The sequence below is a fragment of the Pteronotus mesoamericanus genome, unplaced genomic scaffold (genome assembly GCF_021234165.1).
Source record: "Pteronotus mesoamericanus isolate MK-2021 breed Mesoamerican mustached bat unplaced genomic scaffold, CSHL_Meso_final contig_25, whole genome shotgun sequence".
In the NCBI taxonomy this organism is placed as follows: domain Eukaryota; kingdom Metazoa; phylum Chordata; class Mammalia; order Chiroptera; family Mormoopidae; genus Pteronotus; species Pteronotus mesoamericanus.
In genome coordinates, this window is record NW_026555105.1 from 7,906,047 (window position 1) to 8,011,685 (window position 105,639).

Sequence of the window (105,639 nt, forward strand, 5' to 3'; positions counted from 1 at the left end):
AAACCAATATCCATTTGCATCGTAACAACAAACACTTGAACAAGATGGTCATACTTGTATTTGTCAACAGGTTCCTTTAATAACTATTAAAGATTACCAAATATATAGCCATAATCACAAAAGAACAGAAAAAGCTCAGGGTTTTTTTTTTTTTTCTTTGCATTTTGTACAAAAGTCACCTGTTGGAGGGAAATGTTGTGTCTCCAGATATTATTGTACAATTTCCATAGTGTATGTTCTTTGGTTGTATGTGAGGAGTATCAGGGAAAAAGTGTGTTTGAGTCTAAAGATGCATATTTGAAATAACATTTCCCATCTGTTTGTTGTTAAGATACCAAAGCTGGTGATTTCCACAAAGGACAATGAAGAAAAACAAAATTGCTCAGAGCAGCAGTATTGTAACAAATAAAAACTCTCTAGAGACCCAGCACATAGACTCAACACTCAACACTTAAAGCATTCTGAGAAAGAAATAAGGCCTTGGAAATGCTTCCCTCTTCTCCCTTGACTTTGTTAATAATAAGCGGGGTCCTGGTGTGGAACTGCCAAGTCACACACACCTCTGTCACTAGTGTTTGAGGGGCACGAGCCACGTGTATCATGAGATATAACAGATTTACTCACAAAGTGGAATTCAGGCTGAATGGCTTATTACTGGAGGTAAGGGATTGCTTCTGTAGGTCACCGTCTGCCGACGAGAAAAATTACCCTAAGTGGTTTTACATCCAGTTTTCAAAAGTCCATGCTGGTACAATTCAAATGGCTCATTCAGAAAATTGAATCATTTAAAAGACAAAGTGAAAAAGAAATAAAAATCTGAATGTTTTACCATGTAACAAAATGCACTACACATTTCTTACTCTGCAAAAGGAGACAAAAATTAAAGAGAAGGCGGGAATATACTGGGAAAGTCTTGCAGTCACCTTTGATGAAGAAAATGTCACATGACAACCTCAGAAGGAAAGGAAAAATCTCAATCAGGGATGCAGCTGCACAGAAAATGTAACGAACATGCGTGTTTCCCATTTATACCTTTAGTACAAATGTTGATGGGGATGGCTGACCTGCTGAGGTGCGGACGAACCCCAGTACCAGGGAGTCAGTCTTAGGACGCAGCTTCCGTGATGCAGCGTCAAGATGTAGGGGATTCAAGACAAGTCAGTCAAATGTGCTAACATTTTCCATTCACAGTAAAATACTCTCCCGAGGTCCCTCCCTGCTTATATAGCTCCTTCTAAATGTATGTAAATAACATAAAAACATAAACTTGCTTTTTTTCTTTGGTAAAGAAATGAAAACACTTTTGGGGAAAGAAAAAAGTAGACAGCACACTGCTGGCCCAAACCAAACATTTCTCAAGGCCGTTAGAAACAAAAACATTTAAGAAATTGGTTTCTTAGTAAACAAAAGCACCAGAAATCCTTCTCTATAAAGAAAAAATATCTCATTTTATAGATCGGTTCCCAACTTACTAACTTCTAAGGCACCAGAGTTGACATCAATACAACCCAATTGACAGGACTAAAGGGCGTAGGTAGAAGTCCGAACGTTTTAACAACTCTGTGTAACACTTTTGCTAATGCTGACTGCTGCTCTAGGTGAGCAGAGGATGAGGGCAGAGTGAAGTGTGGGTTTCCTCCCGGACTCAGAATATGTTAAGCTTCCAAATATACTGCTCACAGGCTTCGGGCGATATTTGTGTACCGCCCACTTTGACATAAGGTGCATCACTATTCAGTTCTGCAGCTAAAAATATTGCACCATCATTAACACAAAAAGGGCCTCAGAATCTAACCTTCCAAAGAATTCAGCTCCTCAGCTCAAATTAACAGAAACACTGGGCACATGTCACCTCCTGCCAAGGTCACAGATGAGCTGTGCTGGCCTGACTCACCACGGTGCCTGAGGAGGCTCACAGAGAGACCCTTCCCCCACACAGCCACTGTCCCTCCCCCGAGGGCCCTTGGATGGGGGCTGTGCAGCGCAGGGACAGTAACAATGGGTGCACTCAATATTCTGAGGTAAAAATAAAAGGCTTACTCAAATATAAATTAACTCCATTAAATTACTACTTCCTTTTTGTTACTACGTCATATATTACGACTTCAGGGGGTGTGAGATGGACAATGTATTCTGGTAATTTTAATTTAATACCCATCTACCACAAATACTTTCTTCAAGGAAGGCTAATCATCTTCATTAAATTTTTTCCTTTTTCCTGTAGACTTTTTCTCCCCCAGGTCCTAAAATGGAGAGTCAGGAGGCACTACATTTTCTTTAACCTTGCAAGCTCGCTCTTCTAACTTACTTCCTAAACTCTGCCTTTAATCAAATCTTCAATAATATGTTTTTGTAAAATACTTTAAAAATCACTCAGACATAAACAAAACAGGGAAAAGAAAAACCCTTTTGTCCCCTACCTTACCCCAAACTACTCTAACTACCGCTGACTCACAACTGACAAAAACACTCAAACTTCTTTAACACACTCAAACAACAAAAACCCAGCATATTTTAGGTGGCACTTAGCCGTTACAAGAAATTTTATTAACAGACTCTTTAACAATCACGAACCTATACAGCCACGTCCAGTATTTTCAAGGAGAGCAGCCTCCTCTGACGAAACACTCACGGGCAGTTGTGGGACCTCCTAGAAGAGGACAGTGGCATGTGCAACGGCGGGCCTGACAGGCAGTTCAAGCAGTAAAATGGAATGACAGAGATGAAACAGACTCCCCGCCTACTGCATTTAGTGAAGGACCACACGCCCTCGTCAGGGACTCTGATGGGACCGACGCAGAGGCCATCTTTGTCCAGACCATTCAGAGCTCCAAGGCGCTGACTCGTTTCGATGACCTGCCCCTTCAGGAGACGTGCCAGGCAGAGGTGGCATGGTGGACGTTCTGCAGAGAAGCAGCAGGGGCCCGCAGGGGCCAGGGCTACCACATTGGTGACAGGGTCCCTGGTACCTGTGATGGCTCTTCTGGAATCCATATCTTAAACACAACACCTATCCGTAGGAAGAACTTCCGCAGAACTGCTCGAAGCTCAGGAATCAGGTCAAACTGCATAATTTCACACAAGTAGGGGTAGTACTTTGAAGCATGTGCTTTGAACTTGAGATGGGGGAGAAAGATAGAGAGAGATTTAGACATGGAGCTATTTTTTGGCAATAGTTTTTCAAAAGTATTCATCTCATCCTGGGACTTGTTGCAATATTGGCATTTTTTTCTTGCTATTTGGTATTAGAAAGTTGGTGCAAAAAATCTGCCAATTAAAACTTCCTTATATTTAACTCCAAACACAAATTATCGGGGGATAGCCTTGCTACCAAAGTCAACCTTAGTTTTAGTAAAGCAAGTTTCCAGGGCTAAGCCAGTGTTGGCCAATCCCAGCCCTCTTCCAACACAGCCATGCCGAACACCGAACACCGCCGTGGCTGTTCAACAGCAACAGGCCTGGTTTCCACGGCAGCCTTCCTCAGCCGCGGTTCTTTGAGAGAAAAAGCCCCAGCAACCCAAGACATCCGCTCTATAACGCACCAACTTCTCTCCAGTGCATCTGGAACGGTGCTGGTTATGTAGCCATCCTTGGAAGACTTAAGAAAATAGCTCCCTTGAACTCTGAGGAACAAGCCAACCGAAACCTATGTCCTAGTGGAGACAACAGAGTTAGTTTATACCTTTTCATCATTTATTTTGAGGGTTTTTGTTAGAAGTAACAGCAGGAGACTGGTCCAGGCCTCCCGGTGGCTTTCCGAGTTCACCGTGATGAAGTAGGCAAGAGCTTCACTGCACACGCTGGAAGAGTCAGAGAGGGGCACAGGGAGCAAAGGGTCAACACCCCGCATCCCCCTGGAGTGGAGAGCACTTGATTCTCACAATGCGCATTTACCGAGCACCTGCTCTGCCTGTACCATCTTGAGCAAATTGCTGAGCCTCAGTTTCCTCAGCTGTAAAATGGGGATAAATAATTGTACCAAACTCAAGGGGCTATTGTGAAGATTAAATGAACTAAGTATGTTAAATGTCAGCTGAGCTCTGACCTGCCACATAGCCATGCTCAATCAAAGTCTGAAAAGCACAGAGCTTATTATCCACAGTTAATTATATCCTATCTTTCTCTTCTCATATCATATACAACTGCTTACTATTTTATTATTTACTGGTTTTAAAAATATATTTATTTATTTATTTATTTATTTTTGGGGAGAGGGAAAGGGAGGGAGCAAGAGAAGGAGAGAAACATTGATGGGTTGCCTCCCGCAGGCCCCCACAGTGGACCTGGCCCCCAACCTGGGCTTGGCCAATGAGGAATAACTGCCGACCCTCCAGTTCCCTCCAGTTCGCAGGCCGGTGCTCAGTGCACTGAGCCACACCAGCCAGGGCCAACTGCTAACATTTTAAACATCTTATGCTACAAATTTCCCATTTATGTATCTCCTTTAGAGAAACTTACCACAACTATATAGGTAATTCTCTTTCAGGTTTCATTTACTGTGAAATGAGCTACTGGTGTCCCCTTTAATTCTTTTTTGTTTATGACTTGTTAGTCTTATATTCTCATTGTAAGACAGCTGAAAAGTGCATAAAAGTATAAAGGAGGAAAATACCCATAATTCCATTATCCTAAGGGACACACAACAATAGTTAGGCATATTTCCTTTCAGCTTTTTTGTCTATGATTAAAAAAAGAAAACACTGCCGAAAATCATACATATACATAGTTTTACAGGCTGTGTTTTTGTGGCAAAACTTACTGTTTTCCACATCAAGGAAAATTATTTTTTAAAACCCGAATTTTTTAAAATTATATTTTATTGATTATGCTATTACAGTTGTCCTGATTTGGCTCCCTTAGCCACACCCCACAATGTGAAAACCTTAATCTTTAATGGCTGCACAATAGTATTCTATCATAGGTTTTACTGTAAATTAATTTCAGTTAATCTGTTTTAAATTTTTTCTCTTTTTAAGAAAGTCAGCAATTAATATTATGTGTAGGAATCCTGGTTCCTATTTTTTAAGATAGTTCCTTAAATAAATTACGTAACAGTGGAATTACCGACTCAAAAGACACTGAACATTTCTAGGCTCCTGATACGTAGTGCCACCTGATTTCCGGAAAGACTCTGACAATACACTCCCCACCAGCAGTGCTGCAGAGTGAGTCTTATCACACAGGTGCACAGGAGCAGCAGTGAGTGTTACTGTTTCTAAATCTTAAAGGTGTAAATGGAGGCTCAGATGCAGCATCTTTCTCACAGCTGCCCAAGAAGCTGGGTGGCAAAAATCTACTTCTCTGTCTGGGGGTCTCTCAATGGCATCCCACTGTCTCCCCATAATCAAAGCAAATGCATCCTGGTATCCGTATGATCCTAATACGTTCCTCTTGGAAAGAAAAAAAAAGATGGGATGTTAGGACTGAGGGCTTGAAAGAGAACCTGGCAAGGCTTTCATTCCAGGCCTGTTGACTCTGAGTTCAGAGCACTTTTCACTGCTCATGTTTCTGTACCCTAAGAAATTTATAAATTAAAGAAACAAGGCCCTGCCAGCTTCAGGACATTAAGAAACATGAAATGGAGAAGTCACCAAAAAGGACCTGGCCAGGTAGCTCAGTTGGTTAGAGCATCATCATGATGCGCCAAGGTTGTAAGGGTTTGATCCCCAGTTGGGGCACATACAAGCAGCATCCAATGGGTGCATAAATAAAATAAGTGGAACAACAAATTTCTGTTTCTCTCTCTCTCTCCCCGCCAACCAAAAAAATAAAATTATGTCATATTTTAATGAATTAAGCATTGAGATGTATTTTATTAAATTTTGTAATTAAATCAGTAAAAAATTTTAAAAAATAGGAAAAAAGAAAAGTCACCGAAGAGAAGGAAAAAACACAAAGGAAAACAGTTTAAGAGGACATCAGAGTGTAGGTACTTCACTCCTACATTTTTCAATTCACAGTACTGTTGTGATGTATTACAGATAAGAAATTTAATTGGCAACCAATTTTCTTACTTTAAAAGTCGCTGCTGTATTTCTTCCCAGGAATCCCTGCGGTTCTCATCAACATACATTCGAAACAGGATCCTCAGACAACAGGCCAGGCTGCTGGTTTCTTGTTTTAGAAGATTGGGTTTAGACTTGCCCTTAAAACCTGGAGATTAGAGAGTCACTGAAATGATGTACATTTCTAGGTTAATGCTGAAAAATCATCTGGGAACCTAATCTAGTTACTTTAAAAAAAAATAAACAGCTCACATTCTTAATACAGCTCAACTGCGATACCAGGCAAAGGCAGCCAGACGGCTCACCCTCAGCGTAAGACGCACCCCATCCTCACTGCCCCAACTCTTCTCCCCGTACCCTCTGCTCAATGGCTGGTGAAGCCATTTGCTTCAGCTTGTCAAGTGTAATAGTTCTTAAGACTTCTAGCTTGTTGTGAGATTTTTTTTCCCCTCCACAAAGGACACAAAAGAACACACATTTTCTTAAACAAAGCAGTACCAAGCAAACACAGAGATGTGTAAACCAGTCATAGGCTGTCACAGGCAAGACCTTATTATAGCCCAAGGCATAAAATATCTACATATTTTAAAGTCACAGAGAAAAATGAGATTTAAAAACTGTAGGTTAAAATAGGCATTTGGGGATAAAATTAAAGTAATTGTAACAATACAGAAAATACATATCACTTTTGTGTAAAGCTCAAAAAACTAGCCTCCCTCCATCACCCTGGCCAGGATTTGTATATATATTTTTGGAGGTGGGGAAGAGAGAAAATGCCTAAAAGCTTCAGAAAAATGTATGGATGCTTTCTGTTTCTCCTAAACTACCACACTTATTGTATCATCACCTCTAACTACATAACTTGAATGTAAAATTTTTTGACTTCATATGTCAATTCATTTCTCTAACTTAAAATTTGTTTTTCCATCAAAAACTTACTGAGAATCGGGAGTGCCAGGCAATGTTCCTGGCAGTGGGATAAAAGCTACCTCGCATTTCCTTTCTTCTTCCCCCACGTGTGAAAACAGTGGGTAAGTTATTCCAGCTACACTTAAACAGTATCAGCACTCTCCCAAAGGCTTTCGGGCTTCAGGACGATGACCTCTGTGGCCCCGTCTGTTCTGCAGCGTTCTTACCTGCTCGCCACAGGACAGTCCGCTGCTCGTAGTTGGAATTGAAGGCTTTCGAGAATGAATGGGACTCCTGCAAGCAGTCCAACAGCTTGAAGAGGTGCTGGGAAGACATGCACTTATACATGCCCCGATCCTCCGTCTCTATGTGGATGTCTGCATCCAGCGTGTCTTGCTAGAGGGGGGAGGATAGAGAGCTAAGTAAAGAAGATGGATGGATTTTGGACATTGCAGTTACAACTCTCCAAAAAGTCACCCCATGTGTAAAATAGACCTCATTTCTCAGCACTCTGAATTATTTTCCATTTAGACTCTGCTCTTTGGCTGGTGAGAGAATACACTGAGCTCTTGCATGATGCTGGACTTTGCTGGACGAAGTTTCAGTTTTGTCAGTACTGCCTTCACGGGATGGAAAGAAGTGTGTATTTCTCCGATTATTTCACTACGAAACTGCATTGTCCTCTTTATTTTATAAAGAAATGGGAAAATGACAAAATCAAACAGTAATATTATGATAGAAGGTTTAGGTCTCGAAACACACTCACTGAAAGATAGAAATTATTAAGCAAACCCCAACTGGAATCTTGAGCTTCATCAGGTGGCCGATGAATTTAAGTTCAACAACAGTGTTTTCAAATGTGAAGGAAAAAAAACTCATAAGGACATGCATGAAATGCTGAAATTTTTTAATGGTACATGTTGCCTAAAATGCGAGACCTAAATCAGGGATTTTACACTTCTTGAGCCCTCTAGGAATGGGGCCCACCCTCCTCATGAGCCAGACTTACAAAAGGACAAAAAGAGCAGAGTTTGCAATACTCTCCAAATTGATCTATAGCGTCAACATAGTCCTTATCAAAATCCCAGCTGACTTCTTTGCAGAAATTGACAAGCTGATCTTAAAATTCGTATGTAAATTTAAGTGACAAAGAGAAGCCAAATATCTTGAGAAAAAAAAAAGGAGCACTTGAGATCTTGTTTCCTAGTAATATCATCAGTTTTGCTCAAATAAACTCTTATAAAAAATTTTTTTAAAAAGGTCCATGAGGCTGGAAGACTCGTATTTCCCAAATTCAAAAATTAATAAAAAGCTGCAGTAATCAGGACAAGTGTGATAAACTGGCATAAAGACAGACATACAGATCCATGAAACAGAACTGAGAGTACAGAAATAACATTGGTGCCAGAATAATTCATTGGGGAAAAACAGTATAACAAATGGTGCTGGGACAACTGGATATCCACGCCAAAAAAATAGAGGTAAACCCCTAACTCCCCTTATATAGGAAAATGAACTCAAAAATGGGTCAAAGACCTAAATATAAGGTCTAAAATGGTACATCTCTTAAGAGAAAACACAGACGTAAACCTTTGTGACCTTGAATTAGGCAATGTTTTATCAGCTCTAACACTAAACGTATAAGTGCCTAAAGAAAAATAGTGTTGAACTTTTAATTAACAAATTAAAAACTTTTGTGCTTCAAAGGACACCATCAAGAAACTGAAAAGACACTGCACAGAACGGGAGAAAACAGTTGCAAACATATGTCTGATAAGGGCCCAGTATCCAGAATATATAAGAACTCTTACAATTCAGCAATTCAGCAATAAAAAGATAAATAACCCAATTTAAAAGTGGGCGAAGATTTGAACGAACATTTCTCCAGAGGTATAGAAATGGCCAAGAAGCACAGAAGATGCTCAATATCATCAGGCATCAGGAAAACAAAAAATCAAGACCACAATGACACCACTTCACACACCCACTGGCATGACTATAATAATTTTTTAAAAAGACAGTAACCACCATTAGTGAGGATGTGAAGAAACTGAAACCTCCACACTCTACTGATGGGAATGTAAAATAGTGCAGCTGCTTTGGAAACAGTCCATCAATTAACTTCTCAAAAGGGTAAACAGAGTTACCATACGATCTAGGAGTTCCTCTCCTAGATATATACTCAGTAGAATTAAGAACATACATCTACATGAAAACCCACATACAAATGTTCATAGCAGAATTATTCATAATAGTCAGACAATGCAAACAGCCCAAATGTCCACAAAATGATGAATGGATAAACTTAAAATGTGGTATAGCCATGCAATGGAATATTATTTAGTCATATATAAAAATAATGAAGTACTGACACAGGTTACAATATAGATGAAACTGGAAAATATTATACTAAGTTAAAGAAGCCAGACATCAAAGCTCACTTATTATATGATTCCATTAACATGAAATATCCAGATTAGGCAAATACTGCACAGACAGGCAGAAAGTAGATTTGATTTGTTGTTGTCAAGGGCTGTAGCCAGGAGGGAATGGGAAGTGACTGTTAATGGTTAGGGTGTTCCCTTTTGAAGTGCAAAAAGTACTCTGTAATTAGAAAGCTGTGATGTTTGCATAACTTTCTGAAAATACTAAAACCACTGAATTATACACTTAAAAATAAAAAAAAATTTAAAAAGCCTTTGGACTGGATCTAGCCCCCAGATGTGTTTTGTTCATCAGTAATTACAGCGCTTAAAAGGGTGATTTCCTATATGAAAAAGTCTTGATTCTGGTTCCTCTTGAAAACTGAAAGACTGTTCCGAATTGACATCCTCCTTCCCCAAAGCTGGGGGTGGCTCCAGTTCCGACTGGTCTGGAGCTCTGTCACAGTCCCACCCAGCCTGCCTTGCGCTCCCACAGGAACTGCTAGCTCGAGGCACCTAAATTTGTACCCCACGGTGTAAGGTTATCATCCATATTTTGGACACTTACCCTTTATTTCCAAGAATACCATGTATATAGATTATATATACAAAACAAAAAGTGAACTCCCTCAAGGAAAAACTAGTATTGTTATCCACACATATTTCCCTCTCAGTTATTGATAGTTAAATTATACACCAATTATGAGGAACAGTCCCCATGACTGATGACATTCAAGGAAAGGGGATGGCATCTGAACAGTGGTATGCTGGTAAGCTGGCTCTCTGGGGAATTAAAAAAAAAAGCAGACCTGATTTTTAGTGTTTGCTGATTTCTAGGGTATAAATACTCCCATCACGGCCAATTTCAAGCTACCAGCATGATGGGCAACACAGGGCTGGGAAGAGACGAGCAGGACAGACCAGCCGGCCCCAGCCCACGGCACCCCCGCCGCCTCCCCGCCACTGGGGCACCCTTCTCCAGGCCTGCTCTTCTTACCTGGGCAGCGACCATGTGCTCCGCATCTTCCTTTTTGCTCGTTGCAGGGTAGAACACGATGTTGTCAATGGTCTGTATCAATTCCAGCTGGACCACACACTTGATGAGGAGGCTGGCAAACAGTTTCTGATCTATATTAGATGATAAAGATTAACCCTAATAATGATTCAGCCAGTTTTGGATAAATATTCCCTGGACTACTAGGTGCAGGCATGGTTCTTGATGCTGTGGCCGAACAATGAATAAGCTGGACAAAAATGAGTAAGCTCCCATGGCAGAGAAAGACAACACATACAATATTTAAGTGTAGGATAGAGTATTTGAATGATGCAGACATAAGGTAGGGGTGGGATAAGGCAGGGATAGTCTCAGGGTGGGGTTGCAAGTTTAAACAATATGATTAGGAAAGGTCTCTTGAAATATTGATATTTGAGCAGAGGTCTGAAGGAGAGGAGTCACCTATGGAAACCCAGCACCCTCCAGGCACCCGATGGGCCACTGCTACAGAGAAGCTCGGGACTGCGCCCCCCACAGGCCATAGGCTCCTGCAGTGGCCAGACTCTCCAGACAGGTCTGAGTCTCAGTCTTGATGGGCAGGGCTCATTCAGTCCTTAGTTCTGGATCACCTCCTGTCTGCCTTGGAGGCAGGACTGCTTTGGATGCAGCAGGAAAACTTACACATCCTCTTCTACTCCTACGGGCTGGCCATCTTTGACGGATTAACAATTTTTTATGTAGAATTTTCTTTGTTCAAATTATTGGTGTGATTTCTGCCAACTGACTAGACTGTAACTAGTTTTGCATCTATCCTTTCTTTTCAACCCCTGGACTAAGGGGCAGCCCATGGCAGACACTTCATAGGTGTTGGCTGATTGCGCTGTAGTGATAGTAGAGATTTCTCATTCAACTTATTGTTACAGAATCAGAATATGAAAAACATTAAGTGAAGTGTTTAGTGATGGCAAACAAGGAAGATGGGTCATCGTCAAGTTTTTGAAAGTTGCTATGAAATTATATAAGATCCCCAAGCAGAATTCCCTTTAATCAAAGAAGAATACAGTGGACTTGCAATGTTCTAACTTACACCAATTCAGTTATGCCCTCTTGGACCAAAAATAAAAACAAGGAGAGAAAAGAATACAAGCTGTGTAAGAGATTCCGCACGCTGCTCCACTCACTGGGTTGAAGCCCAGAGGGGAGGATGAGACAGGAAACCGGGAGAGACAGACGCTGGTCCCTGGCGGGAGGGCAGGGGTCTCCAGTCCCAGGCGTCCCTCAGAGGACAGACGTTCTGCTGCACTGAGAGTGGTTCTGCGCTTGCTCCCTACACACTGGCCAGCCCTCTAACTAGAGCTGGCGAGGCAACAGAGCTCATGCACTCACGGATGCTGGCGGGAAACTGGATCCGTGACGCAACTGCAGTTACAGGGCAGTGCCAGTCTCCCGCATTGTGCCTTTTTAATGGACTTCAAGGGGGATTAGTTTTTATGCCTTCAGAAGATAATGAACACACATGGCTTTGTCTAATGTGCTGCTTCTGAAGTTAATGGCAATGTTAACGCCTGCAGCCTGGCATGTTGAGAAGAGCGAGGTTCTGTTACTAAGAAAAACGGTGGGCCCACAACTTTAAAAAGAGCAGACTCAGAACAGTTCTAATCTCTCAATCAGCCAAACTGAGCCTGAGTCACACCTCTCCTACGTACCATAGGTCATGCCATCAGTTTAAGCCCTAGGCCACTCAAATGTAAAATCGTACCACCTCAGAGGGCAGCATAAGGATGACAAGAGGTGTCACACACAAGAAATGCATTGTACAGTGCTTGGTTCATAGCAACTGGCAAACTTTTTTTTTTTTTTTTTTAAATCTTCACCGAAGGAGATTTTTTTTTCCCATTGCTTTTCAACAGATAGGAAGGGAGAGAAGGAAACATTGATATGAGAGAGAAACACTGACTGACTGCCTCCCAGGACTGGGATCTACATGTCCAGACTGCATCTGAATCGGGAATCATACATCCCCAGACCAGAGATTGAACCCACAACCTAGGTATGTGCCCCATGCCCTGACTGGGAATCAATCCTGCAACCTTTCAGTTGCAGGATAATGTTCCAACCAACTGAGCCATACCAGCCAGGGCTGTTAACCTAGTGTTTTTTTTTTTTGACAGATAACAGAAATACCATAAGCAACATTAAGACACAAGCTGATAAAAGTAATTTGAAACTAGTATCCAGGACAGGGATCTCTAAGACACAAAGAGCTCCCCCAGACCAGTTGAAGTTGACAGCAATCAAACTGAGAGACAGCCGACATACTCAGAATATCCAAATTAAAAAAGGGTAACAATCAATACAAATGGAGCAAAGATTATGAACAGATAGTTCTTAGAAAAAAAAATAGAACTGGTTTTTAAATACATCAAAAATGGCTTAGTGTCTCTCATTATTAGACAACTGCACATTAAAATGACCCCAAATATACCAAATTATCACCTAGGCATTCCCAAAGATCATGTAAACGGGTTTAACCTTGATGAGCAGCAACCTGAAATTATCTGTCAAAATGGCAAATGTACTTTTCATCTGTTGACTCAGCAATCCTATTACTAGGAATTTATTGTACAGATAAATTTACAAATTACACGTGTTAGGTGATCAGTGAAATATTGATTGTAACAGAAAAAAAGGCAGAATAATATAAATGTCCATTACTATGGACCTAATTAAGCAAATAACAGCACACCTATAGCCTGGAATAATATACAATAGTATAGAAGGATGTGAAAGGTCTTTCTCTGGGTATGGATTTTGAATGAGCTCTAAGATATATTAAGTGAAAAAAATAATGCACAGTATTCTACAATTGCATAAAAAGGCGAAAATAATTCATATTTTATACACACACACACACATATATATATTTGTGGGTATACGAATATATACTTCTTGCATATAAACTAATGTCTCTGGAAAGGGACGTAAGAAACTAGTGACACTGGCGGCCAGACAGGGAGGGAACGGGCAGACTCGGGCACGGTGTAGAAGAAAGGCTCATCATGTTTCCTCTTCTGTGCCTTCTGAATATTTGAACCATGGGTATTGCCTCTCTGAAGTCAATAAGAACAATAAAAAAAGTGGCCTTACTTGCATATGGTCTACCCTTCCAGCTCTCGTCGGTGGGGTTGGAGAGCTGGCTCTGGCCTCTCTCAGAGGCGTTTTTATCCATGCTGCTTAGAGACTGGAGGTCCAGATCCACATCCTAAAAATAAACCAGAGAGAAATACAACTTCGCTCCTCTTCATCTACAATTCAATACCCGGGCAGAGCAGTGCCTGTTTTAACACTAGGGCCCCACTTGAATTTGTGTGTTTTGCTCAGCTTGAAGTACAATTGCACTGCATGCTTAATGTGGCACTTCTCAGGGGATGCACAGGAGAGATTACAAACTTCAATTATTTCTTCCCTCCATTAACACTTCACATTTTCTTATTCCAATTTAGAGGACATTTCTTGACATGTGATTTAACAATGAGCATGACCAATTTTTAATGAGATCAAGTTAAAAAATAAACTAGTATGACAACTAGCTTTTCTTCTAAGTTGGCAACAGAAAGAGTTCAATAGCTATGTATGATGTCAAGGGGGTACTAGACTTACGGGGGGAGTCACTTTGTAGGTTATATAAATGTGCAACCGCTATGCTGTATACCTGAAACTAATACAATACTGTCAACTATAATTGAAAAAATTAAAAAATAACATAATAAGGGGAAAAAACAAACAAAAAAAATCCCACCAGAAAATGTTTAAGTAATGGGCTTTATGGTTAAGTTGTTATATCCCAAATGCCTTTTGAAATCTAATGCCCTTTTTGTTATTTGGGAATAGAAGTTAATATTACAAACACCCATGTAAACCAAAGTATTTTGAAGTGAGTCTTGAATTAGAACTTTATGTGGCTTCACACAAAACACAACTACTATTTCACTGGTAGAGAGGGAAGCACTCTTTATTTAGAAGGATAAATAAAGATAATTACACCTGAAGTGTTATTCATAACAGTGAGGCACCAGAAAGGAACTGTTCAACAAGGGGGATTTCACTAAATAAATTATAATAATGTGCAGCTACTGAAAAGGCTGTTCTTAGAGAATATAACTAGAAATGCTTTGTGGTTTTTATTGAGGTGACTTATTTTCTTAATATCGGGTTGGTCAAAAAGTTTTCCCATTAGATGGCTCTAGAAGTGTTTGTCTTTAACTTAATTGGAAAAAATTTTGTTAGATTGTATTGTGACAGTTGTCATATCAGGCTGCATTTAAAAAAACTTACCAAATTGATGAATTTTTGTGCAGCAATTTTATATTGAAGATGAAAATAAAATACACAACGTTTTTGGCATATTATGCTTTATTATTTCAAGGAAGGTAAAAACACAACTAAACTGCAAAACAAGATGTGTGCAGTGCATGGAGACGGTGCTGTGACTGATCGGAAATGTCAAAAGTGGTTTGTAAATTTTTGTGCTGGAGATTTCTCACTGGACAAAGCTCCGTGGTCGGACAGACCAGGTGAGGTTGACAGCAATCAAACTGAGAGACAGCCGACATACTCAGAATATCCGAATGAATAAAGTTGTTGGTGGAAATGAAAAACGTGTCCTTTATTTTACAGAAAAAACCACACGGACTTTTTGGCCAACCCATACTTTCCTGTACTTTCTAAAAAAATGTGCCAATAAACATATATGGTTTTTAGATCTTACAACCTTTTTTACTTAGTTTCCATCAGGAAAGCATAAAGTCTGTGGGCTGCTTACTTTTTTTTAAATATAAAATGAGGCCAGAGAAAAGAGAACCAACAGAAAAATCTTACCAAGTGTTTTTCTGATGAATCCTCCTCCATTCCTGCAGGCCTCCATGTCAGCAGACTTGAGAAAATGCAAGAAAAGGAAAATGATCACAGTGAAAGGCAGCCCAGAGCTTCAAGATACTCACTGAACATAGGAACAAATAATAATAACACTTACACATGTGGGATAGTTGTTTTGAAAATATCCATCATACAATTGCATGTTCTATCCCAGACATCAGGGCTGAATTTTTCTCCATTGGATATTACTAAGTTTTCTAAGCAGTTTGTACCTGATCGCGCCAGCTGCTCATTATCTGCGAGATAAAACAATATCTATCATTAAATTTTAACTGCAGTTTTGATTCCCACCAGATCTCTGATGCTTCATACTGTGAGGTGGAGACTAGGCCACTGGTGGGTTTGTAGGCTAATTAATGAAGCACTGCTACAGATGGTATTAAAATTTTTATGGTTCAAGTAGGCTATAAAGAGGAGAAATTATTTATCATAGCTCTACTGCTAGAGACCAGAAGAAGGTCAACACTTTGCTACCTCATTAACTGGCTTCTTGTATGAGAAATGGTAAAGGAAGATGGAAGGTATCTGAACAGTGTTTCTAAAAATTTAGTCACTCAAACTCTACTTTCTCAATTTTTGCCATATCGGTATCAACTGTTTTATCATTCAGTATTTTAAAACTGAGTCATTTTTTTGAAAAACTTATCTAAATTAATCCTCATCCTGATAAGCCAAAGCTATCTATGGCATCCACGTTTACTGTGCTACATGGGTATGTTTCCTAACACACACTAAAATAAACACCTAAGTCCTCAAACAAAAAATGTCCATTGATGAAGCTAATTGATGTTGATTCCCACAGTACATTGTTTAAAAAAAAAATCTTCACCTAAGGGTATGTTTTATTGACTTTAGAGAGAGGAATAGGGAGAAAGAGAGAGGGAGTGGGGAAGAGAGGGAGGGACAGACAGACAGACAATGATGTGAGAAAGAAACATCAATGGATTGCCTCCCTTACATGCTCCAACCAGGGACTGAACCCGCAACCTAAGTATGTGCCCTGACTGTGTATCAAACTTGCAACTTTTTGGTGTACGAGGACAACACTCCAACCAACTGAGCCACCCAGCCAGGGCCCATAGTACATTTTAAAAACAATTTACTATAGAAAATTTCAAGCATACAAAAGTTTGAAAGAACAGTATAAACTACATCCCACCTTCGAGAAATATTTTATAAACTGACTTCGTTGGGAGATTGTTTTTATGTTCTAATTACATTGTAAAAATATAAATTTTCATCAATTATTTTTTTCCTTTTTACTGAATTTATCAGGTGACAGTGGTTAACAAAATTATACAAGTTTCGGGTGCACAATTCCACAACACATCATCTGTACACTGTATTTTGTGTTCACCAACCTAAGTAATTTTCACCAAGTAAATGATATATTGTACTCCTTGGCATTATATCCATGCTAAAGTATATGGAAAAAACTAATCTCTCATGAAGGACTATGTCAAGATAAATGATGCCTAGAGACACAGAGTACCTTGTTTTACACACCACTGCAACTGTGCAAATATATCAGAAAGAAGAACTTCATTCAAAGCTTCATAAAACTGGGTAAATACATCACAAATAGCATAAAGTGCGTGATTGCAAGTTGTTGTCATCCACTCAGATTTCTGGAAAAACAGTAAAAAGATAATGTTTAAAAGCCACTCTCTCCCATACACCATTGGCAAACTGTTCTGGAAAGCAATTTGGCAGTATGTATCAAAAGTCATAAACATTCACATCCACGGATGCAGGAACACTACTTCCAGGAATGAACCCTAAGAAAATAATCAAAGATTTGTGGATGAAGGTCATGTTTACCACACTGGTATTTATATACTGTAAACACAGGTACAAACTAATGCCTAGCAATGTGGTAATTAAATTGAGTATATCATATGACAGAATATTAAACAGTTATTCAAAATATTACTTATAAAATGTTTCAATGAATTGGAGAAAATGAATATGAGGTTATACTAAATACCCATACATCAAAAATTTAAATATTAAAAATGAATGAATAGGTATCATCCAAAGAGGATAGACAAATGGCCAACATTCAGTTGACAAGGTACTTAACATCACTAATCATGAAGGGAATGCAAATCAAAACAACAGTGCGGCATCTCCTCATAGCTGTTAGGATGGCATTCATTAAAAAGACAAGAGATAAATGCTGGCAAGGGCGTGGAGAAAAGGGAATGCTTGTGCACTCGTAGTGGGACTGTAAACTGGTACAGCCACTATAGAACGGTATGGAAGGTCCTCAAAAAATTAAAAATAGAACTACCATATGATCCAATAAACTCTACTTCTGGGTGCATGTCTGAAAAAAACAAAAACACTACGTTGAAGAACTATCTACACCCTCATGTTTGTAGCATTATTATCAACAAAAGCCAAGACACAGAAACAAGCTAAGTGTCCATCATCAGGTGAACGGTGGCATATATGCACAATGGGATACTATTCAGCCACAACAAAGAAATAAATCCTGCCATTTGTAACCACATGAATGGACCTTGAGGGCATTATCTTAAGAAATAAGCCAGACAAAGACAAATACTGTATAGTCTCACCATTACATGGAATCTTTGAAAAAAATCCAAACAACCAAACTCATACAAAAAGAGATCAGAGTTGTGGTTACCAGAGGTGATGGGTGGGAGTGGAGGAATCAATAAAGGGGGTCAAAAGGTACGAACTTCCAGCTGGGAGAAAATAAGCACTGGGGATATAACATACAACGTGAGCGCTGTACGTAACAATGCTGTGTGACATATTTGAAAGCTGCTGAGAGAATGGATCCTAAAACCCATTAACAAGAAATCTTTTTCTTTTTTTGTATCCATATGAGATGACGGATCTTAACTAAACTGATTTTGGTAATCATTTCAAAATATATGTTAAATCAAGTCACTGTACTATACACCTTAAACTTATACAGTGCTGTGTGTAAATTATATCTCAATGAAGCTAAAAGATAGAAAATGATACTATACAATTACCAAAAGAAATACATAGAGAGATTTATATAATCGTGAGAAAAGGAAGGACTGCTAAGCATGATTCCAAAATAGTGGAAACCAAGATGGGAAAAACTGACAGATTTGGTTACTTAAAAGCGAAAATTTTCCAAAAAGGAAATGAGAAAACAAACTGGGCAAAATCATCTGAAATTTATGTGAGGATATGCTATCTTATTTTTATAATAAAGAACTCATAAATCAATAGGAAAAAGCTGAATAACCCAATAGATGGGCTAAGGATATTGAAAGGCAATTTACAGAGCAACACATACGATCAAGGAAATGGAGGAAAACATGCAACCTTCCTAGCAACTTAATTTTTGTAATGTGCTATTTTGGCCTATCAAATTAATGATTAAATAAATTAAACCATGAAGAGCTGGAGGGCATATGGGGAACCGGAAACTCCATGCACTTCTGGCAGAAATGTGAACTGCTACAAGGGTATTTGGAGGTCAACTTAGAAATGTGTATCAAAAGCCTCAGTAATGTGCAAGCCCAAAACCTGACAGGCCACTTCTAAATAAAACAAGTAGTAAGTAAAAGTACAGCTGCACTTAAACATTAAAAAGAAAGTTTATTTCAGTGCTGTCTGAAGACAGAAAAATTGAAGCAATTTTCCATGGACTATGGAAGGTCCATAGATAGGAATGTTTTGCAGTCCTTAAAAATGCCGTAGAAGAAAAGATATGGTTGTAGAGAAACATTCATTTAAGTTAAAAAGTAGTTTACAGTATGTGTTATGGGATTCCATTTTTACTTTTAAAAAAACGGTGTTTGATACACACATGCACATACACACACAGCGTATCTGAAGGGGTTAAAAGTGGTTACCCATGGAAGTTTAGAACTGTGGGTGTTTAAATTTTTTCAGTTTTTCTCTTTTCCACCTTGTTTTATAATGAATAAAAATTTTAATTACTTTAAAACAAGTTTAAAAAACTGTCTCTATACTATGACCTCAACCCTCTTTAATCCATGTTAAAGAGGGAGAGACATTTACCAAAACATTAACTCTAATTTCTAAATGGTAAAATGAGGAATTTCTGTATATTCCTAATATTCCATATTAAGCATATGCTCCTTTTATACCAGGGGAGGGAAGGAATGCTGTTCCTAAAAGAAGGTAAAAAAAATTACTCTCCCATCTTCAAATCTTGAGCTAGAATGCCCTCTCCCCACCCTCTTCCCCTAGGGGAGAAATAACAACTGGAAGGAAGCATCAAACATCCTTTAAAAAAAAAAGGCCCAATATTTGCTGATATCATCTGACTGTAACTTCATTAAAAACCTTGTTAGTATGTTTTGAAGGGACCAGAGTCACTCCAAATCAGTTACTGACTGTTCCGAAGTTGATGCGAACCAGGAGGTAAGCGGGCCGGTCAGGTGCCCTGCTGACCGGGCAGGTATGACGCCTGAGGGCCGAGGGGGCACAGTCCAGTGATTAATGTCCTCTCACTCCTCCCCGGGCAGGGGGGCTTTCTTACACTATTGCTAATGCTGGAAGAGTGCCAGGGAGGGTGTTTCCATTTTAAAAACACACGTTAGGAGGCTCAGTATTTAAGACTCCTGTGCAGATGAGGACACCACCGCCAGAGGCAGACAAGGGCCCGAGAGGCTCGCCTCCCACCTCATCCAGGGCAGGGCCTTAGTCGTCACCTACCTCCGACTGTTGCTCTGGCAGCTTCATGTTGTCAAAAATTCTGAACACGATTCTGAACAGGTCCTGCCACCAGTGCTTTTCAAAGGTGTGGCCATAGCTCTTCATGATCTCGAACATGACTGTGAGGCCTCTGGAGAAAACAAAGCCAGACGCCGAAGAGGGCATGGGGGGCGGTGAAGAGAGCAGCGGAGAAGAGAGTGGGGGCACAGGGGGTCAGGAGAGCAGGAGACTGAGGTTCATTCAGCGGCCGGAGGGGCGCCGCCCTGGGGCACGCTTACCTTGTCCGCACATCTAGCTTGCACCTATTGATGATGCAGGAGAGCTCAAACAGGATGGGGAACCAGCCTCGGACCCAGACTCTGTCACCAGGAGCCACATTCATGTCGTCACTTGTGTATTCTTGTAGCACCTACAATGACAGTCACCTCAGATGCGGACTGTGTAAACAAAAGGAAGGAGCTGAAAGGGAACTACACAGACCGGAAGGCCTCACACGTCCTCTGCTAAAAACATCTGGTCAGCAAGAGATGATTCAATATCTTTGGTCTTTCTACAATGCTACTACAGTACTTAAAATGCTACTTAAAATGACAGCAGCAGCAGCAGCAGCAGCTACTATTACTGAGCACTTGCTATGGGTGAGGAACTGTGAAGGTGCTCTACATGGATTAACAATTCTCACAATGAGCCCTGGCTGGTGTGGTTCAGTGGATTGAGTACCAGCCTGAGAACCAGAGGGTCGCCGGTTTGATTCTCAGTCAGGACACATGCTTGGGTTCTGGGCCAGGTCTCCACTAGGGGGCGCTCGAAAGGCCACCACACACGAATGGTTCGCTCCCTCTTTCTCCCTTCCTTTCCCTCAAAAATAAATAAATAAAATCTTAAAAAAAAAAAAATTCTTACAATGATTCCAAGAGGCTGGAAGAAATAATGGTCCCGTTTTACAGATGAGTCAAGGGAAGCACTAAGAGGTTAGGGAAGCTGTCCGAGGCCATGCATCTAAGAGCTGGCAGTCTTTCCACAGTCTGGATGTAAAGCCCTATCTCCAGTATTTCGAGCCCTCTGCTCTGTAACCACTCTTAAAGTGGTACTGTCTGTTGTAATGGAATTTCTTTATCAACTCCGGTTATCTAACATTAGGCAACTTCTCTCGGTGCTTCAGTTAACTCCCCTGCACAAAGGGGACATAATTTAATTACTCATCTCACAGGTCTGCTGTGGGGATTACATAAATCAGCACACAGACAAGACCAAGAATGGTGCCCAATGTGCAGGAGGAGCTCAGCCACAGTGGCTCTCAACTCCAGCACATCTCAACGAGCTGTTGTGGGGACCAAACACGTTGTCGTGGGCATTGAGACTTCTGCAGAGAAAGCTTAGGAAGAGACCTGTGTAGGCCACTGTAGTTTGGTTGTGCTTGTGTCCACCCAAATTTACAGTCTTGAGGCTGTCATTTAAACTGAGCAGGCCTCTTTAGATAGGGCACACATAACAGAAAACCCCCAAACATTTCCAGGAGAAAGCAAAAGGTGCTTTTCCATTGAGGTTTCTCAGCCGTGTCACATGGCATAATGCCATTTCCTACAAGGGAGGTTTGTTTTCTTTCAAATAGAAAGGTCTAGTGTCTTTTGCTTTGCCAAAATTCAAAGCTAAAACGCTATTATCTTCTACAAAACAATTAGTAGGATACAGTATAAAAGTTCAGCTGACTGAAATAATGTCCTACGTACAAAGTACAGAAAAGGTGTAACACCCACTGCAGCAGCATTCCGAAATTAACACCCAGTTTAGGGCGAACACGCATTTCTAGGGGAGCAGTTGGAACGTGCTTCGTCAGCAGTCAGGGCTTTGGCCCCACGACTGCCTTCCCTCTCGTCCATGTGAGCGAGGAAAGGAGAGACGTACCCGAGGCCTCTCAGAGACGTATTTCGCGCAGAAGCGGATGAGCCGGATGGCTTCCATGCTGGTGTCCGGGAAAGCGGCGTTGCAGGCGAACTCCGACAAGCACTTCACAGCGTCCTGAAAGGAATCGATGGCTGCAGGGAAATGGTGCTGGAAAATAGTTGCTGGGGAGACAAAGGAACATATTTTAAAAAAAAGTAAGACCAGGATTCAGAAATGGGGATTAGACATGTACACACAACCCAGAGAGGATTTCTTTTGTGAAAATCTAAGCAAAGCAAATAAGTATTTCTGAAAGACAGTGCATCTTAGTAAATTATTCAGGAATAAGTGCATTGAGTACAGTTTGGGCTAAACTGGCCCCAGAGCTCAAGGAACAATATGAAGACCCAAATAGCCATCTATTCAACACTGAGTGCCAACTGTGTGGAAAGCATGGTTATGGGACCGGGGGACACGGGAGATGATGAATCAAACTTCCAGTCCTCACAATGCCCGTGCTCCGACGGGCCAAAGAGACAATCATCTCAGTTAATACACACATAATCTCAGGTGGGGTGAGTCCTGGCTAGGCAGCAGAAGGTGAGAGGGCCTGTTCAGGCTGGCGGTCAGGGAAGGCCTTTTCAGAGGTCCTGAGAAGTGTCCCTGAGGAAGTGAGAGAGGGCGGGCCACAAGAAAACTAAGTTGCACCCGGGTGCCCAGGCGTCCACTTAAGCCGCTTTAGCGTGGAGCTGGAGGAACTACATAGGACACAAACACTGGTCTGTGTGTGAAGCTGGCCCACAGGGTGTACCTGATGGACACTGAGCCCTGAGCAAGGCGCTGGCCCCGTTCTGTGATCCTGAGCACATCCCGTAGTTCTCTGGTTGTTTCCTTCCTAACACCACACCCCGTACTACCATGCTGGGAGGAATTTTGTGAAGACAGAGGAGGTCAATGAGCTAATGGTGAAAAGCAATTTAGAAAGCTAAGGTTTTCTAAACCCTACAAATACCACCTGAGAGAAATATATGAGTGGCAAGAAGTTTACGAAGTTCAGAGACCTCAAAAAAGATGAAAGCTGACCCAATGCCTTACAATTTCCACAAAGGCCAAGACCAGTAAACACTCTGTTACATGATCACAGGCAGGACCAGAAACTTCTGGTCAATCCAGAGCAGAGGGTCCCGGCACCAGCTCTGGGCTGGACTGCCTGGCCTGAGCCTGCTCCACCCCTTCCCAGCTGTGTGGCCTCAGGCATGGCGTTCTCCTTTATGTTTTGGTGCCTCAGGATCCTCTTCAGGAAAACAATGGTATAGTCACTTTTTGTTACTTGTGGCAGTTACTTTCTCTAAAGTAGCTGGGAACACTGAATTAGCAAATACTGAACAACTGCTCCTAGGGGAGATACAGGGTTAGGTTCCTGTGAGCCTCTGATCATAACATTTTCATCAACTGATCAATACATAACCTTGCTTTATGTCTGTTTCTGTTTAAGGACACCTTATTTAATATATATTATTGATTAATTAACAATGAACTTATAGCCAACAAAAGCACTACAACTCACGCCCCAATGAAGTTCATCTAAAACATCAATTTTCTCCACAAGGTACAATACAGCCTTCCTGTGCTTAGCGACACTGGACAGCACTTTGGCACTATGCTTCAGAGCCATTTATTTATTTTTTAAATTTTTATTTATTGAATTTTTCTTCTTTCTTTTTTTTTAAGAGAGAGAGAAACACTGACCTGCTGTTCCACTCACTTATGCATTCTTTGGCTGATTCTTTTATGTGCCCTGACTGGGGAACAAAACCGCCACCTTGGCATATTGGTACAATGCTCTCATCAACTGAGCTATGTGGCTAGGGCTTCAGGGTCATTTTAAATGGCAAAGTCACCAACAATAAGACAAAAATGTAAAAAACATGGCAGTAAATAACCACGAAAAGGACATTTGTTTATTTTCAGTAAAGGAGCTGAAACAAAAAGGCAGAGCACTGCCTTGTTCAACCAGCTGGGAACACGCACCTTGGGTGATTCAAGTATTTTGCTATTCTGTGCATGTCCACAAATGACCACAAGAGTGCCGGGAACATTGGTTTTGGGGTTACGTGTACATTTTACCAATAGGTGAATTCACAAAAACAGAATCCGCGAATAATGAGGGCTGACAGCGTTTCCTTCATAGGGTTGCTCTGCACTTGTCTAAGCACGCGTCTAGAACTCAGAACATCACGTGGCACATCATTATATCACAGTATAGCTAAACCAAGGAAGCCCTTTTCTGGGGAGTAAAATAGGCAGGAAATAAATGGTCACTATTCTAGACTTGCGGGTGGGATGTTAGGAGGGAACAGTCACTTACTGACGATGTGGCCTGTGGTCTGGAAGGCCAGCTCCACGATGTTCCCATCGTGGTCTGAGGCTGCCTGGTGGAACACGGCAAAGATGTTCTTCCAACCTGAGCGGATGTTGGCTGCCTGGGAGTTAACCATCTGGGCGATGCAGCGGATCACCATGTCCCGGATAGTTGGTGACCTGAGGAGGAATGGGCAGACATGTCATCTATACTTTGGACAGTGCGAAGACATATAAACACAGCTCATCATGTAGAAGCAGCACTTCAAAAAATTTCTCTGAAGAACACAATCTATATTCATTTGAAAAAAATTAGAGACATAATCTGACCAAAGCTTGGTCATGAATGTATCCTTTGGATTGATTTATGACCAAAAGGGGGAACGGTGGACAACAAAAAAACCTCATTGGAAAGTAACCTCACAGGGTGACTGACCATAAATTCCTAGCTGGGTAGGTCATGGTAAGTAGTCATGTCCCCGGCAAGACCTGTCTATTATTTCTGTGCATCTAGGTTAACACACCTTTGAAATAAAAGACCACATGATCTTGTTAACTATCCTGTAATCCAATCCCTGCCTTGCTTTTTTCCACTTCCATGTAATGTTCCTTATGCTTCTTTCTTAATTTCACATGCATACAAGAAGCTACAAAACTATTATTCTCCAGAGCATCTGAGACTTGCTCCCTGGCATATGTGGGCAGTTTGCCTCAAATAAACTTCTCATACAACCTTAAAAAACATGAAAGACAACAATAAAAAAATAAGATAATCCCTGTGGCAGGCAGGCAGCGGCCTATCCAGCAGCCACCCTCCCACCTCTCTGATAACAGGACTCTGCTTTCAGCCGGGCAGCAACAGGCCCACCGTCAGGGAATGGACCATTAATGGTCTAAGACAACATGGCGATCTTGCCACATGTGCCAGGTCTTTGATATCCTAGCCTCCTTACAGCTAGGGGACCTATGTGATGTGCTCTGACTAATTGGATGTCACAGGAAATCTGTAAGAAGTTTCTGGGAAGGTTTAACTTTTGTCTTAAAAGGAACAGACAGCCATGGGAGGCTCAGCCCCCTTTCCTCTTATTTTTGCTCTGAACATCACATGATGGCTGGAGCCAGTTTCAGTCCAACAATCACAAAACAACAGGCTCGAGGATGAGTAGCGACCCTGTGGATGGCCAAACATAGAAATGGAAAGAACCTAAGCCCTTGATGAGAATCTGGCCTATGAAACCAAAGATGGGACTGCCTGCCTCTGACTTATTAAATAAACAATACATGGCCTTATGGTTTAAGCCATTGTTGCTTGGCTCTTCTGGCTTAAAACACTTACACTAATACACTCTGCTATTATTACACTAATAATTCTGCTGCCCAGAGATAACCATTCCTAAATTCTTAGTGCATCTCCTCTTAGATTTTTGGGCAGGGATATATATGTATGGCAAAAACATATACATGGATGGAAGTACGCACACACACACATTTTGGCAGGGCGGGGGGGGGGCGGCGGTTGGCAAGCAAGGAAAGGTTTATTGATCTAGAAGGCCCAATTCCAGAAGATGAGAGAATTAACTCTCAAACCCATCTTCAGAGAGTCTGGAAATCAGGTGTTAGATACAGAATTTTAAATTTAATTATTAAAAAACAAAAATGGAGATAGAAAAAATGGCCCATTTTCTGAAGCAACTTCAAGATTCAACACGGTGTTGCCTAGATATTTGTAACAGACTACCATATATGTCTTGCAGCCTAGTGAGACATCTACAATTCTACGGTGCACTCTATCATCACAGAGAGCAAGAGGCAGGGCTACACAAACCTATGACTGTGAGAGTTATCCCTGTGGCTGCTGGACTGCAGACCTGACCTGGCTTGCACACTGCATCTGGCTTAGGACAACATTCATGTTTGCCTGCTGGACCCGTGCTAACGGGTAACAGGTCATTTCGAGAAGGTAAGGAGAAAGTCAAAACAGTTAAAAATTAGCTAAAAATCCACAAAGTAAATATGCCAGCTGCAGATAAAGGAGGACTGATACATACCCAGGTGGCTTTGATAATACAACTAAATTCATGGCTATTTCCCCATAGGGAAAAAGGCAGCTTACTGGCAAGAACTAAAAGTATTTATTAAAATGGTTTTTGTCCTATTGTTAACAGTAATATATGAGGATGTTAATAAACATTTTGGAAGATGTGAAAAAATATAATGAAAGAAAAAAATTCCTTAATATGATGGTACAGTATTTTACATGGAGAAATATATACCACTATCTTTACTATACTTTTTGTCCAAGTCTAGAATCTGCCCTTTTCACTAAACTATTAAGCATCTCCCATATTAAAAACTTCGTGAATATTTTTAACCGATGCATAATATTCCATGTTGTGGCTGTACCCATAGTGATTTTAACTTCTCTATGGGGGCTTCATTTTGGTTCTCTGAAAGTAAGTGAATAGGAGAGGAATAGAGACACCAAGAGAAAGAGAAGTATACCAAGGAGACTTGTGCATATTTAGGTGGTTTCTGGTTTTAAGTCCTCATCCAAGGACATTTTTTTCATTGCTTTTAGAGAGAGAGAAGGGGAGAGAGGAAGGGAGAAAGAGAAACACTGATGCAAGAGAAGCATCAATGGGCTGCCTCCCGTATGCACCCAGACCGGGGACCAAACCCGCAACCTAGGCGTATGCCCTGATTGGGAATTGAACCACAGAACTTTTGGATATGGGATGGCCCTCTAAACAAACTGAGCCACACTGGCCAGGGCTGGTTTCTGGGTTGTTGTTGTTTTTTTTAACTATTTTGTGAGGTTCACAACATTGTGTTGTATTTCAAATTAACTCCTTAGGAGATAGTTACAGAATTACTGAGTCAAGAGGCACAAAAATATTAAGATTCTTGACTTATGTATATTGTTGCCAAAATACTTTTGAAAATGTTACAGGGAGTTACAGTTCCACAAACAGGGTCTGAGAAGGGCTGGCAATGTGTGATTCTAAACTTATTCTGTCCCTTTTTTAAATGCTGGGTGGGCACCCGCAGGACAGGCAGGGAAGGCCTGGAGCCAGGAGATGAGAGGCTCTGGGGCTGCCGGAACCACCGGCCCAGCGCGCAGGCCGGAGCCACGTGCTCTGCCATGGAAGGCCTCAGGCTCCAAAGGCACCCGCGAAAGTGCACCTGGCGGCAGGAGGGAGTGTTTTTGCGCAAATGCGAAAATCAGGGGTGATGCCAGGCTCGAGAGGGCTTCATTTTGGTTCTCTTTAAAGTAAGCGAACAGGAGAGGAATAGAGACACCAAGAGAAAGAAGTATACCAAGTAGACTTTTTTGCCTTTTTTTTGCTACCTCAAATGGCTCTCATAGGATTAAAAACTTCAAACCCATGAGCTTTCATTTTCTTTCTAAAAACAATGATCCAAGCAGATTTGAAGTACACTTTTTAGGGGTGGGGCAGACATGAAGGGTTATGCCCAAAAACCACCCTTGAGATTTCTTCCTTTTATCCTCACCCCGCTCCCTCCCAAAACCCAGGTAATTCATTAACACATGCTTTACGTTTTCCTTTCACAATAAATGACCGAATCCAATCTCACAGCACCTGACCACCACCTCCTCCCTGGTCCAAACTTGGACCACAAAGGCCACCTAACTCGTCCCACTGCTTCTCATTTTCCTTGGACAAATGCAGGATTCTTTAAATTATGTCCGACCATTTTCTCAAAAGCCTCCAGTGGGTTCCATCTCTCACAGAGAGCAAGCCAAAGTGCTTACAAAGGCCAACCGTTGTCCTATGTGCCCTCCTACCACTGGGACTTCATCTTCTAGGATGTTCCCTTGTTCACACCGCCCCAGCTACACTGGCCCCCTTGCCATGCCAGGCACCTCCTGCCACAGGGCTTTCGCTCTGTTCCCTCTGCTCACAACACTCTTCCCAGGACCACAGAGAGCTACCCGTGGGTTTTCACTTTACTTACGGGTCACCTTACCCACTACATCTCAGCTGACTGCCTGTATAAAGGAGTGTTTCTACCTCCATCTCCTTAATGTTCTTTAGAGTGATTACCACCAGTGATTTACTGAACATTTGTTTATCCACCCCACGAGAATATAAACTGGATTTTTAAATTTTAGTATGAAAAACTTAAAAAAGAAATATATATATACACACGCACATATATATAAACGCTATAATATACAGAGGGTTAATATATATACTGTATACCTACCACCCAGCTGCAACGATGACTGAATCAGGGCCACATGAAAATAGGGCTTTTGACAGTTTTCTTTGCTGCTGTATGCTTGGCACTTAGACCAGTACCTAGCAGATGACAGGCCTCAATAAATACAGGCCGAGTGAATGAACGAACAGGGCGGCTGCTTCAGAGGACCAGCTGCCTGACCTCTTTATCACCTCCCTGGGGAACAAGTGCCAGGTCACATACCCCTTGACCTGGCCGGAGGCTGCTTCATCAGTGACTCTTTCTTGGCCCTCCCTCCGCATCAGTCTCAGTAAGGACGTGGGACATACTTCTACAATTCGCAGTGCTGTAACGTGTCCTCTGGGAAAGGTTACACACAGATCCTGGCATGACGTACTTGGAGACAACAGATGCGAATCAGAGCTGTTCATTCATTCACTTCCACCAACCAAGGAGGGAAAAACTGGGTGGCTGGTACTGCAGGGGGTCTTTTTAGGGGCCCAGTAGGACTCTTGACCAAAGGTCTTTCAGAGCGATGCACATACCTGTTTTTCTTCATGATATGCTCAAAGGGCCTCAGAAAATCCTTCTGGAAACGGAAGTTGGCTAATTCTCCCTTCTCAAGAAACTTCATGGAGAGTTGCCTTAATGAGTCAACGGCAAAGATAGCCACGTCTTCATTAGGGTTACAGCCAACCTGAGCAGGAACAGGAAGTGAGGTGAAATAGGATGTGGGGTCCTGTACCTCAAAAATGAACACCCTGCCTTTAAAACAAATGCTCTGGGAAAACACACCTAAGGAGTCAAAAAAAAAAAAAAAAAAAAGGTATTTCATGGCTATGACCTGTACATTTTTGTTTTAAGGTTAATAATGAAAGATCAGGATTGCACATTTAATTAGAAGTGCTTTCAAAATGTGCTATTTAACTTGTTAAAAACTGTGGCAAAATACACGTAACAAAATGTCCCACATTAACCATTTTTAAGTGCACAGCTCAGTAGTGTTGAAGACATTCACAATGCTGTGCAACCAACCTCCAGAACAATTTTCATCTTGGAAAACTGAAACTCCATACCCATCAAACAGTTCCCCATGTGCTATTTAATTTTATCCAAATGTACGTGGAAGGTCAAAAGACAAAGCCTTGGTAGAGCCCTTTACGCTGCCCACACCTGTCACCTGCAGCAACTGATTACCAAAGAATATCACTGTCCTTGAAAAGTTCAGCAGAAATACTGAGGCGTTTCAATTTCCTTATAATTGTACTTGTCTGTGGTTTACCTCCTTTTAGGGACTGTAGCTATGGGTGTATATTTGGTGGGTGTTTCTCAGACTTCTCCCTCAAGAAGTCCCCAGCGCAGAGCAAGGAAATGCCTGCCACCGGAACCCCTGACAAGAGACCGGGACCTCTGTGCGGGAGCCTGCTCCACAGGAGAAATTTCACTGATGCAGCTGGACTGGAACACGTTTGAGTTTCAACAAAAGTCGTGCTGCAGTATCATTTGTAATACAAAAAATGAAAACATCAATAGAAAAATGGCTACGTAATAGTATGTTCACACACATGGAGTAACATTTGGCAGTTAAAAAGAAAGAATAAATCCAGTCTTTGAAACAGGGAGGAAATTCTGTCACATGCTCCAACATGGATGAACCTTGAGGATATTATTCTGTGTGAAATAAGCCGGACAGAAAAGAGCAAACACTGCATGATTCCACCCACATGAGGTCCCTAGAGCCATCAAATCCATACGGAACGTCAAAGGGTGGTTTCCAGGGCCTGGGGAGAGGAAAGAATGGGGAGTCCTTGTTTACTGGGTGCAGAGTTTCAGTTCTGCAAGATGGAGAGAGCTCTGGAGACCTGCTGTATAACACGGAGAATGTGCGTAACACTGCTGACCTTTACATTTATAAATGATTAGAATGGAAAGTTTTGTTATCTATGTTTTACCACAATTAAAAAAAAATACATTCACATATGCTAGCATAGTTAAGTCTTTAAGAGTCCTTGCTAAGAAGCAAGTTACTAAATATGTGTACTATTATGTTTTTTAAAAAGGCAAAACAAACCAAGACAATATTATCTATATTTCCATGAGTACCTAAATATGCATGTGTATATAAAAATCCATGGAGAGATATATACTGAACTGGTAAGAACCATTAACTTCCAGAAGGGTCCTACTGAGGGTGGTGATGGTCAAAGATTTTTCAGCTGTGATTTCTTTTAAGGTGTTGCTGTGATGTTCATGTAGTTAGGAAGTAATAAAAAGAATATTTCCCCCCTAAAAATCCAGAAGAATTCAGGAATTCCTGTGACCGGATTACACCCCAGAACACACAAGTGCCCTAGTTTAGAAGAGAAGAAACACGTGACTGCTCAGCGACTCTGTGAGGGCCCCGAGAGCTACGCGACAGCTGTCCTTAGCCAGCATTCCTTCAAACCTACCAGGTTCTCACATGCTCCAGTTCCCAAAGGGAAGCCATCTTTCTGACGTGGTGCAAAGGGTAATGAGCCCAGTGAGCAAATGAATTTTCTGAACTTTGTTTAGAAAAACAGTGTTTAATGGCACTTATCAGGCGGAACAGACGTCTGTAATGAAGTTGACGACCATGAACTGACTAATTACTATCTGCCAGCCTATGTCCCAGGAGTGGCCAGAAGTGACCCGTAAGATAACTGAGCACTGACATGTGAAGAGTCTCGACAACAGAATTGCAGGTAGGAAAAGAAACTTGTACAAATTGATGTCCACCCCCACCAAAAAAAAAAAGAAGTCCCACTGGGCATGAAATCTAGACTTTGAAGGGTTGGGAAATGTTTACTGAAACACTTGGACAACCACGTCTGAAAGAAAAAAAGGATTCCAAGGCTGTTGCCAAAGGATCTGTGGAACGAATGAGCAACATCTGCGCCAGCTTAGGAGTCAGACTTGGACAAGAGAACAAGCACAAAGTACACTAATGGGTCACATTTTCTTTCTCAAGCAAGTTCACATCATCTTTGTCAACTAGTCCAGTAAGAATTTATTTACCTAGAACAGCGGGGAAGATGGTTGCTCAGTGAGTTGACTTGAGATGACAGTGTGACCATTCACGCAGCCAACAGTTGCTCAGGGTCACCTGCAGGCTCTTGTGGCTGTTGCCTCACTGAGGGTTCAGATGAAAGGTCACCTCCAGAGAGGCCTGACACACTTTATCACTTGACCCTTTAACATCAGTTATTTTTATCATAAAATGTGGGTGAGCTCCAAGGAGGCAGAGAGTTCACCTGTCCACTACCTGGTACAAGACACTCAGGTAGTTTGTTAAACAGGTGGTGCAAGGTATTAATACTTTACTTGGAGCTTTTAATAAGGACACAAAGCGAACAAAAACTCTGATTAGCTGCTATACCAAGTTAGAAGCGAGATGACATCGGACAATGCCTCATTCCCGTGGGGTCCTGGTGCAGGCTAGAGGCTGCCTGTGAGCACCAACAGTGCCCAACTCTGCCTTAATCTGCAAGCAGTGGGACCCCACTGCTGGCTGTACATCGGTGCTGGGGGCTGTTTACACCACAGAAACCAGCAGGTGCTACAAATCATCTACCAGCACTCTACTGCTTGTTCTGTATCCAAATGGCAGATGACTTCTTTTCATGATTTTCTGCTATTCAATGTATACAGGGTGATTCTCTCTTGGGTAAATTGTTTTTTACTAACACCATGTATAAGCATCTTCATTACCACTCTATCTCCAGGCCTCAGAAAATGTTTTTGAAATTATGACATGTGTTTGGTAGGGAACAGTGTTATTAAGCTGTTACTTTTCCCTTATGTAGCAAATGATGTCACCAATACACACATACACACATGTAATACATATATATTCTTCTGATTTTTATTTAGTCAATATATGTGTGCATGTGCCTACATCTTATAATGGAACCTATAGTAGAAAGAAAGTTCAGTCAGGTTTCCTGTCAGTAGTTGTCAGTTTCAGAACACCGAAGTCTCTTATTTCTGATTTAAAAACAAGTGTAGTTTCCTCTACAAAGGTTTCAGAGGAGTGGTGGCAATGCAAGTCAGAATATAAGAAATAATGACATTTAATAGTGAAATTGCATGGAACACAATCTTCTCAAAAAACACATTAGGATTTCACAATGCTTTCAAACACCAGTGTGCTTGTCGAATGACTGTAAGACCTTTGTGCTGTTAGCTTACGTGCTGGATATAGGTATTGAAGCTTTTGCAGCATCACTGCATTCTAATTTATTCTCCACGAGTTCTAGCAAAATGTAAGTATGCTACTACTCCTTCCAAGCTGTCCCTGACTCCACAGAAAAAATGAATGATAGGCACCTAAATTCTCGATCACTTTTTAAAAAATTTAATTGCCTGCCTGTTTATGGACATTGATGGAATGGTTCTGGAATTTGAAGAGTTACCTTATTGAAGTGATCTCCAATCACATGCCATATCCGGGACCACTGCAGTCGGATCCTATTCATGTTGTAGTAGGATATCTCCACAATCTTCTGCAAGCTGAACATGCGGGGATGGTGGGGGGAAGCCAGCTCATCCATGGACACGGCACACAGCCAGCGGACAAAGTCAACTACAGGCCAGACCCAACGACACATGCAAGGTCTTGTTAGTAATGGTCAGATAGAGGTAACATAAGGCTTCTGCAGTTGTCACAGGGGAGTCAAATACATACCTATTGCATTTCCATCCAGTCTAGTAGAGCCAGTAAAAATTCTAGGAAGATAAATTCCAGACATTGTAAAATAAAAATTAGATTTGGAGGCCTAAATTTCAATTTCAAACACTGAGAAAAGGGAGAAAGGAAACATTTCAGGTCTGGTATCTCCACTTTAAAATAAATGATGAGACATCAGAGGTATAGAACTGGTCAATAACCTGAGCTGAGAACAGAAATGCCTAAAATGATAGAGAAAGTGACATTCAAAAGGAGGGGGAAGAGTCAAAACATAATTTATATAATAGCACGTGATGTCATGACAGTGGGAATGGCATAGTGAGAACCTCCAAACAGCTGCTCTTCCATAAGAGCAATAAAAAAACGGGTGGAAAAAAATACCGAAGTCAACATTTTTAGAACTTACCTTTGGAATTACCAAAGGCTTGTAAAAATGTTTTATTCAAGAAAAATGGCTGAAACCCAGTGTGAATAGTGAACACTATGGTATTTTTAACTTGATATGATTTGGTCATAATATTAAAGTTGCAATTTTTAGGAAAAGGTCATGATGCGATGCAAAATCAAACTTCCAATGAATGTGAAAGTTATTAGTAGTTGTGGATCACGTGTGCTACTTTTACCCTTCTTAATTTGAGTGCTCTGGAACTGAGAACACTGAAAACCATCAAACATATTAGGACTCATTTACCTAGTAACTACACAAATAAAGCAGCGATTTTCAACTGGTGAGCCGCAAGAGTTTTTAAAACATGTACTACCTACCTATTCGGTCAGTGGCACTGACCTCTTTTACCTTCGATGGCCAAATTAAAAAATGACAACAGCCAACACAAAAAAGCTGTCTGGTGTGAATGAATCACACTCACAGCTATCTTTTTTGTCAGATCGGCAAAAAATTTATTTTTTGGTGTGCTACAGAATTTTAGTAATTAGTTTATGTGTGCCATGAGATGAAAAAGGTTGAAAACTGCTCTGACTGGTGTGGCTCAGTGGGCTGAGCGCTGTCCTGAAACCTCAAAGGTCACTGGTTTGATTCCCTGTCAGGGCACATGCCTGGGTTGGGGGCCAGGTCCCTGGCTGGGGGTGTGCGAGAGACAACTGATGAAAGTTTCTCTTGCACGCTGATTTTCTTTCTCTTTCCCTTCGCTTCTCTCTAAAAATAAATACAATCTTTAAAAAAAAGAAAGAAAGAAAACAAAGGTTGAAAATCACTGAGAGAGGATGCCAAGGCACTGTGCAGTCCAGCTTCACTGGAGAACAAAATCATTACCTGTCTACAGCCACGACCACACTCTGCGAGCTGGTCTCACCAACCGATTCCTGGAAACTGGCCATCTGTCTTTTGTCCACTCCACCACTCACCAAATTACCTGAAACACAATGCACAAAGCCAACAGTGCATATGCAGACAAGAGACAGACATGAGAGTGGTTTGTAGGTGAAAAATCCTTCTACTGAGGATGGAATGGAAGTGAACTTGGGTTTTGGCATCTGGCTTTTTAAAATGCACCCTTACTACAACTTTCCTTGCTTGTACCAACCATCTCCTTTCCGGGTAGTCTTTTACATTTTTATAGTATTAGATGCCTATATTAAAGAAAACAAATTTGAACGAGCGGACGCTGACCCAGAGCGCCTGGAACACGTACTGGCTTACACCTGCTCAACTCCAGCGCAGCGTGCCAGGACCTCACTCTGGTCGCCCTCCCGTGCGCCCTCCGGGGCAGGTGCTGGCACAACCCACCGTCTTCACAGAGCCCATGCTTCTAGCCGTTACCCCGTACTATTCCAACCACTGCACGCGGGACCCAGAGGCCCGCTCTCTGCAACCAGGTGGCCTGGGTTTGAAACCTTACCTCTGCCACTTGCTTGCAGTGTGACCTTGCTCTAGTCACTTCAGTCCCTGTACCTCACACCCCTCATTTACAAAATGGGGATAATAGTCTCAATCTCACTGAGTTGTTACAAGGAGTAAATGAGTTAAAAATGTATAAACTGAGAGCTTGGACTGTGGCTTGACACATCTGTTTGCCCTATTCACTATTATTGTTACAGCACTGACGAAAGTCTCTCTATCCAACATAGAGCCAGGAGTAATTCTACTTTCATATGAAAACTGTTTAAAAAGCCACCCAAACGAACACGGAACGGAGGGTGACACTGCCTTTTAAAGTCTGGAGATAAACAGGCCCATTCCTCTAACAGCAGGCCCTAAATGTAGCTTTTCTGAAGCAAGTGGCTTCCCCCAGTACAGTTTTATGTATAGAGAGAAGAGTAATGTACCCTGCTGATTTTGATAAAATCGGCAATTACTCGACAGTTTCACCCCGACTGAGACCGCTGAAGCAGCTCTCCCGTTAATAAGCGCGCTGCCAGCCGGCACAGACGGAAGCACGGCCTATGGGGCAGTCCCGGTGAGACAAGAAGCGCCCCGTCCCCGTTAACTCGAGGGCCCGTGGCCGCTGGCCGCGGGGCCTGGCGTCTTACCGAGGCCAAGGCCCATGAACTCTTCTCCCGCCAGCGTGTGGCCCTTCAGGCTCCCTTCTCGTTCACGCCCAGACCCAGACAGGTAGCGGGTCTTCACCCCGGTTCCTATGAGCTGAGCGAGCTCCAGCTGGCTGATGCATTTCAAGATCTAGTGAAAAGAAGGCATGAAGAAATGAGTTCCCATTTTATAGCCTGAATGGGGCACTGTGATCTTAAATTAGTCATTACAGAGTTGTTTGACATACACAGCCTCTCAGGTAAGAATAAAATCTGAGAGTCTTAGGATGGCTTCCCTGGTCCCAGAGAGTGGGTATGGATGATAGACTTCACTTATTTAAAAAAAAAAAAAACAACAAAAAAACAAAAACCTGTTAAGAAGGGAAAGAGGAAATAAGCCAAAGAAAACTGGTACAATGGAGTTTTAGGATATAAATGTTTAATTAGGCAAATTTGGTAAGTGCTCAAGACAGAAAGGAAAGGTGTTTGACCGGAGAAGGCAGCCCCCCTCCCCGTGCCACGCAGTGGGCGCACCATCTAACCTCACTTAGCCACCTCCACCTCCCGTCTCCTCCACACAACACACAAGCCTATCTGCTGCTCCTTTAACTTGATGTGTCAAGTCCTACCCCAGGGCTTTCGCACGTGCTGTTTCTTATGCTTAGAACACGTTCCTCATGCTCTTCCCTATGGCTCACTCCTTAGATTCCCAGCTCAGGCACGTGCCCCTCAGAGAGACCTGCTCTGATCACGCCAAGATCACACACCCTCCCCTGGTCATGCCTTTTTGGCATTATGCCATTTAATTATTAGTTTGTTCTCTGTCTTTAGTGCCCATTGGGCATTAATGCCGTCTTGTGTACTCCTGAACCCCCAGCACTTAAAGCAGGCAACCAGTAACTTGGTCAACTGCATGGAAGAGCACGTGCCCTCGAATGAGTGTGCAGTGGGAGGAGAGACTGTCTCACAGCCACGGGGGAGGCTCTGGTCCTGGACAACACACCCCGCACACGAGCCCTCTCTCACGGGAGGCTCACCTGAAGAAACAGAAATTGGTTTCAGCTTCTACTGGAGGAAGAACTAGATGCAGGAAACTCACTGAAGGGGGGCATGTAGATCACCAGGTAAAGCCTTCCTAAGGGATTTTCATGGGAACTTCTGACGGAAGCTGGGTTTTGCCCTTCATGCTGACCTTACAATCCAATCCCAGACTACAGGACTCTACTATACATTGAGCACTGCTGAGTATCTCACAAACTACCTTCCTCTTGAGTGAGAAAAATACTCAAGATTAAAAAAAAAAAAAAAAAAAAAAGCTAAAGCCATTCCCTGATTGGCCCACATAGCATGCTATTAAATTACTACTAGTAAACCATTAATGCCTTCCCTTTTCCAGAAGCTGGGGATACACCCACCTCAAGCAGGTCAGCAATACGAGGCCAAAAACTTACTGGCTCCAACCTGATTTCTCACGGTTTCTGACCATCAAATATGTGGTTAACTCATTTTTAGTATTTCCAGGCCCTGCTACAGCTTGGCAACCAGCAGGGATGCCACATGGGTCACCTGCCTCACGTTAAAAAAGTTCTAGGAGAGGGAGCAGCTATTCATTGAGTCACTAGGTATGATGACTCCTCAGAAGAGATTACGTCTTTAAAAAAGCACCCAACTCAATAAAAATAACAACAGCCCGCTTCCGCATTTTCTAATAAGGCACACTCTGGAGCTGTGACAGAGGAAGGAACGGCTGGGTGAGAAGGGCCAAAGGCCTGGGCCATGATGGCCATGCTGGTGACCAAGAACTGCTGAGGCCTCAGTATTTGCCAAATGCAGTTCTGAGCCCTTTCTGCACATGAACTCATTCTCACGACAACCCTGTGGACGTGGGAGAGAGAAAAGGGAGGCTCAAAGACTACGTAACCTGCTGGGCAGGAAGAGGTGCCCCCCGCCCCCGCCCCACGAGACCCCCGCAGTCGCAGCGGGGCCGCAGGCCTTGCCCCCCGCAGTCCCCCCGCCCCTGCAGGGGCGGAGGCCGGCAGCGGTTCGCCTCTTTGGCATCACAGTCCCCCCCACCCTCAACACTCTCACCTCTACTCTATAGTTTTCTCTCCAAAACAAAAAGTAATACACATACATGGGAGAGCCCTTACAAAATATAATTTAAGGGAAAAAAAAATCACCTCCATAGTGTTATCACTCAGGATGTTAACATTTTTGTTTATCCTTTTAAACCCCATTCTCTGTGCATGTTTGGCACAAGGGACGATGCCTCACAATGTTTTGACTTATTTAACATACTGTGACCGTATTTCCACAGTATTTTTTTTTAAAGATTTTATTTATTTTTAGACAGAGGGGAAGGGAGGGAGAAAGATAGGGAGAGAAACATCCACTTGTGGTTGCCTCTTATGCGCCCCCCTACCGGGGACCTGGCCCACAACCCAGGCATGTGCCCTGACTGGGAATTGAACCGGCGACCCTTTGGTTCACAGGCCAGTGCTCAACCCACTGGGCCACACCAGCCAGGGCGCACAGTATTAGTGTTTAGTAACATCTTTATCTTTTTTCTCTAAAGTTTCTTTTAATCCATAGGTCCTTCCCCTTCATCTACTATTTTTCTTGCAATGTACTCGCTGAAGAACCTGGTAGCTTGCTGAGGGTCTGTCATACCCTAACCCGCAGACTGCACTCTCATGGTCACCATTTACTGTGTTCCTCTGTCCCCTGTATTTCCTGAAAGCTGGGAGTAGAGGCTTGAATTGATTCAGGTTTGATTTCTGGGCAAACCGGACCAGGGAGCACAAGATGTCTGGTTCTCTCCTCTCAGCAACATCATTTTAAATGGCCACATACCATTCTAAGGAATGGTATACCACATGTTTTGTTTTTTTTAAAGAGCAATCTCTCATTGTTGAAACATCTAGGCTGTTTCTAATCCAATCTTTTCCCCAGAGCAACTAAAATTTTGATGACCTGTCAAATACATGTTTGCACACATAAGTATTTCCCCAGGTGAGAACGTTAGGATATTGTTAAAAAAACATGAACCCACTGGCAATTTCTCCAATGGCTCATTGTAAATGTTGATCATTTCTTTTTAGAGACAATTAGGAGAGAAATCAGGCTGCTAGCTTTGTCCTAAATCTACTCACTGACTGTAAGAGCTCCCAGGGGGTGCCTAGGGACTTGGGGAAAGTGGCGCTAATGTGGAAGGAAAGCTGTCACGACAGAAGTGTATTCCATGAGAACGGTGGCCACTGGTGAGGTGGCGCACGTGAATGCATCCCCCCGCCGACCCGCCAGCCCCTGGCTTTCAGATACATGAGGTATTTTGGGGTGAGAGAAAATCCACAGTTAAAGTTAGGCTTGACTTCCAGAAGAATCAAAGTGGCTAAAGAGAGACTGACACTGAATAAAAGGACCACGGGGTTACCCTAACTAAGACCAGGTAAGCGCCAGGCTCTCAGAGAGACATGTACCTCGTGCCAGGAATTCCCCAGGTAGTTGCCATCAGTGTGAGCCACAGTGATAAGCGTCTTTATGGTGTCGATGTTCTTCTGCTTCATTTCTGTGATGCTGGAGCTGGCCGTCAGCAGGGAGAAGCGAGCAAGAGCCTGAACATAGGCATCTCGCTCCAGCTGTAACAGAAGCCGAGGAGAGAACACTGAGACCCTACCCACAGCACGACCATCTTCACACCGATGGCTGGAGCCCTGGGCTTCTCTGATACCTCCTGTACACACACCGACAGGCTCCAAGCACAGTGACATGCCAGTTGCGGAGGCTGCTTCCCTCCTGCTATCAGAACATCCCGCCGAGGCTCCCCCACGCTGCAGGTCTGAGAACTAGCCCTCTCCCTTGCAAATGACCTCAACCTTATGTTCCTGTTCCATTCCCTTTGGAGGGAGCAAGGGAAGAGTCGGCTGAATGCTAAGATTATCACATAAATTCTAGCATCTGTAACAATCCTGCACGGTAGGTCTACTTTTTCAAAAGGTTTACAAATGAGGAAACGCAAGGTGTCTTAAGAGGGAAGGTAGCCTGGTCAATGTCACATGGCTAGAGAAAGAGCAGAGCTAGGTATTAAAAGCCACATGATCTGACATCAAAGTCTATGGTCTTGGTACAAAAAAAAATGTCCAACTGTAAAATAAATGGAAACAGAAGATTGAGTTTTTCAAAATAAATGGGTGCAAATTCTTACTTAGAAAATAAATGGGACTGGCAATGTCCTGATTTTAAAACAGTTTGAGAATTGTATTTTATTTGCGAGAATTTTCCAAGGTTCAAAACATTTACAGACATACTCATTTTGCATCAAACTACTCACTTCTCCTGCACAAGACCTGGAAATTAGGGAAATTATATAATAAAAACTGATTTTAAAAGAAAAAATGTGTTAGGCAGTGGGGTAGGCAAACTGGGTAGATCAAATCCAATCTAGCCCTTTCAAAAAAGGTTTTTCAACCTTAAAAACTTTTAAAGAGAGCTTTAACCTGAACCTCCCTTTTTCCCCCCTAATGACACAGTGGCCAGTACAAGTCTGTGGGCTGCTTCTCCATGGGCAGCAGTAAGGAGTTTGCTGAGACTCTTTTGGTTAATTGGAAATGCCTGATAGTTTCTGGTTTTGCTGGATCTAAAAGAACAGAGCCCACCAGCATCTCCGGAACATTGCTAACTTACACCTACCTGCATGCCAAAGATGCAGGCAATCCGGATCGCACACCGGATGCCCTCCAAGCACAGGGAGGCCACCTCGGTGTCGTCACAGTTCTGCAGTCCGATGCTGTAGGCTGCCAACAGCGGTGTCCACACCAGCTGCCGAGGAAGGAAGGTTTCAATTATGTCTAGAATTTCAGCAGAAAGAGCACTTACAGGCCACACTATTAGTTATGAGCACATCCAGAATGCCAAGTTCACTGCTATTTTTATTTCAATCTATTCCCGTTACAACATAAAGCAGTTCCTCTTAAACTGTGGTCAAGGCTATCACTATAGAGATGCCATACACTACACGTGCAGTTCAAAAGGAAGGAAGGTAAATATGAGGCCAGCGCGCTGTCACTATGCACACCTGTGCTCACAGCAGACACCACTAATCCATCGGAGACCCCTCAGTGCAGCGCGCTGCCATTACCAATCAGAGGCTGGCGTGCAAAATAAAACCTATAAGCAACGTATCTTCTATAAACTTAGTTCACTGAAAGATTCCTAATTCAATTATTCAGGTTTTATTTTTCCTCCAATTCTCCTGTGAACTCTCTGAAAAGAAAAGCTCACAAAGATCTAGGCTCAATCAACCAACAGGATACTGACATCTATAAAAACATCTTAGAGAAAAATGAACGCTACCTATATAGAATGTATGTCTTTTCTAGGCATTTGAAAAATAGAGAGGCCTCAGGATATGGTCTTTCACTTCCACCCACTCTCATCTGCTAAACTAACCCTGAGGTCATTAAGATGAGATGTCACAATAAAACTCTCCCTTTTGCCTGAATAAATATTTTTCCAAACTCTGATATATTGATTATAGAGAGGGAGGGAGGGGGAGAGGGAGACATAAATTTACTGTTCCTCTTATACATTCATTGGTTGATTCTTGTATGTGCCCTGATGGGGGATCAAATCTGCAACTGCAACCTTTGCGTATTATTGGACGACACTCTAACCCACTGCGCAACCTGGCCAGGGCCTGCCTGAACAATTTTTTATTCATTCAATCCTCCACCATACCCACTGTTTGTCTCCATTTTACAGATGATGAACAGAGAGAGGCTGAGTAACTGACCAAGGTCACAGAGCTACAAAGTGGCAAAGGCAGGGTTCTAATACAGACATTAGACCACAGAACTCATGCTTTTGGCTGGTGCTGGTGCATCCTCAGCATCATCCAAGGGCTTCTAGGCAGGATTCACCTGAGTTACTATTCGGAAAGCAACCCCCAAACTTGGCCTTTCCTCTCCTCAATCTCTTCATCATTATAAATTCGCCGGCTAGCTTCCAGCTGGTTAACTCCACAATTGGGGTTAGCCATGTCCTAACTTTTCAGGGTACTCACTTTGAACATGGGCCGAACGTGGTCCAAGTGAGTGGCACTCGTAAATGGGGCTTTGGCGTGGCTCACAGCCTCCATCAGAGCTTTGGCTGTTTTAGCCATTTGCTCCATCTCCAAGTTGTACAGCAGCCGCCGCTGCTTTTCACTGGCTACACCTACAGAGAAATAAGAGATAAACAGCAGCTAATGCTCACTGGGCGCTTGCTAAGTGCCAGGCATTGCTTCAAAAGACTTACAATAATTAGCTCACAAATCCTCCCAACTACCTCTTGAGTCTATAGAAATACTACCATTTTACTGATGGGAAGATGAGGCACAGAGAGGCTAAGTAGCTTACCCTGGGTCACTCCGCTAATCAGCAGCAGAGCTGGGACCTGAGTGGTTCTAAAGCCTGTGCTCAAAACCACTACACTCTGCTGCCTCTCAAACAAAGAAATGGACGACACAATCACGTCAGCACAATTTCCACTGGTATTATTAAAGCATTGTTTTAAGAAACATTTTTGGGGAGCAATTCAGATTATTTGAATTCTCTCTTGTAATAAATCACAAACCTCACAAGATGGTGATATGAGAACCAATATAACACTAATAATGAATTTATTCACATTTCTTTTTAAAAAAAATCCTCACCTGATGTTATGTTCATTAATTTTAGAGAGAGAGGAAAAAGGGGGGGATGGAGAGAGAAACAACAATCAGTTGCTTCCTGTACACACCTGAGCAGAGATTGAACCTGCAACCTAGGGATGTACTCTGACTGGGAATTGAACCCACAACCTTTTGGTACATGGGACAACATTTCAATGAACTGAGCCACCCGGCCTTAATCACATTTCTTATTCAGATCTCTAGATATGCAAATAAAATTCATCATCAGAGAGCTTAATCGTGCATTCTTTTTAAAGGTCTTATTTATTTACTTTATGAGAGAGAGAGGAAAGGGAGGGAGAAAGAAAGGGAGAGAAACAGCAATGTGAGAGAGATACATGGATAGACTGCCTCTCACACGCCTCTAATCAGGGACCTGGCCCACAACCCAGGCATGTGTCCTGACCAGGAATCGAACCACCGACCCTTCGGTTCACAGGCTGGCACTCAATCCACTGAGCCACACCAGCCAAGGTTTGTGCATTCTGATACACTTGAAAATTGCAGTGAATAGAAATAATCTGCCATTAGACCTTACTTTGCTTAGTAGATTTGGTTGCGATCGTGTGCTCTTTTGTTTCTTTCATTGCAATTTTCTTGCCTTCAATCTCTTCATAGATGCTTGAGAGATATTCTTCCGGTAGATCTTTACTATCATTGATGCCTCGATTCATTTTAATATACTGTTCTTTTGTCATTTTATTTTTTACCTATAATTTAAAAAAATTTCAAAAACCATTAGGAAAACATCTAGTGGCCCAAATAAAGCTACTACTTATTTAGCTACCACAATATATAAGGCATTAACACATTTTACCTGAGGGCTGTGCAAGTCTGTAGTTAGCATAATAATCGAATATGCTAGGACGTACGCAGTGTCGGCACTAGCAAACAGAGTTTGCCTAGAAGAAAAGATTCCAGATGTCAGAACAAGCATGGTGGGAGGCTGGGATGGTCCTGTGTGGACGGGGACATGCATCACCAAAAGCAGGCCAATAGCTCCACTGATGCCCAACGAGTCAAGAGTTTTCATACTTTCATCATCACTGAATGATAATTAACAGCCCAGGATGTAGAGAAAGCTCATTCAGAATGTATGTCAGCTTTAAACTTCTTTGACTAAAGCAGTTTCAAGTCAGTTTGGTAAGATCTCCAAGCAGCCTCCAGGGTCAGGGTCTAGGGTGAAGCAAGCGAGGTGCCCTCACTCCTGGATGTCGACCCTGCAGTGCCAGACCCTGAGCGCGAAGCCCCTTCGTGCGCATTCTCAGTGCCTCGCGAGCCTCATCTTGATTGTCTACTTCATGTGAGGCACTGGGTGGAAAGCTGACTAAAACTGCTGTCCAGTTATTAGCTAGTCACACCTTACATTAGCCACTGTGATATTTAACAGTAGAAATGCAAAGGAAATATTTATGTGTCCTAAACAAAATGCTGGTGAAGTCTGACTGCTTTCGTCTTAGGAAAGAAAAAAAAAAAAGACAAAAACTGGTGGATGCACAGCTTTATAAGATATGAGGCTAAAGCTAGAAGAACTGGTCTGTTCAAACTGCCCCCAATAGGAGAGGGAGAAATTCTGAAGAACACAAAAGGCCTGCATTCTAATGTGAAATTTAATTGGATCACATACTCGTATCAGTGACTGAGGGAAACAGACCAAGGTCTCCAGGCCCACACAGGAGACTCAGGCATACATGGGCTTGGATCCAGACCACCACAACAGAGTCAGTTATCGCAATAAAGCAAGTCACACACATTTTGTGGTTTCCAAGTACATATAAAAGTTATGTTTACACCATAGTAGTCTATTAGGTGCACAATAGCATTGTGTCAAAAGAAATGTATATAGCTTAATTGGAAATACTTCATTGCTAAAAATACTAACCATCACCTAAGCCTTCAGCAAGTTGTCATCCTTTTGCTGGTGTAGGGTCCTGCCTAGATGCTAATGGCTGCTGGCTGACCGCAGTGGCGGTGCTGACAGCTGGCGTGGCTGTGGCAACTCCTTGGCTAACTGTCCGGCACAAGAGGCCTAGCTTTCCTCCTGTCTCAGCTTTCAAAACGCCTTCCTCACTAAGTGAGAGAGATGTGACTCTCCTTTTCACTTGAAAACTGAGAGGCCACTATAGGGTAATTAAGTGGCCTAATATCAATACTGTCGTGTCTCAGGGAACAGGGAAGCCCGAGGAGAAGAACAGAGACAATGGAATGGCCAGCTGGCAGAGCAGTCAGAACACAAGCATTTATTAAGTTCGGCCTCTTATTTGGATGCAGCCTGTGGCTCCCCCAAACAATGACGACAGCAACATCGAAGGTCAGTGATCACAGATCACGGTATCAAATACACTACTAATGAAAAAGTTTGAAAATATTGTAGATTACCAAAATGTGGCAGGGAGACACAAGTGAGCAAATGCTTTTGGAAAAATGGTGCGGCCAGACTTGCTCATGTAGGGCTGCCACAAATCTTTAGTTTGTGAAAAACACAGTACCTGTGAAGTGCAATAAACAAGGTATGCCTGCATATTTAAAGTAAATAACATCTAACTATGTCTTCACAGCAAATTCTAGCATCCATTTGGTTAAAATGACCGGATGCTGCCTTTGCTGACTATGCCATCTCTTTGCCGTACATCTGTAGGACTGGAACCAATTAATGTGAAAACCAAGTTGACTGCAGAAACAGAACTGTTACCAAAATGTTCCGATTGAATAATTCCAGATCATGTTCTCAGTATACTCAGACATTGTTAACTTCACTTTCCGTAGAAAGAGGAGTGTGCACTTTGAGTTAGGCAAACCCACACACAAGGCTGGCTGGCTCTGCCACTCACTAGCTGATTAACTTTGGACAGGATGTTCAATGTCCCAGTGTCTGTTTCCTCATCTACAAAACAGGGATACTACTCCCAGGCTTACCGTTAATTAAATTTAATGCATGTAAGACTCATGGCCTGGCTGACACACAGGAAGTGTTTAATAAAGGTCAGCTGTCTTTTCAATTTCACTCCCTACAGAAACATGAACAAAGGCCCTGTGGAATCAGGTACTTAAATGGGTTTTATTTGTTACATAGCCGTTTTTGTAACCTGCCCATCAGTATGTAATTAAGAAAAACTAAAATTCTTGAGAGCAATCCCACTTACTAAATCAGGGAGTTGTTTCTGGTTAGGGCAGAGGTGCCCAAGTGCCTCCTCTCAACCCATAAAACCACACTCTTATCATCATTAATAGTGTGAGCTCTAGTAGGGATGTTGGGCAAGTTACTTAGCCTCTCAGGTCCTCGATCTGACTGTCTGCAGGATGGAGACACAAACAGTTGCTCTGACGCCTTACACAAGATAATCCCTCAGCACAGTGTCTGGCATGGTGAACAGAAGCTTTAGTTGCTTGTAAAGATTTAGCAAGATTACACTCAACTCCCACCTCACTAAGGTTAGCGTTCTGATATAGGGAAAGAGATGTGTGGAAGGGACTGAAACACAACACTCACCCCTGGTTGCACTCTATATATCTTGCAGCAAACTTCTCCATTAAGCGATCAATCTTCTGGGCCTCCCCAGGTAGGCGGAAGCCTTCTAGAAATGTCCGAAGGGCAGAGACAAACTCCTTCTCACAGAAGTCAAGTTGGTCCACATAGGCATACATCACCTCCTTGTTGAACTTTGTGCTGTCTCCCAGAAAATCACCTACTTGGGTCTGAAACATACACATTCACTTACGTCTAGAAATTGTCAAGCATGAATGCCAGGGCGAAAGCACTGCAGTCAAAGTGGGTGGAGGCAGAATGCCCAGCTCTGGACCCCCAGACAGACTGAACTGCTAAAAGAGCCGGGTGGCTCCCCGAGCCTGTCCACCCACCCGACCATTCCAGGTCAGTCTGTCCTGTCACAAACAATGGGAAAGAAGGAGGCACAAGAGACTTCAAACTCGAAGAACGATGGGACACACTCGGGAGGGATGTTTGTGGCAGCCAGGCAGCTGGAAGAGTTTCTCGAGTTAAGGCATACTTCTAGCTCTGATACTGTCCCACCAAGATATACAATGACTTGTCAGCAGGCTAGCTTATTTCCTTCAAAGAGCTTTTTGCATCACTGGCCAAAGGGATGAGTAGGCCTCCTGTAAGCAGAGGTGTGCGCTCAGGGTCAGATAATCCCTAGGGTAAAAGCTGGTAAGATTTCAGAATCACTTGAGAGAACCCACATGCAAGTGCTCAACTCCCAGTCTTACAGAATCTAGACGCTCCTCCTGGTGCAGGAACTGGGCAATCTCTTCAACTGATGTTCCCAGCATGCCCTGCTCCTGGAGAAACTGGATCCCTCTCTTCGGTTTCTTGTTGAACCTGTTTCAAGAAGAGATGGGACATGGATGGCTCATTTCAAAATCTAAAGGGCAGAAATAACTAGCATTTGAGGCAAGTTACAATAACATCATGAATAAGCCATGCTATAGCAGCTAAGAAAGTCCTGCGTGTACAGTCGGCTTTTTCGAATTCCACCTTCAACTTCTGACGTAGCTATACAGCCAAATCTCCTGGTGGTCACCCAGCATCTATTCTCCCCTTCTCCAACACTGCTGACTTCCTAGATGTTTAGCTGGGCACACAACTCCCTAGGATAAAACCATTTCCCTGCCTGCTTCCCTTAAATAAAGTACAGCCATGGGGTAAAGTTCTAGCCACTGAGGAGATGCGCAGAAGTGGTATGCGCACTTCTAGGAAGGCTTCTTAAAGCTGACCTGGCTGGGAGACATACTCTTTTTGCCCTTTCTCCCTTCTTCCCCAGAATATACGTGTGATGGCTGGTACTCCAGCAGTCATCTTAAATCATGAAGCAACAATGAAGATGAAGATGGTGTTAAAGCCTGGTGAAGCAGAAAGCTAAAAGTAGCCTGGATCTCTGATGTCCACAAGAGCTACTACAACAGTTCTAGACTGCTTTTTTTTATTTCCTGTCAAAGGCAGACAAACTTTAAACTAAAGCATAAGTTCAACTTTGTTATTTACCAGACTGTGCACTGGAGAAAATGACATCATAAATAAGTACAAACTGTGGCAAGGGCTGTGAAGGAAGAACATGAACAGGAGGTAGGAACAGAGAATAACTTAGGAACTGTTCGGATAATGTGGTTAAGCCTCTTTGGGGAAGACAAGTTTTGCCAAGTCCTTTAAAGAGCCAAAAGTATTCCAATCAGGGGCACAATAGCAAAAACACCTGGAAGTGTTCAAAGGCCTGAAAGACATCATGTGACTCAGGGGTGTTGGCGGGAGATGAGGCCAGCGAGAGGGGCCAGAGGCTGCATCGGGCTGTGATGAGAAACTGGGAAGCCTGGAATGATTTTAGGCAGGGGAATGACACGACTTGATTTAAGTTTTCAAAAGATTACTTTTGAGAGATGCAGGGATAGTGAGAGAAGAAATGAAGAGATCAACACTTCAATTATTCAAAAGTTGGACAGGATATGAGACTGTGCGCACATGTATTTTTGTGTGAAAAAGGCTAGAAAGAAACACATTAAGATTTACCAGTGGCTATAACAATAATGGTGTGGTTATATGGGAGAATATCCTTATTCTTCAAAGATGTAGGGCTGAATTATTACAATGGCTGCAATTTACTTCCAAATGATTCAGGGAAAAAAACACACACATAGATAACACTAATGTGGCAAATGTCAATTCTTCTGTATGTTGAAATTTTTCATAATATATAGTTGGGAAAAATGTTACCAATAGTGATTTTTTTCTAGGTAGTCAATTTTCTAAGCAATTTATACGTTTCTGTATTTTCTAACATGGTTTAATTTTTTTCATTATAGAAAACAATAGAAAGACCAGGCACCAACCACACAAAGCCACTGAATTTCTCTTCACTCTGCTGGCTCAATCGGGCTCGACTGCAAGTGCCAGCACTGGCCTTTTGTAAAAGGCATTTCCCCCTGAGGAGCCAGCCCCAGGCTCCCAGAGATGTGGCTTCCTCAGAGGCCCCAAGAGATTCAGCTGGAGTAGCAGCCACACTCACAGCTCAATGCCGTGCTCAATGATCTCTTTTTGTTGCTTGATGACCTCAAACTGCTCCGGATCATCCTGGACAGTCGTCTGGGTCCCTGAGGACACCGTGGACTCCATGGACGTCACGCTGCACCGTCTCGCCATGTCAAGGCCTTTCCCATCCCCCATATCCTGATCTGTGGGCCTCTCCTGACCTGCAATGACAGGAAAGAAAAGAAAACCATCAGTGGATGGGACACAGGCACGGCTGAGCTCAGGCCTGGCTCTGTAATTCCCTTTTCCAGACCTGGAACAATAAAGTTGGTTCTGTAAAGATCATTAAGCATGAAACTTTGATATCACTCTGATACTTTATTTAAAAACTTACCTTTTTTGCGGTACTTGAAAAGCTAATTCTGAAATTCACATGAAACTATGGAAATGCAAAAACAATCCAAAAACTTGTATTGCTGCAAGAACAGACAAATCAACAGGACAGAATAGAAAACTGAGGTACAGACATACGCAGAGGGGAATATGGTTGGTCATAAAGGGGGAGCTTCAAATCAGTGAGGGAGGGAGACTACTAAAAAATGTTGGAACTGGTTCTCCACTTGGAAAAATGAAGTTAGAGTACAAATCATACTAATCTCTCCCCCAAATTCCAGATGTAAAAGCAGGACCTTTAAAATACTACAGGTATTTAGCAAACTAAAGTGTTTTTGCTCATTCTAAGACAACTGTACCAAGACGACTTTCCCCAACAGCCACAAGTAGCCTCCTGTGAAGGGAGGCGGTAGGGCAGCAACGCTTTCTCACCAAGGTTGGTCTGGTGGTTGGGGTTCACATACAGGTCTTTGCTCCACTCCACCATGCACTTGAGAATGGAAACAAGGCACTCCAGACCTTTCTTCCTCAGACTGAGCTCCTAAAAGACAGGAGTGGCAAGGCACAGAGACTTAGCAGGTAAACTAAGAGCAGACATGCACAGGGCTCTGAGGGAATCCTACGAGGACATGAGATCATCACTGACAGGCAGTGCTATTAAGTAGGAAACCCAAGGGAAAGGTAACAGATGACATAAGTATTAAGGGCTCAATGCAGAAACCCTGGAAATCTCTAAAGGTGCTCATTAGAAACATCCTAGCAGCAAAAATACGGGATGCGTGCTTTCGTAAAATGAAGCGTTGTCTGAATTTCTGAAAGGAAGTTCTCATTCATTGCTTGCATAATTTGGAAAAACACTTTCCTTTTTTTTTTTTTTTTTTTTTTTTTTTTTTTTAAACCAACAGGTTCTTAACCAGGGACCTCCAAAAAAGACAAATGAATCTTGTATTATGCAGCTAATGAGTGATCCTGGATACATTCTTATCCCCTAAACGTATTCCATTTTAAGGCTCACTCTATAATAAAAACACTGATTTTTCAAAAACAGTATTTCTTAAATGAAAAATTAAATGTGACTTGTGTATAATCTATTTAGGCTCAAAACAGCATTGAAGGTGGCACAGATCTCTCTGTAAATCTAATGACAGTAGGAACCTTCTTCTAGGACAAACGCCCATGCCCCAACACTCTGCACGTAATTCCGGGCAGCCCACAGGCCTCCCGAGCAGTTCAGAGGGCCTCTAGTCTTCGTAGGCACGCCGGCACAAGGCAATCTCTTCTGCCATCGCTGGAGTCCAAGATCCTGTTGTCACAAGATCCCGGGAAAGGTGACTGAGAGGGAACTTGCTCCCTATAGTTCTCAGTTCAAGTGCCACCTCCTCAGGGAGACTACCCTGATGACATCATTAAAAATAACAATATCCCCACCTCCAGCTCTCCTTCTTTATCTTCCCTGCTTCATTTTCTTCTGCAGTTTACATCTTCCTTGCCTGCTTCTAAGTGTCATGACGGCAGCAATTATGTGCAAGTACGTATGTCTGTTTCTTTGTATCCCTAGCACCGATAACTGTTTATTGAAGTGAACTTTAAATATAAAAAAAGTGTTCTAGAGCTTTTACCTGAAGAGGTGTCATTCCCAGCTCATGTCCACTTCTTCCCTGAGCGATTTTGGATAAATCATTTACGAGGCGCTCAAAAATGTTAGCAGCATTTAAATCACAGTCGTAGTTGACATAAATATCTACAACACATTGGGCATCTTGGAAAATAACAGACAGGTATTAGAAATTCTGATTGAACACAAACAGCAGTTATGTTTTCTTATTAAACAGGATTCCTTTTTCAAAATTTTTTCCCAGAATAACCAACTCAGATGGACATACCTTACACAGGAAATGCATGTTGAAACTACTAGAGGTGGGAGGCCCTGGCACTAACTAAAATCTCAAGCAGTTCATTTCACCTACCTCTAAGATCACTTTCCTCACCAAAAAAGGAATAATGGCCCTGGTTGGTGTGGCTCAGCTGCTTCGAGCATCATCCCGTAAGCGAAAGGCTGCAGGTTAAATTCCTGGTCAGGGCACATACCCTGGTCCAGGTGGGGATAGAAGGCCACCAATAGATGCTTCAATCTCACACTGATGTTTCTCTCTCCCTCCCTCACCTCTCTCTAAAAGCAATTAAAAAACGTCCTCAGATAAGGATTAAAAAAAAAAAAAAAAAACGCAACGATTGCCTGATCTACCTCTTAATGTTGGTTTAACTCTTATGGAATTACGTTTGATGACACAGGCAGGATGCTGGCTTCACAGTCCCGTGATTGCACAAAATAAGATGAATTCAATTTACCTTTGCACCCAAGCAAGGGGTGGACCAATAACTTAGACCCTGTGACTTAGAAAAACGGTTTGCCAGGATCTGGGGGTTTCCCAGGATCTGGGGGTTTCCCAGCAGGCGGACTTTTCAGCATTAAGACGTCTTGGGCAACCCAGGCTGCGTGGCACCCTCTGAAGGAGGGGAGGTGAGGCGGGACTAGTCATTAGGTTAGCATTAGCCTATAAGGTCATGATTTTCCCATCACTTCATTAAAATTTTAAAAGGGGGAGTTAAAGGTCTTCCTCTGGACTTTGGAAAATGAATGCATCAAGAGGTTCTGGGCAAGTCAAAGGAATGAGTACCCTCGGTAAAAATACCTGCGCAGATCCTTGTCAGAGTCTGAATGACCATCCACCTGTGTTCAAAAGAACTTGTTGATGTTTCTAAAATGTTCAGGAAAATCTCTTTGAAAAATACCTGTAAGACACAAAAACAAAGAAGGACACTGATTAACAGTTTCAATTAGGGCCCCAAATTTAAAACCCCAAAGCCTTTCGAGGACAGGTAGATCCTTCGGTGGAGAGAGAACAGAGTACGCATGTTGCTGAGTCCCACTGGGACCCTGGCTGTGTGGGGGCAGCTGGAGGGCAGGGCCACAGGCACCATGGAACATGGGCCCATTAGAGGGAGCAGCTGTTCCTGAGTTACCGCCAAGAGCTGCCACATGGAAAGGCAGGATTTTTTGAGAGAAACCAGAAATCTGGATTTTCACATACAAGCTGATTTCTCAACTTGGCAACTAATTGAAGGCATTTCAAATAATTTACAGGTTAAACAGGTTTGCGAGGTCTGAGCCTAGCACACAGACCACGTAATTTAAATCTGTGGTCAAAGTGAAAAGCATTCTTTTCTCCTCATTCATTCAAAAAGTTCTTTGGGGGTGGCGGTCAGCACACTGTGTAATTGTAATTCCTGGTGACTGCGCCACCGGCAGTTAATGGATCTGGTGTAAAATTAAAAAACCAATTTGGAGTTCCTACCTCTATCTGCATTTTCAAGTGCATTTTAAAGTTTGAAAGAAGAGTAAGAAAAATGGCCAGAGAGAGCTCAAAGACGTCAGGCACTGAAGAGACGCCGTTTTTGGACAACGCCACACAGAGATATTGCTTGATCGCGTTGATGAACATCTCGTGGGTCCTGAAGACGGGGCCAGCGTTCTGCAACACGGAGAGGAGCAGCTGCAGGGAAACCACCTTGGAGCGCAGCTCGTGGGATCTAGCGAAGAAAACGGAAAGCAATGACGAGGCTAGAAGATAAAATTTAAAAATCAGGTTTCTTGAAAAGGTCTCATTCCTCTACCGCTGAGAATTTTCTGAGAAGCCAATGCGTTAGGAACTAGCAACAGCATCCAATGTCAAGAGAACAAGGGCAGATGGCACGAGGTGGGTCCTCTTGGACCTGCAGATCCTGTGAGAACACGAGCTGCCAGCTTCTATTCTTTTTATCCCTCCCTGCCATAAAGTGGAGAGTGCAGCAGGAGCAAGTATCAACTGACTCTGGAGAGTTGGTTCTGCAACTGGCCCGATAGAACAAGTACTTTACACCGTTCATGGGAGACCAAGACATCCGGCCCTCCCCACTTTCATAGACAGTGAAGAGGGTACCCAAGGGCTGGTAAGAAATGGGAAACTTCCATAAATCGTTTCCTTAACGGTTATCTTCTCAACAGAAGAGTGGAGGGTTCTTATTAATGACTAATAATAGTGACTATAAAACTCTTATAAAGGGTAAGGCCCTGTGCTTGGAACATCACTACATATTATTTTATTAAATGGGTCCTGTAAGGTGATTCTCTGTATTCCTGTTTTTCAGATGATGTCGGTAACTCCTACAGTCTGGAGCTGGTCTCAAGTGGAAGAGCCAGGACTGAATGCAGTTTTCAGGGGCTCCAAAGCCTCTGCATGGACAATCCACAGCACTCCATCCTTGTGACAGTTCCTTCACTACTACAAAGAAAGGTCTGGCCTCTCTGGTTTGAATCTGGGGCTTAAATCTGTATCCGTGAAGGAAAGGTCTCCCACCAGGTCAGGAAACTGAGGTCTGCTCACATCCTGCCCCTGCCACACTTAGTGTATTAAATCCATTAGTCAGTAAAAAGAGAGTGCATGCACGTTCAATGAAACTATTTTTAGCACATAAACCAGGAAAGCAAAACTGGGCAAACTCTTGGTCGGTGGGGACACAAAGACAATTCATGATGAGTCTGGACGCTGTAAAGCCATTCTGAATAAATTTCTGCAGTCACACCAATCAGGGGCCAAGACACTGGGTTTCCGGGAACCTCTCAGGTCCTGGCTCATCTGGGTCGTAGACAGCCAAGAACTGCTGCCTGCTTACCTCGGATCTGGGGGCCCTTCACCAAGCGGTTTCATGGACAGCTTGCAAAGGGAGCGAAACACGAGGAAGGCATCCTTCTGCAGGATGTGAGAGAACCTAGCAACCACTTGATGTCCTTGTGTGTCTGATTCCTGAGAAAGGAATGAGAAAAATCAAAGGGTCAAAACAAAAGGATAACTATTTTCAAAAATAAGAAATGGAATTGTTTCATGGAAATGTAAAGTTATTTTATTTATTCATTGGGGAAGTGAGGGACGTGGCAGGGGCAGAAATGACAAAACAGGAGCTGTGGGGAATCATCAAAGCAATTCTAAAGCCTGTTCCTTGTCCTTTAAGAAGTGGGTATGGATGGTTTAAAGTGATAAATGCACAAACATTAAATCATAAAAAAACTAAAACAAATATAAGTAATTATTTATATAAGCTTGGGTAAAAAGGCTTTTCTAAGAATACTATTCCAAGATAAATGAGAAATATGGTAGGTGTTTTAAAATAACTTTTAAATAAAAATAAAAAACATTCGCAACCTATAGCAAGGATTAATATCCTCAACATACAATAAGTTCTTATAATCCATTAAGGAAATATGGAAACCTTTATCTCAAATGAAAACAAGCAAAAAACATGAAGAAGCAATTCACCAAGAAATGCAAATGACAAACCTAAACGACCTTACTACTTATCATTAAGGCAGGATCTCTCCCCTCTCAGATTAGCAAAGATCTGAGTGAACGCTATTGCCCAGTTTTAATGAGGATATGGGAAAATGAGAACTGAGAGCCTACAGGTGGGCAGAGATTCCAATATTACCTTCCCGATAGGCTAATTTGATGTTAAGGATCAAAAGGCTTAGCCAGAGCTTCCAACTCTTGATCCAGCAATACCACTTGTAGGGATTTATCCTAAAGAAAGAATTAAGGATGTGCACAAGATTTATCTATAAGGATGTTCATTACAGAACGTTGTTCCCTGTGATAAAACTGAAACAACCTAAAGGGAATTAGCTAAACAGATTATGGCAATCCATGACTGAATTTTACATGGCTATTAAAAAATCTGATCTATACATACTGATGTGGAAAGATGTCCATGAGATAGTGTTGACTGAACGAAACAAGTTAGCCTCGTATGTGAGACATGAGTTCCAAGTATGTATTTAAATAAATCCATCCCCATGTGCATTCTTAACAGGGGTACTATAACCCCAAGGGGGTGTTATAGAGTGAATGTTTGTGCCCCCACAAAATTCGTATTCTAAAACCTAATCTCCAATGTGATGGAGATTAGGAGGTGAGAATTTTGGGAGGTGATAGGTCAGGAGGAGACCTCTTGAGTGGGAAAGCGGCCCCAGAGAGCTCCCTCGCCCCTCGGCCATGCGAGGACACAGAGAAAATGACTGCCTATGAGCCAGGAAGCAGACCCTCAGCAGACCCCCAAGCTGCTGGAGTTTCATTTTGGACCTCCCAGCCTCCAGAGCTGTGAGAAATGAGTTTCTGTTGTTCATAAGCCACCCAGTCTGTGGTATTCTGTCGTAATGGGCTAAGGGCAAAAATCTGGTTCTTGGGGTGTGGAAAAAAATCTTTTTTTTTACATAAAGACTTTTTTTTTAATGTATAGAACACAGACACACATACAGTATACAAACCTTTAAAATGTCATAAAAGGTGGGTGGTGATTAAGAAAAAGAAGCATGTAAAAAGTCTTGTTAAAGGGACAGTAATAAAAAAAGTTGGGAAACACTGGTGAAAACATACAGAGAGTGAGTTCATAACATTTTCAAGAGAACAATAAAACTATTTTTAAAAAATTGTGGAAGACATATCTATGGGCTCAGAAAAAAATGTTCATAATATATATTAAGATTCAAAAGTAAGTTACAAAACAGTATATATATTGTTATTTCATTTAAGTGAAAAAATATATGAGGGGGAGGAAAGTTTAGAAGGATATAAATAAAATGTTAACAAGGGTTATCTCTGAGTTATGGGATTATGGATGACTTTTATATTTCCCTGATTTTTCCTTCTCTGTATTTTCTTATTTTTCTATAAAGGATGCATATTACTTTAAGATAGAAGTAAAAGAATAGGAAATGTAAGTGTTAAAAATCTGAATAAACACGGTTTGAAAATGCTGCTGTATACAATCAACATTAATTAGCACATTCTAAAACGGAACCTACTAACACAAAGAATATCATGCCAGCACTGTGACCAATAACTGAATAGGACTCGCTGGTTTTCACTCACTTCTTCTGACAGAGAATTCTGCCTCTTCTAAACAGGTTAAAATAGAAATCAGTCTGCATAAGACAATCACCAACCTACCAGGTTATCCGCTGACGACAAGGACTGCCTGTCATCTGCTATCCCATTGGTCTGTGAATTTTCGTCCACTGCTGGTGGGATAGCACATTCCTGGCCTTCCAGTTCGCCAAGGGCCCTCTCAGGGTCTGCCAGGCTGTGCTTTTGTGCTGCTTCTTCAAACACAAGTGCAAAAGGCATCACCATATTAGTGCTTGTCTGGAAAGACAGCCTGACGCCAGGAGGAAGTGATTAACACAACCTTCCAGGTACTGCTTTTTCCCCTTGCCCTGCACCACTACGCCATGACTGACAAGATACTCCAACAGGCTTGGCCAAAGTGGTGTGTAGGGTCTCCATGTGCCCAGCAGCCACAGCACCACTGCAGGGGCCTGGTTCACATGGTAGGCCACGGTTCCAGGATTGTGCGAGGCAGGAGCCCTGCCCACCCTGCCCCCTTTTGAAGAATATTAGAAGCTGTTAACATGAAAAGGGCAGATTTTAAAAAAAAAAAAAAAAGAGTTATTAATACTAGGGAATAAGGGCCACATAAATAAAAGGATTTGATAGTTATGAAAGAAAACCTCAGTCACAGGAAAAAATGTAGATCTGAGCTTCCTGGCAGCCATGTGAAAAACGGAAAGGCAAAGAATTGAATAGATTTCATCATTTAATGAAAGAAAGCATATCTGATGATTAGCAGAACAGCTGAACATCTGAATGAGGAATTTACCATGTGGATCTTTAAATACAGCAGGAACATCAAACAACTTAATAAGCACGACCTTCAATAATGATTTTACAAAGTATATATTCATTCAACAAATGGTTTATCAAGTTCCTATTATTTGTCAAGCTCTGTGCTAGGGACTGGGGGATATGCAGTGAACACCACAGACAGGTGTTCATTATGTGAGGACTTGTATTGGCCCCAGAAAAAAAAATCTAAGGATGTGAAATAAAAATTATTCCATTTTAAAGACATTTCTAAAAGGAGCTAAATAATGAAATCTATGTATATACCTTGGTGGTACCCTAAATTAACAAAATCATAGGGCTTACAGCAGTATGTTCAATTTCTTTGACTATGACCTTCAGTAAGAAATACATTTTAAAAGTCATGACCTAGCCCCGGCTGTGTGGCTCAGTGGATGGAGTGCCAGACTGTGAACTGACAGGTCGCTGGTTCGATTCCCAGTCAGGGCACAAGCCTGGATTGCATGCCAGATACTCAGCTGGGGGCATGCCAGAGAGGCAACCTATCGCTGTATCTCTCACACATTGGTATTTCTCTCCCTCTCTTTCTCCCTCCCCCCTCATCTCTAAAACAAACAAACACTTAAAAAAAAAAGTCATGATCTAGTACACATGTGCACATAAATAATTGAAATGCATGTTTCATAAAACAATCCTTAACAAGCCACATGGGATGCATTCAGTTGGTATCCTATTTTCATTTTATTTTCTTTCATTTATAAAATGTTGATTACAACCAACTAAACTGATTTCTTACCCCACTAATGGTCTATTGGCACTGGAACTGAGTGTTCAACATATAGCCATTGACCTGAGATTTTTGGCAAAAACAAAGAAAAAAATCATTCAATATTTATTCTGAGCTATACAAGTCTAATTCCATGGAAACCACACCATAAAACTGAGGACGTATGAATGAAATCTAACAGAAAAGAACAAGCTTCCATGTGCCTCTGATGCCTGCTGACATAGGGACTGCTTGCTCGACACACCAACGGCCCGCCATGCGAGTTCAGCAGCGATGGACCCGGCCTCGGGCTCAGCCCGCTCCGGGGAGGACTGGATGGACGTGGGAGAGGCCCTCCGTGTCTCCATGTGGAGCTCCCAACCCTAACATCGCCAGACTGTGCGGCTGTTTGTTTTGTTTTTTTTTAAGATTTTATTTATTAATTTTCAGAGAGAGGGGAAAGGAGGGAGAGAGTGGGAGAGAAACATCAATGTGAGAAAGAAACATCAATCAGCGGCCTCCTGCTCACTCCCCAACCGGGAACTGAACCTGCAGCCTGGGCGTGTGCCCTGCCGGGAAATCCAACACGTGACCTTTCACTTTGTGGAACGACGTCCAACCTACTGAGCCACACTGGTCAGGGCAGACTGTGCTTCTTGAACCCAGCTCAAATGAGAATAAAATCAACGCCTAAAAACAAGTAGTTTTTGAATTCCATATGAAAGATGAGCAGCCACGGGTAGACTCAGCTTCCCCGGGCTCACTGGCAGTGGGCCCTCTAGCACTACAATGCCTGGCTAAGGACTTTTTTGGAGGAATGAGGCGGAAGGAAAGGCTGGGTTCTTGGTTCTTACCTTTAACAGCAGAGGTGACCACATCTTCTAAGATCTCCTTCACCACCTCCTGGGCTCCATCATCAGCCCCTACACACATAAACACAAACACATGTGGGCATTTCCAGAGAAAACAGGAGGGGGGAGAAGAGTCTGTCCATGTTCTCTAGGGCCACATTTCAGAAAGCAAAGGGCACACACAAGTACCCGCCGAGGCCAGACAGGACTGTGCCAACAGAAGACAATCCCACGAAACCCGGCACCTCCCAGGCAACGTCCGCTGTGATTTCGAGTTTCCCTCTGTGGAACACTAACACCCCTCTGACCAACACTCTCCTCCCTGAGTCACAGCTGCTCTAAGTCTCTGATCCCCACCCCCCAGCTGGAGGCAGGGGCTGGGTTTTGCCCAGCTGCGTTCAGGCAGGCTGAAAGAGATGTCGCCCTCTCTCGCTCTCGCGCCTTCACCGCAGGAACAAGGAGCCGCAGTGAGTGACTGTCTTCTGCTGCCTCGCTTCCCCACTCTGCAAACCTAGAACTTGGCATGAGGTTTCTATGTGATAGTGGGGGATTCACTACATTTTAAATGGAATTTTTCTCCAAAATGTTAACTGTTTATGTGGTAGCGGTTGGCCCATCTGTTTTTGTGGAAAACTAGTTCTGGGAGAGCAACTACACAGCCCTCAACTGCACTTTCAGAAGCACACACAAAAATCACAGTGGCCAAAGAGGCCGTCGTGGTAAATAAGCAGAACCAAAGTAACCCTTTCAATCCTTCCTTCAAGAGGATTTTCAAATGAGCTGCTACCTATGCATTCCATGCTTGACCCACAGGGTCCTGGAGAACAGCACGAAAGGTTTCCCTTCCACGGAGCGCTCACCCCACCACCACTACTCATTCATTCAACATGGAAGGCAGGCTCACTTTCTCCCACTGTACTGTTCCCATCACCTTCGCATCAGATCCCCGTCTGCTATTTTTCTTTACACTTACTAGTTGTTTAAGCAGAAACTTATTTCAAAGATAATAGCAAATACTTACATAGCCCTGAGCCCCACACATTTCTCTCACTGAATCCTCACAAACCTGTAAGACAGGTACTACTAGTTGCAGTCTCATTTTACAGATGAGGAAACTGAGGCTCAGGGCTACTAAGTAGTGGAGTCATAATCTGAACCTAGGCCGTCTGATCAGAACCTTCATATTGGCTGAGGGAGGATAAACTTTCTCTGTTTTACAGTACTTAAAAGTGGGTTATTTAAAAAGTGAACTAACAAATCGGTAAGTACATACATAACTGTGTACCTACAATAGCTACATATTAGCTATATAAATGCTACTGTCTAATGCTGGGAGTTAAAAAGTCAGAATTTTAAAAATGAACCTAAAAGAAAATGGGAAGTGATTGCTAATGGCTGTAATAACATATTCCAAAGTTAACTGTGGTGAACATTGCACAACTCTGTGAACATACTAAAAAGATTTTGATTGTACGTTTTAAATGGGCGAATTTATGATAAATGCTTTTCTCAAACAAGTTGTCTTTTTAAAAAGCTGACGAGACTAGCGGGGCAATCAGGAGAGGTATGAATGGACAAAGGGGGCGAGGTTCCCCAGGGAAGGCTGTCAGCTGTGCCCCAAAATTCACGTAAGCAAGCATGTCTTACGCTAAAAAAAAAAAATCTCATTTTCTGAGTTTACAAAGAGCCATTTGATCCACTTCTTGGACAGGCTAATGAGACTGACAAATTGACTTTTGATTTATCAACTTGGGATGAAAAATTGCAAAAGGGAAAGAGATGCTCAGGTCTGTCGGTGAACTGTGTTCACTGAGAGGCAAATGACCCCAGGAAGGCCATGGGGCGGGCCCCAGATTAAACAGACAGCGTACACGGGGGGCCCACTAGTGAGCGCGGTGCCTGGCACAGCGACCGGCTAGCGAGGGGGCTCTGTGACAGTGCTGCCCGCAGGAAGCAAGCAAGCAGAGGAGAGCTGGACGTGTGGCCCCTGACCCTGAGGCACCAGAGCCTGGGCCTCTCAGCCCGGACACCAGCGCAGGGCACTGCCGCCGCCACCTGCCTCTCAGGCTTGTCCCTCCTCCTTGCTCCCGAGGCTTCTCAATCCCCTTCTGAAGGATGCGTTCTTCAGAGCCACACCGTGAGAACTGAAGCCACTGGCTCTGCAAGGCTGACGGCACACCTCCGTTTTGACCTAGTTGCAAGTGTGCGGTGTGATCTCGCAGGCAATCTGATTCCCATGTTCTTGTGAGAAGCCCCAGGGGTGTACCAGGTACTGGCAACAAAATCCACAGCAACACACTGCAAATCATTCTCACAGTTTTCACTTACTGTGCTTCTGCACAACTGTATTCTAGAAATCAAGCCCCTCCCTGCTGTTTATTCAAAACATTGTATTTACTGTCTGCTATGTGTGTTGGGCACCATGCCAGGTATTGGAAATACAGCTGTAAACAGGGCAGCCTAGGTCTCAGACCGAGCACAAGTAAACACTAACTCTTAACACCAAGTAGAGAAAGTGACAGTAGAGAGGGGACAAATGTGACAGAGCTTCAGAGAGGGTGATCTGTTTGAACTGACAGATCTGAAGATAAAGGGGTCAGGGAAGGGACAGGAAGTACAAAGGCATTAAAAGCAAATGACACTTTCAAGAATCAGAAATACCAATTGCAAACCATGCAGCAAACGATGAGGAAAGTGGTATAAGAAGGAAAAAGAGGGGTTAGACAAGGGCCAGGTCCCACAGGGCCACGGAAGCCAAGGGAGCAGGGCAGACACAGATCTCACTCTGAACGGGACAGAATGGGAAATTACAGGTTTTTAAGCTGAGGAGGGTCGTGCTCTAAAACTTGCTCTTAAGAGATCACTGTGGCTGCTGTGCAGAAAGTGGGCCATAGTGGAAGTACTTCCATGCAGTTGAGAGAAACATGCTCTTACATCTGCACAGCTACGCTTACTACACTGTTTAAATATTCATATTTATTGACTGACTGCAGCCTGATGAGCGTTACAGTAAATCTGGTCCTTGCCCTAAGAGGGAAGAAGGCAAGTGATGAGGGCAGATGGAGGGTGGGCCTGGAGTTTCTGAGACACACGGGAGAAGGACTGAGCAGCCGGCACCTCTGTGCTACCCTGAGATACACGCAATTCTTGGTGACAATTTTCTCTTTTTGTCCTTTCCTTGCGTTCACTGTGCACCTTCTCGCTCCCCTCAGATGTCTGAGTAACTTCGAACTGCCTAGCAGGGGAAAGGCGTGGAGATCCTGTGTACACGTGACAGGTGTGGCCCTGCTGTCCTCTGGGAGGGTAAGACAGACACTGAATGACCAACCACCCAAATAACTGACTGCTGGGAGGTAAGTGCGCCAAATGGAACCCACCGCACTGAAGGTGTCAGGAAGCAGTGGTTGGACACATTCCAGGCACGGCAGGGAGAAAGCCGCACAGCCGGCAATGGGGCATTAGCCATCTTGCTGTGCTGGCTGTGCTGGCTGTGAAGGCGAAGGGGAAGTCAGGGGGAAGGCCCAGAAACAGAAGAGCGGCTACCACCGGCTTCTGCAGACCGGATCAGGCTCCCGCCCCCTCCCACTGGGAAGGACCGGCACCAGGGCCTACCTGAGAGCGATGAGCCTCTCTCTCTGGGTGCGTCTCCGTCCTCTGAGCTCATTTTTCCAGAATGACTCCTGGTATGTTCACTGTTGATTAAATCTGTCTTTTCCGGAGTTGTTGGTTTGCTTTGTGCCTGGCTCTGCTTCAAATGACTGAACTTTGGGGACCCTGCTGCAGCTTGGATCACAGGGGACTGGGGTTTTGACTGGGCTGTTTTTTCCAATTCTCTGGCCTCCTGCAACTAGAAGGCGACAAAAAGGGGATTCGATCTAAATGGTTCCAGAATTTTGAAAGGAACAGAAAACACTCCAGCCTGTGTTTAAAAAAATTTCCAAAGAGAAGGATAAATTCTAAAAAGGAAATAAATTCCTTTGACAAACTCAAAAAAATTGTGAATGCAAATTTTAAAACATGTGCTAGAGATCCTCTCCCTTGCTTTTTAAAGCAAGAACAAATACAGAGTGTAGAGAATTCAGAGGAAGAAGGGATAAACTTTAAAATGCTAGTGGCTCTTCGCCAGGCCCTGAGGCCACCCGCAAACGTTCACAGCGGGGGGATGATGTCCCGCCCCGGCAGCTAATGACTGCTATCACTCACCACTTGGTTTTCCATGCGGGTGAAAATGACATTCAGCATCTGAGTGAGGGTGGCCTTGGCAGTGGTTTGATTGATGAGATTTTTGCTGGCCAAATAGATGTTGTAACACGTCCTAACCGTCTGTAGGATAGTGCCCTCATGAATTTCAATATGCGGGGATGTCACTGCAGTCAGAAGAGCCTGAAACAAAAATCCGAAATCTCCTTCACCAACACCCGCCTCGCTTCAAATCTCCCAGAGCCAAACTCTTCCACAAGGTCTGGTGTTGTTTTTGCTTGGTTTGACAAATTTTAAAAATAACGGCTCTGCAAACTAAACTGGATGATTAGTTTAGTTAAACTCAGCCTGCTCTGAGTTTAAAAACTATCATTAATTCCATAACGTCCAAATTATTTGAAGTAATTGTGTTGAAGAGGGCTTTCTACCGGCTTACTTTTTTAAAAAGCAAAAAATATATAGACACTTCTCTTAGGAGGGAAAAGGCTCCAACGTGATGTCACCTAGAGTAACCACAAAATGTACATGTTTTGATTGGGGGTCACTTTCCCAGTTCCCAGGTGGGGTTTCAAGGGAGCTCTAGGAGAGGTGCGGCTCACACGGAGCCATCCCTCACAAAGCTAACACAGTCAGGGCTTGGGACGCAGCATTACCCATCCCGATCCTGTTCTCCAACAAGCCCCGTGCCAAACCATCCCTGGCAGGCGGCAGGGGACAGGGAAATGGAACGGGAGGACAGCAAGACAAGGGCAAACTAGTGATAAGAGCATCAATGGGAACCTGCTGAGAAATGGCAGACTGGGAATCCAGAAATTCAAGGGACAGGACCAGAGGACTTCAAGCCGATTTAAATCATAAGCAATTTACATTGTTATTAGTGGAACTGTTTACTCTGAAAACACACCTGGTTCCACTCTTCTTGTCTCAGTTCACACTAATAAATTCTGACACTTTATAAAAGATCTAAGTGATGCTTATATTTTTCTGTTCAAGCTCAGCACCATCTGAGACAACTAACACGTGGTAAATCAGAAAACCCAAATTCCCAAAAGGGACTAGTTTCTAATTTAAAATCCAGACCAGGCAAACACACAGAAATACCTTAATTATTTGTAACTGGACTCCTTCATCAGTCTGAGGGCCCTGAAAACAATTGCAAATGGTTTCAACGATCCTGTCAATCAGCCGCTTCCCTGGAGCTCCACTGTCTGGGGCGTTGCCAGTGATGTGCCCATATGCGATGAGTTTCTAAACAGAGAAAGGACAGAGAGATGTTTCTCTCTGGCAGGGACTGAAGCCGCCCCCCCGCAGCAAATGACAAGCATGGCCTGTGGCAATCCAGTGCCCACAATCCAGTGCCCACAGATCCCCCTGCTCCCCAGGGGCATGGTGGGCACAGCCGCCATGGTGGGCACGGTGAGCCACCGTGTCGGTTCTGTCCCCCCCAGCAGGAGAGCCTCGCAATGGCGAGGCAGCACCTGACGGAAGAGGCACGTGCAGGACGGTCCCCAGTACACAACCACTCGTGCAAAACACTGAGGGATTAAAACGACCCGTGACAGAGGTGGAAGTGGTCGGTGGTTCCTTGAAACTGCGGGGAAGCTGGGGGGAAATGGGGCTTCTTTCTGAGGTGATAAATATGGTCTAAAATTAGGCTGTAGTGATGGTCACACCACTCTATCAATATAAAAAAAATAACGAATTGTACACTTTAAATAGGTGAATCATATATATATGAATTATGTCTCAAGGTATTAAAAAACCATATATATATATAAACAGAAACTTACATTAAAAAACTAGTAACATTTTTGCTTGAGAAGGAACTAAACAGCTGTAGCTGGGGTGGTACTAAGACACTTTGTAGTAAGTACATTCTTTCATTCTTTCTGCATGTTGAATCACATCAGTATTTTTTTCTATTCCAAAAATTAAAGTAAAAACACTGAACCCCACACCTACATTATCAAACAGTGCCTGTTACCCTGAAGAGACGAGTGGCTGCTTGGGCCATGCCCTCACAATCAGGTGACAGATCAGCTTGGCCAGGGGCCACCGTTCAGAGGCAGCCTGCCTGTCACCTCACTGATGACCTGCACTGTACCATAATCAGAGCAGGGAGGGAACGCAAAGGTCAGGAGCAGGGCGATACCCAAGCCTGCTGGAGATTCAGAAGCACCTGAGAGAGCTCATTAAAAATACAGGCCCCTGGACCTCACCCCAGACCCACAAACCACAGCTGCTGGGGTGGCGCCCAGGAATCAGAGTTCTGCTCCAAGCTACCCAAGGCCGACAAGATGAATGGCCTACTCACTGACACAGCCCCTCTGGGACACATGACTTCTAAAGCTTCGTCTGCTTGTAGGGACTTAGTAAAGACTCTTAAAATGCTGCTCTGTTCCTTATCCATGATGGTTTCTGGCTTGTCCCATTTTTGTCTCTACCCGCACAGTGACACAGGCGCCTGAGGCGATCTACAGTGTAGCCGCCACTGCCATAGGAAGGTCCGCCCCTGCAGAGGCCTGACGCCAGTTCCCAACGGCTCTCCGCCGCCATTAGCTCTGAAAGTGCCGTGCAAAATAAAACAGATTAGGAGAGTGAGCAGGAGAAAGGCCTGCACACACGCTGCTGCTGAAGTCCGACCCCAGTGGTCCCCAGCCGGCCGGGCCAGGGGCGTGGCGGGAAACCACAGGGTGCTTTCAAAGAACAAGTCAAGGCGCCCTCGTACCCCATCCCCTCTCCCTGCTGCTGTGCCTGCAGGCGTCCCAAGGGGGCAATGCTGCCTACCTCTAAGTGGGCTCCGGTTTTGGACATTCCCACTCCTTACTCCTAATGGACTCAAGGCCGTTTTTGAACACTGGGTTATGGGTGGAATGGTCTATGAACCGCTAACATGTGACTGTTGAAAAGTAAGCCCAACCAGGAAGGACGTGGCTGCTCAGAATATAATCACAGTGCCTTCCAGGGCTCTGACAAAACCTCGGCCCAGCGCCTGCGATTTCATGTTGCTTGAGTGTTCATCGTATCCCTGGGGCTGCAGTTTTCTGGAAGTCTGCTGTAGCTGAACTAAGAAAGTAGGCATATGCAGATTTCTACAAAAATTATAATTCCATGAAAGATTTTGAGGAGATGAGGAAAACTGGTGTCCCTCAGAGTGCAAAGTGCTTTTGGAATGTAAGGAATTTCTTTGGGTTGAGTTCCATGAAAGTTTGTCACTGACCTGTGTTCCTGAATTGTGAAACATGAATATCTGGGCTAAGACATAGTTTCTCTCAATAAATAAACAGTAAAAAAATTAAAAAAAAATTTTTTTTAAATGAGTAAAAGTAGGCCCCACAGACCCCAACACTGATGCTGCAAAGCACAGAAGTGAATTCCTGGATGTTTAATTCAAATACAAAAAAAGACTGGAAGTATTTTCCCCTCTACAGACTCTTTAAAGGGCACATGACCCTTCGAATTGAAACAGGTTTTAAATATGATTTTACTCCCTTATCTGTGCAGAGACGGAGCCAGAAAAGAGCAGAGTTCCTGCGTCCTGCGGGTCTTTCTAGTTCTGCCTTCTCACCTTTCTTTATGCTAGACACTGTTCTGGGTACTGGGGATACAACAGTAAGTAAGACGGTCCTTTTTCTCATGGGGTTTCTATTTTCTGGGGTAGGTAGGGGTAGGGACAGATCAAAGTCCAAGTCCCAAATGGGACCCACAGGATCCTGTGTGATTTGTGGAAATCTTGAAAAAAGCAAGCTGCAGTGATAATGTGTAGCTTTATTTTTCATTTTGAAAAATAAGAATGTGTGTGTCTACAAGTATTTTTGTACTTCTGGAGAAAGCCTGGAAACATATCTGAGGTCCAATGACCCGAGCGAGCTTGGCAAGCTCCCTGGGGGGGAAGTGCTTTGCACAGTGAGTGAGGTGGGAAGCTACTAGCAGGTTTAAGCAAAGGATTAACACGATGTGACACATTTCTAAAGTCTTCCCACTCCCCATCCTGGTTCCTGTATGGAGAAGAGGACCGAGGGCGGGCAACAGGAGTGGAGGGAGGGAAACAGGGAGGAGGCCCCCTCAGTTGTCCAGGAGGGAGATGCTGGTGGCCTGGACTTTGGGCGGCGGGGGGCGGGAGGCGATGATAGAGATGAAGAGAAGTTCCTGCCTTAGTCCTTGATGCAGTGAGGGAACGGGAAGAGGGGGCAAAGGAGGGTGGCCTTTGACCAGCTGGCTCACTGTTGATACCAGTGTCCGAGGAGGCTGCACGCACAGGGATGTACATTGTAACCCTATTTGTTAACACCCCCTATAGGGGAAGGGATATAGTGGTGGCATTAATATATTATATATTAGCCAAAAGGGTTGACCTGTTTTTACTTACAGCAATATAACTAGATATTAAAAAGGCACTGCTGAATATAAAAAGCTGCAGAAAAAATTGTACAAATGATACCATTTATATTAAAAAAAAAAAAGAGAGAGAGAGAGAAAAGAAAATTATACACCTAAACAGGCAACTGGGTTTGGGGCTAGTGGCCCAAGGGATCTCAGCCTTATCTATAAAGTTCTAAAACTATTTTAACAAAGGCTGTAGTCATGTATAACTTATATAATTGTAAGTGTGCGTTCAAAAGTCCAGAGCTTTCTAGGAATGAGCATTAAAAGACAATGCTGATGGTACGAAGAGGGCAGCTTAGACCAGCGGCTCCCTGCAGCAGCCCTCACCAAGGTATATAAAGAAAATATGAGAACTTTATTTATACCTGCACTTTGTCATATTCTTTTAAAAGTTCTATTTTTATATGTTTTATAACACATGTAATTTAATAACAGTAGTACATACTTAAAATCTTACAGCTGAAAAAATATGAATACATTAGGAATATAGTCTCTGAAACATTCTGTTACAGTAGGTGCCCGGGGAAACCCGGAGATCACGCCTTAGCTTAAACAAGACTGAGCCCTAACACCCGTCCCCCAGCCCGGGCCTTGGCAGGCGCGTGGCAGGCCAGCTGCCGGAGGAAAGGAATTCAGAGGGTCTTTATCATTTGGTAGAAGTGAGCAGGGAGGAAGGCTTCTCCCAACGGGGAGACAGAACTCTGGGCTGACTGCTCCGCACACCCCGAAGACCCTTACCACCCCATCACCTCTCCAAGCTCAAAGACTGCACCTTTAAATGCCCAGGGCAGAATGCAGATGTGTCTGCAGCTGGCTCCGTTCTGCCAACATCCACCTTTACCCCTTGGCACCCGCCTTCCATTTCCAGGACAGAAGTTGCCTCACCCACACTGGGAAGAGCCAGTCAAACAGGCTTTGTGAAGACAACCACCAAGAGGAAATGAAATTTTCATTCAGTATTCTGTGGAGCACCCAGCCACTTTCTATGTCACAAAAGGGACGACACAGGAGTACCTACTAAATTACAGAGAACTTCCATTCTTTAAAAAACAGCTAACCATGTCATAAACCTCAAGACAGGCACTACATTCTGAAATTTTAAACCCCAGTCAAAGCAGGACATCAATGTTTCCATGAGAAATCACACACCTACAGAGTTCCAGAAACAGGCTATTTCTAGGAAAACGGAGCATGTTTTTAATTCAAGAGGCCAGAACTACAGGATCATAGTTAAGAGTGGTTGGCAACCTTTTTCTGTAAAGGACTGCATACTAAATATTTAGGCTTTGCAGGTCACATGGTCTCCATCCCACCTCCTCAACCAGCCAGTGGCGGGAAAGCAGCCGCAGATAACACAGAAACACATGGGTGTGGCTGTTGCCTTGGCCGCAACGTTTGTGCTCCCCACAGTTCTTACGTTGAAGCCCCAACCCCAATGGGATGGTGTTTGGAGGTGGGGCCTGTGGGGGTAATTAGGTTTGGATGAGGTCATGAGAGTGGGGTCCTTGGGATGGGATCAGTGGCCTATAAGAAGACACATCACAGCTCTGGCTGGTGTGGCTCAGCTGGCTGGAGCATCGTCCCATCCCTGAAAGGCTGTGGGTTTGATTTCTGATCAGGGCCCATACCTAGGTTATGGTTCAATCCCCAGTCCGGGGTGATTATAAACCCTGTTCCGGGCAGGTGCAGGAGGCAACCAATCCATGTTTCTCACATTGATGTTGATCTCTCTCCCTTCCTCTCTCACTGAAAGCAATGAAAAAGAAAAGCCCTCAGGTGAGGATTAAAAAAAAGAGCTAGTGCGCTCTCTCTGCCACGTGAGGACACAACAAGAATTCGACTATCCACAAAACAGGGAGAGGGCTCTCTCAAGGAACTGAATCAGCTGGCACCTTGACCTTGCACTCTCGAGCCTCCAGAACTTTGGCAAATAAATGTCTCTTGTAAGCCACCCAGTCTGTGGTATTTGTTCTATCAGCCCAAGCCGATTAAGACAGCTGTGTTTCAATAAAACTTTATTTACTAAAGCATGTGACAGGCCAGATTTGGCTGATGACTACCGTTTAAGTTCCCTGGTTAAGGACATAGACGTGGGGTAGGGAAATCCTAGAAACCCATCCAATTTCGTCACTTCTGGGCCAGAGGAACTTGGTGGGGCTGGTCATTTTATTCTCTAAGCCTCAGTTCCCTCAATTCTAAAATGAAGATGAGAGTAAGTACATCAGAGGGTTTGTAAGGCTGATGAGGATAAGGAAGCACCTCACACAGGGACCAGCACAGGCTGCGCTCTCCATACATGTTAGCCACTGTACTTAGCATGTCAATAACATCAACTATAGGCACCAGCTTCAAAGCTAAACCTTAATAAGAGGAGAAAACAACTAAAACTGAACATATGCCAAATTTCTTCAGAAAATGTTCCACAAGAACAAATACTTTGAGATAGAAGTAAGACTTGAGCCTGCCGTTTAAGAATTCTTGGCTTGTCATATACATAGGACAATCCGTACAGACTTATATTGAATGAGCAAATGACTTTTCATTTGGAAGAGCTGCTTCTGTGAAGAAACAGTCATCAATTTTCAAGTATAGATATATCAGAGACAAGAGATTATTAATATTCGACTAGAGATGCCAAAACTGTGGCATGCCCACCACCACTTGGCAGTCCTGCGCCTCAGCAGACATAATCCATCAATCATGGCACTTTCTTAAGAAACCCAGATGAGGCTTCATGGATCTTTCCAACATAGCTTCTAAACAACCACCATACAGAACCTATTCAGCATTCCTGTTCTACAAAGTACCAGTAAATTGTGGATCTCTTTAATCAATTTAAAACAAATGTATCAAGCTTTTTTTCAGTAATGTAGGCTGCCCACTACGATTAGGAATAACTGTTCTTTGAAGTAACCAGAAACCTCAGGAGTAGATCACAAAAAAAAACCAAAAACACCAAACCCAAGATGCTAAACACACAATACAATATACCGATGGTGTATTATAGAACTGTGGCACCTGAAACCTATATAATTTTTTTTAAGAGGAAGGGAGGGATGGAGAGGGAAGGAAAGAGAGGAGGAAGGGGGCAGGGGAGAGAGAGAGAGAGAAACATCAATTGGCTGCCTCCCGCATATGCCTCAACCAGGGATTGAACCTGCAATCCAGGTATGTGCCCTGACTGGGAATCAAACCTGCACCCTTTTGGTGCACAGGACTAGGCTTCAACCAACTGAGCCACCCAAGGCTGAAACCTATACAATTTTAAAATGGAAAAAAAAAAATACAGGGATGCTGGACCAGGACTTAAGAAGTCCAAGTTGCAGCACTATTTCTGTCTCTTGCTACCAGTATGTCATTTGACAAGTCACCCTAACTTCTCTTCTTGCGCTTCTTCATCAGTAAAAGGTGATTTATAGGTTACTGGTGGTCTAAGTAGAGTTGCTCCTCACTATTTGTCGATTCTGTGTGCGTAAATGCACTCACTAAAATTTATCTGTAAGCCCCTATTCAATACTCATGGTGCTTCTGTCGTCATCTGCAGACATACAGAGCAGTGAAAAATTTGAATCGCTTGATGCACAGGTTCCCAGCTGAGGTCAAGCAAGGAGACATTTTGCCTTCTTGATTCACCCTCATACTGTTAAGCAGTGTCTTTTTTTGTGATCCATTTAGTGTTATGTTCTTCCCATTTCTGTCTTTTTAAAATAAGACAAAATTTTGCCATTTAAAATAGTTGTTAACCGTAGTGCTCAAGTCCTGTCTGGTGTTCCTAAGAGCAAGAAGACAGCAACGTGCTTTATGAAGAAATTATGTGTGTTAGGTAAGTTTGATTCAGGCATATGGCATAGTGTTGTGGGCTGTGAGTTCACTGTTAATGAATCAATAATATATATTAAAAACGGTGTCTTTAAACAAAACGCACAAAGAACAGTTGCATATTGATCAGCTGATGAACACAGTGAGGCTAGAGGCTCAAGAGAATCTAACCCTCTATTTCCTTTAGAAACAACAGTTCAGAATTCGCTAAATCAGCATCCACAACAACTTTATAGAATATCACTCCAAAAATTAGGTTTGATTATATCCATTTCTCTACTTGATTTTATGAATTTTAATGTCATCAAGGAAGAGGCTGAATAAAAATACCTTATGTACCCAGGTGCAGTAAATAATCTAGAAAAAGATACATAAGAGAGATCAACCAAACGGTATTTCCAGGGACACAAATTCTTTTTAAAATTTTTTAAAAATTTTACTGATTTTGAGAGAGAGAGAGAGAGAGAGGAAGAGAGGGAGGGAGGGAGGGAGAGGGGAGAGAGAGAGAGAGAGAGAGAGAGAGACATGATTTGTTGTTTTACTTATTTATGCATTCACGGTTGATTTTTGCATGTGCCCTGACTGGGATCGAACCCACAATTTCGGTGTATTGGAATGACACTCTGACCAACTGAGTACCCAGGACGGGCGAATGCTTTTGTTAGGTAAGGAAGTCAGTCCCCTCTCACTTCTCTCCCTCATGAGATCTCTGTAAAAAAATTACTTGGAATGTGACCCTGGCTGGGATTGGTTCGAGTACTGTCCCAATACACCAAGGTTGAGCGTTCAATACCCAGCCAAGACACATACAACAATCAACCAATGAATGCATAAATAAATGGAACAACAAATCAATGTCTGTTTCTTTTTCACTCTATCTCCCCTTTCTCTCTCCCCCTTCCTCTCAAATTAAAAAAAAAAAAGAAAAAGAATAAGTTGGAATGCTCTTTTTCTGTCATCCCAGAGAGCGTTCTGAATAGCAGAGGGGTCACCAGCAGGGCCTGAAGAGAACCCCCTTTACACAATTAAGTTTAAACACAGTACCTGCAAGCAGTCGAGGGACGTGCTGACCACCCGTGGGGACTTGGACTGGCAAGCTAGCTCAAATGGAAGGAAATACTTGTCAGCTTCAATGAAGTTTGCCTTTGGTGGTGCAGCGGTGCCAAGCCTAGGGAAAAAAGCAGGAGAGGGCCAGAGAGGGAAAATTTTTTTTAAAAAGTTTGCTTTTCCCATAGTACATTTTAACTGCCCATCCCACCTGCAATCATTTAATTAAAAAATGCCTGCAAACTGCACCTGTGGGGCTAAACAATTTGAAGTTAACACATATATGCACTTGGACAAAATACCAACGTGGCCACATGCAGAGAGTGAGGTCTCGGATCAGCAAGTTGTAGCGATTGCATCCTGCACTGAATCTTGGCATCAGCCACACCAGAGCTCTGTGTCTGAAATGTGACTGACTGGCTTCGTTACTATGAAGATAAGGAACAGCCTTCTTGTAGGGCAAACTGTCGTCCTGCTTAAGGAAGCATGACATACAAGAGGCAAGGGCTCTGCCTCTTCTAACAAGAAAAGGTACAACAGCATTAACTTGGCCTTCCTTACTCTTTCCTCCAAATACGGTTACCGAGCCAGTAACCTGTTAACTTAGCATCGGTTCAAACATATAACAAGTTCTGCGATGTGCCCAGCTGTGGGACGGGAGAGTGTAGGCTGCCCAAAGACCAGACACATGAGAAAACATGCAGAGAAAGGGGTTCCCTCAGCCACTACCTACTCCCTTAATTCTGTGTTTCAGCAAGGAGAAAAGTGCCCCAGCTTACCTCTGCTTTTCTATTTCTGCTTTAATTTCATCTGGTGAGGAAGAAAGAAAGGCTTGTTAGGAGTACGCAATTGTTTATATAAAAAGAAACTTTACTAGAAGATATTCAAGAACTATTTAAAAGAATGTTTAAAGAACAGAAATAGTGATATGAAGTGATGGAGAATGATTACAACAATCACTAACACATAGCAGTTACTATGTGCCAGGCATTGTTCTAAGCACTTTACATATTTTAACTTATTTGACCCTCATAACAGTCCTATGAAGTACGTACTATTATCTCCATCTTACTTGGAGAAGATTTCTCAACCTCAGCACTCCTGAGCTGGGGGACAGATAATTCACTGTGGGGCTGTCCTGTGCACTGTAGGATGTTTTGCAGCATCTCTCACCTCTGCCCATTCCACGCCAGCAGCATCCCGCCCCCCCCCCCATCTTGAAAACCAAATATGTCTTCAGACATTGCCAAGTGTCCTTGGGGCAAAACTGCCTTCGTTGAGAATCACTGGTTTAGATGAGGAAACCAAGGCACAGAAAGGTAGGTAGCTTGCCTCCTGTTACCTGTGAGGAACTGGAGGATTGGAATCAGAACCCAGGCATTTTGGTTCCACAGTCCACATTCTAGCTACTCCCCTATTCTGCAAAATGAACGTTAACGACAGCTATCACTACAGCATGATGATACAGCAACACCTTCACTGTGTAAAAATATGCACAGAAAATTGGAAACAAAATATTGAAAGGTGTCTAAGTAGTGGGATGAGGTTTTTCTTTCCTTTTTTTCACATTTTCTATGATAAGCATACATCCTTTCCTTTTTTAAACAACAAATGCATTTTTAAAAGTTGTGGTAAATATTCATAAGATGAAATTGACAATCTTAACCATTTTTCCAGTGCACAGTTCAGGGCATTAAGTGCATTCATACTGTTGTGCAAAGGCATATATAATTTTTGTGAATTAAAATTAACTTAAAAATCTTTACCGTGGGGGTTACACTTACGGAACAAAAGTGTCATTATTCAGAAATCACAATGTCAAAGGGATACCATATTTTGCCGTATATAATGTGTTCCCATGTACAATGTGCACCTACGTTTTTGGCCCAAACTTCCAGGAAAAAAATCTTTCATTTTAGTTTTTTTAATTCATTCATTCATTCATTTATATTTAGACACTTGTTTTTTGTGTTGTAAAAGAATTTTATCATTTATTTTTTAACATACTACAGTACAAGAAGTTTTATGTAACAAATAATTACAAAACACAAGAACAGATACAAGGTATTTCAGGTACTACCCATGTATAATGCGTGTCCTTATTTTTCCCTCAAAAATTTGGGCAAAAAAACTGCGCATTATACATGGCAAAATACAGCAGTCTTCTTTCCAGAGGTACAAGGTTTTGTGCCACTAAAGCACCCCAGAACACCCTGTCTAAATACCCAGAATCCCCCATCCCACTCAATCATATGTATTCCTACATGCTAGGCTCAGTGTATCACCAAAACAGGCCAGAGAAGCAGGTCTACCCTGAATGCCATGCATCCAGATAGTCTCCACCAAACAACCAGCCTTCTTTACACAATCTCATGAAAGCTGGGGTTTGGATAAGGCATTAGTTATCCGAGCAACCCCAGAACACAGATCTGGAAGTTACAACTTTCCTTTTCTTGGATAACTCCATTGTAGGCTGAACTTTAGGACATGAAAACTGAATACCTGGATTCACAAGAGGTGACAAATTTTAACCTTTAAGCCAGTCTTTCAATCTTCTTACTACATTCAAAAACCAGGAGCCAAACACCCAGGTGACTAATAGCAAGCATTCAGCTCCCAGACCATAAGGCCTGGGACACAGTTTGCTACAAGAGCTCTGCGGCCCGGTTCCTGCCCATCCTGGACAAGAATCCACTAAGGAAGTAGCTCCAGCTTCCTCCAAGCTGAGGCCTCCAGGCCATGGGAGTGGCCCAGGAAATCCAACCCAGGAGGCTAGTAGCTAAACTTTCAGCTTTCAGAAATCTACATCCACAATGTCAAGGGGTCTGCTTGGTGGTAAAACTGCCTGAGGCTGTGTGACATGCCAGAGGGGCACTGTCGCCCAAACACAAATGTAAGGTTTCCTTCCAATCATGGTCACCTTGTTCAAGTTGAGCTCAGAGAGTAAATGTACCTGAAACAATGAGGCCTTTGCTGGAGTGCCTGCTAGCCTCTAAGCTCAAAATAACCCGCTCTGGAATGCCAGCGGCGCCAGCCCCCCAACCCGGGAACGGCCACCACGACTGCTACTTACGGAGGCGCCCAGGGCATTACAATCAAGTGCAGGGGTTACACACCTCGAAGCCCGGGGGGCGGGGGAGGGAACCTCAGGGAGTGAGATGGGTCGGTACAAGACACGAAGGGCAGGGGGGACCCCCTCCCCACCAAACAGGGCAAAAGGCACAGCAGGGCCTCGGCCTCAGCTGACTGGTACCTCTGGAGATGCTGAGCTGAGAAGTGCCAGTTGTTCTGATCCGGACTTTAGAGTGAAAGCTCTGACCGCAATTCAAAGCAACTTCAACTTTTTTTTTTTTTTTTTAATTTATGGCTCAAATAAAACTGGTTTGCAGGCTACCCTCACCCAGGGGCTACCAGCTTGCAACCTTTGCTTTAAAGGATAGGAAAGAATCAGAATGAAAGTACTTTACTGACTGCAAAAAAAGTAACTGCAGAGCATAAAAGTGACTTTTAAGGACTACAATCAGCACTGTGAGGACAAAGCATCTAAATTTTGTACAAGCTAGATGTTGCTGAGCCAAAGAACAATGAGCAACTAAGGAGCCAGGCGGCCAGGGTTCAAGGCCAAACTCCGCTACATTTTACAGATGGGGGGAAATAAAGGACCCAGAAAGGTGGAGGGGAACTTGAAGCTAGAACACTGGGCTCCAGAGCCCATGTTCATATCCTCTTGGCTACCTAGACTCTCAAAAAGCATGCAGAATTACTCTGTAAACTCTAAGTGCAGAACAACATAAATGTCAGTCTTGCTATCACTAAGCCAAAATGTGACTGCCACAAAGCACTGGTTTCTGTACTGCTGTGAGCAGCACATGGCCTTGGGAGGCTTTCACAACTTGGCTCTGGTGTCTCCCAATCCCCTCTGCGGGCCAGCTGCAGCAGGACCAGAGCGAACGAGCGTGAACAGGGGCCAGAGGGACGTGCCACAGGGCAGCAAGTGAAGAGCAGGGCTCACCGCGGTGCACAGGAAGGAGACGCCTAGTACCAAACAAGGGCCAGGAGCCATGGCCACGCGCTGTCCTTCCCACAAGAATCAGGGCTTGCTGCACTCCCTAACCAGTCTTTGTTAAAAGAAAAACAATTAAAAATCCTCCCCCCGTGGCCAGCCGGGGTCCAGGTGACAGGACAGCTGGGGAGGAGCGAGGCAGAGCCTGAGCAGACCTCTGTTCTGACAGATCACTCTGGCTGCTGTTTGGGTGATAAAGAGGAGGGTGGTCACCATGGAACAGGAAGGCCAATCAGGCGAGCAATATGGGGGCCTGAAGCAGGGAGAAGGCTGTGCGGGTAGAGAGATGTACCAGTCTGAACCACGTGAAAGTGCCATTTTTATGGTCAAATATTAGTAGTTTCATATGGTCCACACTAACAGTTGGATGTATCTGGTAACACAATCTTTTTCCATTAAAAAGAATCAGAAGGCCCAGGGAAAAGGAGGGTGGCAGAGGGCCTCATAGATAGCTTGACACAGCCTGGTGTAGCGGGAAGAAAAGAAATAGGTTTGCGATTCAGACGTTCCTAGGTTTGAGTCCTGGCATGGATATCTATTAGCTGAATGATGCCAGGTGGGCTATTAAATCTCCCTGAACCTGGATTTCCAATTCTAAAAAATCAGGATGTTAAAAGGCGGCCCATGTGCTCCAGAGACTGTGGGTACACGTTTGGGTGCAGGAATTCTCTTGGCAACCCCATGACAAAGGTATTGTGAGATTAATAGCTAAGGCAATGTCTGGCATAGCAGGTGACCAACAAATGTCTTGCTCTTATCATAAAACAGGTGTCAGCAACAGTACAAAATCTCTAGTGCCATCAATGGAACCAGGCAAAGCCAAGACAGAAAGAAAATGAGTGGAACACAAATCATCATCATCATAAGAGTTGACATTGACGCGGGACAGCTGCCCACTCAGTCCTCACCCCACAGAAGCAAGAGCACTCTCACGCACAGCCGAGACACAGGTGAGGAATCCAAGTACAGCGGGGTGCAGTCACCTGCCTACGGTCACAGCCAAGAAGTGCTACTGTGCAGTCACGAGTCACGCCCAGAGCCGGCTGCTCCTGAGCCGGCTCTCTAGAGCCTGTACTCCAGAGCCTGTCAGGGGGAGGGGGTTACGGAAGAGAGCATATGGCGGGGCACACCTGTGCCATTACTGCTCCACTTCTTACCAGGCACTGCTTTCCCAACTGCCAACTGGGCAATTAGCGGCAATAAATGAGCAGGATGGAAGGAGTGAGGCCTGAGCCGGGCAGCATGGCTGAAAAGCCACAAAGCCTTCCTTGGAAATCTACGAACCTCCTGGGTCACACCTCCCCATTCATCAGCGACTTTGGCACGAGGTCACATTCTCTGCTCCACTCCCAAGCTGGGTCCAACAACGACTATCATCAGCCTCCACGATGCCATCACTGGTCAGCTCTCTCAAAATCCCACAATGTCCCTTCAAAACGTCACCTCTCCCTGCACCCCGCTCTACTATTCTGCCTTCAGCTCCCTCTCCAATGACCTCCTTCTCCACTCCAAGGCACCCTGGTGTGTCTGGTCTGGTCACACTACGAATCTTGTCCCCGTGTGCGACCAGGGCACTGCCAGCTCCTGCCCTCAACCTCCTTTCCCTCTCAGGGGACCCACTCAACTGCTGCCAGCAGGGCCTTTTTGGCCTGTCAGGTTTTGACAAGGCTAATCGGTCAGGATTCCCTTTTCTCTACGTCCCAGGACAGACCCCAATAGCAGGATTGTTACTGAATGACAGGCAACCAAGAGCAAGTGGACTCTCTCTGACCATTACTCTTAGCTTCCCGCAAAATCCCAAACTTAGATTGTTCTACCACCTCTTTGTCCACCTAACAACCAGACTTCGGACAACAGGCCAAGCTGGTGGATCTCTGAGTAAAATCCAAAATCATGGCCTTGGCCTCCACGCCTTTGTAAGAGCTGGCCCCCTGCTACCCTTCTGGCCTCGCCTTCCGCCACCTGCCTCTGGCCGAGTTGTGTGTGTTCCTCTTTCAGGGCCTTTGCACTTGCTTTTCCTGCTGCCTAGAAGGCCTCCCTCGCCCAGATGTCCACGCGGCTCCCTCCCTCACTCCTTTCTGGTCACAATTCAAACATCCCCTCTTCAGGGACTTTTCCTCACCACCTAAAACGGTCATCTCTACCCCTCGTCCTTCTTTATCTTTTTATCTGCTTTATTTTTTCACTTTGACTTATTTTTCTAATCTTTCCTCACAGCATTTACCACCTTTGACGTATTATGTATCAGTTCATTTATCCTCTGTCTTTCTCAGAAGAACACACACTCTACAGCCAGAGGCTTCTGTCCTTTCCCGTCGCTGCCGAATTCCCAGCACCTACAAATTCCTAGACAAGAAGTGCACTCAGAATTTGTTGAATAAACTGTCCTTGCCCTTTCCTGCATTATTTAACCTTTCCCTTCAACTGGCCCCTTTCCCAGTGACATTGAAACAAGTTCAAGCTGCTTCTACTTTTAAAGAAAAAAAATACAACTTTCATGACTTCCATGTGGAAAAGTGCTGTCTGTGCTCCCTGTTTATCTCACCTCCCACTCATGCCTCAGCCCACTCCCACCTGGCCTTCACCTTCTCTGCACCCACAAACAGCTCAAGTTAAGGTCGTCAGTGACCCACGTCCTTCCACCTGCTGGGCATTCCCCCAGTCTCCATCTGACTTGACTGAGGTCCCTGCAGCAGCTGACCTTATTATCGACCCCGCCCTTCTTGAGACAGTCTATACTTCCTAAGCACACGCTATCCGCATCTGCTCTCTGCCTCTTGCTGGCCCACCTCTTCTTCACTTCCCTTGCAGACTCGGCTCCCCAGCGCAGCCAGAGCAGACCAGGGTCCTCAGGCGTGGGCTCCCCACGCCTCTCCTCCCCCGTCCACTCTCTCTCTGGGCCCTCTCGCCCCCACCTACACCTTTGATTCCCACCTAGATTCTCAATTTTCAAATCTCCATTTCCAGACCAGGCCAGCCTTTTAAACATCAGGCTCACACATTTATCCACTTCCCACTCCACCTGTCCAACTGGATGCACAAAGGCAGGTGATATTCAACACATCCACATCCCAACTCATCAACCCCCACCCCCTCCTCTCCCCAGATGGTCTTCCCACACTCTCATCTTAAAGAACGGCACCAAATTCACCCAGTGGGGTGAGTCAGAAACTTAATAGTCAACCTTAGCAATCCTCTTTCTCATGTTCTTACCCAATCCATCCCCAGGTTTAGTTAGCTTTACCTTCTAGACAAGTGGGAAATCCATTCATTTTGCTCTATTTCTATCGTCACCACTCCTAAGTCCAGGCCACTAACATCTCTCATCTGGATGATGGCAATCCCCCAGTCTTCCTCAAAGATCTTCTGAGAACAATGGCCCATATGACCTTTCTAAAATACAAACCTGGCCATCCTATCACCTTCCTTGTTTAGAACTCTTCAGTGTCATCTCCCTGTTTTTGGTCTAAAAGTCAAACTCTACACAACAACGCCCAAGGTCCCACATGTTGGGGCCCTGGCCTACATCTCCCACATTGTCCTCACTCTTCCCCTACCATTTTTTAACTAAAAATAATTTTTTTTGAGAAAATTGTATATTCACACATAGTTGTATCTTGTAATTTCCTTAACGGTATACACACCCTCTGCCGCCACAGGGCCTTCGCACATGCTGTTTCCACGTGCTGCCAAAATGCCTCTGACCCCAACATATTTAATTCTTATTCATAATTCAGATATCCAGACTTCCTCAGGGAAGTTCCCAATCACCAACTAGTTCTCTTCCCTTGAAGGACTAGGCCTCTCTCCTTCCTAGAACTTCTCAAGTTGTTAGTATGATCCAGAGGACAAGATCACTTGAACAATGTCCTTCTTCCCCATTAACTGCAAACTCCATAAAAACAGGATTCTTGCTTGTTTTCTTTCCCTTGCTTCATGACACCAGGTATGAAATCCAAATAAATACCTTCTGAATGAATGTCAGCCTGGTTTCAACAAGAAAAAGGGCTACATAAAGTACAAATACACACTGACCACTCCCTAGGACTGAGGGAAAATTTAAGAATTTTATGTCCTAGCACAAGAAGGCTGTTCTCCCCACAAACCTATAAAACCTATTAAAAAACCTAATAAAATAAAATAAAAAGCTAAAAGACTTATTTACAACCAACACTGTAAACCAAAAGAAGCTTCTCATAGGAAGACTCCAGGAATGAATGAATAAACATAAAAAACTCCTTTCTAAGATAAACTTGCTGGAAAGAAAGTCAAGTATTTTCCTGGCAGGCCCTTCAGCCTGGTGAAAATGGTGAGAAGTAAATATAGTACTGAGCTATTTATATAGGAGACTCCATGTACTTGCTGATTAAGTACACGTTTTTCACAAGTTCACTCTTTTCCATAAAGAATAGTCTTTCTGTTTTCCCCAGCACTGCTTACAGAGTCTCCCCTGAGGTTTGCAAGTACAGAACAGAGCTCTAAATTCATCCAACCACTTGCTTCACTGGTGTCCAAATGTCAGAGACTAGCAAAAAGGTCCATAAACCAAGGCATGGGGGGAACAGTGAAGAGCAAGCATTCAGCTCCTCCTCCTTTAAATATGGTAACACCGATGTATGAATTTTAGCAGGTCATCTGCTGGGTGCCAGATCCTATGTCAGTTACTTTACTGCATTAGTTCACTTAACCATTCCAATAATCCTGAGACATAGGTATTATCACCTTTATCATCTTAGGAAACAGAGGCTCAAAAGAGCTAATTATGAGCCCAGGTTCATAGGACTAATCAATAAGCAAAGTTTCAAAATCAGTTCTCAGTGAGTATTCTGCCAATCCAATAAATACATGCTTTTCAATAATTCAAAATCTAATTTTTAGATGCTGCTTCTAAAAAGATGACCTCCTCCCAAAGACACAACATAAAGCTTTTCAACAAAAGGTAACCTGTCAGGCTCCTGAGTCCTGTTATTCCTCAAAACTTTTATAACCTACAGTACTCTTAAACAGAATGTCAAGCCAAAACACCAGAATTTGCTGAAATTAAATACTTTATTCTATATCTCAATTTAAAGCCTTACTGTATCTGCTATGACAATTTAGGGACCTTTTTTTGTATTTTTCAAATTCTGCACAGAACAATTTTGATGAACACATCAAAATTAGAACATCATCATTATATGGAGGAAAAGTGATTTACCATATATCATTTTGATGTGTAAATGTTGAATGTTTTTTGCACATTAATATATAACTAAGATTTATGAATGTACTCCCTTAATTGGCTCCTTCCCAAAGACATTTAAACAAGTCTTTTATACCTTAAAAAAAAAAAAAAGTTAAGAAAAGAAAACTTCCTATTATCCACATCTCCTCCTCCCCTTCACACCACAGACAAACTCTGGGAAAAAGTTGTCTGTACTCACTGTCTGTTTCCTCACCTCCCACTCGCGCTTCATCCCACTCCAGTCTGGTTTCTACCTCCACCGTGCCACCAACACGGCTCCAGCGAAGGTCGCCAAACATCCACACATCTCTCAATCCCATATATTTAACAGTCAGAGTAGCAAGTCTAAAAGTGAATGTTATCATTCACATCTCAGGCTACGGCCTGCGCTGTGGCTGTTTCTGCACCTGGCTGTGCAGATGTGGGCCAGCTGCTCGCCGAGCCTTGGCTTTCCTTTGCCTACTGGACCCAAAGGTGGGCCTCAAGTACACATCACAACTCCAGAATTAATAAGAGGGGGTTTTCTGCAGATGAAGAGAAAGATGTCATAAATAAGAAAAACTTCATGACTCAAATGAAGCTTATGGGAAACCAGCTCTTTACCCTTATTTCTTTCTTCCCATGAGTCTCTAAATTAAAGGAAACCAAATACATATGCAGTAAAAACCTGCAGGAAAAAAAAAAAAGCCATGATCTTTTTCACTACAGGCTTTCAAATACATCTCAAAATTCAACTACAGAAAATATGGTCTCGTTACTTACTGAATGGTTTCTTTACAGAAACTTCATCAAAACTTCACTGCAGCATGACTGTTTAAAGCCTCCACTGACTACTTTTTGTATAAGAGCTTCTGTATGGAGAAATAATACAGCATGGCAGTAATGGCTGAGACCCTGGGCTCTGAAGCCGGGCTGCCTGCACGCACCGCGGCTCCACTGCTGACTACGCTGGCCCACGGCTCCGGGCCTCAGCGGTGATGATCACAGTAAGTTAAGAACTAAGCTGCACGGAAAGCTCATGGCCCTGAGTCTGGATCATGAGAAATGCTCAGTACACAGCCGATGTCATATAGTTACTGTATTACATGTGATTTTAAAGCCACTCAATTGGGTGACTACACTAATGATAATGTAGGCTCATCAGCTGTCATTAAATGGACCACTCTTGGGGTGGGGGGGTGCCCTGGGGAGGCCATGCCTGTGTGGGGGCAGGGGATGTACGGGCATTCTTCTCTGCATCTTTAGTGCCACTCTGCTGTGAATCTAAAAGCTGCTCTAAAACATAAATTCAGTTTTTTAAAAAATCACTCAATCTCATATGAAAACCGTATAGGTATGTTTATTCTTTTTCCATGTTCCTGATACTGGCTAAAAATAATGACAGTTACCAATTATAGAACACTTAACCCTTACCTAGCCCTTTGTGCATATTACATTATTAAATAAGATATCTCAAAGTTTTCCAGATTTCCGGACCAATATTTCTATGCCCAATTTAAAAGCATTCAATTATCTTGTCGAGTCTCCAAGCTCCATGTAGTTTAAGAGCAGAAGTCTAAGTCAAGGAGAGATCATAGGAGAAAATGGCTCCTAAATAAGGCAGTTATGAAAGGGAGGTTTAATTACATAATTATGTTACCCAACAGAGGGCTGAAAGGTTCGAGATGACTTTTACATCAAAGATTCGTTAACAAGGTAAAAACCACAATGTCCTCATGGTGATGAATACTCTCACAGGCTCTTTCTATTTCTCCAGGTAAACAACAGAAGGACACAATCCTCTAACTGGGCAGTCTCTCTCTATGCATTTGGCATTTAGTGGAGATGAATCACTGAAATTACTCCAAACTTTCTCCATCTTGATCATCACTGTTTTTATAAGGGACAACTACCCCTGTCTTCACTGAGCTTAGCAATAAACACAGTCTTTTAGCCATGTAATTAAATTCTTATTTAGCGCATCCACAAACCAAATAAACCAGTAAGTCATCGCTGAATGATCAATGTAGCTTAAGATAATACGTCAGAGCCCTTACAGTTTCTGTGGTCTGTCACTTAAAATAATAAAAATAAGTAACAGCAGCAAGCCTTTACGGAGCATCTACTACATGCCAAGTTCTTTGCACATGTAAACTAACTTTATAATAACCCTAGGAGGAAGGCAGAAGATCTGTCCAAGATCACAAAGACGGCAAGTGGAATATAAGGGTTTTGAACCCAGGCAGTCTTGAGTCCGGAGAACACACTCCTAACCGCCACCCTGTACAGCCCAAACAGCCGCCCCTCAACTGACAAGCTACAATTGGTGGGCTTATCACAGAAGGTGTTTCCTGTAAGTGCTCTTCTCATTCAAGCATTTCAACTCTTAGCAGACACTTATACAGTTCCTCTTGTCAAAATGAATGATAATCCACAGACGGTAACCTCTAAAATACTAGCCGCCTTGCAACCCTTCTTATACACAGGCTCATTTCGGCTACTTTTACTAGAAAGGGGACTATGTCTTGAGATGCAGAGTGAAATCTTACCAGGCACTTTGCTATCTATTTTCTACTGCTTATAAGTAAAAGCAGTCACTTTTATTTAAAGGCAATGACACACAATTACCCTCTTAAACAAGACGCCCATTTAAACACTATGCATAGGTTTCCTTATAATAGTTCCTATTACTCAGTTTGATGACAATGAGCCACCATGTCAATTTACTACTCATTTAACCTGTGGTCAAATTACTTCCTTTATAGGCTATTTCTTACGATTCACTCCTAAGACACTGAATGCACATTCCATAATTTGGGTTGGAAAAATCTGAACTCCTGAACAAAGATATGATCCAAAAATGTCTAATAAGCTCTCAGTGTTATGGCCCTTTATAAGCCATATGACAATTTTATAAGCAATTTCCAACAATGTGATATACAATTTGGTGAAAATTATCTTAGGTTCTCTGAGGAAAGAATGAAAACTTTTCTGCCAAATAACTATTTTAAATCGCCTGCGAAAATATCCTTAAAGTAATAGTGAGAAGACAGAATCCAGGCAGACTTCCAAGTGGAGTTGTAACTATCGGGCTTTTTCTGCCTAACCGCTTTGTAGTGCTCATTGAGCAGTCCTGATAAAACAATATCCAACAGTTAGCCTTGGTTTTCTGATTAGAAAAGCTTTACAAGTCTAAATCTCAGTGAATTCCTACAAGATTACCTAAGCGACAACAACTTCTCTATCAATAGTTCTTGACCCTTGAGGGAGTCTCAGACCCTTAGGATAATCTGATGAAAGCTGTGGACCTTCTTTCCAGAGAAATGCAAAGTTCTCAAGCCCATTCCCAGGTCCCAAGAGAAGAATCCCAGCACTGTACCTCGAACCAAATAAAGGGAGAGAGCAGACGGCAACCTTAAACTCTGTAACAGAAAAATCAATCTTTCTGTTTGCTCCGTCAGGAAAAACAGGTCTTTTTACAGATTCTAAATCAAAGGGGTTGTGGCAATGAATTAACCTGGAGCCAGATCTGGTCAGATGTATTGATCCTCACCACCCAGAACTCTCTTCTCCCAAAACTCCACATGGATACTTCTTGCCTTTCAGTATTTAGTTCAAATGTCACCTCTTCGGAAAGGATTACTTTCTTGACACCTATCAACAGCAGTCCTTTATTATCACATCTTGCTCTTTTATTTTCACAACAGTATTTATTGGTATTCAAAGATGTCTCAGTAACTTTCTTATTACTTACTTTGTTTCCCCTATTAGGGTATAAGCTCTATAAGGGCAAACACCTTGTCTGACTCGCTCCCCACTCTATCTTCAGGGCCCACCACAGTGCTACCAAGCACAGTGGGCATTTGATAAATATTTTGAATGATTTAAACTAAAAGACAGGATGTCGCTGTTGGGATCAACTACTTAGGTTTAACTACCTATGAGTTAGCGTTCTCTCTCATTTTCCATTATCTGTGGGTCTATTCAATCAGTATCTGCCACGTGCCGGGCCCTGTTGCAGGCGCAGGGGACCGAGAACTGAATTAAAACAAGACCTCTATCTCAGCGGACCGCCCAGAGTAAGATCTCTTGCACATAATACCTGGGAGATGTAAAGATAACCACTTTACATTCCTTTCTTGAAAGAAGTTATGAGTTATGGGAGATCTCCAAATTAAAGGAAAACATTCTCCAATCCCACACTTCCAAAGCAAGCCTCAGGGTTCTCCCTAAACCAGTTCTTCCCTCCTGCTCTGCTCACATGGGGGAACCCCAACCAGCAGAATGCCGGTCAAGAACAAACTTAAGGCAAAGACTCCTTATGAGGGTGGTGAGGGGAGGAACCAGGAAACAGGACGGCAAGGAGTCGTGGCAAGAGCCGTGGGCTGGGCGGTTGGAGAACCTGCCCTGGCTGTCACCAACTTGCTAGGTGACCTTGGGCCAGTCCCGAGGTACCAGGGCATCAGTTTCCTCCGGGGTATAATGAAGAGGCCGGCAGGGTGGGATTCGGGGTCGGGGAGAGGTGGAGCCCAGGAGGCTGCTGAGGACGAGTGGGGTAACGGCCGACGTGGGGAGGCCGGCGCGGGGCCGGGCCGGGGCGGCTCACCCACCGAGCGCCACCTGGCAGGCCCTGCGCAGCTGGGAGTGCTGGGGCCGCTTCACCTCCTTGTCGGCTAGGATCTTCTCCAGGGCCCGGGACACGAACATGCTCTTGGTCTGGCTCTCCTGCATGGCCCCAGCCCGGCGGGGGCTGGCAGCCCCGCGGGCGGGCGGCACGAGCGAGCGACCCAACGAGGCTGCGGGCCCCGCGTCCCGGCCGGCACCCGCCGCGTCCATCCGCACCACCCCGTCAGGAAGCGACGCCGCGGCCCCACGGCGCCGCCATGTTGGAGCGCGTCACGTGACCACGTGACTGGCGAGGTTACGGCAGCCGCGCGTCCGTCGACCCCGTGACCCTCAGCGGGGCGGGGCCTGCGGCTGGGGCGGGGCGCCGCGGGGCGGGGCCAGGTGGAGAATGGGGGGAGAAGGTGGAGGAAGGGAGGGAAAAAGAAGGTGGTGGGGAGGCGGGTGGAGGTGGGTGAAGGCAGGTGGGGACCTAAAGGGCAGAAAACAGGTGGAAGGGAGGAGAGCTGGTGATGTGGGTGATAGGAAATAAGGAGAAGGAGGCAGTGAGGAACCTGAGATTGGAGTCAAGGGTAAGAGAGGTGAGGAAGGAGAGGAGATGGGAGGAGAGGAAGGAAGAGGAAAGAGAAGTTTGGGGAAAAAAGAAGCTGGTACGAGAGTGAGAGAGGTAATAAGGGGCAAGAGGAGGAAGTGAGGAACGAGAGGAAGCTAAGGGGTTGGAAGAGGCTGTGAGGTGGTTAGAGATGAGGACAGAGAGGAGGTAGGAAGAAGAGGGTTTGGAGAAGAGCAAAGAAGAGGAGAGAAAAGAGGAGATAAGGGGGCTACAGGGAGGGGGTTTTAGGACAAGGGAAGGGGCATGAAATGGAAAAGAAATGGAGTGGCAGGGAGGTGAAGGGGGAGGAGGTGAGAAAGGATGGTAAGGAAATATGGTGGGTGATGGAAGGAAAAGGAAAGAAGTCATGGGTGGGTGGGAAGGAGAAGGGAAGGGAAGGGAAGGTAGAGAGCAAGGTGTTTCTTATGACACCCTCCACAACAGGATTTCTCCATGCCTAATGGCAAGACACAGGCACCTTCTCCATGACCCTCTGGTCACCGCCGCAGAGCTGGCTGTCTAGTTTAGGGGACTTCTGTGTATCTGGTTTCACACCTATGCCCAGTGCTGCCAGTAAGAACCACCCCCAGTGCACATTCCTCTGGAGGCTCTTGGTTTATTTCCATAAACCTGTAGCTCCTCACCATGCAGAACACCAGGGCAGGGGTACTTGGGGGGGTCTGACGGGAGAAGAAACAGAGATCACCAGTGTCACCCAGCAGCAAGAGAGTGTAAGAAGACAGATATTCTGGCCCCAGGGCACCTTCCACTCCATCTCCCTACCAGCGATATCACAGCGCCACGGGCGGTGTCCCCTGGAGCCCTTCCCTTCACGCTGCCCTCCTCTCCCAAGTGGACCCATGCTGCTTTGGGCTCATGCAAGAACATGTCTTTCTTAGAAACCTCAGAAACTTCCCATGCAGCCATGCTCAAATGGTAGATCTCAGTTCAACCATCTCAGGGAGGCCCCCACTGACCCCCCTGTCTGAAGTAGCCCCCCCCCTCCCTAGTTGATGTGTTTCATTGCACTTTCTGACCTTTTTTACTTGTTGACTTGTTTGTTGTCTGCATAGGGTATGGGCCACAGAGGGGTGGGCCGTAGCCCAAGGGCCTGGTGCAGAGCCAGGTAGAATGTTTCATGGCCATGAATTCCAAAGAAGTAATGTGGCTTTAGAGCTCTTCCTGTTAAACTGGAGTCTGTTTCTTTATCCCTCTAGGGTAACCTTGTGACTAGCCTTGACCAATAGAATGTGGCAGAAATGAGGCTGTATGTGGTTCAGAGCCTAGGAGTCAAGAGGCCTTGGATGCTCAGGAAGCATCTTGAAGAAAGAACATGTGGAGGGAGAGGCTCAGTCATTCCAGGTGACCCACCAGCTGAATACAGCAGCTTCAGAGACCCTGGTGAAACCAGCAGCAGAACTGCCCAGCCAAGCTACAGAGCAGCATAAGACAGCAAATTATTCTTTTAAACCACTACATTTGTTATACAGCGTGAGAGACCCCTCAATCCTTACGTGTCGAATGAACGAGTGAATGTGCGAAACTCTCAGAAAAGTGCAGTGCAATCCCCAAGCAACAGAAGTTTGGTGCCGTCCCCCACGACAAGGTCAGGCCATGTCACTCCCCTACTGAACACCATGCTCAACTCTGCCTTGCCCTTGGACTCGAGTCTAAGGGCAAGTTTCCCCTGCTATCTGAAGGTAGAACATTCCTATGAAATCTTTAAGCCAAAATGGTGTTAGGCAAAGAAGCAATTACCATTAATTTACATGGGGAATGTTTTGAGTGTTCCCAGATAACAGGACGCCACGGTGTTGCATACCCATCAATCCACTCAAGCAATAGACTTGCCTTTTTATCCATTATTGGATGCTGAATAAAGGAGACCACTTTGCTATTAGCAGAACCAATAGTAACTTTGGCAGCTTTTAAGATTCTCTGTGTGTGTGTGTGTGTAAATAGTACGAGTGGTGAACACAAGCAAGTTCAATGCATGTACAATGTCTTTATTTCATTCACCACAATCGAAATGTGTACGTATGTCCAGTTTTACTCTAAGCAGAAAGCCCTCAGAGCTCTCTTAGGCTTTTCTGAGACCCTAGGATACATCTTGCTGTTGGAGGCACAAAATGAACAGAGCTGAAGCACAGATGCTCACAGACACAGCACGAAGCTCTGGAGGCTGCAGTGCAGTTCTGTCATTCGCTCAGGGAGCCCTTTAGTGGCTCTCTTCCGCTTTTCTTTTTAATTTCTTTCAGTTAAGGAAAATAGGTGCAATGTACGCCTTTTGTAAAAGCCAAGCGGAGGAGTGGGAACTTTGAAAAGCAGTGGATCCCTGTGGCTCGCCTTGGCCGAATTTTCTGCCTCAACCTCCCTCCCCCTTTTTCTTCTCTTCCTCGGGACTCTCCGGCCACGGTGGATTCCCTTCTTGTTTCGATCAAGGGCAAGGCGGATGCATCTCTGTTCCTCTCAATCAGTGCTTCCCAATGAGGGCAGTACTGCTCCTGGGGGCATTTTCAAGTTTTGTGGGGGAAGTTTTTTTTATTGTCATCATTGGTGGGGGGAGCAGGAATGCTTGACAACATCCTGCAGAGAGCTGGACAATCCCATGTAGCAAAGATTTACATGTGTCCCATGCAGCTGGACTAGACATCCCTGTAGGCAAGAAACCCATTAAGAATGGTCTGCCCTGACCAGGTAGCTCAGTTGGTTAGGGTCCATCCCAAAATGCCAAGGTTGCAGGTTTGATGACCGGTTTGATGACCAGTCAGGACACATACGAGAATCAGCCAATGGATGCATCAGTAAGTAGAACAACAGATTTCTCTCTCTCTCTCTCCCCTTTCCAAAATCAATAAATTTAAAAAAATTTAGAAAAAGGAGTGATCTGAACCTAGAACATACATCCACTTTACATATAAACACAAAGCACTTTTTGTCGGGTTTTAATATATATTGATTTTCCAGGAATGCAACTATTTCTGTAATTCAAGGGAAAACTGTTTTGTCTGGAAGTTTACCCAGTGTCGGTCACTGTCTGAAAACCACATCACCACCGCGGTATCCCAGCCATGGCATGTGAGCGCCACAACGGCACCGTGGGTCCGTCCGCTTTGTCGCTGCCGCCCTTCAGGCAGCATCTGATTGTTTTGTTATATCTCTCAGAGTAATTGTGTCTGAGTATTTACATGTTGAAATAAAATTTGCAATTGATACATTGCTTTCCTTTTGTTTCATCTTTGTTAGGTCATTGTCTTTTTTAAAAAACTTATGTGTATAGAAAGATTTCATTAGCTATGAATTTCATTTCCAAACGGTTAATGGAAGGCTTGTGGTTATAAAAAAAAAGGTGTGTGGTGTGTATTGGAGCTGGAAAGCACCACTGGCTGGCCCCTTCCCACCATTCTGATCAAAGCTCAAGGTCACCGGCAAGGGAGGCTTTCACTGACTTCCCAATTTTATCACCCCTGCCCCCACCACTTGCTTGCACATCACCTTGATTTCCTTTACTTGTTGCACTAAATTTAATTTGAAACAGTGGTGTTTGTTTACCTGTGTATTAGGGCTCTTTTGCTGCATAACAAATTACCTGAAAGCTTCATGGCTTCAAATCAAATGTTTATGATCTCGTCATTTCTGTGGGTTAGAAATTCAGGGGCGGCTTGGCTGGTTCTGACTCGGGGTCTCTCATGAGGTTGCAGTCAAGCTGTCACCTGGGGCCACAGTCATCAGAAGGCCCGACCAGGACTGGAGGAGTCACGAGGGGGCTGTCTCACACGGCCGTTGGCTGGAGGTCTAGTTCTTCACTTCTGCATAGGGCCGCTCATGACAGAGCACCTTGCTTTCCCCACAGGGAACGATCCAAGAGAGGAAAAGAGAGAGAGGAACCTTGGGAAGCCACAGGGATGTTTATGACCTTCTCCGAAGTAGCTCACCGTGCAGGCTGATCGAGGGTGCTGTTCTAGTGACTCAGCCATGGTTGGCATGAATGTGGATGATGTGGTTTTTAGACGGTAAACAACATTTGGTAAAGTTCCAGACAAAATACAGTTTTCCCTTGATTTACATATAGTTGCTTTCGAAGTGAATGACAGTCCAGCCCACGCTCAAGGAGAGAAGAATTAAGCTCCACCTTTTAAAGGAAAGATCCGTTTTCACATGAGTTTGTTCACTTGCCCTCTTACCTTCTCCAGGTAGAATGTGCATCCACAAAAGTAGAGACATTGTGTTGTTCATAGTGTTATGCCCAGAGTATGTAGGAGGTGCTTAATAACTATTTATGGAATGAATGAATGAATGAATGAAGATGGCTGGATTGGGGTCCACAGGATTTAACCATTTAATCAGCAAGAAATTCGGGGGGCAACTTGTAAATTTCTAAGACAGGCACAACCTTGGACTCCAAAGATCTCCGCATCTTAACCCCCAGAAACTGTAAATATGTTACCTTGGGGGGCAAAGGGGATTTTGCAGATGTGATTAAATTAAGGGTTTTGAAATGGGGAAATTATTCTAGATTCTCCAGTAGGCTTAGTAGAATCATGGGGACCCCTATAAGAGAGACGCAGGAGGGCCAGAGCCAGGACATGCGAGGACAGAAGCAGAGGCTGCAGTGGCGGCGGGGCCGCAAGCCCAGGGACACAGGCAGCTTCTAGAAACTGGAACAGGCAGAGAACTGGTTCTCCCTCGGTGCCTCCCCCAGCCACGGCCCCGCTGACCCATTCGGCACTTTGGACCTCCAGAACGGTGAGGGAGTAAATGAGAGTTGCTTTAAGCCACTAAATTTATGATACTTTGTTACAGCAGTTAAATTTGAATTTTAGGTAAATAACAGATTCTTTTTTATTTTTTTTTTAGCCTAAGTATGTCCCATGTAATAATTGGGACGGAATTATAGTTTAAAGATATTAGCTGCTTAGCTGAAATTGAAATAATTGAAATTTAACTGGATATGTTCTAGTACAACCAGCAACCCCCTCCCCGCCCCTCCCCCCAGGGTCCCTCAGCCACGTTGGGCCCATGAGACAATCTTTAAAACACATGAGGTTTCCTCAGCAGAGCAACAAGAGAGAAGGCACCTGGGTCCCTGACATTCTGCGGGGCCATGCCCGTTCTGGGGAGTTTACCAACCGACTTTTACGTGAAGGAGACAAAAGCACCTTTTATTCCAGTTCCCTATTTCCTGCAGGCGAACCTCGTCATAACTAATATCGTTGGCATCTACCAGTGTCTGCCTGACTCCTGCTTTCCTCTGAGTCATGTCTGGACTTGGTGACATGTGCTAAGCCTGCCGTTGGCCTTCCCAGCTGCCGGTCCAGTTTCGCCCCGCTGCACACGGACTCTTTATACGCCTGGTCGCACCAGGGGACCTGCTGGCTCCCGCAGTGCCCCTGCGTGCCACCGCCCCCTTTGAGATGTATTCATTCTCTGTGTTTACTTGAAGGAAAAACTCACACCACATCTTCAGTGCCCGTCAGCAGAGCCGGGAGGGGGCCTGAGACAGAAGGACCATTTGGTTGGGGCTTCGTATTTGGGAAAAACCTCAAAACGTAGACTTTGGAGATTCTCTCCAAAGGAGGTTATGCACACAGCGATTGGATTCTGCTTGTGTGTGTACGTGTGTCCAACTGCACTAGAAAAATGTTACCTTGTTCCGTGTATATAGTTAAGGCACCACAATGTGGGATTCTGTTGTTTGTTTGTTTGTCCCCGGACCCGGGAGGGGCCTCCCCAAGAAGAGGACCCCGAGACAAGGACGTGAGTGTGTTTGGGAGGTGATCCCAGGACATGGCAGCGGGGGAGTGGGGCTGCAGCCAGCACAGGTGTGACATCAGGCCAGCGACCACTCAGGGCATCTGGGGCTCCCTCCCACCAGACAACTCTGGGGGTCAGCGCAGACGTGCCTCCAAGCTATCCCAGCAGAGGGGCGAGGGGACAGGGTAGTCCTTCACCCAGTCTTCACCCGGCATTGCCTAAGGGCTGCTTCTGGGGACTTTGACTCTGACACCCTGTCCTGCACACAGGCTGGCCGAGCCCCATGGTCCAGGGAAAGCAGCCTCCTCTAGGAGGGAGAGGTGAGTGCCCAGGACAGATGTCTGGGTACCCACAGCGTCTGCTACGTGCTGCTTTTGTACTTTTCAATATGCTAGGCTCTCAGCCTCAGAGCTCTCTCTGGCCACAGACCACGTGCTCAGCCAAGCTTGGGCCGACCAGAAGTGCCAACGGGTCGACACCATTGCGAGAGCCACCCAGTGACGAACAGACAGCTCTGGGGTCTCCCAGAAGTCCCCAGGGGTCACTGGCCTAATGGCACATCCTGTGGTGGCTTCCTTCCCTTCCCTGTATCACGCCCCTGCTCTCCCACTGATGTTTCCTAAATAAACCATTTGCACCCAAATCCTTGTCTCAGGATAAGCTTCTGGGGGACCCCGCTGTGGCGGAGAGAATAATGGTTCCTCCAAGACACCCACATCTTGATCCCAGGAACCCGGGAATGTTACTTTACGTGGCAAAAGGGACTTTGCAGATGGGGTTAAATTAGGGGTCTTGGGATGGAAAGATTCTGGTGGATTATTTGAGGGGTGCGTGTGCTGTATACAATCACAAGGGTTCTTACAAGTCAAAAAGGGAGGCGGAAGGGTCAGAGCCAGAGAAAGCCCAAGTGATGACAGAAGCAGAGTCTCAGCAGAAGCGTTGCCGGCTGTGAGGATGCAGGAAGGGGCCGTGAGCCATGGGGCGTGGGCGGCTTGGGGCTTTGGAGTAGGTCAAAAAAACAGAGCCTCCGCTAGAGCCTCCAGAAAGGACTTCACCCTCGCGACACCTTGAATTGGGCCCAGTGAGACCCATTTCAGACTTCTGACCGCTGGAACGATGAGGAAACAAATACAAGCTATTTTAAGCCACTAACGCAATTTGTTACAGCAGCCCCAGGAAGGCAATACCTAGACGATGAGGGGATGAAACAGGGTGTTGAGTTGCAAACAACAGAATTCACTCTAGATCATTTAAAGCAGAAAAGGATTTTATTAAAATACAGCAAGAAGCGCATAGAAATTCCGGGAGAGCCAGGGAGTCAGGTTTGGGGGCTCCATAGCCAAATGCACTGTCCACATTTCACTGCTAGACAGCTCAGAAAGGCCTGCGGCCACCACCCTAGAGTGCAGGCCGCTGCCCCGCTGGCCAGTGCTGAGATGGGATGCTGTTTCCGGGACTCCGCCTCTGCAGCCGTCTCTGAAAACGTCGGGCTCCTCTGCTACTCTTACCCGATGGATTTGAGGTGTGCCTTCTTCATGCCGCCCGAAGGCCCGTATGGGTGTGACTGTTGGCAAAGCCAAGGCCGTATGCCTGTCTCTAGCTGCTAGGGAGGCTGGAGAGCAGGCCTGGCTATGCTTTCTATTCGTAAGGTGGACATCCCCCAAACATAGACAGGGTGGCCAAAAAGCATGACACCTGCTCCCGACAGGTACCCTTTAGGTAAGCCAGAGGGAGAAGGAGGGCCCTTCCAGGTAAAAGTGGCGGTGTGCATCGAGGTGTAGAGGCTGGGTCCGTAGAAAAGAAAATACAACAGACAGATGAAGGAGTGAGGGCCAGGGGGTGCCCGAGGGCATCCCATACAAACTGGGAAGGAATGAAAAGGAACGTGATAAAGGAAATTAGGGAAAATTAATAAGGGAAGCCAGTTGTAGGTCAATGTGATAGATATCAGAGTCTCTTGTTCTGTGTGGTCACAGACTCGGAGCCTGGGCTGACTCTTCCATGCGACCTTCTGGGTTGAAGAGCAGCAGAGGCAGATGCAGAGGCAGAGGTTCCTAGTAGCTGACCCTGGTAGACAATCTTTCCTTCCTCTTGAGTAATGTAACCCCGATTTTTAGCTGGAAACCTAACTACTCAGTGAAAGACTCTCCACTCCTGCCTTTCTCACACCTAAGAGTGGTCTTGTGATTAAGTTCTAGCCATGAGGTGTTAAGTAAGCTGTCCAGGTCGCTTTAAAGGGGAGGGGCATGTCATTCTTCACCCTCTCCTCTCCCCTTCTGACCCGAATGCAGATACAGTGGCTGGAGCTAGAGCAGCCATTTTAGCTCGTGAGGCACATTTAGTACCATGAGGAACCAAAGCATTAAACTCAAGGACGTGGGGCCTCTGAAGGGCATGGGGCACTGGATTGCTGACCTCTGCACTTCCTTCACAAAGAGAAAGTGGCCTATCTTGTAACGAACTATAGAAAGGATCCCTGAAAGTACTGTCTTGCCGATCTTGTTCAAGTCACAGTTATTTTGTTTTTGCCTGAGGTATGCAGCCCAACCTAATCAATACACTAACTCTTGCTAACTTAAGCAGAAAAAAGCTTTACTGGAGTGACAATGGGTCTTAAAAAAAAAAAAAAAAACTAATTAGAAGACTAGAGAACCAGGCTGAGAAAATAAGTGGGCAATGAGGGATGTTAAGGTATCTAAAATTATACCAAAAGAAGATTCTGGAAAGGATACTGCTGCTCTTGGAACTGGGTACTGGGCCCTCAGTCTTGGCTTTGTCTCAGTGGCTGCCATTGGAAACAGGATGCTGGTAGAGGGCCCCCCGCTTTCAGGACAAGTGCTAATCTTTTCGCCCTCCGTTTTGCTTACTTCCCCAGATTGAAAGGCCTGAGACCAAGCATCGCTGGGCCAAGTGGAGATCATGAGCTGATACCGTGGCTACCAGCTGGGACAAGAGCTCCAGACTTCTGATCACTATTCTGCGTTCGTCACAGAGTGGGCAGCTGGCTGTGGAATCCTAAGGTTAGAACTTCCACGGACCTTTTACCCACCAAAGTGCTCTTACTCCTTGCTTTGGCTATCAACTGGAAAATCTACCCCAAAACTTAGTAGCTTAACACAACAGTTTGCTGCTTCCCGCAATTTCATATCAGTCTCTCCAAAACGTCTTAGTACATCCAACTTTGCCCTTGTCATAAAGGGAAAGAAGACCCTCCACCTTCAACCTTGAGGGTTCCGTTCTCCACCTTGATGCAATTTATATATTGACCACCAGAGGGCACCAAATGTCCACGCTGTTCGGATGGACTCATCACCTGGTCCTGTTTTACTCTGAAAAAAAGGAGGGAAAAGGTTTTGGCTTCATCACCTGGCCTTAGATCATTCTCATGAGCTACCCTGGCACCAGAAGAAAATCTGATAATTATGTCATGTGTGAGTTTGGTACTGGATTATTTTATCCTTCAGAGATAATGAGAAAAATCGTCCCTCACCACGGCTTTCCGTGAGCCTGCTTCACAAAGTCTGAGGACTTCCTTGTCTATTTTCATTGCCAGCCTGAGGCGAAAATCAGCCAAGTTTGATTCTGATATACGCTTACACTTCTGTCTTATATTCCCAGTGACCTGCTTCTCATCTACGACCTATGGTAACGAATAAGACTTCAACTGTCCCCACGTTAGTTTATGTGTGAATTGTGTTTCCCTGCAATAGAAATTAAGGTCGATGAGGATAAAGGCTCTCAGGGACTTTGTTCACTGCAGTGTCCCCAAGACCCAGAGCAGAACACAAGAACCATATGGTGATGGGACAGAAGGAAATGCCCGCCTGTCTCCTTTGTGCCTGGGTTAGGTCACAGCACCCCTCCCCACCCAGCTCGCCTGCTCCTCCGAGGCTCTCCTGAGCTACATGTAGGATTTGCCTCTTCCGTTGGGAGTCACTGAGTCGCGTATGAAGTTGCCACAGTTACTGTCTCCTTTCTCCATTTTTGTGCTTCCAGCAGGGAGTTATGGGATGGGGAGCAAAGGGAAGAATTCCTTCCCCTAATGAGTTCGGCTACAACTGTCCTCTATGTCCCCTCCCCTGAATTCTCCAAGGGGATCTCAGGAGTTAGGGGGTGGTTTGGGGGGGGGGGCTCAGAGCCTGGTAGACCCCCTGCTGTCTGCTGCCTCAGGTACGTGCTGCTTTATCCTTCATGATGGCGCTTGGACCCCTCAAGTCTCCCAACCTCCGGGGACAACGGCTTCCCTCCCAAACTCGCTCAGGTGGCCAGCATTTTGGAGCTAATTGCCAAGCTGCACCTATGGAAGGTGATAGCTCTCAGAGCCCCCAGGGCCCAGGAGGAGAGGGGACCCAAGCTTCCCCTGCTTTTATTAATGCCCCAACTGGAAGAGATTATTTGGCAATAGAATCTCTCTGTTCCTAAAGGTACCAAGACTCCAGGAACTGCAGATTCTCTCTGGTCTGGTAAAAATTATCTCCCAGGCTTGTGGGCACACAATGCCTCTCAGCCTGCTCAGAATCTCTGCTTCCCAACTGGCTTTCCCACGGCCAGGACTGATTTTTTTTCTCCGAGTTCTCTTGTTGCTTGTGCCTTGATTAAAGCAATTATCCTGGTTTTTATTCTTCTCAGAACCTGAAGATCCTTAGGGCAAGAATGACTTTTTACACATGTCAGAATTCCCTAGAGCTGCATACTCAGTATCTCCCCATGACACACGCATATACAGACACACACACTTACATACACAGAGTCTGGCTGGATTGTAAGGAGGTGAATTTTGTTTTTGTGCATGTGTGCTTTTAGCAGTTTGTGTACTTTGGAAAAAATGACAATGCAGTAGTGAGCTTTTCATAAACTTTAACGGCTGGTTATTCTAATATTTAAATCCCTCTTTTGTTGGGGGGTAGTGGTGGTGGTTAAAAATGCCCTTTTTCTCTTATCTTAAAGTTTTTACTTGGCAATATAAAAAGGAGACCATCTTACGTGGATCACGCAATCATTTGTTTTGTTTTAAAGAAATTTTACTGGCCTCAAGAAGTCCCAAAGCCTGGAAATCATTGTCCCACTATGTCCCAGCCCAGTCCCCAAAGCAGGAAACATCCGATTGCCATGTGGCACAGCAATTCTGCTCTAGGGTATAGAGGACTAAAAACAAAGCACACAAAGTCTTGTACAGGGATGTTCACAGCAGCACTATTCACGATAGCCAAACAGTGGAAACAACCCCAATGTCCATCAACGGATCAGTGGAAAAACAAAAATGTGGTATAGTCACACGATGGAATATTGCTTGGTCATAAAAGGACTAAAGACCCGATACACGCTACAATGTAAATGAGCTTTGAAAACATTATGCTTAGTGAAAGAAGCCAGGTGCAAAAGGCCAAGTATTGTATGATTCCAAGTATATGAAATATCTTGAAATATCTTGGTTCCACGTATATGAAATATTTATGCAAATGTATAGGCAGAAAGTAGATTAGAGGGTAGCTGGCGGGGAGGGCAGGTGGGGAGCTGTTTACTTTGTTCAGTCTCCAGTTGGGAAGGTGGAAGGGTCGTGCAGCTGGACCGTGGTGATGGTTGCACGACAGCTTGAATGTACTTAATGCCACTGACCCGTCCACTTAAAAATGGCTAAAAAGGCAAATTTTATTTTATGCTGTTTTACCAAAATGAAAACTATCACAGAGGGAGGGAGCAACTGTGTCACATGCTGCTGATCCAAGTTGGATGAGGACTTTGACCATGGGATTGAGCCACACACAAGTCAAGGGTGAGTGGAGAGGGAGAAATTTGAGACAGAAAACACAGATTCTTTGGGGAGTTCCTGCTGTAAAGGGAAGGAGAGGAATGGGGCTATAGCGGGAGAGGAGTTAAACAGAGTTTTCTTTCCCCCTTGAAGCGGGAAGAAATGTTGGGAAAGACCCATGAGTTTGTGGCCCTTGTGGCCCAGGATACCTGCTCTACCATGGTCATGCGTACATTTCAAGTCCCAGGCGAGAGCAAGGACAGGTAGGTGCATGGCCTCTCCCTTTGAGAACATCCCCACCTCCACCATTACCCACTCCCTACCACCACACTGCATTTCCACACACATCTCTTGGCTACAGCTTCGTCACATGTCCATACCCAGATGCAAAGGAGGCTGGGAAATGTAGTTCTGATTCCAGGCAGCAGTGTGTCTAACTGAGGAGGAGGGGGCAAAACCCCCTGGGGTACTGCTCACTGCCTTTGCCATAGTCACTTACAATTTATGTGGGCTTACCTCACTTTTTTCAAATTTCAATTTCACCAGCACCCCCTGAGCTCCTGGTATGTGTTGGGGCTCCAGGAGATATTTTCCTCATGTGAGCTGCAAGAGGTATTGACCCCAGTTATATTCCCTCACTTCTGTATTCTAGAGCCTATGCCAGTGCCTGGCACAAGATTGCCATCCAATAAAATGTGTGCGGTTATTACTGTTGTTGAATTTTATACGTTAGCAAATGGGTCCAGAGAGGTTAACTTGCACACCCAAGGACACACGGAGACTCTGGCATTCAAAAGTAGGTTTTTTGATTCTAAATCTTATGCCCCTCGTGACCAACTAGTTTGTTTTGCATCGGTACCGAGTAAACCAAATGTGTGCATACAGAGGTGCACGTGTGCAGGCATTGGTAACAGTCCCCCATTATTCTCAGGAACCGCCTCAGTCCTATTCTTGGACCCTGTGGTTTGGGGATGCTGAACCCCTCTATGGGTTAGGTACATAACCCGGCATCTCCTCTTGCTGGCCGCAGCAATTGGCTCAGGAATGGGCATGTGATCCCAGCTGGATCACTGAAAATCTTCCCTGAGACTTCATTGGAAATACTGAGAAAGAGGGCTCTCTTTCTGCTGGGGTCGTTCAGTTGGAAGGATGCAGGCTTGTTGCTGCTGGAACCATCCCTTGTCACATAATGGAGGAGCTGACCTAAGAATGAAATTAACACAGGAAAGCTAAGAGCTGGAGACAGAGATATCCTTGCAATAGTACTGGAGTCCCTGGATCAAGCTGTGCCTGAAGCCGGACCCCTGGAAGTTACATAAGTGACTACATTTCTTTTCTGATTAAATCATTTTGGGGTTGGGAGTTCTATAATCTGCAATAAAAGGAGTCCTGACTTGTACATCTACCAGACACATTTATTCTTACATTCAGCAGATCTCCATGTATCGCCAAGAGCTCATCCGCCTGATGTTTAAGAGTATGACCTAGGAAAAAAAAAAAAAAAAGAGTATGACCTAGGAAACCGAATCCTGTATGTGGCAGTCACAGTTCAGTCAGGGAAGCAAAAAACCCTCCAGAGTTTAAAATGAGGGAATATAATACACAGCAATGGTTACATGGGTGATGGAGGAGCTGAAAAGCCAAAAGGGCATATGCTAGGCAACCTGGCGATTAACCGTAGCGGGAAGATGCTGCCACCCATGTGCAGGGAGGAATAAGGAGAGGGGTTGACGTTACCACGTTTCAGAGTCTGGGCCACTGGGAGGAAGCCTGGCCAGGCAGCCAGAGCCAGGACCCCCGAGGGAGAGGCTGTACGGTGGGAGCTGGAGCCACAGAGGAGACTCGGCAGCTGCTGAAGTTGCTGTCCACGGCGGAGAGAGGCCAGAAAATGCCCTGGATCCTCCCTTCCTCTCATCCTTTGTTCTCCACCTAGTGACTCCATTGGCCAAATCCACCCAGAAACCGGTGATATTATATGCGTGCAATGGCTCCTTGAGTCCTGCACATACAGGCCCTGGGGGAGTGATTGTTGAATTTGAAAATGGGGGAGACGTCGGTACAAGTTTCTTCGTCTGTGCAGGGAAGATACAGAGAGCAGCGCCCAGTAGGATGGGCTGGAGGGTGGGAGAGCATGTCAGGCATCAACACAGCCTTGGGTACATAGTAAGTGCTCAATAAACACACTACACATCATGACGATCCTTACTGCCACCATGAAAGGCGGATGTTACTACCTTATCATCACAGTTTTAATAGGAGGCTTCATTATCTTTAGAGCAGTGGTTTCTCAACTGGGGACAGTTTTGCCCCCAAGCCACACTTGGTTGCCACAATGGGGGAGAGGGAGCAGGAAGGCTACTGTGTCTCGTGGATCGGCGCCAGGTGTGTGGCTAACGCCTCAATGCACAGGACAGTGCCCACAACAGAGAAGCATCTGGAGAGAACCCCATGCACACCCCACAGCGTCAGTGGGACCCACTCTGTGTTTCCTTTCCCTCCCAAATCCTCCTCTTCTTCCTCTCTCCCAATTCCTGACACTGCTTCCAATTCCCCACTCAGTTCTGGGAAGCATTTCATCCTATTTATAGAATTCCAGGTTTGCAAAGGCCCATCCAAGATGCTCAGCCCAACGGTCCAGGCTCTGCGGGGAGCTTTGAAGGCGCCGTCTCATTTAATCCTTGCAGCACCCCACGAGGCTGCGTGGAGTTCCCTGCCCCTGGCAGGAGACAGAGGCTCACAGGGGTCCTGTGAACCCCACAGCCACAGCCAGGCAGCTCTGAGCTTCCGAGCTCGAGCCCAGGGCCGTGTGATTCCAGAAGCCGGAGTCAATGCCAAGGACATATCTAATCTGACTCTCAAACACCATAAGTGGAGAAACAACAAACAGGATCCCCACCAATCCCCTGGTATCCAAGAGTCACGTTCTAGCACAGCCTGACGGGGGGATGTTCCCTAGGCAGAGGATGCACAGAGATTAGACACCAAGGGGCTGCAGAATGAAGTTCACGTGTACCAACCGGAACAGGGAGAGAGTGGACCAACCGAGGGTGTTGGATGGAGGGGCAGGGAGTAGGGAGCTAAACATATTGGATAAGGGTGCGTTTATCATTTGTGAGCGCTCTCCTGTGTTATGGGATTTCATGCCTTTAATTTCCAGGAGACAGACGCTGCTCGCATGCTCCCAGGAGGGCAGCTTGGAAAAATGTGGATCCAGACCAAGTGCGGTAGAAAGGCAGTGCAGCCCCAGCAGACTGTGAAGGAAGGAAGGCAAGACCCAGAAAGGCAGGTTTGCAAAACGGAAGATACTAGATAAGGTGCAAAACCCCGCCCCACAATGCTCCACTTCCCCAGCCCATAAAGGATGTGAGGTGAGCAGCTCAGTGGGGCTGGCCCTCTCTGGAGACCAGGACTGGTGACAGAAGGTGTTGCTATCCAGCGGGTCCCCCTAGCACGGATGGGATTGCTCATCACACTTTAGCTTATTTATCAAAATAGAAGCACCTCCTTGAAGGACTTTTAGCATGTTTCCTATTTATGGCTATTACGAGCATCCTCAAAAACATCCTGTGCACATGTGCACGTGGTCTTCTGGTAGAGATAAGAAGTGCAAGAGCTCAGTCAGAGGATGGGTGCAACTTTAATTGAACAGATATGCCGGATTTCCCTCCAGGGAGGATATCAGTTTATAATTTCCTTAACTCCTTGCCTATACTTGATAACATCAAACTTCAAAATCTGTATTTTGTAACAATAGTGAGGTTGAAGCTTTTTCACATGTTTGTTGACCACACGTGTTTGTTGACCATCTGTCTTCCCTCTTGGGTGAACTGCCTGTTTCTGTCCTTGGCTTGTTGTTATGTTAGGTCATTTGTCTTTTTAAAAAATGAACTTGTAGGAGTTCTTTATAAATTTTGGGCAGCGATCCTTTGCCAGTATAAGCTACAAATATTTTCTGCCATCTTGTCGCTTGCTTTGCAATGTTGTTTCTGGTTTTCCTTCTAGTCCTTGTGGAGGTGATAGATATTTACAAAACTCTTCATAGCAATTTCTGGTGCATAAGTTAGCATTCAACAAAAAGCAGCAATGGCAATAGCTGACATGTATTGAGTGCTCAATGGGTAGGTGAGAGAGCCAGGCAACATGTAAGAGGGGGCACCAAAAAACCTGGGGATCAGGGTAATTATATTTGTAATGCAATACTGACAAAAATCAAAATGAATGCAAAAAATCCATAATGAATTAAATACTAACATTTTTAATAACGATAGGATCAGGAAGAGGGCCATGCACAACCCATCGTGGGGCCTGAGGCAAAAGGCAAAGTCAGGGATGCTGCTCCTGTCTTTATTTAAATGTTGACATTTTGTTCATGGTGGATTTTTTAAAAAAAGATTTTACCGATTTATTTTTAGAGAAGTGGAAGAGAGGGAGAAAGAGAGGGAGAGAAATGTCTATTTTGAGAGAAACATTGATTGATCTGTTGCTGCTTGCACACCCCCAAGCAGCCCCAACCAGGGGCCTGGTCTGCAACCCAGGCATGTACCGTGACTGGGAATTGAACTGGCGACTTTTCAGTTTGCGGAATGACACTCAACCCACTGAGCCACACCAGTCAGGGCCATCATGGATATTTTACGTTGATTTGGATTGTTTTAAAAATCATATTACAAATATTTTTTATATTGATCGCCAAGTTTTTTGGTCCCCCTTAAATTTTGCACCCCTGTTAGTCTCAAAATTATGCTGGTTTGGATGATATATGGTCACTCTACATCTTAACCATATAAAATCTTTGTGCATGGTAAAACTTTAGAAAACTCTCCAGTAGATGCTCACAAAATCTCAAGGATCCAAAATTATTTTACAAAAATTAAAAAATGAGTTTTCTAATCAAATAAATTTTGAAAGTGCTGCATACTGAAGCCCCTCTTGGAAATCCACAGTGTTCCTAAAGATAGCAGAGGCTCTGTGCCCTGACCAGTGTGGCTCAGTTGGTTGCAGCATCGTCCCACAAAATGAAAGGTTGCTGGTTCCATTCCCAGTCAGGGTACCTACCGAGATTGAGGGTTTGATCTGGTTGGGAGCTTAGGAGAGGCAACCGATTGATGTTTCTCTCTCACATCCATATTTTGTTCCCTCTCTTTCTCCTTCCCTTCCCCTCTCTTAAATAATAAGTAAGTAAAATCTTTTTTAAAAAGATAGCAAAGATTCTGAGAACCTCCATAATTAAGGAGAAGGAAAGGAAGGGGGAAGAGGAGGAGGTGGAAGAGGATTTAATGTTATTAAACTCAGTGTTTCCCAAAACTATTTGATCAGAGAATCACTAGTCATTTCTTCACCAGTCACTTTTTTCCTCACCAGTCATTTCTAGCCCTGTGGAAAATAATTTAGAAAACATTACTTTAAAAATATTAAGGATAAACCTAAGTTAAGCAAAAGGAAAGAAATATTAGAACAGAAATTAATAAAAATAAGGAGAGAAAAAAAATAGAGAAAGTCAATAAAACCAAAAGATGATTCTTTGAAAAAGTTAACAAAGGACAAATCTTTAGCCTTACTGACCAAGAAACAAAGAGAGAAGACTTGAATTACTAAAATCAAGAAGGGGAGATGAGGCATCATTCCTGACCTTACAGGAAAACAACAACAACAACAACAAAATAGGTTTATTAAGGAACACTATAAACAACTATGCCAAAAAATTAGGTAACTTAGCTGAAACGGACAAATTCCTACAAAGACAAACTTCCAAAACTGATTCAAGAAGAAATAGGAAATATAAATAGATGTGTAACAACTAAAGAAAGAGATGATCATGAAAAAAAAAATCCACAAAGGAAAGCAAGGAGATAAGGACTTCTGGTCAAGATGGAGGCTTAGGCAAACACGCCTCGTCTCCATGCACAACTACAGCAAAAATTACAGTTAGACTACAAAACCAGTATCACCCAGGGGCGGAGACGCAGAGGCCTGGAGAGGTGGAAAGGCGTGGCATAGTGGCGCGGAGAGGCGTGGAGACACAGGACGGACAGTCCCACATCCATGTGTGGTAGATAAAAATTGTGGTAGATAAAGATTGGGAGGGATACCTAAAGAGAGAGGGATCCAAGCCCCAGATTAGACCACCCAGCCCAGGGTTCCAGTGCCAGGAAGATAACCTATAAAAACCAGTGGGGGTTGGGGTGGCAGAAGAAACTGCAGAATTCTTGAGAGACCCATCTAAAAGGCCCCCCAGTGGACTTGGCACTTGCGCAGACTCACTCCTTCTGGGATCCGGCACCAGGGCAATAGCTGGATGGGCACCAGTGGCATACGGGGAGCGACTGAGGTGGCTGGCATCAGGGCGAGCGCCGGGAGGGGCGGCGGCTTCCTCCCAGGCAGAATTCCAGAGGCCGGGTGCAGCCTTGCCCCCTCTCTGAGCCCGCCCGTCCACACAGAGCCACAGAGCAGTGACACGGGTTGCCCCGCTCTGGCCACTATCTCAGGCTCCCGCCCGGCATAAATTACAGGTGTGTTTTTCTACAGTAGCCATGCTACTAAGAGAGGGAGTCAAAGTAGCTCTACTTAATACTTAGAAACAAACACAGGGAGGCAGCCAAAAGGAGGAGACAAAGAAACATGGCCCAAATGAAAGAACAGAACAAAACTCCAGAAAAAGAACTAAATGAAATGGAGATAAGCAACCTATCAGATGCAGAATTCAGAACACTGGTTATCAGGATGCTCCAGGAACTCACTGGGCACTTCAACAGCATAAAAAAGACATAGGCAGAAATGAAGGTTCTACTAAGTGAAATAAAGAAAAATCTACAGAGAACCAACAGTGGCGGTGATGAAGCCGAGAATCAAATCAACGATTTGGGACAAAAGGAAGAAAAACACATTCAATCAGAAAAGCAAGAAGAAAAAAGAATAAAAAAAAAAAAAAAAGAGGATAGGCTAAGGAGCTTCTGGGACATCTTTAAACATACCAACATCTGAATCATAGGGGTGCCAGAAGGAGAAGAGGAAGAGGAAGAAATTGAAAACTTATTTGAAAAAAATAATGAAAGAAAACTTCCCTAATCTCGTGAAGGAAATAGACATGTAAGTCCAGGAAGCACAAAGAGTCCCAAACAAGTGGGACCCAAAGAGGGCCACACTAAGACACATCGTAATTAAAATGTCAAAGGTTAAAAATAAAGAGAGAATCTTAAAAGCAGCAAGAGAAAAGCAGAGAGTTACCTACAAAGGAGTTCCCATAAGACTGTCGGCTCATTTCTCAATAGAAACTTTGCAGGCTAGAAGGGATTGGCAAGAAGTATTCAAAGTGATGAAAAGCAAGGACCTACGACCTAGATTACTCCATCCAGCAAAGCTATTACTTAGCATGGAAGGGCAGATAAAGTGCTTCCCAGACAAGGTAAAACTAAAGGAGCTGATCATCACCAAGCCATTATTATACGAAATATTAAAGAGAATTATATAAGAAAAAGATGACCAAAATTATGAATAGTAAATGGCAATAAATTCATAACCATCAACAGTTGAACCTAAAAAACAAGTAAGCAAACAACAAGAACAGAAACAGAATCATAGATACGGAGATCATTTGGAGGGTTATCAGTTGGGAGGGGCAAGGAGGAGAATGGGGGAAAAGGTGCAGGGATTAAGAAATAAAAAATGGTAGGTACAAATAGACAGGGAGAAGGTAAGAACAGCATAGGAAATGGAGTAGCCAAATAAGTTATATGCATAACCCATGGAGAGTAACTAAGGGGGGAGATTGCTGGAGGGAATGGGAGGGGTTCCAGGTGGGGGGAGGTTAAAGGGGGAAAAATTGGGACAACTATAATAGCATAATCAATAAAATATACTTTTAAAAAAACAAGGATCAGGTAGCTTTACTGGTGAATTCTACCAAACATTTAAGGAAGAATTAATACCAATTGTTCCAAGATTCTAGGAATTAGAAGAGGGAACATTTCCCAACTCATTCTATGAGGTCAAGTATTACCTTGATATCAAAGCCAGATAAAGACACCCCAAGAATATGAAAGTACAGACTAATATCTTTATGGATATAGATGCAAATATCCTCTGTAAAATACTAGCAGTCTGAATCTAGAGACATATGAAAAGGATTACACACCAGGAATTTATCCCAGGAATGCAAAGTGAACTT

General features: G+C 44.1%; 1 protein-coding gene across 1 annotated transcript; it reads right to left on the reverse strand.

The window, feature by feature from the left end:
* Window positions 1-2,086: 2,086 nt before the first annotated feature.
* On the reverse strand, window positions 2,087-85,665 carry ARFGEF2 (ADP ribosylation factor guanine nucleotide exchange factor 2). Its single transcript, XM_054573627.1, has 39 exons — window positions 85,368-85,665; window positions 72,271-72,301; window positions 71,489-71,612; window positions 63,341-63,487; window positions 62,243-62,422; window positions 61,652-61,886; window positions 58,043-58,111; window positions 55,730-55,881; window positions 53,403-53,533; window positions 52,046-52,280; window positions 51,383-51,482; window positions 50,309-50,448; window positions 49,122-49,230; window positions 48,334-48,517; window positions 46,544-46,655; window positions 45,807-46,012; window positions 43,134-43,218; window positions 42,855-43,026; window positions 41,669-41,820; window positions 40,297-40,425; window positions 39,087-39,245; window positions 35,611-35,758; window positions 34,394-34,493; window positions 33,118-33,158; window positions 32,846-33,015; window positions 28,958-29,109; window positions 24,214-24,386; window positions 21,867-22,027; window positions 20,240-20,370; window positions 19,962-20,091; window positions 16,759-16,894; window positions 15,364-15,502; window positions 15,210-15,264; window positions 13,479-13,593; window positions 10,335-10,465; window positions 7,142-7,310; window positions 6,015-6,153; window positions 3,683-3,800; window positions 2,087-3,116 (listed from the first exon to the last, which is right to left on the reverse strand). Exons 1-39 carry the CDS (start codon window positions 85,591-85,593, stop codon window positions 2,940-2,942), a joined length of 5,463 nt encoding a protein of 1,820 aa, XP_054429602.1. The 5' UTR covers window positions 85,594-85,665; the 3' UTR covers window positions 2,087-2,939.
* Window positions 85,666-105,639: the final 19,974 nt, after the last annotated feature.

Excerpts from the sequence above, each read along its gene's own strand:
- ARFGEF2 (XM_054573627.1), bottom strand. The coding sequence starts at position 85,593 with ATGGACGCGGCGGGTGCCGGCCGGGACGCGGGGCCCGCAGCCTCGTTG. Across the intron at positions 61,887-62,242 it reads CCCGCATGGAAAACCAAGTG|TTGCAGGAGGCCAGAGAATT; the intron begins GTGAGTGATAGC and ends GTCGCCTTCTAG. Across the intron at positions 33,159-34,393 it reads GTGGTCGTGGCTGTAGACAG|AATTTTTACTGGCTCTACTA; the intron begins GTAATGATTTTG and ends TTATCTTCCTAG.